The sequence below is a fragment of the Helicoverpa armigera genome, chromosome 20, assembly GCF_030705265.1.
Source record: "Helicoverpa armigera isolate CAAS_96S chromosome 20, ASM3070526v1, whole genome shotgun sequence".
Classification (NCBI taxonomy): Eukaryota; Metazoa; Arthropoda; class Insecta; order Lepidoptera; family Noctuidae; genus Helicoverpa; species Helicoverpa armigera.
In genome coordinates, this window is record NC_087139.1 from 99,853 (window position 1) to 244,031 (window position 144,179).

The window sequence follows — 144,179 nt, forward strand, 5'->3', positions numbered from 1 at the left end:
TTCGATAAAACCTTCGAAAACATTTTGATGCTCGCTCGAAGTTAAGTCGTTAGTCGACATTTTAATTGTCAATCGTAAAAGAAAGGTCGTAAACTTGTTTAGGCACTGAATGTCGCTGTCGCGCGGGCCGCTCTGGTCGTGCCGTCTGCGTGCGGTCTGCGAGCGTGCTGCGTGCGGGATGCGTGCTTGCTGCGTGCGGGCAGCGTGCGGGTTGCGGGCGGGCTGCGGGCTGGGTTGCGGGCGCTCGGGGAGCGCTATAATGAGCCATTGTGCGCTGAGCCGCCAGTGCCGCCGACGTTTTCGCACAAAAAACAAGCAATTTAGTTGGAGAACCGCGCGATACCCAATTGGGGTGCTCTTTTGTTCCCGTTTAGTGCTCGAGCACTTCGGGGAGCCATTAAAATTACGGCTTTTTTGTGCAGCGCCGGGGAAACATGAATACGAGATTGCTGCCGATTGTAAAGAGTTTTTCTAATAATACATATGACAATAATAAACGAATGTCGCGACTGTGCGATAGCGAGCACACATATGACACATATGATCATCTGAATATGAAGAAGCACGTGGTCGAAGGTGGAAGTGGGTCGCTCGATACAGCCACTGCAAACTTTATGAAGACGACGCTATAAACCGAATGGAAAAATAGACCATTCATACATTAGGTGCCTGGCATACTTGGCTTCATAAAAATACCATAAAATACAATAATGGCGCCTTATATCCCTCATAACGTAGTTTATTTCATAACATCCCACACGAGTAGGTACATACTTACTTAGTTACTTTATGCGTAGGTATTGCGTAACCGATATCGTTTCGTTGATGATTCCTACGAAATGTTGATATGGCCCGTTTACCTGATGGTATTACAGGCATTAGATCACTGGGGCCCGGGCGCCGGGTAGCCGGGCCCACCCTCACCCCGCGAGGGAGCGATCAGTGTGACCGCGGCCTTATATCGGTATCAACATTTCATCAGAATTTTATTTCACAAGCGGCCATTATTGTGTTTGTGACAATGGATGCCGAATCAACAAAACGCTTCACTGAGAATAACAACAGGGCCGATAAACTAAGTTTGCAGTGGGGATGTTATGATCGTCACCGAGTGTTTACCCGCGCGCGGCAAGAGGCGCCACGTCCACACACTGCCAGCCACCCGAACACTTCAATTTTAAAAACGTATGCTCATGAATGAAACATTACACGAACTTGGTCGTGATCAATCAAACGAAAACTTCATTTCAAGATAGCTCAGTGCGGGCAATAAATTGAAACAGACAGGCTTTTGAGCGGCGAGGCGAGTAGGCGAGGCAGGCGGGCAGGCTCGAGGCAGGCGAGCGAGGCATGAGGCGGCGCGTATGCTTGAAACTTGAGAGGTGACTCGCGACGTGACTCCGCCTCAGCAACGCAGCGCAGAAGGACCACTTGGCCTTGCTTCTGATGCTAGCTGATGGATTACCTTTGACCCTTACGAACTTAATTATAAACTACCAGTAGGAAGGCATATCGAATCGATGTTAATTAGGTTTAAAATATTTGTGATAGTGTAATGCCATCATCCTTGGTTTATCACAGATTTCAAATTCGATATCACTGATATTATAAAGAAATGAGTGGTTACATAATACACTATGTCGTAATTAAGTCTGTCAGAGAGATGTGTGAGTGTGTGGGTGGCTCGCCTTCTGGCTGACAGGCCCGGAGCGGGAACATGACGCCGCCATGTGTATCGATTGGCGGCGCACTGCTAGCGATGCAGCCCGCTGCTGCACGCCTCCACCCACTCATATTCCTTCAGCGGAAACGTTACATCAATGCTGAGGCTCGGGACCTACCTTTATAACTTCCTCACAGACGATTTCCTGCCATCTTCAAGTCAAGAGTGATAGTACTGGGCTGCGTCCACGAAGTCTCTTCCCCTGTACTTTACCGGTCACGATGAGCGTCTCAAGGCGGTCACCATCCTTTCTTGCAATGTGACCGAAGTATGTCAGAGATTCTAGGTTGAGTTCTCTCATTATGGAGACGAAGGTCCGAAATGCTGTTCAAGGGATACGAAGCATCTTTCCCCAGCAGCACACCTCAACGATCACCATTTACTTGATGTGGAGGACCTCGTTGGCGCAATGAATTCATAAAATTGATTGAAAACACGTTGTGCCATCACACAATTTAAAATAACAGGATATATTCGTATTGATTAAGCGCCCGATCATACTATCGGAATTCGGTAAGTATGGTTGTATTACATACCGAATTTCAATAGTTTCATCTAGAATCTGACAATTAAAAGTCTGTTTTAGCCTACTTATAATAGCCATATTTAAAAAAAAATAAGAAATAGCCATTAAAATACGGTGATTTGAAGAAAAGTTAATGAGTTGATCAGAGAAATAATGAGAGATATCAGTGAGTAATTCCCAAGGAAACGAGCGCGTCGCCTGAGGACAGTTGTTTTGAAAACAACAATTATCCGAACTCATTACCGAATCCGACACAATGAAGTGCTTCCAACAAACGAAACGGTGCTTTCCGGCGCGACCAGGCGACCGGGCGACATAGCGACCATGCGACATAGCGACCATGCGACCAGACACAGCGACATGCTGAGCGAGTGATAAGAGTACCATTGTGCCGGCCTGCCGCGGCAGTGCGCGACTGCTCGCCTCACTGCTCTTGGCTTCGTACTAAACAATTCATTGCTAAATATGCCTTTGTCAACGTTACGTTTCATATCTATTATTCTTAGAAGCTACTGTAATTTTCATTGTGTGTTTTCAGAGTAGCACTGTCACCCGACTCCGAGCTTTCAATGCGAGTGTTCCTTTAAATGGATGTATTGTGACCCGTATTAACATAGAGTTTTGAAACATTATTGGAGTAGCTGGTGAGCGCAACTGATGAATCTTATCTGAGATTAGAACGTCCTGCCTGGCAGCAACAGCCGTTGCCGGCTCCGGGCGCAGCTGGCGAGCGGCTCCGCGCCGGGAACTTGCTCATGAAAATGTACAACAATGCCGATGCTGATTGTCATGTTGCAGCGGTCGATAACCCGCCCCGGCTCTGGTCGATAACCCACCCGCACTGCTCGCTGGCACATGCACTGAAAAGCATCAGGTTCTCGTGATTCAATGTGAAAGTGAACTCTACATTGTATATTATTTATGTAATAAGAGAAGGGAGCTTGTCACCCTCCGCTCCAGAATCTTTGATATATTTCTGTGTGATATTATAATGAATGGTGAGTTTGACAGGGCGGCCATTATCCCGCCGATTTATAAATAACGAGTAACTTATAATAACAGGCCCCCAATGTTCCCATCAAAGCCGGTGCGACGTCAATCCCAGATGAAAGAAATTTTTTATTTACTTTTTGTGTAAGGCTTTGTGGACTTGGAATCGAGTCCTAGCCGATCACCCACCAAGGATACAACCGAGAATCGTTCTGAACAAACGCAACGATGTTCCTTGCGGGTTGTATCGGAAAACGTGCAGGTAACATTTAACGAGAGCAGCAATGGATGGTGATGTAAATAAATCGGATCGAGGTTCGCGAGCCCGTGGTCGACGAGGCAGCGGTGCGCATTGTCGAACCCTATTCGGTGTCAACATTTCGTGATAAATTAAAGTGGGATTGCGAAGCAGCTCCGACGTCTGTCACGGCGGCTATGGCAACCAGGCGACTTTCAATTAAACTATGTACATTGTGTCGACAAAGAATATCGTCACAGTTTAATCCTTAAGCGCTCGCAACAACAGCCGCTGGGACCCCTTTGTTACTGTACTCAAATATTGTATCAAGTGACGTACTTCGTGTTTCATACATCGTTAGATAGACAAACGCTGCTGGAACAATGTCATTAGGTTGTGTACACACTGCCACATTCTGTTCCTTAGAGTACGTCACTGTTAGCAGATGCTTAAATAACTTTACCTACTACTAAAATCACAACATTGTTGAAGAATCAGACAGCACGATTTATATTGAAAGAGAGTCATTTCATGTCATTATGTTACTTAAACATACATAGATTAAATGAATTTGAGCTGTTACTTTACAATATTTGCTTGACATTTTCACTCAAGGGAGTATCGACAGACAGTCTGAGTCCATCACTATAGGCGGTCGTGAATAACAAGAGTAGTTGCGACGAGACGGTGTGACGAGCAGCTCTCCGGCCAGCTGTGCGGCGCGCCGTGTCGGGTCACGGACCTCGCCCCAGCCTCCTCAACTGCCTGAGAACATCCTCTACACAGAGCGGCCCACATGGGCCCCACGGGCCCCGCGGGAACCAACAATGTACGAGTACATCAAAATTAACAGGAGATCATAATCGAACGTTTTCTACAGACAACGACTTCAAAAGGAGGATGTCGTTGATCACGTTACAAAATACTTCATCGGTTTCACATGAGACAATTCTATTCCCCCCAGATTGTCAGCACATGAGCACACGAAAGTACCCAGGAACTAGTAATATATACATGACATAGGTATGCTAGCGTCCTAACATAAATAATTTTATTACTAGCTACCTATACGTTTGTAATTACTTATAGTCTGTTATCACTTTAGGATAGTTAAGAGAAAACATAGTGTAGGCATTGAGTTGGTTAGCGTGTCGTGAGACGGTCTGTTGACTCGTCACAACTTTCCAAATTGCTTGTATTAGGTACAATTTCGTCGGTAAACTAGTTTGACTATGTACTGGTTAACAAAATACTGTAATTTAGTAGTCGTTCACTCGTTTACCCAGAAAAACAAATTACCGCGTTCAAAAGTTCCAAGTTGGTCGTTTGTAAATGGGAGGCAGGTAATTTGCAAGCGAGCGGCGAGTGCAGAGCAGCGTGCAGCGCGGCCAGTTCGCTCCCGGCGTCAGCTGCCGCTGACGGCGTCTAATACAAAAACTAAATGAATCGATACATAGAGTCGGTGCCATTAATGTTTGCGCTCGTCTGCCCCCTGACCCCGTACCGCACCGCCGTTCCGTTTCATTTCATAACGCTGCGCATCGTGATCGCTTTTGTTATTTTTCGTGGGGCATTTTCGATAATAGGCCATTCCACATGAAGCGTTCAGCGCTCAACAATGCCAGCAGTAATCTCGACGAGATTTTTAATTACATTCGATTTTACAGTGCGTCGGCTCTGCCGGGCGCGGTGCGAGGCGACGCGGCGCGGTGCGGTGCGGCGCGGTGCCGCGGCATGCGGCAGTGCGCCCCACGTGCACACACCACTTGATGTTATTATTGTGACGATAATTTCAGCCGTTCTCCCACAGTGCGGAATCCCCTTCGACACATAAAATTTAATATGATCGTCTGTTCAGCTTAATAATAAAAAAATAAGGGAAATCTGGTATTTTTTATATGTATTTTATGTCGTTGGCTTTGTCGTTCTTAATAAAAGGAATAGCCACGGAGAATGCTGTAAATAGTTTATTTTTTTATTGTTAATTTCATCCAAGTTCCGTGGGAAATACTTAATAACAGAGGATAAGCTTTCTAAAAATTAAGGCGTACGTCCTCAGTCCTAAGTGGACGTCCTGGATGCGAAGCGACTGCAATGCGTTGCTTATACTTACAAATATTTTTCAATTCGCTTCGCGTTCGCAGTACTTTGCGTACACAGGACGAACATGCAGCAGAAAGCAGATACAAGCTACTGCCACAAAAAAAAACTAAATGATGGGCGTAAAGTATTTCACAGTTAAACCAAATAACTTTGCTAAAAAATAACTTATGTAAGTGCACAAAGTGTCTTTATACACAAGTTGACACCTGCCCCAGTTAGCGGCGACATTCAATCCGCGAGGAGTTGACGTGCCCCGGCGCGACTGAGACGCCGAGAGGCGCTCCACTGCGCGCGGACACCGCAGGTAACTCCTCGCTCATGCACCCGCGGCATCATGTTACACTTCACTAATGTATCAGTTTCAGCCGCGACCCAGCCGACTCTACACCCGCCGGGTTCACTACAGGGCTCAGCCTGACCTATTTTCATATCTTTCCTAACTCCGTGATCAGTAAGCATTCCCAACTTTTCTAATGCTTGCCTACTATCATCTACATAAAAAATACTATTTCCACAATAAGTTAGTAAATGAAATTCCAAAATTACGAGTCGGACAATCTGTTAGCTGCACGGTGGATCTCCTGCTGTAATGCGGATGGTGTCCTCGGAGCCGCAACAAGTAACATTTGCGACGCCACATAACGTACACGTCACGATAAGTTTTCGCGCGGTGACGGCGCTCCTGCCTCTGAAACCGGATATTTCATAATTTAAAATAATGGTTCAGGGAGCGACGCCCCGCATGCCTCGCCCCGCAACACTTCAGTGGCGATTAATAAATCAATGGAATCGACAGGCTATCACGGTGAGTGAGTTCCCCTGCCGGCGACCAAGCGACCCGGCGACGAAGCGAACCGGCGACCAGGCGACCCGGCGACCAGGCGACCGGGTGACTGGGAGACGATTCACCCTGATGTCGCAGAGGGAACACGATGTGCCATACTTTCTTCATGAAAATGTAAAAAGGTAGTTAAATATTGCCGCAAAAAGCTTCAAGAATATAAAAATATGGGCGAAGACTACCTAGCTTACTGCTTACTCTCAATAATAACAGTTTCTGACTTCCTGAGCATGAATTACATACCTGTAACTGCAGTAGGATCTGATTCCTTGTTTGTGGAGTCCTGCAACACAGCTATGAGCATGAGTCATCGTCCGCGATGCTACGTCAATGTCATCAAATCCGATCTCAAATCAAACTATGTTAGCGGCAGCCTGCTGTGCAAGGCACTAAGCTAATAAATATACTTACTATAATTTTCCAATGAACTTTAAACTTATTCGTATTTCTTATATCCTTGAGCTGCCTCCGAGCTAGACTGCAGTTATTGTTTTACTTCTACGGATTTCATGTGACGCAGTCTCAATTTGATTAAAGCTTTATCGCAATGCATGACGTCATGATTTTTTCCTGAAATGAACTCGATGCTAGGAACTTTGTCGTGATAAATAGTAGTTTTCACCCGCGGACATGTCAAAATAGTTGTTATTTGTGTCGCGACACAAGTTCAGCGTGACACGTCAGCTATGATATGGCCATTAATGAGGAATGTCGCACAAGTAATTATCCATAAGGGAGTGTCCGAAGCCCTGTGCAGGCTTGGCACATGACAGTTGCGTTAATGTGGAACATTGAAGCACCGGGCAGAGGGGCAGAGTGCAGGTACGTGCAGCTACAGTAAACACTCACCAGGTATGTGGCAGCACGAGGACGGAGCCCTTGTGCGCATCTCTCGGGAGTTACCTGCGATAACCTATTCTCAGATTACATTTCATTTTTCGATCAGTATTAAAGATCATTGGAAGAACCAGTTCACTCTTTTTATGAGAACAGTGACCAAATCCCTTTCATATCGATTACATTTCGTGAGAACGTTATTTTTATGGATTTACACATTTTCGAGGGATTTAGCTAAGTCCTAAATGCCAGATTAGCATTAGAATTAGATTATTATCATATAAGAATGGACTTACGAAGTGGATGTTACGTGGAAAATAGCATTGTACGAGAGTAATATCACAGTATTAGCGTAGTGTACATTGTCATGCGCCCCGCGAGCCGCGGCTGCACCCCGCTTATGAGATTACTAGAGCTTCTTTCCCTGCAGACCGAGACACGCTATTTAATTATAAGTGATTATCTAGAGCAGAGCAGCCTTGCGCCGGATTATCAACGGGAATTATATGTAGGCAAGTAGAACACACAAAAGAGTATTACTGTCGTACTTACTTATATGAAAAAAAAAATTGGTTCTAGCAAGACTAAGTTAGATGGAGATAAATAGATTATCAGTGAGTAATCCAATAACGTCGGCCGCGGAGACAGCATTGAAAACGTTCCTCGAAACCAAACCAGTGCACTGTAAAGGACGGGTTCCTCGAAATGTAAGTAAAGCGTAGCAGGTTGAGTAGTGCGGGCACGCTATACCGACGTGCACTTTATCTCGCGGAGTGCAGTGCGTACAGGGGCGGTATTCACTTCGTGCCCAGTGCTCGGTGCCCGGCCAGGCACTGCAGCCTACAGTACACTGTATTTAAAATATCTCATTAGGATCGATCGCGCCGGAGCGCCGGGTGCGCCCACATTCACATTACTACAGAAGGTTAGATCCGCACGGCATTGTATCACGTAATAGAAGACAACGGAAAACAATTCAAAACCACTGTTCACATTCGGAGGAATAAATAGTTTCACATTTCGAATGGTACTGTTTTTTTTATTACCTGAGAAATAATAAAAATCAACAGTTTATAATTCTCTTTCTCTGAATTGTTTTTAATTGTTTGTTCACGAGCTATTGACGAAATACTATACTGGCGTATTCACTGACAGTGTATATGCGACGGAAGGCAAACAGCGCGATGTTACAATGTGCAACAATAGACCTTCTGCGCGGCTGTGTGGGTGACTGAGGTGCGGTAGCTACACCGGAGCGTTTATAACTTACATAAAACTTGCGCCGGATTTTTTAGAAGCCAGTAATTAAGAACAGAGAGATCAAAGCGGCGAAGGGCGGGCCGGGACGAGGCGCTGGGAGGCGGGGGACGCACAGGGGGAGCACGACTGAGCACTACCCTAACGAAATGTTTGTCTGTCAGTGTGTACCGCCCTTAGGCGAGAGATGTTATTGATAAATTGATAGTCTGTGCACGCAATAGCTCCGTACATAGAGCTGTATGTACACAACGACGTGTGTACAAGCCCCGCATGTTATGTTATGTTAGTCTAAAATAAATAGGCCCCGGGTGGCTCCAGCGACTCATTTTTAACTTTTTATACACGTGGGTCTAATCGTTTTTATAAAGAAATGCAACTGACAGTGTGATTTTGAATGCACCGTTGCCATTGTACAGTAAATCTTAGTGAATGTAATTGTTATTTGGTACCTATACACTTACAGCCTACACTTCTATAATGTAATATGTTCAGTAAAATGTTAGGTTATGATAGGATATCTCGTTGTCGTAATGAGAGATCAGTAGACGTACAGGGTGAAGGGGCCACAACAACGACGTCTCCGTAGATGAGCGGAGGCGTCGGCGGTGGCGTAGCTGCAGAGCCATCGATCTCGTGCAGTGTCAGCTCGAGACCTGCCATCGATAACGTCCTACTTCACTTGTATTTTGTTACCTCCCTGCAGTATACCTATGTTCAATGTGAGATAGAACATGACGATCTACCCGAGAATGCGCAATTTTACTCGCTTGTCGGTGTACTGCGTGTCATTGGTTTAGGTTTACCATTCGTCACACGCATCACAAACTATCATGTTTGTTATAGTCGTTGAATGTATTAAAACCATAATGTCCATTTGCGCAATATTTTAATTTTGAAGTGAGTGTAGAGAAACAAGCTGTTCGCCAGATGATGCAGTCCGGATGCAACCTCTGACAGTGGTACACGCTCCGCTAAACAAGCCGTGCGACATGTCGCGCTGTGCCCGACTGTAAGCCACGACCGCCTCGCTTCTAGTGCAGGCTGATGACTACTTACTATGTCGAGACGCCAACGTCTCATGCTAGCAACACAAATAGGAAATAGGCGTCATATTGCGAGGGGGACCTAAGCAGCGGTTGATTATAGATCGTTCGATTTTTCCATTAAAGCTAACAACAACCACATAACAAAAGAAGTCGGTTAGATATCAAAATAATCGATTTTCATCGGAAGCCCGTGAATAAAGCGACTAGACTCGGGCGGTGACTTGCACGGTACGTTTCGGTTAAAAAACCTTACATAATGAATGAACCGGCTCGGTGCTCAATGTGTAGAAAGACTATTTCCCTTTTTTTATCAAAAAAAAACTAGAGTAAAGTGTACCGTAGAGCTGCAGCTATGTCGTTTGAGTTCAGTACACTGAGTGAACTGTGTTAGTGAGCCCACTTCCAGCACGAGCGCAACATCTTCATCGTCACATTCAGCTGTCGCGGCTCGCGGCTGATTGCCTTTGCTACAAGTAAACTCAAATTGTTCGCGTAAATAGTCATGGTATTATTTGGGTTAATATAGAGGATACATTTTCTTACGAAGCATCTGACGCTTGGTGAAAAATATACATAAGGCACAATTTGAGGAATGTTTTGAAAGTACAGAAGGCATTAACGAGGGACGTCGTCACTAACAATGTGACCGGAGCGCTGGCAGCGCACACAAAGCGCAGTAAGGTGTGTACACACAGCTTGAACTGCCGCTTCCTGGAATATTGCAGACCGCGCCGCGCCGTGCCCACCGCCCGGCTCTGTCTCGCTTTATTACACGTCTTCACCGGGCTGCTATACAAAGCGGCTTAATGCATCTACTATCTTTACAATTTCAAACATGAAAATAAGCCTCTTCTATAATTACAGGGTTCCTCGGAATACAAGGTTGCACAAGAAAATGTGAATTATGCTTTGTTCTCAAGCACACTCAAGGTCCATTCTATCAGAATGTTTCCATGAATGGAACTATAAATACATTCACATAAACATCCCCAATACGTTGAATTCCTGACGCCACGTGTATGTAAGTACACAGCCAAGCAATGCGAGTGCTCAAACAAACAAAGGGAAACTAATCGAATGGAGTCAGTTTAATCAGACTACAAGTCCGTCACACAGAGGCTGCGCGCGGACGACGCTCAGCAAACACCAGCTCTCCCGAGGGTATCGCCGGCCGAGCGCGCCTTCCTATGTACCTTGGACAAGAAAGAATACTTAATGAAATGGCAGTCATCTATCACACACAGACAGATGATTTGATTATGGCCACATCCACACAGCACTGATTACCTGTCGGAACTTAATAGCAACCACGTCACTGCCTACACGGCATGATTCGTTCGATTCGCCTTACACAGGGCTTGTGGCGTTGGGGATCAAATCAGTGTCGTATGACGTAGCTATAACCATCAGTTTCTGTGAAGTAAGACAAGTGGATAGTTAGACGCGCACGTTTACTTTGACAGAGCGAGGGATGCCGTCCCCCCTGCCCCCGCCCCTGGCGTCCCACCTCGCAGCCCCTCTGCTCTCGCTTGAGCCGCGCCGGTAACGCGCCACGTGTTTTTCGCAAAAACTTTCGGCTCAGTAGGTGGTAAATCCTCTTTATTTTTTGGCAAGTTTCCCTCCAGTGTAAATGTTTTTGCTAACTTTACAAAACTAACTAAATAATATTCCTTATTTTCCTAGGAAGCGGTTAAAATAAATAGGTCCTTATTCTAGCTGATTCTGCGAGTAGTAAACTCATCATAACCTGCCTAGCCTTTTCCTTGTTGGGCTCGGCTTTCAGACTAACCAGGCGCAGTTGAGTACCTACCAATGGTTTACTAGAAGCGATTCGATTGTCTATCTGACAACCCAGTTACCTGAATAACCCGATTCCCTTGGTAAAGGTTATCAGATTTCTGATTTCTGACTGCCCATTACGACTGCCGAAGACGTTCAAATGACAGCAGGATCCACCGGTTTTTTGTGCCTTCCGAAACACGGAGGAACTCGTTATGGCAACATGGTCTCCCGTCCAATTTGCTCAACCGTACACAATATGTAGATACTAGTAGGTAATTTTATAGGCATGTATGTAATCAATGGATACTTATGCTATATTAATACGCGTCATAGGTACATAAGACGTAAAGTTCAATGTGTTTGTGGAGCATACCCGGGATGTAGTAGCCGGCACCGAGCACCGAGCGAGCCGCTCCGACTGCCAGACCGCGGCGGCGCGACCACTATACTCACTTGCCTTTACAAAATTATAATTAAGCATTACTTTCACATATCGGAGGAGACAAATACTTAACAATGCCTAGAGGTGAACAGCCTGGTACGATAAACTGGCTAGAAATAGCGTTACGCACCGAGTCAACAATTGTTGCCTGAAAAATTGCTAACATTTTTCCTAGCTGAAAGAAATATTCACTCATAAAGTAAGTGAAGCCAGTGACGAGTACGAGCCGGCGAGAAAACGTTTCGACTCAATCAATCAAGTATCACATCGATGTGTTGGCACCGTTTCATATCCCCTGCAGCGGGGCCATTTCCACTGCTCATGACGTCCGCACACATACATATAAATAAAAGCCTGCATTAAACGGGCATCCTCAAGCATGTACCTTGGGAAAGGGGAACCAATAAATGGCGTGGTCGGTTCATATACCCGTATATTACATCCGTCGCTCGCATGCAACGCTTTCAGTTTGTAGGGATTCTTTCTAGTGTAGGTTAGGTAGGTAGGGGCCGTGGCGAGTGCCTCGAGTCGCCGATACTTTTATCGACTTGCCAACTATTCTGCAAGGGCTTATTGCTTCCCTGACTACGGCGGCGGCTCTGCGCCTTTACAAAAGTTATTTCGTAACTACTTCTAATTGTATACGACTATTCACGTGAACTCTATTGTGAAAAACTAAAAATAAAAGGCGGTGTTGTTAAAGGACAATGCGCTGATATAGAGCACGTAACGGGGCCGCCAGCACCATGCCGCTGCCATTGTTCGGGTCCACCATTGTCGGAGCTCTCTGTGCGCGCTCTGCGGACTCGGGAGGTCCAAATTAAAGTAACGGCTCGCAATAAACTTATTTAACTTACCTTTTTATGGCGAGCGTTTTATATTTCGCACTTTATGGGCTTTCTCCTTTTATTATGATCGTTAAAAGCTATAGGATTGTTCGTCTGAGGCTCTAGTTACGGCTGAGCCGTTTTATATTGAGTCGTTAAGAGTCAATCGGTGCCGGGGCCCGAAGAGTCGGCATACCCTCTTATGCGGGAGCAACGTGCCCTGCGAGGGACTCCGTCAGACCCTCGACCCAGTTCCACAGCGGCTACAAGACATATTGTTACGTTCAACCCCTGCCAGCAGCAGACTATGTATACAATCCTCCTGGAAAGCAAACCTTACATGTGATCGTCGTAACTCAGTAACTCGTAAGGATGGAACGACTTTGTTTACAAATGGAAAGTAATTAAAATGGTCGCAACTGGTAACTGCAGTAATATTGTTTTATGTGCCGAACGCGAATGGCTGTACTCGTTAAACCTTGTGTTTGTGTTCCAAGTATTTTTCCTGCATAGGTTTGTGGAACCAAAAGCGATTCTTAGGAAAAAATGTGAAGGTATGCAAGTTGGCGACATGACGCCGACAGACGACGCACAAAGGTTGAATTAGAAGTCGTGATTAAAGTGGCAATAACGTTCCCGGCGCGGCTAGCTGCGGTATTATAAGATAATGCTCACAGACGGATGGCTCCGCCCAGGCCGACGCATCATTATACCGGAGATGATTAATTAAATATTTTAAACATTAGTTGTTGCACGTGTGATGTGCCGGCGCGAGGCTGCAGCTCCCCTCCTCTCCCCCCCGCCCGGCGTAGCGACGCTCCCCGGGCGCGGGTGGTGCTCGCGCGGCGGCTGGCGTGCGCAGCGAACTCTTGCTGAGTGAGCTCGTTTAAACTGGAAAGTCATAACGAGTAACAAATTATTTAAATTTCACTAATATCCTCGTTGTTAAGCGCGGATGACTGTTGTTATGTACATAGGTATTTTAGTCTTTATTGACTCGCATCCAGCTGCCTTTTTGAGGTACAGTGCACTGAACAAAGTAGGTGATTACCATTCCCGGCAGTCGGTAACAGTCATGCCACTGACTAGAGTTCTGAAACGAAATTGTAGTAATTTCGCTTAATATGTCACCTCTTGTACATGAGGATAGTAATTGCGGCCCCGGCTGGCATCGCACGAATGTGGCTAGTTTGCGAAGTGGCCGCAGCGCCGGTTATTGTGGCACAAGAGCCGGGGCCAATGAGAACTATCTCGGATCGTATCGCGTTTATGACTGGCTGTATTGCCCATAAAATAGCTGAAGGAATGTACTTTATTAGAGCTGCTCGTACGAGCGGCGTGCGGCGGCGTGCGGCGGCGTGCGGCGGCGTGCGGCGGTCTCGCATCTGCTGCGAGTACCCGCTGATGTAATCTCACTTCACTTGTAATGCGATAAGGTGCAGTAGAAACAACAAAACCATATAACACGTGTAAAACTTGACAGAACTCGAATAAAACGCTGGTCACTGTTGAGGATAGCATGTTGGTGGTATCGTCAAATGCTGAGATAAATGTTCATTGGCTTTTTGAAATGTACCTAGTTTGAAATAGTGAATCAACAAAAGTTTAATTTGCGTTGGAAATGGGAATAATGAATGTAGAATAAGTACCTAATTACTGCCATTACGAACCAGTTCAATCACAATCTTAATTATATTATATAACTTAGAAAAGTTGCATTGGTACTTGCCTGACCTGGGATCGAACCCGCGCGCGCCTCTCGAGGCGCCACTCGAGGTGTTGGTTCTTTGGGCCACCACGACTTACATAAGTGAGTAGGTAATAATAAACATAAGAGCTTATAAGGGAGTAAAGCTAGAGAATGTAAGGAAACAAAAAAGTAGATATGGGAATACATAAGAGAGTACATGAGGGCAGGCATAACGGAGTACATAACACTTGTTATACTCCCTATAACAAGCTTCCGTATCAGTGCTGTGGGCATGCCCACAGTGCCCACAAATGTAGTGTATGATATAATAAGAGCTGTCATTATGAAATGCTTAATGTTCAATAAAGTTATTTAAATATCTTTGTCAATTATTAATGTCACACTTAAAACAGTGACTCGACGATCGCTCGTAATGACTTAAATATTTTGTGAGTAACCAGGTCCATTGTTACCGAGTGTAGGTACATTGCGTTGCTAATGAAATTAAAACTGAATTGGGTTTACGTATTGTATGGTTTTGTGCTATAGGATGTAGAAGTGAGGCTCGCGGTGGAGTTGCGCGTCAGTGGAACGGTATCGGAATACTTGCGGCGAAGTGTACCGCGCGCATCCGCGTGTCGCGCCGGGCCGCGGCAACTTGTCCGCCGAGTATGTGCGGCGCGTGCAATCTGGCGCACATGCATCATGCGGCGCTGTCCTGTGCCGGGAAACATGTCAGCTTCCCGGACAAAGCCCTCCGTTATTTATGTGTTGTGGCTCCGCGCTATTGTGCACTATCGATTACGCTGACATCCTTCTTAGAACCAGACAGCTATCAAGTAAAGTTAGCGTTTGTGGAAACTAGAAAACTATTTGTGGAACATTTTTAGGTCAATCAATCAATTCGAGTTAGTGCACAGTTGAGCGGCGGCCGCAAGGGCGTGTCACATCTGATGCTGTACTTGTATGTAGGTACGTGCAACTGTAGCTCACTTACCAATCTGGAACAAAAACTGATAAATAAATAACTGGAACCCCTGCGCGTAATCGTAGCTGAAGCCCTAATCCTTGTATAGATTGATCAAGCTATGTATATATGTTGATGTAACAGTTAGCTAGGATGCGGTGTAAGCAGGTAGTGCAGCGCGTCACCGCAACACGTCTGCCGCTGACGGCGCGTGCTGCCGCGCGTCATGCGGCGACGCGACGCCGTGTTTGTTGTTGCGACGACACAATGCGCTGCACGTCGTCACTCACTGCACATCAAAACAAATATTACAAATAAGTATACCTATTTCATTATGCTTAGGTACTTCGAATATGTTTATTCGTAACTAGATACTACTAGGTAAACATTTAGCTTCAAATCATAAAATCAAACGATTCCGAGACATCGATAGTCTCGGAATTGTAGAAATCAGGTACATCGCTTTCAATAAGTAGGAACCAAACTCTTGAACATTCTGGGTAGGAACGGATGACAATAATAAGATAGATAAGTGTCATCTAAGTCTCGACACAAGTTCTCTCGTATCGTCCACGGAGCTATATAAAATGGAATTATGTATATAATAGGTAAAATGTATTAGGTAGATAGATACCTACGCGTGTGTACAATCATCAAGTGCAGATGGTTTACAGTACTTACATATTAATAACAACAGTCGTGCTTATTGTATTAATAGATATAAGAGGGACAAGAGAACGAGCCCCTGCGGTCCTCCTCGTGAAACGCACTTATCCTCACATGCAGAGGGCAATGGCCGACACTGATCCTCTATTTCATTGTTTTAAACATTACTTTAATAATTTTCAACTGCCTATATAGGTAGGTATGTAGGCATCATCTATTCAATACATTCAATAATCACATTTTTTTAGGGTTCGGTCCCAAAGGTTAAAACGGGACCCTATTGTTTTCGTCCTCTGTCCGTCCGTCCGTCCGTCTCATGAACCGTGATAGTTAGAGAGTTGAAATTTTCGCAGATGATGTATTTCTGTTGCCGCTATAATAACAAATACTGAAAACTAGAATAAAAACAACAAACGTGTTTTTTTTTTGCTGATTTTATAAATAATGGTACGGAACCCTTTGTGCGCGAGTCCGACTTGCACATGGCCGGTTTTTCAAAACTGAAATGCAGATAAGTAGTACGTAAATAGGTACGGAATGTTTTTCAAATCTAATAGGAACGAATTGTAATGCTGCTAGAGGCAACACTGTTTCAATAATGTGCCGATATGATAGTTATCCTTATTGTATTTTCCTGAGCCCACTATTTGTCACTGTAACAACAAAAAGAAATCGTCTACCTACCAATAAGTGTTTAAAATTCGTCGCGGTACCTGTGCCTGTGCACTCCTTTGTGAGAGCCTGAGAACTAAACGGACAGCGCCATCTGTCGCCGGTCGACGCAACCCATCATTACTTGTTACATCAACATGTCCATCAAAACGAGCACTTATTACTTCAATGTATCTATGAAAGCGGCCACTTATTAGTCCGGGGGCTAATGTGTATCATTCAGCAGAGTGCGATGGGGTTCCTGTAACGTAATGACGCGGTACAAAGTGAGGGCTGTCGTGATTTCATCATTCTGCAGGTACCGACGAGCCGTGCGGTAGTTTCACACCGCGTTATTTGTACAATTAGAACGGTGGCAGCTCAGGAACTCTATTTTTAGCAGTAGAAGGCTGCGGACTTGAGCACGACACTAATATGGAAACACGCGCGTTTCTTGCTCTCAAAATGTACCGGAACTTTATTTTATTTATTAAGGTTGCCATGTGAAACACAACCTTTATATGGTATCCGTCGTAAATTGCTTGAATATTTCACGTGAGCATGAAGACGTACGTTTGACAAACTAAGGTGACAATCATAGATCTTAGATGTAGTGCGCATAGGTACTTACGTGTGCACTTATTTCTGTGAGTAATGTAGGAAAGTCCCGCTGTACGACATCACAGGCGCTCCGTCATCGGAAGCGGTGCGAGTGAGTGCGATGCGGATTTGGTTCGCCCCTTTGAGAGTTACGCGCGTGTAATGCGTTATGCATAAAACTAGTTTGAAAGTTAAATATAATATCGGCATAAATATGAAACGTGCAGCATATCGCAGTGCCCCCGAGCCCCGAGGCCGCGTGCGCCCTGCTTCACTAATTAATTTATCGAGCAGCTCTTATATCTGCGTCTAATTGCATTAGCACTCTCGAAACATGTTCACGACCATCGTTAAACTGGATTGAAGCGTGAATTTTTATGTTTATAATGAAGAGCAGTCTGCTAACTTCACGTAATAAATTATTTATTAACGTTTCGGTTGAGTAGCGCGTCCGCGGCCACCCAGCCATGTAGCCACGTAGCCACGCAGCCACGCAGCCACATAGCCACATCCTGCGCGATGCCTCGCTGTACGGTGTACAGTTTCGTGATAACCCTGCGGTTGAGGGTATCGGTATCGGACACGACTGTGGTAATTACCAACCGGCGCGTGTTTAAAAATTACCGGATCCAGGGCACGAAATGCGTCCAATAAACCGACACGTTCATTATACAACCTTATTTGGAACTCCGCCCTGAGAACTGTAGCGGCCGGGCCATCTGCGACGTTAGGAGCGCAAGATTGAGGTATATAAATGACATGATGTTAATGCAATAATATTTCTTAAGCTGAGTCCCATTGTGGAGTCCCCCAGCGTGGTCGCCCTAGTGCACACGAGGGCGCGGGGCTGCTCACACGGAGTTCCCATTAGGCATACAGACGGAACACGGTCGGCAAACCAAAGACAAGTCTCGCTATTCTGAGAAACGAGCCATCGACACAACTCCATTGTGGGTCGCACTCCGCCCGCTTTTTAGGAAACGTGTGCTGAGGGCCCGCGCCGCTCTAACCGGACTGGCGGTGTGTCGCAGCGGGCTAACTCGTCGCATGCAAAACGGATATAAATCGCAACTCTAAATATAGCTCGACTGCTTTTCAACCAGTTAAGACAGACATAGACAGTTCATTTGCTAGTCCAAAAAAGTCGGTGCGACGCGAAAGGGAATAGTGAGTAACCAATCATTTTGGGCCAATTACGGGGGAACGCAAATGACAGGGCAGGACTAGTGACGTCCGGCGCACATGCGATGCTTCAGCCTAGGCAATTTATTAGCAATTTTGTTGCTACATACCTACCCACATGTGTGTTACGTTCCAGCGAATCAGTGTTCGTGTTGCCGTCCGGGCTGGCGCGATTGCATCAATACTGTGTCTGTGTCGCGTTTTATTGATTCTAATCGTATTGCGTAGAAGAAACAACTTAAATTAAAAACAAAATAAAAATATCGCATCGCAGATATCGTGCGATCGAGATGCCAAATAAGTAGCTGCATCCTGCTTACATAGGCAGGACATTGTGTGTGCTCAGCGCAGCGCACACATCGCTGTTACTGAGTCGCAGCGGAGGGTAACTAACAATTAAATCGCGCGCTTCCGCCGCGTAATGCGCACGTACGCGCGGGTAATGCCGGGGGCGCGACTATTGCAAGCGTCCTTATCTCACTAATTGCACACATGACACTTTTTACGTAATGATGGATAATGTAGTGCCAACTATATAACTAGCGCTCTGTGCACATCTCGTCTAATATACGACGGTTATCGGGTTTACTGATTATTTTTTACGATAACGAGACAGTCTTTAATGCGTTCGATTTTTTTGTCATCGGTGTTACGTTTCATGCGCAAAGCCGATGTTAAACCGAAATATGATGATCTAAAATAATCTTAGGAGCATTAGCGGCGGTATACTCGGCTTGGAACGATAATTTCCTAGTTGGGTGCGTCCATTTGAGTAGCGGCTAATGTGGGCCGCGTCCGGTGCAAGTGGGCTTGTATCAAAACTCCATTAGAGAACAATCGCACGATCCCGGCCGTACGTCGCACGAATGTCATTAGTTTCTCATATATCGATGTTACACAAAGTCGGGCTGCGAGAGGCGCGTCACTATGCGCGTCACGTCCGCACTAACAAGCTCAGCTATTAGAACCGTTGAGTTTCTTAAAGAGTTTTGTAAAGATACCTGTTAACGCAGGTACATTTGCTATTCACCCTCGGATGTTCCCGTGAACAAAGCTCCGGCGCTGAATGCATTCGGCGACACGTGTTGCAAGTCGCCGGCAGAGGGGAGAGCATGCTCCAGTAGTTCCCAGCAGTTCAGTGAGCACTGTGACGTACAGCGGTGACACGTTCACTCGCTCCTCACATGACGGCACGGAGGGTGACAGGCGGCTGACATACTAAGTTTTTGTTCGCAACCGCAAACAATTGAATTGATTGAAACGTTATCATTAGGCTGTAATGTATTGCTGAGTGTGCACGAATCTACGACACTGTTATGTAGCGGCTTTAACCTACTATTTGTTAGTCACTCATAGTTGTTATAACAGATATCGTGTCACGTCGTTGCGTAAACTGCATCTTGAGACGTAAATCACGGCGCATATCGTGCAAATGACGCGGACTGTAATGGCTGAACTAATTAAGAGTGTCCCGGTGTGGCGGGCGCGGCTGATTCACGCAGAGCGAGCCGCATTGTGCGTCACACCAATTCCCGGTTGATATAATTTGTTGATAGTGTGGTTGTCTCCGACTGCTGGTACTCGGCACTCGTGACTACACTCTCAATACTTTCTCTCGATCTGTCATGTTGATGTTCAGCTGCAGAAGGTTCTCATGAAGAAACCTGTCGTATTACAATATCGGCTCGTTGCTACAATGGTCCTGCGGCGACAATGGCGGCGCGGCGGAGCGTGACCGGCCATTTCGGGAAGTGCCCGCGGCTGCCACAATGTGCCACTAATAATAATTCCACACTATTGTTGTACTTCTGATACCCCAACACGATAATTTAATCCCAAGCGCTTTTTTCGAATGGAAAAAATCTTTTGTTCGACAAAAACTTTTATTTCCATAGACTCATCAGATGAAAGGCCTTCGTTCGCTTTTTTGCCGATTACTTATTTGCCAGCGATTACTTTTTATGTTTGATCTTTTATGCTTTTATTTAGCAGGAAGTAATTCTTACTTATTCTTATAGTTGCTAATGTCGTTTATATAAAATAAAATAAATTAATAATGTGCAGTGTTACTATCAGCTTAGCTGGGAAAGAAAATAAAGCCATTAAAATAATGCTTTGTAGTTTAGTGAATAGTAACAGTAAGAGTAAGTACTCAAGTACATATGTTTGTTTAACCGCAGCTAGCATGTGTGTCTACTGTCCGTACACTCAGTGTGCACCACAATATGTATAGCGCCAGCGCTAGTCGGACAAGATTCACTCCATTATACCTAGCAAGCAATAACATAGTCGCACGCGCACGCCGACCGCCTAAACACGCTCTTGGGAAGCGCTTCGTAACAAATGTCTGAAAACACCAAGCACTACATTTATAACTCACGTCATACATTACGCACGTTTACTTAAGAGGGCTATCACAAATTTTCGAGTTTTATACGAGTTTTGGTGCGTCATTATGCTTTGGATATAGTCACAAAAAAAAAACAAAAATAAGATTAAGAAAGTTTGATCATTTATCTTGGGGCTGTTTTCAATAAATATTTTAATTTGTCCACGTACATCAGTAAAATCTTTGTCTCTGCAAAGGATGTTTCATAAAATGTTGCTTTTGGGAATCTTTTGATGCTTCAGTACTACGAGGATATAGCAATTTAACCATTTATAAAAATGTTCAAGATACAACTATATCTTGTACTTGTGCTTGCTTACACCAATTTATTACAATTCATACAGTAATACACCAAAAATAATTCTATAAAACTGAGAGTTACTGACAATTTTCCGTACAAAACTATATTTTTTATCTATGAAAGTATAATCCAAATTCAAATAAAACATATTTAATAATTAAGGTGGTATTGTTATAAAGCTTGAAAAAAAAAATTGGTCTATTTAAAAGTAAAACAATATTTTAAAATAATTTTTGTTTGCAATGCAAAAATCAATATAAATCTTGTGACGCGCGGTGTTCAACTTTAGTCAGCGCCAAGCGCTTATCGAGGGAGGACGTATCGCTCGCTGTTGCGCTGCGCAAACTCGCCGGAGCTCGAAAAATATAGCGCAACCTGCGCAACGAACTCGTTTTGATACTAGTGAGTTTTTATTTTATTTATTAGTTATAATGATCTGATTGAAATGTAATATACACAAGTATTAACCCATGATATTCTAATGCGAAAATGTTATAGATTGGGTTCTCTTTCTTTGATGTTGGTTATATAGAAATATGTACGTAAATGTCATCGTCGTTAGTTTCGCTGTTGCATAATAATATTATTGGATATCTTTGATTCTTGCAGGATAATGAAAGCATATTTAATTCAGATTATCAGACTCAATCGGATACCAGTACAAATAATATGGTAAGTATTTTTTGTCACTCGCAACAGACATATTTGTTTTAATAAACTATTTACATTCCTAGTTTTCATTGTTGCAGGAAAATGAAGATACAATACATGGAAGACGAATTATAGATTTTAGTTTTTTTATAAATCAATTACTTATACCTAATTGATAAACGTGGTGAAAAGTTTGGTTGTCGATTAAATAATTTAAAAATTGTAAACGATTATTTGTTTATTGTAACTCGATTGAGTTAACCTAGAATAGCTCGATTGAGCTATTCTAGGTTATAAAATTCATCGGTACAAATAATATTTCATAAACTATAAAACCAATAAACTATTTCGAAAATAAAAGTGGCAAAGTCTCAAGTTTGTTTGTGCCGCGTGGCGGTCCGCAGGTGTGCGTTGCGTATTTCACTAGACGCACACGCGCGCAAGTGCTGCCGGCTATCGTCTAATTTACCTAAACCTGAGCGATTCGATTTTGTAATAGCGCTCTTAAACATTATTCAGTCACATCGCCGGGTGATTGATTTACCCATCCAGATACATACTCATTTCTCTAGCAGTGTGATACCTACCCACCTATGATATCAAATAAGAAGTATGCAAGTACCTATATTGCATTCATGAATGTAATACATAGTGAACATGTCGGCCACGATATTGTGTGCAGCGTAGTGAACGCGTGAGGGCAGAGGTCGGCGAGTGTCTGCGCCGGGAGGGAGCCGTGCCGAGGCTCCAGCGACGCGATCACTCAATAGCTAGCCATGCAGATGTAGACCATGTACGTGCGTGTGCCACCACCATCCTTAGTGTTCATTCATTTCAAACACGAGCAACGCCTTTCAAATCAGCAGTAAAGTATCTACATCTTAGCCAGTAGTTACCTACCCAGCAACTAACTATAAATTATAAAGTGTATTCAATAAGCTCGTAATTGAATGTGACTTGTTTATCTTTAGTAATGGCTTACAAAGAATGCTTGTTGTGAAATTCTAAAGATTTTTATTCATAAGAAGTACAATGGCGGGTGGTGAATGGGCGGGATGTCTAGCGCACTACTATGTCTGTGGAGATTGTCTATGCAGAATAGAATGGAGACAGCAGATAGCTCTGACCAGCTATACACAGCAGTCTATTGAACAAGGCTTACTTCTAGTTAATAGCTATTATACTAGGGAAATAGCTCTGGGTACATGTTTGCTGCAGTTGTAGATGAAGCTCGTGCTCCAGTTCCATAAAGTCAGACGCTCTTTCTGAGCGCCTGCTAATGATGTAAGTGTGCGTTCAGTCACAGGTTTTCCGTCGTGAACACTTACTGCCATCTTTTAGTTAACACAACAGAATACCCAGGAGGACATGTAGGTACTATGACTATTATCGACGACGATATTTCATAGATGATGTGCGATCATTATTTCAATTAGCTGTGAAGAATTGACGGCATTTCAATCATATAATGTGCTTGATCACTTGCTGCACTTGCAATTATACGTAAATTATTTTCACCGCATTTGAGCAGTGTTAGAATATGTTCAGAATGAACCTTCTACTAGTAGAACTCACTGGGTGTCAAAAATATAATATCTGAGGGCGTGGCTGGATGGCGCACGATGGATGGTGCGAGCGGCCGGGGCCAGGCCAGCCGGGCGCCCCCCAGCTACCTGGCCCGGCCCCAGGGCCAGCCCGTAATGGACCAAGTGCTGCCAGCAAGAGCCGGGATAATTAAAGTACTCTTGAGATAGTTGCGATTCCCGGTAGTCATTAGTTCGTGCTCGCAATCTTGTTACTGTGAGAATATAATTTTGCCTTGTTTTCTCTTTTGACTTATAATCATGTAAATGTCATGTCACTAGGCTGTTCATTGTATAATATCTAGGTATCACGCTACTTGTACCGTGTGCCCTACAACTGAGCTCTATTTAACAAGTCAATGGCAGCACCACTAACAGTTCGCATTTAACTACACTAATTCATATGAACGGGATTCATAACGAGGATTTGACATTCACATGTAAATCTAAAACTTTCCAATGAAGTGTTCACAGTGACTGATACTTACGTTACTACTAATGATTATTAAATATTTAAGTTCTTCTGTGGCTCTTACTCTTGTGCTAACTAACATTTTTTTAAATTGTTTTGGTAGGTCATAGTACCTTACATATAATTTTTATTATGAGTAAAACATTACTATCTTCAGATTATTGCCTCTAAGAGATTATTTTGTCTATTATGTTATTGTGGAGGATAGTCCAGTAGGAGTATCCCTTGATAAAAAAGAAATAGACTACCAGATGTCAACAGTGTGGTCAACAGTTCTTGTGTCTACAGTACTTATGTTAGTATTTAGAAAATGTTTATTGTACTTCATGATTAAGTATGTACTTTACTTACTCCTTACTTAATACATGTCTAACGAATAACTTAATGTTTATTTAACCAATTAAACCAAAAGAATGTACCTGTAAAGATAAGTACCTACTTGATTGCTGGTCTTTTGCGGAAAAACTACTAATTGGGTTTTGGCGAAACTTGGTGGTAATAAGAAGATAATTATGTACTTATAGCATACTCCTGGAATACATGCAAAAAACGTCAAAAACCTTCCTCTCTCCCACTTATTTGTTGTTTACGTAGCTATAAGAGTTCGGCATTACTTTGTTTGTATCCCTAGCGAGGAGGTGTGGAAGTGCCTTCTCAGCATCTCTGAGCAATGTAGTGCAGGCGAACCATTGAGCGTACATTCAACTGTCTCGGAATCTCAAACCAAATCAATAAAAAATAGATAGACCAAGTAGTTATTATACAATCTGGACTCGACGGCTGTAGTGCCAGGGAGCGGGGCGAGGCCGCCCCCCCTCCCCGCTCTCCCCCCCTCCCGGCACGCCCCCGCCGCTGAGTACCATTAATCAGCCGTCATGGACACGATGTGCTGCCCCCGGATATATTGATGAGCTCTGATGGAATATAAATGGCCTGAGAAACGTGATATTTTACCAAATTGCTGCTCCAACTAAAGCGAGGTTAATGAAATTTTACGCCCTCCCAAGGAAAGCTATCAATCTCATTTGAATAGTTTCGTCGGCCTGAGCACTCTCACATTGATTGACGTCACTATTTCATCTATGAAAGCAGAGACTTAAGCACAACTTCATTTTAACTCGTTTATTTTACACATGTCATTACTCCTTATCAAAATAAATTAACTCTATAAATGAACACATAGGCTAGTTCTTGTCCCGAAAATCGACATCGGAGCCGCGAGCGACCGTTAAATACCTGGGTATAATAAATATTTTACTTTGCACGCATCTCTGTTTCTGTCATTCTGTAAATGTTAATATTTTAGTCATTTGATAAGCGGAACGAGTTGTACGGTTTGAAAGATAAACACGCTCGGATTGACTGGGTAAAGCAAGCCGGAGCGACCCGGTGCACTGGTACCAGCTGTAGTGGTTTCTTGAAGCTAGTGACCGACAAATAGCCGCAATTTATGTGTCTGCTTAAATAAATAATGTAAATATCCGTCGCACAAATCTCTGTCCAACTTAATGGTTAGCAAACCCTGGCCATCAATCTTGGCTAAGTACGGTCGCTCGTAGCTCCACCAAGCGGATAGTTGTTGTAACGCTGCATAAAAATATAAAACTATCTATGTACGCATAGTCGCATACTACGCGGATTCTAGGAACTGATACGAGATGGCGCTATGGATGCATATAAAACACGTTTGAATTGTTTTTTTTTAATGTATTTATTTTTACTTTAAACTTAATTAATATCACAGTCACGCAATCACAATGATGTGTACTTTACTTACATACTTATGACAAGTCAGCCGCAGAAGTAGTCACTACACTTCCCAATGTTTCTGAAACTAATTGTCACAACTCACCGGCACAAAATGCATCATTATAGTTTCTCGTTATTATTACTTCGCCAAGTGTTGAACGGCCATCTCAGTATGTTAAAAGGGTTGAAGGCTTGCACTTCTCTTGGCTTGGCGTCGAGTGTATCCTTCGACTTGTAGAGGAACATGCCGTGCTGTGTGTCGCTGCACGAGTAGCCGAGCACGGCCTCCTCGCCGCTGCACCGGCCCTGCATCAGCTCGTCCCAAGAGGCGCAGCGGCGACCAGTCAGCGAGGCTTCGTCCGTCACCGACGCCGAGTACAGCTTCCAGGCCTGCGCGTGGTCGCACTCGAGGCTGATGCTGCGGTCGCGGCACTCGGGCTGCTTGCTGCTCACGCCGTTCACGTACACGTCGGCGTGCCCCACCGGCTCCTCGAGCCCGAGCACGCCGCTGCTGGAGTGCACCACCTGCACGAACTGCGCGTCGCGCTTGTCCAGTCGGAACTCCGTGCGCGCGAAGCACGGCCGCGCCGGGTCCAGCGCAGTGATACGCCCCAATGTGGCGTTCAGTTTCTTCCTCACCAGTTTTCCGGTAAGGCCGGCGACGTGTGCGCCCAAACTGAAGCCTATGATATGTATTGAGGACACGGGGTAGCCCGATTTGTGCAGGCCTTTGATGAAGCTGTATAGTAAGTGCGAGAGCGGCATAACGTTGGAGACGGAGGCGACGTAGCCGCGGCAGAAGGAGAGGCGCGTGTCGAGCATGTGCACGGCGGCGTGGCGCGTGAGCAGCGCCTCGAGGATGGCGCGCGAGGAGGGGTCGCTGGGCGTGTTCCACCAGCCCGGCACGTACAGCACGAGCGCGTCGCCGGCGCGGCGCGGCCGCAGCGCGCCCGCCACGGTCACGGCGCGCCGCCGCCCGCGCGAGTACTTCAGCAGCGGCGTCTGCGCCGCCTCCAGCGACGTGCGCGAGAACAGCAGCTGCTGCGGGAGCACCTCACCTGCAACATACATAACAGTTTGTTAACAGAGTCATACAAAATATCTCCCGGGGCTATGCTTAACAGTTGCCGCGGCCCTGGAACATAATGGGTTTTAGGTAGTAAGAGTCTGACAGTCCCTGACGTTTCCACAGCGAGAGGGGTCATTTGATCCCAGCGGGGCCCAGCAGGGCCAAGGTCTGCCGGGGCTGCGGGATTGTTCGAAAAAGATTTTTGACGTCGTAAAAAAAAGGGGTCATTTGATTGACATTGTTTAGTTATTTTTTATGTCTAGTGGCCATAGAAATCTAAGGCACATTAACGAACACGATACCTATGTGTATGACTAAGGAAATCAGTAGTTTATCACAGTTTTATGGTCGGTCCCCCATATCCGAGGATCGTGCTCATCACTTAGGGTTGCATCTGGAGCCGATGATTTGCCTCCACCGGTTTGTATCCATTGCGCCTCTTATAACCGTGTGAAGCTTTGAAGACGACGAATCTTTTACTTAATTGGCCTATCTCGTTGGAGAACTCCATTTTTCACAGTTATCGCCTCTTCGTCGCATCGACGACCGACATGTGGCGGGAATCGGGATGCGTTGTATATTGTGGCCAGGTGAGTTTTATTTTGGAGCTTGGATAGGATTCATATGTTGGTGCGTTTTGCAGTCCAAGGTATTATTAGCATCCGTCTCGAGTACAATATTTCAAATGCATTAATCCTGTGTCATGCTATTTAAGCGGGTCACATCATCTTTTGCCACCCCATCTATTCTCTCTCCATTGACCTCTGTCTGAGACGCATTTGCCGTCCTTGCACATTTGTGACCCCAGGTAAACGTAGCGGTCTACGATGTTAATGCCATGATTTAGGATTTAATGTTTCATATCGTAGTAGGTACTAAATAATTGTCATTTATCTAACCGGTTAAGTATGTAAGCAAAAAGGCCTAAAATTTAAGGCAGTTAAAACTGAGAAAATTCGTCCTCATGTATCACCTATATAAACTTGAGTTTGACGAGCTTGTCAAATGACGAATGTTGGCTTTTAACTAAAAATGCAAAACGAGTCAAGTAACATGATCGTAAGGTTTTTCTGATTATCATGTTTACTGAGTTTCAATATAATCCACGGTTATTGTTAATAAATCACGCATTTGTACATTGTTTGAGTGCGATTGTCCAGTGTAAGGTAGCCCTCGTGGACTTGTATCGGCAGTGGTCCAGTGTCTGCGGCTGTGCGTACGCGCGGCTCAGGCGAAGCTGGTCGCGCGCCCACGCCTCTGTCCTCTGCGGGAGTTTGTGTTATTCAACTTACTAACATTGACCTTTATCTTATACATTCGTTCACAACCTTTGTATCAAAAGATTCGAATCCATTAAGGTTCTTTGTGAATACATTAATTAATTTAATACCACGCAAAATGGTTCGTTAGGGTTTTTTGGGTGGAATTTAATATTTTATTTATAAACCATTGAGTACCCAATTGGTTCAAGTGTCGTCTTAGAACGTTGGAGTTTGATCGTCGTCTGGAGGTTTTCGGTAATAAGTGTTTAATTCTATTACGAGACCACTGTTTACTTTTAGTTAAGTAATCTCACAAATAAATACGTCAGATAGATACCCTACTGTATATCAATGCCTACACTACACAATCAGACTTAAAATCCGTCGCGATACCTAAATGAGTAGAGCTAGAGCTCGGCACAACAAGACAACGGGCACAGCTTATATCGACGATACAGTAAGGATTCAGTTAATGGAGATTGTCCTCAGCACCGCGGTGATGAATCCGATTACAGTACATCTTTCTGAAGGCAACGCCCGGTAAGCGGCTTACGGGACGTTAACTTGTGCACTGCGACTAACCAGCGCTTGCTTCACGGAGAGACAAGTGCTCGGGGACTCAGCGTTCCTGTCATGATCATTGTCAATACCGACGTGATTATTGTGTCGCCGTTTAGAGAAAGGACAGCTCCTCTGACGATAAGGAATGATCACCCCATGATCACTTTAGGTATTCAAGGTGAATCTTAATTTCACCGTTCTAATGTAAGTTACAGAGGGTGTAAAAAATATAGGTCCCCTTGTTTGATGTTTTGAGTGCAGTTTAGATACTTCCAACCAGCTTACATGCTGAGCATGTCCCATAAGTGTGAAATGAAGATAAATTAGAGTTACTGCTCGCTGCTCAAAGGTATTATAATGAAGCGTAACTGTACGAGCAGTGTGTCCAATTTTCTACCGAAGTCAACGTTACGTCCACGTTTGGTTTAGTTCAGGTAATAAACTTATATTTACTTGCATGACAAGTTTATACCAATTAACAATTAAACCAATAGAAATCAATCGGAGCAAGTATCTACATATTTTTGTAAGTTAAAAATTGAATGATTTGTTTTGGTACCTAGTAATAACTTATGAAAGTTTTATATAAAGCGGTTTTCTAAATAATCATGATGATGGATTATGTATGGATGACATATGCCTATACGCAAATAGCGTATCAAGTCAGTATTGCTGTACTCCATACTGGGGACACGATTTCCGAGAACGTCGAGTGACACGAGCACACAGCACCACTCACTACACTGGACCGCGAGAACAAGGGAGACACGTACAGGTGGCGGAGGCTGCCTTCACCAGCTCGTCGAAGCGCTGGCTGACGAAGGGCGGCAGGATGGCGCCCAGCACGGAGAGCGCGTCGGGCGCGGGGGTGCTGCCTGGCGCCGCAGCCGCTGCCACCAGCAGCGCGAGCGCCGCGAGACCTGCTGCCGAGTGCGCGCGTCGCATGCCCACCACTGCGCCCGCGCTGACGCAACTCTTAGTTATAAACTGCGAGCATCGGCCGCGGTGCCTTGATACTGAACCTCGGACCGACTGCGACACCCACTTTAGAAGATCCACTCCTAATACCGGCCGGACATGTGCTCGTGTGCGGAACTCACGCACACACGCGCACACATCTTCGCGACGATAGCACGACGGTGCATTGGAAAGAAAATGCATGAGACCAGCTGAGCACGTCGCTTGCAAGGCAAATAATAAAAATGTTCTTCCAATCAGATATAATATTTGATTAACTAACTATACCACTAATTTTGTTGAGCAATCATGAGCTAGGTTTGAATCCTGACACGAGTAAGATGTGGGTTTTCCTTGTTGAATTTCTTAAATAGATACTGAAGATACAGTCAGCAGAAAAGTGAGTTGCCTTGCAGCCCGGGGCCTGCGGCTGTAATTAAATGACTGCCCGTTAATTTCTCCTTCCACTGCGTGAACCTTCTGCGTTTGTGTTTAGTGCTAAAGTTATAAATTTCGCCAACATTTTATTATGTATTGTATTTATATAAATCATGTAGTTTTTGCGACCGTTTTTTGTTGCGCTATAAAAACTTAGGCATTAAGAATAATGATAGCTGTAAAAACACTGCTGAGATGTGATGTGTGTCCGACCGGTGTTCTGTATAATTAAACAGCTGGACTTTACCTTACTAAAATATATCTACTTGTAAACAGGTAAAGATATTAATTAAAAACATCATTTGATCATTTCTATATTTAGTCGATTGCCACCAAAATTTTCCTCTAAAAAATCAATAAATTAGCCACATTGTAACCTTTTGACCTCACAGCCCATGCGGTGGTTCAGTGAGAAGTAAACAGTAACACTGTAAACCTTAATCCGTTAGTTTTGATCTTTAGAAATGGAACTAAGTTAGGCGCCAAAAAATGCGAGGAAAACAGCCAAAATATCTCCGCCTGACACAAAAACGAGCCACGCCTTAATTTTCTAAAATACCTAAGTTTCGTTACACGACAGAATACCGCTAAATTGTTCCGTTTGAATGTTTATACATATGTACCTTGCCGTTAGATCTAATCCACCTTAAAATATGTTAATTATTATGACACTGATTTCCGGCAACAAGTCTCTCATATGAAAACTAGCATTTAGAGAGCTTAGCCTTCAGTACGAGCACAGATTACTATAATATGTAGTTACTTCGGTACTAGTCTGTATTTGGTTTTGGCAAATAAGGTTTTCCAAAGATGCTCGCGAAAATGCGTTGATTTCAGCAGAAAGAACTCCAGAATGATTAAGGTATATCAAGAGCTAACATGGATGTTACGAGGTGATCAACTTATAGGTATGTACACCTACGTAGAATCGGAACACGGAATCATTATGTAAATGAATGAAACAAGCTGGATTTTGAATAATTGTACTTATGAACATTTTGTAGTTTAATTTAGACCATATAAGATTAGAGCCCCGTCATCCTTTGGGACATTTAGTGGGTACTTGGAATCATAGTCAGCCACGTTTCCTCGTAAAACACACAAATGTGTTACTTGGTGATAGTTAGTAAGTCTGCCACTCACATCCACTGTGTAACGATACGGTTCCGCTATAAATTATACAATACAAACTGGAATCCTATCAAGTATTGAAACCTCGCCAAATCGAAATTGCGGTCGAGAGCCGATATATCAAAAATCGCGTCCGCTCGGTCCCGGCGGCCGCGGTCCCGCATACAAAGCGACGGGTTAAGCATATGTGGCCAGCATATGCCCGGCATGCATGCATATACCGCACGTTACCCCCGGCCGCGCTGACACCAATTAATTGGGCACTCCTCCAAAGCAATCTGGCCGGTTCAAGTAAATGATTCGGAAAGCGACTCTTTCAAATGTTTGCTCGTGATTGTTACTGCGAATGCTAGTCATTAAAGCCGTGGAATGGGGGTGGCTTCATTTATGTTTGTTCAAGTATAGGCAACGCTCCACCACCTGACAATATTTTAAGGCTAATGGTGAATATAAAATGCCAAATTCATTGCGTTTGTAAGACTTCTTTGATCTGCACTCCAATGATTTTCATGTAAATGTCTATAAAGACCCTGTGAGGGATTAATGTCCGTGAATTGTGAAGCGCGGCTATTACTGGCTATAAGCCTTGTGAATAACTCAGTGACAAACAAACTGCGCTAAGTAAGCTGACATGGCAGTTAATGAAATATTTGTCACATGTCAGTGTCAATGAGCACGCGTGTCGTCGGTTGCTTCAGCGCCAACACTAATAGTTGATGTCATGCACAGGGAGGTTACATCTGTTATCATGTTCGGAATATACTTAAATATGCAAACACCCCCTGACTGTGATTTAAAGTTGAACACCTTTGTTTCAAATTCGGGAATGTGTCAGAACTTCGTTCTCATAACGGTTTCTCTTGATGTCTAGGTAGGTAATGCAGACAGTGTCGTGGGCAAAAGTTAGTATTTCTATGTATGTATATTGGCAAGCACATGAGGCAGGTAGCGGGTGGGGAACACAAACTAACGACAAGTATATCGACTTGTAAGTAAACAGTTAAACAGGCTACGTGTGACGCTAGACAGCGAACGGGATCAGTAAACTCTCGCACTCGCAATTAATTAATAACATTGATTAAAAGGAGCGTCACGTTGTGTGGAACTGGCTCACCGGTAACATGGCGTATTTGGTTTAATTGCTCGATAAATATTTACTGCTTCAGCTTTCGCTGTTTATAAGGATCGACGCACGTTAACATTTTATGTTACGAATGATTTTGGTGCAATAGCGGTGTTACTAACTGTAGGTTGCTGATTATGAACCCGTATGGGCTCAATGGCATGGCCATAGTTATTTCGTCTCAGAATTATCATCCTACTATTGACTTATTTTCATAGTTAGTTTTATAGTACGATAAAGTCCGTAGAATATTTAACTATACAGTATGAACTACGGGTTTAATTAGCTCAGTACTGGCAGTTATCACAGGACACGGGCAGTAAACACGTGCGAACGTGCTCATTACGACCAGCAAGTCATCACATTACCCTCGCGGTGTGATGTAATTACCAGCAGGGATGGCTGCATGTGACGTGGGTGAGTACCGCGGTGCAGTTGCAAGGGGATGCATATTGCACTGGAAGGCGGCTACACACGGAATTCGGAAGCCATTTACACGAATCGCCTAGGAAGGATGAGAAGCTTTTAGAAAAGGTTTGTCCTTTTTTACGTCTTCTATTTTTTATAGATATGTAAGGTACCTCCAACCACAATGTATACAGCTGCAAAGATATGAGGTTCTGGAATTAAATTAAAAATACATATTTTATTACTATAGAAAGTAGAGCTGGATAGGTATCACTTTGAATGTGTGAACGTCTCGTCTTGTAGAAAAGTACCTAAGAAAACACTTTACGCGCCGTCGCTGACGGCCCCCGCGCTCAAAGCTGTCAGAGTGGTTAGGTGACATCCCCTCGCAGCCGCCTCACGTAAGTAACAGCCTCTTCATCTAACTTCCCTGAACACCATCATGAATCAACCAAACTCCAGCAGAGGTTGCAAACTTTTACATATGGAACATTTAAAAGCTCTCGATGACGAGGCCTCGCAGGAAAGCTCGTGCCTCGGTCGTTATTGTTAACTACGAGAAACAATGAACCTTACACGCATGTGAAGTCAATTCTGTTAAGAATGAGTTATTAAAAATACTGTTACTTTATCTACAATGTCTACGGGTGTAAGGTTCAGCCTCAATGTTGATAGTTTAGCGAGAGTATGTTCCAATAATACAATTTTCATGAAAATGCAAATTCTGCCGTCGCCGCTCGGTGCAGCAAAAAGTTTTAAATTTTTCAGTAAGGGCGGCATTTCATACATTTTATGAGTGCTTTTATGGACTAAGCATGAATTATTAGATGAAAAGTTACTGACCTATTAAAGATAAGGAGCTATAAAATAAACGCATTTATTAAACTAAACAGGAACTCAGTACCGGCGTCCGAAATTATAAGTCTGTACCACTTCCTCGTCTGGCCACATCATTTCCGCGTTTCAATAGCAAGGATTACAGGTAAGCAGCTCACTAAAGTTCACAACAAACTACTGCATCTAGCGCTCCAAAATAAATACACACAAAAATTAAAAGAATTCAAAGTTTTGTGTTTACAAGAACAATACTGTTGTACTGGTGTTCTGAAATTGTCCCTGAACACGAGGAGACAACTACTGCAGCATGTTTTTGTACGAAGCGTGGCAGTTACCGGTGCCGGCCGATAGCGAACATAATGGTCACCCGCGTGTCACCCGCCGACCGCGGGGGACGCGTCCCGGATCGATAATCTAGCTCATGTAGAAAAACATGCCCTGTACCTAGCCTAGTGGATACTCTTAACATAGGGGATAAGGCCATCAAAGGCTACCTGTGGTATGCAGAGGGGCTTGAATCCAGACGATGTTCAGATTGCAGTGCATTGTACTACCGGGAGTCGGAGCAATTGAACTTGTATTCTCTCTCGAACCTGATCCTACCTGCTGGAGGCTATGAAGATACTTAATATCTCGCGTCCGGGGCTCATTGCAATGTCATTAAATATTAAAAGCGATTGAGGTTGGACAGCGAATATTTGATATAACGAGATAATATCGTCGATATCATTGAGATTCGGCCTCCGCGTCCGAAGACCAGCCGGAACTAATTCATTGCATCTGTTCCTAGCAGATTAGTATTGTTGATATATGATTATTTTGAGGTGAACCTGTTCAGTGCCGCGCGCTGACACACATCCACTACCGCAGAAGGTCAATGACTCAACGTGTTATTTTTTCAATTCAATGATGCGATTTACGAATACGTAACCTTTACTCGATTTATTCAATGTTTAACACATACATAAATACATAAGTGTATGATTTAGTGATCACGTATGATCGAGTAGGAATCCGATATTACGAGTAGGGACGTGCGGAACTCCCTTCGCTTCGTGATATAATAAGAATTTCTCCGTATCGATATGAGATCGATTCGATACGGAGCCGTCGTTTATCACGTACGTGTCCTATGTCGAGATGTTAGATATAGTCGGGTCTAATATAGTGAAGCATGACAATAACGACATTCTACACTACACGATACTATTCACCATGTATTTCTTTTGTAGTTCTACGAGCGGTGCCTTGCTGCTCTGCAACTTTGTCTTGTACATACAATGGTAAAAGAACTCCAGTAGGTACACGAAAGAAATATGCACAGTGCACAGTGTGGCTATTTCCTGTCCCTTTGCAGCTGACGGCGAATATCGATAAACAAATGGTGCATGGTGAATGCGATTGTTATCGTGCATTCGATACAGCATTCCCGTGTCGTATCTGCAATTAATTAGTACTTTGGGTACAATCGTGTTTCGTGCGACTATTTGACCTTTCCCAAGCGCTAGTTAGCATTGCGGTCACCGGCGGAGGACAAAGGAGTATTATTGTAAGTCGGCGGCGCGGCGGCTGCGGTCGGCGTGACGCTCTCGGATGCTGCTGATAATCGGCACGCTGTGCTGGCACGCCCGGCACGCACCCCGCCTGCCCCCCCCACCCCCACCTCGCACCCCCGCACACGCCCCCGACAGACTCGCATTCCCGCCGGCTATGAGGCTGCACGGAACACCGGCTAAACATTTAAATTATGTTTCCTTTGTAATTTTAAACATCTTAAAAAGGAATTCTTATGTTGTCAGGTTGCGGCGCCGCCCCAACCCGGCTCAGCCCCGGCGACTCGAAGGAATTCGATGGAGTTGTCTCACCGCGGTGTTCCTAGATAAATAAATATTTAGGTAAGGATGCGGTAGCTAGCGGTCGATGTGTCGGTTCGTTTGAATGTTACTTATTGAATTTAGCTGAAAGCTGATAGCCATAGGGTAAGTAAATGGTTGGAACTTTTTTATTTCCGTGGATACAGTATAGGTACCTGCTCAGGTACGAAACATAAGCAGCAATTTTAAGTAGATTTTCTGATCTTCGATATGACAGGCTGTCAGGCGAGCAGGCGCGGTATAGGTATTATGGAGTGACTCTGACATATCATAATTCACTATCGCTTACTGTTCCCAGTTAATCAGTTATCGAAGGCTTCACGGATAGAATGTGTTAGTGAAGTGGCGAGCTCGCCGCGCGGGGACAGGGGGAGGATGGGGGAAGGGTTGCACACTCATAGATAACTTACCGTGACGCGATGTTATCGTAACAACTGATATACCGTGTTTGATATTATTGACAGCTACAGTAACAATACGCTATTGAACTTCGATTAAACTATCTCAGGAAACATAGGAAACTATCTCTCTAGATCAAAAAGCTAGACTTTAAATAATAAATGTAGGTCAAACCGACAATGCATAAAAGCCGATCAACGTGCTCAAAAACATAATATTATTTAAAAACACAATGTGTTCATTGTGTTCAATCACGGTTTTCAACAAAGCTATTTTGTTGACTAACGCACATTTATCAAATCAAGTAATTTTGAGAAGTGATAATTACTTGGAAGTGCCTAAACTGTGTACAGTCGTGACGAAAGTATTACCGCCAGTAATGCACCGTGCGTGCACGATCTAGTCAGCGGCGGAGTGGCGGTGACCGGCGAGTGCTGCCGAGGCTGGTCGGAGCACCGCTGTGCACGACTGTACCTCACTCGTACAACCCTAGTGCTGTTTACACAGATCCTAACAATGAGACCACCCAAGATCAATGCGTGCCCATCTAACAAAAACGAGCTATAACAGCTATTCCACGTTTCACCCTCTAAGTCAGCCGTTCCCAAATGGGGTTCCGCGGAACCCTAAGGTTCCGTGACAGGCCCTCAGGGGTTCCGTGGAAAATTCAAGATTTCCATTTGGTAAATCGTCTCACTTTAGACAATATTAAATTATTATTCACTTTTAATTAAATTGTTTTAAATATTGCATTCCAAAATTCCATTTAGGCACCACGTAGGTGGGTACCACTCTGTAAACAACTACAGTTTATTTAATTATACATATTCTGGAAAGTTTCTAGGTTGTTGCTCTGCTTTGTTCCTTAATATAAGAGACTGATGAACTCGAAATCAGGAAAAAGGTAGGTAGGACTAAGTCTCGTATTTTCGCGACAAGTGGCGGGGGAAGGCCACGGCAGCTGATAATTTAATTCCGTTTTTTACAAATTGTAGATTAACTTAATAGGTACCTCCAGATCTTCGGAAATCGGCAAAACTCGGTAGCGAGTCGGCTAAAAATCAGCGCATTTTTTGGGCTTATACGTTTTCATACATTTGACAGGACGTGAAATGACACGTCATACGTGTGACATTATTTACAATTTTTGCAACTCCGCGAATCGGAAAATTTCGCGCTCGCTTCGCTCGCGACTCCATGTTACGTGTAATGCTTTTAATCGCTCGTGTTCGTTTAATCGCTCAAGTATCCAACACACAGTTCAGGAAAAGCAATAGCGCTTTCTTCGCTAGCTGCGTATTCATTTGCATTTGCTTTTTTGTGTGGATATTGTACTTTTTGAGACTTATTAATTTACAGTGGTTCTGTTTATTTTGTGTAGGTAATTACAACTAAAAAAAATTCGCGCTCGCTTCGCTCGCGATTCCGGCTACCACTAAATGTCTTTCAATGCTAGCGGGTGCTCGGAACTTCTACTTTTAATTAAAAAATTCTCGCTCGCTCGCCTCGCACCTGTACAAACCCAATCTATTTCTTTTTGCGTTTACTTTGTCAGTCTTCAAACTGAAAACTCACATAATACATAAAGTCAAGGGCGGCTAAATTCTGGTCCGTGTGGCAGATAGCCATGCTACGCCTGAGTATACTGTATATGTTTCTAACCATATAATATAACCATTTGGTGCGCTTCCACGGGCCACGAGCCGTACCTAAGTGTATTTACGTCTTTAGTTTACTTCTTACTTAAGCTAAGGTTCCGCCGAAAAATGCTGAAACGAAAAGGGTTCCGAAGCCAAAAGAATTCGGGAACCGCTGCTCTAAGTAAACGCTGAATGACTTACCTACTTTTTAATAATTACGCCATTGGAAGGCCAAGAACAACCGCCTGTGTTAACATTTTAGCGTGGTCGAACTACACAGAGACTGAAAATATTTCCTAATTTGTTGGGTACTTTCTACGTACTTATGTCAAGATTTATTCGATGTGGAAAAAGTCGAAATACCACATAATTGTACCTACCTACCTTACCTAATTTTCTTTCATAAAAATAGTTTTTTTCTGTCTTGATGTTTTGAATAATAATTACATTGTATGCGCTACTCGTATTCAGAGGCAGTAGGAGTAGAAGCATGAAAATAAGGAATTTATTAAATCTGCTGATTGGGTGATCAAAAGATACAAATCGTGCAGTTTATAAATAGAAATAAAGACGAAGAATTGTATAACGGATAACTGCCATAAGTGGCCCCACAATACAATCAAATCAATATGATTGGCCAACAAATGACGTGAAATGAGGGAAACATCCAATTTGCCTCGTTTGCTGAACCATTGTGGCTGAAATTGGGCTATTAGTTGAAGAGTATAAGACACGCGTGGCTTAGAGACGGCACACGTGTCACCATGGTGTCTGCTGTGGCCGTGTGCTGCCTGCTCGCCGCGCTGGCGACGCGCGCTACCACCACTCCCGTGGTAAGCACGCGCTGCAACTACTCCAAACGATCAATATCAGATCGGATATTTTCAAAGGAGACTATAAACTGTCTGTGAAGAGGCCGGTGTGTCGTGATGAATGATCAATATTATGTTTGTCTAAAGTTTCGGATGCGTATTCGGTTTGGCCTACTTAATTGATTTCGGTGACTGTTAGTTCATTTGTTTTATCCCAACATAGGGATCCTGTGATTAATTTGAACACAAGATTGACCAGCACGACTTGACGTTTCGTCCGCAGCCCCTGCAGCCTCTACAAGCGGACTCGCACCCGCTGGGCCTGGTGTCGGAGCTGAGCTCGCGGCTGGGTGCTCACCCGGCGCGGCTGCAGGACGCTCGCCTGCCGCTGCCCTCGCCGCAGGACCTGGACGCCATCCGCAAGGTGGCGCAGATCCTCGTCATGCTTGGACAACAGGTACTCGGTTAGGGTACGTCCTGTCTTCTCACCATTATCCCACAGACGTACGTGACAACTAAGCAGATGGCACTGTTTTACTTTCCTTGTTGGCTTCAAATCTCAAGTTTGTGGATGTCTACCAGTCCTTCCAACATCAGGATAGTTGTTTGACTTTGTGTGACGTCTACATAATTTACAATAAGTGATTTCTGGTAATTTCGAAGAGAAAGGCGATGTGTATTGAAATGTTTCCAGATTTTGCCAATGACAATAACTCGTAAATAAATAATCTGACAGACGTGACAAATAAGGATTACAGGCGTGTCGGGTCACGGTTTAAATCCGTCCAGTGACAGACAGATGTGTATTGCAGGATTTGTACATTTCGCCAATAAATGCCAGGTATCGGGTTCCCAATGAAAGGGTTCGGCTCAAATTCAATCCTTTCGTTATTCATCGACAACAATGCCTAATTCCGTCTTAAAATTGTGTGTTGTTGTTACGTAGCTAAACCTATACTATACTTTGTACATTTCAGATTTCAAAAGATGTAAAACTCCGAAACTTTCATTTGCGATGTTGGATTTGATTGTACATGACTGATAAATATTTTTCAAAACGATGTAATGATTTCCGTTCTTCTGTGAATTATGCGAATTGTATTCTCTCCTAACAGTAGAATTTGCTTGACTAGGTGATACCGGCGATCATAGGCGAGCCCCCGCTCCCCCCCGCGCCGTGCGAGGCGGCGGGCGGCGGGGGGGAGGTGCCCAACGACCCCGTCAGCGTCAACGACAGGCAGGCTTAGGGGATCTACTCTACTACCTAGATCCTACGTGTCGTTTCCAACACTGTAGTGCAAATTCTAATTCATTCATAACATATTATTACTGTGTATAATCTCAAGAATCCATCGGCATCGTACATTTTTATGACGGCTATCTGCAATTCCATCATTATAGCAAGTAATTGTGACAGAAATAATCGCAGACATTATGCTTCAACAAGGTTCATTTCATTAATTATGAATTCCTAATCATAACGTGTTTCCATTTTAATTAAGAAGTGTTGTGTATAATCTCGGCAGATTAGTTTTATTTATATTTGTGTAATATTCGGGGTTTTGTATAACATTGTAAATAAGCTGCTTCCGTACGTGTATGATTTTAGTCAAGGTTAATAAATATTTGCAAAGCATTGGATTTATTGTAATGTATGCAAGTGCAGTAGGTACATACTGTCTGCACATGTGTATGTGAGAGCTGACACAGATGAGTGGTGTCGGTGTGGGGTGCAGTGTGCGCGGTATCTGCGTCATGTACGGCTCCGTCATCGATATCATGCAGACATATTGTTTTTACTTGTATACATATATTTAGTGCCCATATTAGATAGCTCCCGTCTTGTTAAGTACAACTTGTCAAACTCAGAAAAATCTCCACAAACAACTTAAAATTAAATCCTCTTATAAACATGTGATTTATAAGCAACTTAAAGTTTTGCTGACCTGCCCGGAGCATAGACCTTAGATATTGTTCACAATACGGCAGAGACATAGCTATCCGTACGATGATACTGTATCGTCTTATAAACCGTTCATACAGCAAGCTTTTCATGGTAGGATACTCGGTACTGGGATTAGTATTCGAAGCTGTTTTGCTCGTGAGCGTAAATAAATAGATTATGTCGGGCGCACACTGAGCGTCCGTACGGAACTCGGTCGTGCCCGGTAATGGCAGACACGGCAGACGTGGACCGGCGTAATTGAGTGTAAGGTCCAACGAGAGAGATTGCCGACACCCACATACACATACACTTCAAACTAACAGGCACGAATCAAAGCGATCCATCGAAGCCGATAAGTACGTAGGTAACTAAAGTATTTGTACGATATTGACATTCAGCACGACTTTCCAAGGCCAGCATTTCGTCGGCTCAGCATTTTATAGCCTTTATTATTAATGACAACTTTAAGCTACGTAATATTTTACGATAACATTTAGTAGTAATATAAAAGAGGCTTGGAATTTTACGACGTTGTTGTTTTCATTTTGATTAATTTGATTATATGGGAATCTTATTAAAACAGGTAATACAATACAAGTGAAAAGCCTTGGTTTTGGTTATAGCTTTGGTAATTTTTCTTACATACAATTTTACAAAAGCGTCTTCCCAATGTTTCTATGCATACTTTACTTTACATAGGTATTTCTGGGAAGGATGAGGAAGGTAGAATATACATATGTATTGGTAATGATGACTCTGTCAGACATCTTAATAATGTCCGGAGCGAACTTTGAGGGCGTCGAGACAAGTCGAACTAGTTAAATATGTGGTTGAAGGCATCGCAAACTTTTTGCCAGCTGGGGAGGATGTGTGCGCTGTAGATTAAAGACATGCAGTGAATATCTACAAACAATTTTAAGGTGTAGATAAATATTACAACACGAGCTAGTCAAATGCATAAGAAATAACCAAATATTGACAGCAGTTTTTGACAAATAATTATAAATTCATGTCAAACAATAACAATGTCAACGATGAGCCGCTGTCCAGCGCCGCCTGGTGCTCGCTCCTTGACACGGATCGCGCATGCTGACCCCCCCCCCCTCCCCTCACTCCTCCCCCCGCCTGGAGCCCGGCGCCAGGGGCGGGCGGAACCAGCTGATGTCTGTTGTTATATAACAGCTGGAGGTCGGCTCACTTCTCCCTCAAGGTTTTAATTAAGTAATATGTAAATGATTGTTGGTTTCCGAGTACATAATGCATCAAGTGGTTCACACTAACAAGAATTCTGAATAATGATTCTGCGACCTTATCGTCTAATCACTCGGGGAGATGCAATTACCAAATTGGTATATAAGCCACAAAGGCAGCATCAAAGTTCATTAATAGATTTTTTCAATCAATCACTATTTATGTGTGCATAATTAAATATTATGTAGTGCGTTCCAATATATTTCTAAGAATATAATCTGAACTATAGAATGAATCACGAAGGCCCAAAGATATCTATGTTTAGGCTATGAACATGTAATAAGTACATATGTGAATGGTAGGAAACACTATGTTGTAAGTACTGAGTACTCTACAAATGCCATACTAAGAACGTAAGTATATTTTTGCAGCCGTGAGTGTGACGTTGACTCATTATAATGATAAAATAGGCAAGACTCAGAACGCTCAATAAATAATCAGAGGCACTGAAACTATCCTCAGCTTTGATCGGTGCGCATCGAGTTACGAAGTTCACATTGAATGGAGGTGTAACTCAGTGCCAGGACATTGCCTGGTGTCGTGTGGGCTGCGGAGTACTCCACCAGTACAAGTGGCAAGTATTTACAGCGACGCAGCTATCGCGTGGCATCGCCCACGCCGCCACCTGATGTATGGACGCTGATACCAGTCACTGCTGCCGTGTCACATGCTACACACTACACTCACTCTAATTATTTCACGAACCCTGATGCAATAACTAGATAAAGCCCGTTTTTCAATCAGTCAATTTTTTTTTTATCCCGATTGCAAAGAAGGGTTGCGTTTTTCTTTCATCTATACTTTGAAAGCGAAAGCTCGCACCAGAGCGCAACCTCAACAATTTTAATTGATGACATAAAGCGTCATGATCGATGATGGCTGGATAAAGTGGCTCAACTTATATCCTGCATTTTGTGACAAGACTGTTCTGATTAACTGATGAATACTGGAACCGGAATAAAACAAAAGGATTAAAGTTCTAGGCAAACACTTATTCTCATTATAATTCACCTCTATTTCTGCCTCAAACAGATTGAAGCGCCATCTATTAAGCTTTTCTTTATTCGAATCTTTTTCATAGCTTAGCCTAAAAACTACATAGATGGCGCTGACTGCACTGGTGTAGTCTCACCGAGGTCTACCTAGATGACGCCAGTAGTCGCGCGTTGTTGGCGAGCCTGGTGCGGCGCTTGAAGTGGTGCACCCATCTGATGGTCAGGTGGAACAGCAGCTCGGAGTACGTGAGCAGCGACACGCCCGTCACCACCACCCACTGCGTACCTTGCTTCACTGCAATGTTACAAAGGAATCGTTAAATACAAGCCATCACATACTTTTCAAGATAATATCCACAGGATACTATGTCTTGCTACAACCATATACTTACCTTGAAATAAGTGATAGATGAGTAAGATTATAAAATACCTTTAATAGTTATATAAAAATATTTCATTGCACTAGGAGGCATAAATGCTAAGGTTCTTTCTGATATTTGTGTTGAAAGAATAATTTAATGTCATAGAGACATACACTCGTAATAACAAAACTGTGACGTACCGAAGAGTTCATACCAGCGCGCCTGGGGCTCCACCTTGTACCAGGGCTGGTGCACGACGCTGTAGAACAGACGGATCGTTGTCGAGTTCACCAGGGGCAGGTTCTCGCTGCGGTATACAACAACACGATCATTGAAGACGATGACTCCACGTATACTACAGTTGCTTATCAAGCCAATTGGAATAGTCTCACGTGAGGAAGTTGCGGAAGATGCGCTCTTTGGCGGTGTAGAAGGAGTAAGAGATGCTGGCGGAGTGCTGGTGGCGCGTGCACTGCACCCGGCAGTGCGAGCAGTCCATGGCGTCCTGCAGCTCCTGGCTCAGCTCCGGGCCCGCGTCCTCGCCCGGGAACAGGTACATGAACTTCTCTGAACACAATATATAATGTAACAAATCATGGGTACTCTTATCAGTGCCTCAAAATCAAATCAAAACAACATTATTTTCAGGTTACACTAACACATATTATATGTACTTACATATTGTTAGGTATATTATTAAATAGACATACATACCTTGTTTGTATATAAACTTAAATCTATATTAGTAGCAAGTAGTAGCTCCGGCGCATTGCTTAGATAAAATTTGAAGGAACCAGTTTGAGATGAATCTTTTGAAAACCCTTTCCGGAGAGGGGGCTTATCCCTTTGTATAAGTACGATTATTAAGGTAGCTTATACAATGAAACAGGTTTACCCTTATGTTTGTTTAGACAGTTGAGCTCGTTGACGGTGCAGGTGGGCGCGTCGTGGTGCTGCGCCTGCGGCTGCAGCGTGAAGGGCACGCAGCCGCACAGCGCCGCCGCCGTGTCGCGCCGGCACTGCGCCAGGCACCACGACATGCCGCCGCGCTCCAGGCGGCAGCCGCGCTACAACCACACACAACAGGCTTTACTACCTCCTGCTCGCTCTCATATTCTTCATAACTCATCAGATGTTTCACTAGTTACTCTTTCATCAGGAAAGTCCGCGATCTCCTCGGCGGGGAACTGCGAGAAGGTGCGGATGTTGAAGAAGAGCGACGCGTTGCGCGGCACGGGGAACATCCGCACGTCGCCGCTCTCCAGCAGCGGGAACTCGTCTCCCTGGAACAACAGCAACTGTACACGATACATCAGAAATTCAGAACCCATTTCACTACTCAGACGAATTAATTCATTAGTATTGGCAGTGAAACATATCCACCTCCATGCCGTAAGCGGGTCGGCGTACATAGGCGAAGTCGTCTCGTGTCTCCTTAACGACCACGCCCAGGCCGTAGTCCTGGCCTATCAGGTCTAACATAAAGGGTTCTCGGTGCTCGTCTATGGGTCTGGTAAACAGAGAAATATTTATTATCTATTTTTGTTCTTCTACTGTTCAACAGTGATCAATTGGGTTATCCCTTACTGGTATCTAGAGTTAAAGACGCAGCAGAATCCTAATGCGGTTAGCCTGGTCGCGAACAAACTGCCGCAGTCTGCCAACTTGCCTCGCCAACTGCAACGCTGCAGGATCTCCGAGCAGTTCCCAGACAACTGCACTTAAAGCATAGGAGTTTGGTAGCATTATTCAAAAACATGATAGTGAACATAGTGGCCTTGCATATTATTAGAGCTCCAGAAATAAATAGCGTACCCGCAGCATGATGTCGGTAACGTTGAGGTGGTGCTCGACGTCGGCGATGAATTTGTCGAAGTTGACGTCGAGCGGCGGCAGCACCAGCGTCTGCAGCGCGCCCCAGTCCAGCAGGTTGTGCTCGATCGCCCTCCGCCGGTAGCCGTACTGTTTGTTCTTAGGGTGGCTGCAACAGACACACACAGTGTAGGTAGCATGTAATGAATTTATCGAGGTGAACAATTTTATTCAGTGTAGTAGATATATTTAATAGGTATTCGTGAAAGAGAATCCTGTCTGGCATTAATGGAAAGAAAAGGTACGGCAAAAATCAGTTAGAAAATGTGTTGAACAGGCAACATGAGGTTTAAGTTTCCATCAGTAAAGCAGTTCATTTAGCTAGTCTCATACGTGTATAGGTAGGCGGAGTAGTTGCGCAGCGCGGCTTTGCTGATGATGCTGTTGCTGCAGAGCGCCACGGCGGGGAAGCTATGCGAGCCGACGGACATGTCGTCCGGCTGCCGGCTCACCGTCAGCGGCGGCCGGTCGATGTACGTCACGTGGTTGTCCGCCAACAGCGTCCAGCCCACCGCCATCGAGAACATCAGCAAGAATATGTACGGAATGCTTAAAAAATAAAGATGAAAAACATAGGTACATTTAAATATATTATATTTGTCTCCCTTTGCCTAATATATTTCTTAGTGTAAGTACTAACGTAGGTACTGAGAAGGCCTAGAAGAAACCACAACTGCCACAAGTCGCAATTTTAGCTCGTTTTATGTATTTCCTCTTTGTTTTTCATTCCCTATCTCATCCAACTAAACCTGTATAACTGCTACTTAGTCCTACTTTTTAAGGAATTGTTAGTTTAATGTAATTAGTTCCTCACTGCGGCCATGTCTGGTGTTTGTCGATGTTGTAATACTTGGCGGCGGCGAGGGAGCAGTTGGTCCAGAACTCGGTGACGGCATCCCGCAAGCTCTGGCGCAGACGAGCCTCGATGCCAACGTGAACGCGCTGCCCGAAGCGCGAGCGCCGCGCCTCCTGCATGCACGGCCTCTTCAGCGAGCGACACCACAGCTCCGGGTCCACTGTCCTCATCTCGGTAATGCTTGTTCTTACTTATTTCTTCCGTCCGTTCCTTCACTTTTACAACTGACTCAAGTTTTAAAATACTACCGCCATCGCTAGTCCGTGTGCAGTGCGCTCATGATGATGAACGTTTGCATGTCGAAGTTATTGACAACCGTGTGCGTAGCTCGCGTGACTACATGCTTGATAGTGCACACAATGTATTTAACTGATATGTTTAATTTACTTTAAATAGTAGGTCACTTGTTTAGTCGCAGATAAATTAATAGCGCGGCACTGCTAGTTAATGTTTTTTTAAAGAGTATCTGACTGTAATATAGTACATGATTTAGTTTTCTGAAAGAGCTAGATTAAAACAAAATCCTATTACTTAGACTGAAAAATAGGTTAAAATAAATATTTTGGGGGGCTTTCATAAAACAAATATGATTTTTTTGAAGATACGAAACCCTTCGCTTTTGGCCGGTTTTTGGTATTTAGCAGCATTAACCAGTGCCGCATTGGCACTGAAATATGTAGTTATTAGTTCAATAAAACAAGACTCCATTTTGGTAACTTTTATTTCACTCACATCGATAGACATTTCTATGAAGTGTCACTACGGATGAAACACCGAGGGGTACATAATGTGATGCTTACGATATAACGTTATGTTCACTACATACATACATAGACTACGCGGTAATGTAATGCATGGCTTTAGAATATGTTTGATGTGTCATGAGCTGAACACTTACTCACTAGTTACTATTATTTACATCTAGGTTTCTTTATGAGCTCTTTGGGTACGCCCGGCTTAGCTATGCTATGCTCTATTACTATATCTTTGAGATGTAGTAAGATGGTACTTTATCATTAAATATAAATACAGCTTATACTTACAGCGACCAAAATATATTCATTCATTCACAAGAAGATCTATAAAAATAAGTTTTAAACCTTTCACACTCCACAAGTGACAACGGTCAGTTGACCCCTGCCTCAGGTATCTTTCAGTTAACCCTCTCCTCACAAGACACAACACTACGTACACAAAACAAGAAAGTAAATAAATAAAACTCTAAAACAATGAACATTGACTTACAACTAGAGCCTTTGGCTGCAAACAATAACTTAAAGTTAGTAAGCTCTATTTATCGCGATTTTTCTTTTGTTATATGTACATACAATTGCTTATCCTTACTCGTTAATTTGGAATGCTCGTGATATTTTAACCGTTTTTGTCCTTTGAACTTACCCAGAATAATTTCGCTAAATATGTCAAATACCTGTGTGGTTTACAGGTTTATTATGTAAATCCAAGCTTCGTCAAACTGAAAACTGCATTTATACATGACAGATTTGTTTTGACTGCGTGTACACTAACCAAACTGTGTGTAGCTGTTTTACCTGTGTGTTTTTCTGGTGGTCTCTAGTGGTTACATCAATAGATGATGAGTTGAAACTTGGTGCCCACGTGTGCCGTCACAAGAAAATGGTTAAAATGTCACGTGTTCCACCGTATTATTTCCTAATTAACTTAATTAGACCTGCACTAGGTACAGCCTACACTATCGCGTGGTGTGTCCACGACTCCTATATGTACAATGTCGGCTTACAATAAATTACGATACAAGTTAATAAGCTTACCTCGGCAGCCATTGTATTGTCAAGTGTGAGTGGCGCAAAGTTTTTATATTGACGGTAAAGTCAGGATTTAATGTTTCCATACAATGCCTAAGAAAAATCGATATTGGTAGTTTATTTATGAACATTGCCTTGACAATACAATGATGCTTAGTACGCGTGTTGATGGTAACGCAGTATTTCGTAAATATTTTAATACTTTGTAGAAAGATTCATTGAATATATTATGGCTAGTGCGTTATGAGGCGACGCGACAGTAACTGTTGCCAAACTATTGACTTTCTGTCATATTGTGTTTGTATTGTATTTACATAATATCGTATTTTTGCTATTCTAATAGCTTATAGCCATTCTAACTACAAGTCTAGCTGAAAATATAAAAAATTGTTAGCTATTGAAACGATACGTTACTGAATCAAATACACTCAATTTTGCTGTAGATTATTAGTTTCCGGTTCATAAAACAAGGGTAGGTAACCTAGTTGTTATATTTTATCTAGTTGCCTATTGGGATTTAAAGTGAGATATATATGTAGGTTTTAAAACCATTGATCAAGAACATTTTAGACAAAACATTTGGTACTTAATCTATTATACATATTTCTCGAATATATACGCATCGTTCGCTCTACATGTATTTACAAAGATGCTTCATAAACTCGTCTATTTGGTACTTAGTTAGCAATATCTTATTATTTAACATCGACATGTACAAACTACAGATTCCCCGTTTATGTCTTGTATAATCTAAGATCTCATGATGATCTGTTTTTAACGCTACCTATCTAACTATTATATTATATCTTTACTTGCTATATTATTAACAGTTGGTCTGGTTTCCGAAATGAGATTTATCACTGCTTGATGTCACTGCTAGCTGTCAAAAACATGATTAATCTTTTTAACATTTTATATTATTCAATCTCTTCCACTGCGATAGACAAATCGAATGCCGATTAGGTATAGGTACCTATTCCTGATGGTTAGGTACACGAAATATTGTATGTTAGTGTTAAATCTCAGTTCCGAATCAAACCCAAAGCTTAGAGATTACAGAATAAGTTAGCTTTGCACTTAGTCAAAAAACAAACTGTTTTGATACAAGATTAAACACGCAACTGATGATAGGAAATGTGTTTTCGTCGATAGAGGAATTCATAGAAGTTAAACAGTACCGTTAAAAACCAAATAAATAAGGGTTTCAGATATGGGTAATTTGATACAGGAAATCATGTTTTTTGAGATTTTGAACTAGTACTTATCAAGCAAGTCCTTATTTATTTTAGCTATTTATGTGCTATGTTATTTATCAGTAAGTATTAGTTATTGCGTCGCGTGCGCAGTGCACTCTCTACGGTTCCTATCTGCAGGTAGCGGGTGTAGCTCAGTGTATCTTAAGCTACGTCTGATGAGATACAAACAAGGCTACGCACAGACAGACAGACAACTAACATCGACACTTATATTAATGCTTGTACTTGTGTGGATACATTCCGGTGCTTTTTTTCATGTTGCCTATGCTAAGTCAAATTAAAATTCATAAACGTCGATGCTTTTCTGCTGTACTTAGGTACTTACTACTAAAGGTTTATGCTGGTCATCGCCACTGAGAATGGATCTCTTCTCATATACTTACTTAATTCTTAGAACTATTTGCTACTCTATAAACTTTAGACGCTATTGCGTTAACTGATATTCACATTTAATTAATTAATTCTATTGAATCTATCTTTATCATTATAATATAGCTTTATGATTTTGGTTTAGTGAGTGTAATCAAACTAGTGAGGTGACATTTTCGATCCAACACCGAGTGTCGAGATACATATTTACGGTAAATCTGTGCGTTTACAAGTTTGACTATGTTCTACGACATCAAACGTAAGAAGCTATACTTAGGTACCAATCATTCATAATAAATACTTAGAAACACCTTAATGACGTCGACAAAAATAGAAATTTTTTTGAAGAAAGAGCTAGTCAGGCTCCTGCACGTAAATTTCTTTTTAATGGGTAAATACATGTGGAATCGGAACAGAGAGGTCCACAGGTTGACTGGTGGTTGAGGAGAGCAGCGCGTGCCTCAGACGAGCGCTGGGGGCGGCGCGGCGCGGGGCAGCTGCCGTCACAGGTACGCCACGAACAGCAGCATGGACAGCAGCAGCAGCGACACGCCGCTCACGCCCACGCGCGTCGACTTCGACAGGATGCCCTTCCCTGGAAACAGACACGTTAAAATGTTTTAACTTTCCATAGGTGTACGTTTTTCTGAGCCTGACTGATTTGTCAATTTTGTTATTTATTCTAGAACTTGTGTGGCCTAGTGGGTAAAGCACAAACCTCTCATGTATGTGTGTGGATTCCATTCCAGGTCAGACAAGTACCAGGGCAACTTTTCTACGTTTGTGTGTACCTACTTTCTAAGTACGTAGTATATCTTAGACACCAATGGCTGGTAAAAAAGGTGAAGGAAAACATCTTGAGGAAACCTGGACTATAAAGTCTGAAATCACCAACCCGCATTGAGCAAGCGTGGTGCTTAATGCTCAACCCTTCTCCGTGTGAGAGGAGGCCTGTGCCCAGCAGTGGGACTATAAAAGGCCTGCTATGTAACCTATAGAACTTGGAATCTTAAGAAAGTATAGTTACATCGTTCAGCAAGCTTCCTGTAGCAGCAGCAGTCGCGCAGACGGGCGTACTGCGCGCAGTCGTGCGCCAGCGGGCGGCAGCGGCGCGCGCCCACGTAGCAGGAGTGCGGCAGCCAGGGGAAGGGCTCGCGCACGAAGCGCCGCTCGCAGCAGCAGTGGTCGGCCAGCACGCGCGTCTCGCAGTACTCCAGCTCGCGCTGGCTGCACGCGCCGCACCCCGGCCGCGTCGCCGGCACTGCACACACAGACGCAACGCAATGAGTCATGCTATCGCTGCTACATCATGTACAGGTCCGAACCATTGCCAGGGCTCATGAGCTTTGGATACTACAGATATTGTGAAGCCTTGATGTCAAAAGGTTCGACATTTGAGGTCAAGGTTTCTGGATAATCCGTCGTAGAACCAAAATGGTGACCAATTCTTTTCTTGTTTAAGTTAAAGAAAAATGGAGAAGCCTTTACTCGAATAACCGAGCAGATAATAAAGATGAACATAGCTGATTAGATGTGATTAAATCTTAAAAGTTCCCATTGTAAGTGATTGCAGTTATCCCCATAAGATAGGGTATACTTAGTCAAATCGTTCAAAAAAAAGACAATTCGAATAGTGAATACAAAGCTAGTTACTATTCACACGATGAATGCAACGTTACGTCACAGGCGGACAATAGCGGCTAGAATAGGGTTGTGACACATTAACGGCGGAACCTATTGTTGTACGATATGTATTCAGTACCTACTTGTCACAAAACTAAAGCAAATTGCAACAGCAGATCCTAATGAACACGCATGTAGGTAACACAATCAAACGTAAAAACTTGAGTTACATTAACAATAGTTTCTTTTTAGCCATTGCAAAACGCAATATGAGCGATTGTAGAGAAATATAGTATAACGTACGGAACGTACCCAACGTAGAGATATTTCAACGTCTGTTTATTTGAAGTCAGTAATCTGAAGCTTTATGCTGCAGTTCTGTTGGCAAGTATTGATGCTTTAATCGGCGAACCTCAATAACTGCAAAGTCAACAAGTAGACAACACAGCGACTTGAGCAGACTGTTCAAGACACATCGACGTACGACGAGTTCTCAAAAATAACCTTAATTATTTTGTGCTCTAGTCATGCAATTTACTGGGAGTATGTATGTAATAGTGTAGGATAACACAGTAGGATATCATAAAGACTTCTATTGCTATACTTAGTTAAAAAATATGAGAGACGCAAAAATGACGACGCAAGCGATCGGTCAAAATACACGCAAAAAACTTTACGTTGAAAACTATTGATCTAGATCTCGCTGTTCATCAATCTGAATATTAAATTAGCAACAAGTAAGATTAAGTAGAATTAGTATTGCCCTTGAAGGGTGATAAAATATGGTAATAAATTACCTGCGTGCAGCTCGCCGGGCGCGGTGCAGCGGCCGAGTGCGGCGGCACCGGCGACGCATGTGCAGTGGCCGGCGCGTATTGATTCATTGCCACGCAGGTCTAGACGCCCTGACACCTGCACCCCACGGCCTGCACCCCCGGCCGGCAAGAGCCCCCAACGCAACACGGTAGGGAACCACAGTTATGACGCAATTGATCTCAGCAGCAATTGATTCAGGCGACCTAATTCACTTGACGAATAGTTTGTGATGTACCTAACTGTTTTATTTTTACGGGTACTGGTGCTTAGCATACTTTAATACTATCAGGACTCTTTTTCATTTCAAGTAAAATGACGTGTAGACTAATTGAAAAACCGCTAGGTGACATAAACAAATCCGAATGTTACTTTGTGGCTTCAGGCATAGTATTCATAGCTAATAGCTACTTCCTAAAATGTTTCAAGCTTATTGAAATACCACAAAAAGAAACCGTTCTTACCGTGGAGTCTGAATAATTGAGGCGTAAAGGTCAAGCCGTGACGGCTAATCGAAGGTCCCTCACTAATTCATCGACACAAGTCCAATAGCCTGTGACCATAGTGTTTACATAGCTCTACAACATAGGCAGTAATGTCGACCACGCCTTTGTCAATATTCATTCGGATTAATAACATAATTTGTATGTACGCCGTATTGTTATACCTGCGCTGCAGATCGTTGGGGCGGTGCTTTAAGATACGTAAGGAAGATTGGAAGCGTAATAAAAGGTAGAAACCTTCAGATGAACGACTGCTGATTACTTTCCTTGTATAAGAAGTTATTGTTTCTGATGATATGAAACAAGAGTAGTACTTAGCAAATTTTAGGCTACAACTGTGCTTATAAGATACGATGCGAACAGAAAATAGAAACCCTTATTCATTTGTGACGTGTTACACCATCGATATATAAAAGTGCACATGATGTAAACAGGTACATGTGCGCACTGCACCATGCGTAGTGTAACATTGACACAGGGCGACACAATGGCGTGGACAATGCGGTGACAGATGGGCCTCCACCCCCGGACCTTGCGGGCTCCGTCATTACCCGCCCGCCGGCCTTCAGCACCAACTTAATTCATATCATGGTGTGCAAGTGCATGAAATACACCGTTGTTAACCGGAGGAAAACTCACTAATTACGTGTTCAGTTCTCGTGAAAACCTTGGAGAGGACGTAATTATACTGTGAGAGGAAACAAACGACCAATCAAATTCTACAAAAGACAACCATTTTAACCGTTTTAAAGAATTCTTTCATCCAGACCAAGATAAGTTTACGATAGAAAATAAATCATCAAAGAGCTGTCAGTCTAGGTTTCTAGATTCGTGAAGGACGACAGATGGTCTGGTTCGGCAGAAATGTTAAGAGTTGGTAATTTTTCTTATGAAAACTCAAGAACATCAAAGCAAAGATAAAACATGGCCTATGTCATAAGAAGTACTAACTGTTTTGCATGAAAAAATATAGCAAAGCATGTTGTTCAGTTTTTGTTGATGATCTTATTGCATTTTATTTTCCGGGATTTTCTTTCCGAAAACGTGTAATATACTTTTTCTATTTCAGACTGGTGTAACTTGAGCTCCAAACCTAAAGAAATAAGTCACACGCATACATAAGAATTGCACTTTACACCTAATTCCCCAACGTTGGCTTGACGATAACATCTCATCCAAGTGGATCGCACTAAACTAATCGCCGCCCACTAATTAGTCGCCAGCGTGACAATCACTCAAATACCACTGACTCATTCATTGTAAATTGTTATGATGGCTCTTATCCGCAGAGAGTGGGATCACTTGCAAAATGCAACAGATTGCGATCTCTTTACCGCGTTATATAAGCAGTGGTGGCGGTTTGACTTGCACCCGGAAACCTAGCTATCTATGTCCATTTCCATGTTGTATTGTACTCGAAGTCATCAGATCTGGTTCATGTAATTATTGTAAGGAAATCGATAGGGACAGAATGCATAGATTGTAGCAATATCTCAGTCATGTGCTCTATGCAAAAAGAGGTGGTAGCTGTTTTATAGCAAATGGAGGACTCGCTACTGTGCAGTATCCCACCGCTACTTGTGATTCGTTCCTGAGTAGTTGCAATAAAGAATTGCATTAAACACAGTGACCGCGGCAGGCAACAGCAGCGTGTGGACGTGCGTCCTCGCGTATCAGATGACGTTAATGACGGATCATCTTCAGGTAATCGCTACACCGCACGTCGCGTATTATGGCGCATTGTTGGCGCCACTATGGGAGTTCTGTCTTCGAGATAATTTTCTTCTTATCTCATGTGTGTTGTGTGGCGACTATACGAACAATACCACCGGATAATGTTGATTAAAATGAAATATGATAGATGCATCGTGTGCAAATTACCAGCCAGTCATTAATGGCTGTCTTCCAAATTTTAAGATCCAGTTAGATCGACTGTGGGAATCTGTCAGATAGAGTACAAGATAACAATAGCGATGCAATAAACATCAATTGAATTGAACACACTCCATTGATCAGTCAGTTTACCATCAATTAAATATTGGAGCATTTCAGAGGATCAATTAATGGAAGTCATGCCTATAAATAGACCTGTTCCTACAATATACTGCTGGTTAGAAGCTTACTCATTCAGTAGTCTATCTACTGGATAATGAAACGCCTACGTTCGTCTGAAGTCTAGATCGGATCAGATATCAACTTGAGAGATGCCCAGATAGCTTTGATTGGGAGATTAACTTCACTGCAGTGAATTTAACTAGATAAATGAGAAATATTTTCCAATTAAACATTTGAAGAAATCTCTCTCGATTAGTTATCTTTTGACACCAAACTGACGCAAATATTCACATATCATCCTTCATCACATTAATTAAACAGTGTAACATTGTGACTCACGTTTACTTGTTGTATCAATACAAACCAATTTCCTAAGTTCCTGCCAGTCTTCATTAAAAGTTTCGTCTAAGTGAAACTTCGCTCAACACCTACGTCATTAGGCAAGCAATTAGTGAAACCTCTGAAAGCTTTTAATGAAGTCGTATATCGTACTGCACAGTACACTATGTGGTAACAATCCTGCGGTGAGTAGTCGCGCTTGTCCCCGCATGCGGGAGTGGGTCCGATTCTCATGTGTTTAATTGGAGCAACTCAAGCAATTGCCGTTGCGTCACTTACTTCGCTCACTTTATGGCGGAATGGCTGGCTCATCGAGTTACTAGTACTTTGGAGACTGCCATGTACTGGATTATTCGTGTAATCATGTTGGTTGTTGTTGGTTAGTCGATTTAGTTATCCGTGGAGTGTAGTAGTTCTATAGAGTTGCGGAAATGTTCTGATCTCAAAGCTTATCTGTATGAAGCATACCTTTGGGTTTCGTCCAGAATGATGTTTAGGTACATACCGTCATCAAGGTTGAGAGTGTTGGCGGCCCGGCGCGCGTCCGCGGTGGAGACGTCGTGCTCCACGAAGTACTCCTCGTAGCGCACCTCGAGCAGCGCGTCGCTGGCGCCGGCGCCCCAGGGCTCCGACTCGTTGGCGCGGGAGGCGTTGGCGCGCCCCGTGCCCACCGGCCGCGACGCCGCCGCGTGACGCACCTGCAGCCGGGGTACATATAGGTTAGTGTTCCGCTAAAACACATCAACACCTCAAGCATATGCTGTGTTTCTTGGGAAAAAATAATTCTTCGCTATGACTTTTCTACGAGCTGTTACGTCGTGTATACGTCGACATGCGTCTCCAGGGTTCCATCAATTCCTTCTGCAGTATCGCATCGGTTCCACCGTTTTAGTGAGAAACCGTAAGTTACAAAAGAAACTCACATTTGCATTTATGAGTGGAAAAAGAGTACATTCAAAGTTTTATAAGGTGGTAACGAGAATCCCATCAGGCAGGTAGTAATAAAGCATGGTTCACCAGTACTTCAGGTACTCGGAAGACGACGTCGGCGGCCAGCAGCGGCAGCAGCGCTAGCGCGGCGCCGGCGCACAGGCGCGCGCGCACCCCCGCCCGCCAGGACACCATACCATCGCTCGCGGCGCCCAAGCACCACACGCTGACACAAACAAAACGTATTATTTTACCAACCATTACTAAGCATCATAAAACGAACAGTAATTTTTAGACCAACTCATATTGCATTTCAAGTCATCGCAAGTATTTAATTTATGTATTGACTTTCATTTATCAGAGAGGCGCTTGCAGAAGAACATCAAAAGTACTTTTCCAGAATACACTAATTTGCTAGTAGTAGGTAATAATGACTTATAGAATGAAAGCGACGAAGACATACAAAGTGAAACTCATCACTCTCACTCTAGTGATGTGTTAAACGTTGGAACTGATTATTAGATTTACTTAGAATTAGATTGATTGCTGCGGGCCACAGTGAGTTTACTTCAAAATGATCTCAGAGCTAAATTATATGCATTGTCATAAATCAAACCGATTACATATACAAGAATTAGTTTCACAATGTGGGTCCTGGCTTTGCTTACGACATAACAGTAAAATTGAAATGGGATCATAATATAATCGTTAGTGCAAACTTCGTCGCAGTGCCGACTTGCAATAACTATTAAACCTAATATTTAGCACTCGAGCGAAGCCAACAAGCCTGCCGGTCGTACAAATGGCTGTATTACTCGGGTACACCGTATTCTGCGTCACGACAAACAGTTTTAGAAAAGAAGAACCATGGCCACACACATGCTAGACATATACGTTATGAACTTTATGGTTAGAATTTTCTCTTTGCTCAAACTTCTCAAGGCAAAGCTTGAGTTTCTATACAAAGCTATCCAGCTAGTAGGATATTGTCGATAAGGGTATTTAGCGAGATATAATTTTGTCTTATTTCCGTAGTAGCACTTCTGTTGCACATGGTGTCGATGCACGGTGCACAATATGCATGGGAGTTGTTTAGGCATGCGCGGCGCGTGCGACTCGCCGACCACTTGGAAACGTTACGCGATTAGTACGCCGTCAGGCAGCAGCCATGGGAGAGTTCGCTTGATACTATGAGGTACTGAGCTACATGACAATTCCTACTTCAATTTCTACTATTTTTCCGTGACAATTTTTTTGTAAAGTTTTGGAATTTCTCTTAACACAGGTCATGGATTTCATAGTTATGCTAACAAACACACAAGTAATAGCGCTCAAGATAGCACTCTAAATAATAGTTCTAAGCTTGAAGACTTAGTCGATTTTCTTTTACATAAATGTTTTCACTTTCTGAGTCACCGCCTTCGCGTGAGAGGTCTTTCATATCCTCCTTCAATCAATCACCTATCGAAATAATTTTCTTTGAATTTCTATTATGAACTAAATAAGGGCCATGAACTACGAGTGTCCATTGTGTCCGTTATTGGGTCAGTGGTGTAGGGCCCGACGTGTCCGCTCGCACGTACCCACGGATTACTGTTCCCGACAGTTTGACACCGCGCCGTTACTCCGTAAAGGAGTCTCACTATATCAAACACTTGCATGCAGTATAGATGCACATACGATATTTTAAATTCAAACACATAAATGATAGTAGGTATACCTAATGAAGTAATTAATGTGTAATGGCATGATTGAGCCTCTATTGTACAACAATGCAACATTATATTTTATACTGGTTCAATCTAGAATTATCTTAGCTAGGTTAATACGTCTACCATTCACGGTCAAACAATAAAAACTGCAGTAGGTAAAAAAACAACGTGACAGGAGACAGGAATAATAAAGTATCAGTAGGTCCTCGTTGTGGGAATCCATCCGAGACAAATTGTTGGCTGTTGACCAATCGACGGCAAAAACTCGGCCTTCGATCGACTTCCCGCAGAAATGTTAACCGATCACGTAAAACTATTGAGAAAAACTCTCCAGTAATGATGTCAGTTATTCTACAATTGTATTCCAGCACAAATTGGTTTGTCCGAGTTGTGTGTTTACGTTCACAAAGATCTTTGTGAAATCGTTGTAAATATTAGCCAAATGTTTGCAACGTTATAGTAAACAAACGGCTTCTAACGATCCTGTAAACACGATGAAAGATATGCTTCAATAAATCATATGTATTGTGAACGATGATGTTGCTATTTAGGCTGAAAAGCAAAACGTTTACTATTATTTCAGTTGGTCAGCACAGTTGAAAATATTGCCTGAATATTGCGTAAGTTAGAATATTTAGGACAAATGAATCATTATAAATTGTCTTGGGATCCTAATAATTCTATTTGAAAATGTTCTGGTTTAGGCGAAATAGTCGAACGTGTTGAATAGATAAAGCCGTACTCATCACAAGTGAGCAGAGCTTGGTAACAGCTCCGGCTGAACTTTTTATGTGAATGCGATTTACGACAATGTTAAGTGGCTAGACGAAGTGATGCGATGATTTCAGATAATGCAGCTTCAAGGACCGGCTGTAAACCACAACATCCACTCACAAACCTATAAAAACATCAATAAAGTACTGCCGATAGATGTCGTAAACTAAAAATATTGTTCACCTTGAAATTTATTAGAAAACGATTCGAAAAGTTTACAAAATTATGATGCTGCTGATAGTTATATCGAAGTTTTATTTCACCAGATAAAATATTGTAAAGTTACGACCCCGTCATCCCATGATGAAGTGCCTCTATTTCAGGCTATTTTTTGTGAAACTACCGGTCCTCCATCTGAGTATTATCAAGACAAAAAGAAACTCGGCTAATTTAAATCAGATTGTGGAAAATGATTGCGTACAATTTAACAGCTGCAACATAGAGGGATCACGACGCCCGCCGCATGAAACCGATCACACAGTTTGTTGTTAGTTACGTAAAGACTATGACTTATGGATGCTCTGAATATGTTGAATCATGACACAGTTACTCGTTCAGTTTGCAGTCAAAGTCAGCTAAACAAGTGGAGATGGCCCACATTCCCGACGTAGCTGCAGCGTAACTATAACTATCTGGAGATGTATGTAAGTGTGTCAGTTTGTACGTGGATGTCCGCGACGTTTGTAAAGTGACACCCGCGTGACTCTTCCGCTGCCATGTACACCGCCACTGGATGCCACTTAGCGGTGCATCTTTAATTACGAAGCGCTTTGATGCACCACGCTTGGATACTGTAATAAAACCGCGGTTTTCTTCCTTGATGTTATGTTAGGACGTAAAAGGGAACTTTGGTAAGAAATAACTTTGATTTATTTATCAAGATTCAGAGTTGAGACACGTTAGATCACTTTCCAGTTATAAAAACTTTTCTAAAAATGCAAGTAACTTCAACTCTTTTGCAGTATGAAAAGGAAGCCACACCTCTCCTACAAAGATAAGGGGAAATGTTCTGCACGTAAACTGTACCGTACTGTAAGTTAGTGACACTATCTTATCTGCACCAGCTCATGCGCCGGTCGGTGTGACAGCGTGCCAGCGCGACGGTGTGACAGTGTGACGGCGCTTTCGTGCGAGAGCATCAAGTTCAACGACACCCAAGTACTTTGACTGTGATAAGCTCAGGATTTGTAGACACTGATAAGCTCGCGAATAACCAACACTCGACAACTATGGATAATTCATATTTCTGGCTAAATGTTGTAGTAGCCAGTCTCATTCACTTTCAATACAATTTATACTTAGTTACGATAAGGCAGAATATTATGTAGGTATGCCTCTGACTGCACTTTGAGCAGCTGAGATGATATTTTTTCAACATTAGTTACTTAGGTACTCTACACTATAATTTAAGAAAATAAACCAGGAATATTTCCGGTCTAAATCGATAAACAATTCACGCTGAAAATTAACTAACGGTAGATTTGAGTAATTTCAACAAAACAACATCGAATAGCAATACTGGACGGTGCGGGCTGCGGTCTAATTTTTTGCAATAAGTAGTTAACGGTAAGGAGGAACGCGTAAGTAGTTAGCTGTGAATTTATCTTAGTTTTTGCCCTTATTGTGTGATGGTATTCTGTGAATATTTTATCGATGAAGCTGAGCTTTTGTTCTCATTGTATCTGGCGCTTAGAATAAAAGTGTCTACGGATTGATAAAACTTTACTTAACAAAGAGTTTACTTGCAATATGCTTTAGTTTTTGTATGAATGCGTAATGAACGAGTTGTTTAATATGCATTACATGTGGCCGAAAACGACAAACAAACAATTTGGGTCGCGATCCTCCACCTAAAGGGGACTGCATTAGAACAGAGGTGTGTAACGTGTGTCAACACTACTGACACTATATGAGCACTTAACTATCAATAAATTACTCCGACTTACTCGAGTAGGTACCATTCATTTAACCAGCTAACCATCGTAGCAAGAGTAATCGTCGTAAAGATAAATTATTCGACTAATTAAAATCCATCTTAATAAATCGTTTCTTTGAAAGATTTATTAAAATTAGAATGACGTCCCAATACTGGCAATCAGTTCTTCAAATACCTACTTGGGATAAAGAAGAATTTTCGAAAGAATATCATTTGAAGAACTATGCTGGTCAACTGAAGACATATAGGTTTGCAAGTGATGTTCTAACCAATAGGTAAGAAAGATTCAGAACCAAATCTATAGAAGTGACGTTTGGCTATGAATCAGCGAGTCCTGCGCCCACGCAGCGCGTCACGCGTATCAATCAGCTGGAACGCGAGTGGCAGTCATTTGCACCTGGCCCGGTGGCCCATTCGGCAGTAATGTATGGCCCATTATGCATGACCCATATTAATCACTACCATTTGTAAGAACGATGGGTACCATTTGCTAGATATATCAGGTTTACATATTTTATTGCCTTCAACATCAATGGCGATAGAGTTACATACTTCGAATTTTATTGCTTCATTGGTTTAGTTTTCGCAGGAGTGATTACTAACCAAGAGGTTCTGGGTCCGTTTAAGGAGTAGCGACTTACTGTAAATATTATGTTGAATCTAGTTTGCAACCCTCTGCTTTTTATCCACAAATGTTTATCAAAACTGCTACTGGTAGCTTTTCCTGATATTCCACTGGAAAGCCTATGGATATTGATGGCAAGAGACGCTATGTATCGGTAAATGAACAAGTGGAGACTACATTGCGCCTGAGTGGGCACGTAGGCGCGCCGCCGCCGGCACTCCGCACTCAGCACCGTTCCGCGGCACCCATGGACCGTGACCACGTCAGATACTGCAGGGAGCATGACACTAGCGGACAACCAATCAATATACATGTAAAATAAATGGAAAGAGCATCGGAAATATACCTACTGCAATATTGTCAGGTTAAACTCTTTCTGAGAAGTTAATTAAAAATAATTTTACGTATGCGAGCTTTCTGATAGGAGGGTATTGCTACTGCTGAACGATGAAAGGAATAAAGTTTTACAGAACTACTCGGTTCTTCTCGCTATTACTTAAAAGTTGAAAGCTGTATCCCTTTATAACACCCTGGAGGCTATCACAATCACTCGCATTTAATTAGCTTACCACCTCCGTATCTTACAATACATAACAATAATTATATTATTAACAATATTGATTCGCGATCCCGCTGTCTGACTGATCGGAGAGGTGTACCAGTGAGTCATGCAGTCTCCCGACCGTGACAGACTCCACTCGATATGATTGTGTCATTATAGCACGCAATAAATAATGCCACGGTTGAAGTCATGTGCCTTATTGGAGATCGATAGGGGTAAGTGAACCGTGACAATAGTTCTGCAAACCTACTTGTGTTCCTTCCAGCCGCAAGTAGTAGAAAATTCAATAAAACGTTATATGAGTCCTGTTTGAGTTTATTATCGCAAACGTTTGTTGAGTGTATCGCCACAATTTAACGCGTTGAGCTGAAAATTATCTTCGTTAGATACAGATATCCTCAGTGCAGATTAACTGGGATGTTTACCTGCCTGACCTCTTTCGGAACTAAATATTCATTATTTACCTACGACATTATTTACCTTATGGCCAGCAAAGGTAGGTATAGCAATTTGTGCCTCACTTCAAGAAATCTCAATTTTAGAGCACCGGTCATTAGGTATTAATATGTTCGCTAGAATTAAGAATAAGGAGTAAACCAAGATTTCGGGTACGTTGACCTTCAGACTCAATGTCATTGACCCCAGCCACCCCTCGCGCAGGGTGCAGAGGTGGGACCCCAAGTTATGCGAAAGTAGGTCACCGGGGTGTCTGGCCGAAACTGCCAAACGGTCTTGTAAGTATTACTTTATTTGGAATACGAAGTTCTTAACACTTCCAACGGCTCAAAAGATCGGTTTGCCGGATATTAGGTCCAGTAACTTTTACATTAATTTTCTTTCTGAATGCATTTTCGTTTACGTTAGTAAAGTAAGCTCTACTTTGATTTAATTTCCAAACATCCGCATATCGTTAAAAAATCTCATTCATGTATAACAATAATTCATTTAGATTCACACACATGCGTCTTACTCATTGAATAAAAATGTGCATACCGGTTACGTGAGCGACAGGTGCAGATTTCAAGCTATTGTAGTGATGTCCGTCAGTACAGACAGACACGTTTTATACACGTAGCACCCCCTTTAGCATTGGCGTAGCTTCTGTGTTGAATAGCGCGTCCGGTCAGCTCGCAGCTGCCTCGACACATAATGCCTCATTCAGCGCCATTACATCAGCACACAATACTGCCTATGGCGCACATAAGTAGCTGCTCTATAGACCAACTCGTGGAAGCGGATAGGTGTGGGCTTGCTGAACTTTATTTACTTTGCGATATGGTGGCCTGTTTGCTAAGTTTCCGCAGAAATGTCTATAAGATACGTGCGTGTGTTGCAGTATGAAGTCTTGAACACATAACATCTAGAAGAATAAATGTTTTGAAAAACTTGGGACATTGGAGACGCTTCTTTTCAGCTTGTTTGCCATATTTCAAACAAGGTGACAAGGTCATAAGCTGCACGACTATTTACTGAAAAAGACTGGTTATTGGTGAAATACATAGTAATAGAGGAAATTACGACATCTTCGTGTACATAAAACGGGTTCAATTAACATGTACATTTCATTGAAGAATACGAATAAGTATTAACATTTTAACTTGTATGCTCACAGAGGGGTTTTGACAATATGTTGCTGATTGATGAAACACGATCTCACACTACTGAATTACATATTCAAATTGTGTATCTTTGTCCTTCATGTTTACGATGTCAATATATCAGAGCTAGACGATTATAAATATTTTTTTATTTTGTGATCCTCTAATAACCGGTTTTTTATTATAATTTAGACTGAATAAAAAAGCAACAGTTATGAGCTGTAATCGATATGAATGAGCTATAAATCGTGGTGAATGCAAGCGGATCGCGCACGCGGAACCGGGCGCGGCTTCAAACAAAGCCAATGAATTATGCAGTAGGATGCGCTCGCGCACCGCGCGCCGATCCTCCGCGATAGTCGAGTCAACCGTATTGGATTTCAGGGAAGAGATGCATCACGCAGGGATGGCTCGTGAATTGGTAGAAAGACCAGGTTTTAAACTATCAATAGGTAAGCTGCCGCGCGCGGTCTAGTAATTACAGAAAACGTAGACATCTATAGTTTCTATAGCTTAGCACTGAGCTTAGTAAAACCCAAATGTAATTTCTTTCAGCGTTTCCTACAACATAAACTATTCAGATATACTTAGCGTCCATTACGACACTAAGTATTGAACTAGTTAGCCTAAGTAATTGGATTAGGTGAGGCGCTACTGGGCGTCGGGCCTATGTGTTACATAATCTGTGAACACTTACATAATATAGACGAAGTCGGCAGGTCTAGTTGTAGCCGGGGAGACGCTGGGCGCCGCCGCTCAGTGGGTGGATGATGCTGCAGGAATGACCGCGAGATTGCTTAAGTATCGGGCGCGGAGGTCACAGCTATCAGCGATGTTGGCGACAGATCATTGCATTAGCTGATGATTTCGAACAATGAAGGAAATCCTCTTTACTGGAATGAGCCGCATTATCTAAAGTGGTAGATAATGTGTTTTCGTGTTGGAACTTGGAATTTTTACGCCAGAACTTCCATGTTCCTTGCTGTTTCCTCAATCTATTATGTTATGTTGAAGGCCGATTGTAAGGACTGAACGTATTCCCTTTGATCGAAAAAATATGAGGAAACTTTTGATATCGATACGAAATATTATGTTGATTTCGCAGACGCAGTAGCCTGCATTCAAAGGCTCAAAAATTACGAAACACCCAAAACAACATGTGCAGTAATCTACAGACAAAATAAAGGAGTATGATCACGTATCTATTCGTCATGCGTTCTTTAATAATAGGTTTCAAGAATAACTTTAGCCTTCCAGACTTCCAGTAGGTGTCATTTAGGAAACACATTGTTGTAATGACGTGGACTGAATTCAATATTATTCTGCTCGTGTGACATTGCAGGAACACCCAAAAAATATTTCCTTTCATTCAAAGTCAATAGCTTCTATAATCTACACTACAGAATTATTTATGTGAGCGGTATGAAGGGTTCCTAAGCACTGAATTTTTGTTCTCCAACATACATACATCCCTTGAAGACGTTAAAATAATAGTGCAACAAACAGAAGTTACCTATACTTATAAATTCTCACTTAGTACTTTACATAGCCCAGATCAAACATGGAAAATATCTAATACGGAGGGGAGGGCAACACTTGCCCTTTAAAAGGCCAATGTAAAGTAAACAAATCAAGTACAACTGTTTGAAACCGATATCAGTTAATATCAAGAATTCTATTGATAGCAGTATGACGAGACCCCTAATTAGCACACAATAGGTGAAGAAAAACTAACGTTTGGTCTGCGAGGCGGCAACGTTACCTAGCGCTGGCTACTGAGCGACTAGTGGACGACTTTCTCACGACACGCTGACGAACACAGCATTGTTATTACTTAATTGTTGATTGGCTCTTAAGTTACGACCCTGCTCAAGATATCGCGGCTCACAGATAATTGCTTTTTATATCAATTGTTTCTGAATAACAAACAGTTCTTGGTTATTTCTTACAACATCAGAATGCTGCAGTTTTACAAATGTCTCATAAACATCAGAATTGCCAGTACGATAGATGATAAGTAACGCTTTCACCTAATTGCGCTAAACTGTGGTTAATTCTTTAGTAAAAGTCTGATAAACGTTAATTAATTAGTATTTTGTGAAACTACTTACCTAATTCTTACACAAACAAACTTTATCTATTTGTAGTGAGAGCTGCTCGAGAGCTGTTAGCAAATCTCTGTTCCTATAGGTAATAGGTTGTTTGAGGTCATGAAATCTAGGTACTTGAAGGCTGTGAATATTCTCGGATCGGCATTCGATACGCATCCCCTCGCGTTATGACGTGGCCAGTGTGTCAGTGACGTCATTTGCAATAAAACGGCGCCCTCAGTCTGTCTGTACCTATACCTAGCTACTTTCAACAACGGTGAACAAATGTAGACATGGTAATGAAAATTCGCAGTTCCCGATAAGAGCACCTACCTACTGGCGCAATTTATTTGTGCGGTTGTTAATTAAAGTAAAAGATATGCAAATGAGTTCGTTATTTTTACACAGCTGTTGCTGACGAACGTTGACAAGTTACCCCTGCAGGATGTAAGTAATAAGAATAAAAATTACTGCTTAAAGAATGCACTCCGTTAGTTCATGACCACTTTCCCTACCAAATTGTCTCGTGTTGGTAGGCCCAACATTTTCACCCAGGTTAGTAGGAACGTCACATTAGTCAGCAAAAGTATCCTAGCTTTACTTATGAAAAACCGAGAGCTTTCAACAAAGTTTTCTTATTGCAGATTCGGGAATAATTTCTAAATTCATCAATTGGGCTATTCGCTTGTTATTGTTATATTGCTCCATGGACGACCTTGTCGAGCCCATCAACATCCGAATCTTTAATCCGGGAGGTTAATTGGTTAATTACTTGAAGTGCCTTTGTCAATAACCATTTGCGTATTACGTTGTGGCCCCAAATAATTTCGCTGAAATTCGTCTGGTAGGTTTCGTGTTAGGTATCAGATATGAAGTGGTGAGGTCGTTTCAAGGCAGCCGTAGCAATGGCTATGAGCTGGTGTAGCGTGTCGGTAATCTCAGCGGCCATCGGAGACCCGACCGCGAGACTCCATCAAATTGATGATTAAGGAGTTAATAGAAAGAAACTCCTTCAAAGAATTATAATATCGCTACAGTGCTTCCAGCGCTTCCGGCCTTTCTATGTGTTGATTATCAAGTTTTATTATTTCCATATTGCAAAGTTTGGAGCCGCGAGTTTTATGAGAAGATCACTCTGCTCTTTTCAGAAAGAACCTCTATCCCCTTGTGAGTGTTTGGTTTTGCCAAATGGACATAATATTAGCCGTTGCTAAGCGTGTGGGGAATTGCCCCAATTACAGCTGGTGAGCGCAGAATTAACGGCGACACGCGACTTACTGCGTTAATCACCCCTTTACATGTAGGAAACACTTACGTTTTTAAAGAAAATGTTCTCTAGTGTATCTTGGAAGAGGCAAAAAAGCATTTGCACAAGATAAGCATAATTTGATTCACCATACCGTACTATTTATTGAATACATAGGTAAGTGTATAACGATAAGCCGCTTCACTTTATCTGCACCGTGCTTATAGGTAGGTACATATGTACTGACTTTTCGTAAGCTCGCATTATGTTATGGACCTACCTACCAAAATACAGAAAGCTTGAAGTTCAGCTGGTTCTATTTATTGTTACCAGCGACTTGTTGCAGTCATAAATATTTCTAATATGAATCTTATCGGGAATATGTTTTAAAATCTTAGTCTAAGTATCGTAGGACTGGAAGCTAAAACTGGGAGATCTTGTGATTTTTAAAAGTAAAATCGATGTCCGTAATCCTTTTATTTAGGCAGAAGCATTGATAGTAAATATTACTATAGGTAGTTTCGCAAGACTGTCACTTAGATTCATCTCTGATTGAACAGGAGCTTTAAAAATATTTTGAGAAAATAATTCCAATAATTGCATATTTTATGTGTAAATGAATAGTAAATTAACAATAAATATTTTAAACTGTATTTCTAATAAATACTCACGCCGCACAGCCGGCAACGCAGAATTGGAGTCAAATCCCTTATATTTTCCTTACAGCAAGGAAAATGTATTGATTTTCAGCACACACTAATTATCTCACTTTTCAATATATTCCAGTGATTTTAATCAAAAACCATGTTAATTGTTATTCACGTATCCCGAGACGCGACTCCGAGCACTGTCGTGTGGAAATAAGGTAAACAAAAGTGCGTGTCGCGCGCATGCGCCGCGGCTGGCGGCTGGCGGCACTGTGCCGGCCGCCGCGACACGCCGCGCTGTGGCGGGAAACCGGGGAAATTATACCATACAGTTTTCTTTCAACGAAATTTTAATCAGATCAACAAAAACCATTATTTTAAAACAGACAGTTGTTCATAAAATTAACATCGATACTTAAACATAAACTCACTTCTAGCATGTTAATGAAATACAACTACATAGTTTAGCTTAGAAATAATTAAGCATTAAATTAGATAGATATTAGTAGATAGAATTCTAATTTATTCACGGAAAAAACTCGAAGTCGATAGATACTCGTAGTTCTATTTAGTTTTGTACATTCAAAAAGTTTAAATCTTCATACTACTAGAATAAAATTTTTATATATTTTAATTTGATCATTCAATAGACATTCAGACTTTAAATATGATTTTCAATAAAAAAATATCTTATCCTATTGCGGAAAATTTAATAAATGTAAAATGAACAGTCTTTCAAATGTTATTGCTCTCTATTTTATACATTACCAGTTCGTGAACATTAGGTACATGATTTCCATCAGTTTTACTTGTTTCCTAACTTCGAATAATAAGTGAATAGTAAGCTATTTGTACTAATAACTATATTTTTACGTCCACTAGGATCAGTCTACTTTAGATCCGTCTTTTTAATTTCAATTATATGTAATGATACAACGTCTGTTTTTACCAGCGGGCCTAGCATGACCGCCATAGAAACAGCTTTTGTCTACCGAAGAATCGACAAAATGACAGATTGAAGAAAGATTTCTATCGATCCGAGCATGGCGATGTTTGACATCGAGAAAAGAAATGTTTCTTTTCTTCGTCGACATGTGTCTATCGCGTCGAGCATGACGACTATATTTTCTCTACTTTTGACATTTGGGAGTAGATATAACTTTCTATATGAAATGTCAAATACTCTACATCTCATCGGACCTAGACAAGAGTAGACAAGAATATTATTATAATTTTAAGATCTCAAAAAGCATTTACAAAGTATGTCGGGGTCCTACCGTCGTCATGTGGTCAGTTTTTATGCTGAGAAGAATCAGTGTAAAGCTCAAAGAACGAGCTATACGAGTGTTAAGCCTCTCGACATTGAAAACGTAAATGTGCAGAGATGGTGCAGTATTTGTGCGGAATCTGTCTCCTAGGATATCTTAGGGTCTGCCTGTTCATATCAATGTAAGTACCTACAGTCTATTTTATTTCGTTGTGCTTTCCAACCAAAAATATGACAAAGTTTTCGTCCTTATAGATAAGTTAAATATAGAAAGATCTATTCATTTATTATTGTTTCTAAGATTATTTTGTCGATTATGTAGGTATTGCCCTTCATTGCAAGAAAATAATTAAACAGAAGAAAAATTAACAAAGCTTAATTGTTGCAGGTTCTTTGTTCGGGTCCTGCTTAGGTCATTAACAACATTACTAACCACTGTTAGCAAATTTTTTAAGCAATTTGTTTTTGCAGTGAATACAAGGTTAGTATACCTAATATATTCCAACAGGTATCTGTGGAGATCAAAGGGGGAGGCCTATGTTCAGCAGTGGACGTCCTATGGCTGAGATGATGATGATGATACCTAATATTAGGTATAACCTCTATTTCAGATTGTAGATACTGAGTGCAAAATACTGAACATAAATGCCAATTATCCTGACAGAGTTCATAAACAATCAATTTTCAATAGTTCTCTCATTAAGAACAAACTGCGCAGGCTATATGACTCTAGAATTGGACAGTTTTATCTGCTAAGAAAAAAATGACATTTTAAATAAACAACCATTATGATTTTAACATTCACATTCTTTATTAAATGATATCATTTCAATAATTTATAATTTGTAAACTGACGACCCAGTTGTCATTTAGCATCCTTTTTTTGTAATCTGAAACAAGAACACAAAATTAAATTAACATTCATTTTCAGGGGATTCTAGTCATGCATTAGGGTCTTGACTCATGACATCAATAAGAATGCTGATAATGTGTCACTATCAGTATGTTATTCTTTTATTATACTGTAAAATAATTCTTGTAAAAACTCTTTACCAAACAGTTATTTCTTTTTGCAGGGTGCCTATGCTACAACTCTTCCCGAAGAAAGGCAGAGAGAGAGACACTAATGACCTTAGCGGTAGCTTACTACAAGCTGCAACTCACAGAAGAGCAACTATTATGAATATCTTTGTATATCAACAGTTCTTGAAACCATACAGACAGAATTGAGTTGCTGGGGAGTTTGTTCCACCGCTTCTGCTGCTGATTTTCAGCCTATTTTGAATAAATGACTTTATCTGTAGCCTTAATTTTATGTAAATAAACCTTTACCTCTGTGTAAATGATTGTCTCATTTTATTTTTTATCTTAAGAGTTGTTGCTTATATCACACAAGCAACAAATAGGTACTATAATTATTATTGCCATAATTATACTTTAAAAACAAAGCATGAGAGTTTTGCTAGAATGAAACCAACAAGTCTGGAGAACTATTACTAGTAAATGAATATTATTTAAAGACACTTACTAATAGAATGTTTCTCGTGTCAGCATTGTAAGCCAAGAACTCGTTCTTTTCCATATTTTTTCAGCAGCTTTTGAATACGGACCTATTCTTCTTTATCGTGGCCTTCTTTTCCCAATGGATCGGGATACTATCTTCTCTGTTTATTGGATGGGACTTCGTACGCTGTAAATAAACAGGTTTTGTAACGACGAAAGTAAAAACACTTCAATATAGGACAATAATATAGGGAAGCAAGATAACAGTGAGGAACGCATTGAACTGTGCATGGCAAAGTTTTCATCAGACAATGCCACCAATCACCATTTATTGAGATTATTATTTTATTTTCCTTTGTTCTTTTCATCGTATGTACCTATGGATAATTATTATGTTCGTTTGGATTAATTACACACAACTATTGGAATAATCAGTACTTTATTTATTTAATCACAAAATCTACTTACTTTTTCCTTGCCGCATGCAGTAATAATCACCAATATTTATATACGTAAAATCAACAACAATAATCGTTTTTTGTAAACAAACAAACATGAACCATTTTAGTTCCACAGATAAAAAATAAGTTCGATGAATACGTTTTGTTGTTACTTTGAGTTACGTGAGTTTATGTATAGGTTCATGCGTGAAAAATAGTGCATTGACACATTTTTTTTGGCTAACTAAACGTAAATTCATCGCAGAACGACCCATCACTAGCTACTTATCCGTTGCTATGGAAAGTCTTTCTCTTGATAGAAACGCGAGTCTACAGCTCGCGCCATGCTCGGGTAGAAGACATGTCGAGTGGGAAAGAAAGAGCTTTGTCGTTTCTTGGTAGAATAGAGATAGAATCGCCATGCTAGGCCCGCAGGTTCACACTAAGTTCTCACAGCAAAATGGAAATGGTCCTTGTAAAATTAGACGTCGTTAGTTACAAGGAGCTAAAGCACTTACTTGTTATGAATATTTTTTTATTATAATGTAAGCTGTATATATTAATTTTGATAATACTTGAGGCCTTTTGTAAGCGTATTTTATTAAAATTGTAAGTGGAGGAGCAATTTACTGAACACATCATTATTAGCAACTATAAGATAAATGTATATTTCTCGTATGTGGTCTTGGCTCTAAGCAGCTACTACACTTAAATTATATTCGGACCGATTCTACATGTGACGATAATATGCAAGATGGAGTGTTTGATGTCGTGATTTTTCTTCTATGTACTTCTCTCAGAATATACTGGAGGAGTTTGGTGTTGTTGCATTGTTTAAATATTAATTCTCCTTTACCATTTTTCCCCCTATTTTTATTTATTTTATATGTTTTATACTTCTCAGTAGAGATACTAATCACAGAGCCTGAAAAATTATGTCTCCAGTCATAGACTGAAATTTCACACATAAAAAAGGGCATGAGCCTAACTATTAGAACTGACCAAGAGGAATAGTAGAAACATTTTCTGTCAATTCAATACTGTCGTCACAAGTAAACACGTTCCGAGTAACCTATTCTACTTACATCTAAATCAGTCTGACTGCACATCATCGAATGGTGAGTTATTATATTTGCTATTCCACTGACGCTCTCGTCTCGCCTGTTGTATATAACTTAGCAGTCTTTTCAAGTGCAAACTTTTCAAATATAACTTTGGTTCGTATTTTATAGTACTACATATACATGCTCGTATTTGTAGCAAACACACACAAACTTGTATAAATATAATCTGCATTTAATATAACCTCTGGTGTATTAATATCGTGCTCGAATTGAACATCAGTCTTAACTATCAGACTTTTAGTGAAGCTGCTGTGCAGGCGTATAACTTCTGGCACACGTAGCATGACCGTTAAACATACAACTTTTGTCGGTAGAACAATAGAAACAAACGATTTTCAGCATGTAATTTTATGTATTTTTGACATGACTTCGCACGATCATTTTCGAGTAGGGTACCATAAACTCCACAAGTTTGTCTTGCAGAGCAAGTTACTGGTGGATGATCTTGGGCACTTGGTTACATGCAAGTATTCACCACTTACCGCAATCTGAAGAGACGGTTATTTGTTGGCAATAACCGTAGGAACAGTCATGCTACGCGGTGGGCGCGACAAGAGTGTCGGTGGAAGAGGTATCGGTAACTCAGCCGCAGCGGAATTATCTCGCTAGGTACTGCCCACTGCCTGACGCTGGTATCGCGACCATTATAACAGGCACTCACTCGCTAGGAAAGTGTCATACGTGACCAGGAGCTTGATTATGCTAACTTAAAAATCTGACAATTGAATCTCTTCTGCTACTAATATAAGATCCATCGTATTCTAATGACATTTCATTGGTTTGCCATTGTTCTGCCATTTGGTATATAGGGTAGTCTGCTTCAATCATATTACAATATAATTCATTATTGAATCACAGAAAAGGATAAAAACGTTTATTTAAAAAGAAAAAATGGCGGAATGCCACATACCCTTCAAATGTAATTGAGTCGTGATTGAATTTTAGTTAGAATATCAAATGTCGCTTAAATAAAATTAGCAGGATCGAGCCCCTGGTATCATTACCACCGACAAGCAGTTGGCAGTACTAAAACTTAACAACTAACTTAATGACTAATATTATATTACTCTCATCTCCTACTATTTGCGGTTCTCACTATATTTGAATGCTTCGAGTAAGTCTAAACGGTTGGCATTAAGGCAATGAATTAAGGTGATAAGTTTACTAAATTGTCACATAAAACATCTTTATACTGGAATAAAATCTATATTTGTATTGTGAACACCTTTGCTTGAGTCAGGTTCATATCAAGTAAATAACCTGCCCACTCTAACAGTAACGCTATTTAGAATAATATCTTGAAGTTAATCACGGAATAGCGAAAGATGACACTACTTATATTAAAGTTATCTAAAAGCTACAAACTCGTATATTTGGCTCTGAACAACAAACAAGCCTTGCTACATCATTGTTACGAGATAAAGGATCGATGCTAAGTCTATCACTGCCACTAAGCGACGCTACAAGTTACTAGTTTTACGTGAGTTACGGTACAAGCTCAAGCTAAGGTATTTCTAAGATAAATGTTAAATGTTTGCAAGTAAAAACTACAAAGTCTTCTTTACTCGTAAATGTACTTATTTAAATGTATACCGGATGCCGATTTAACCACAAAAAAAGGAATTGTAATCGACTTTTTAGCGCACTGTAGCGAATTTCGCCACTTTTATTACGGGTCGGGAGAGGGCGCTAGTAAATTCGACCGAAAATAAATAATTTAACACAGTACATAACAGTTCATAACAATTAATAATAATTTGATGTCATAACTTTAAGGTAGTTTATATTAATTTTGTAAAGATTAAACCAGCATCCCATGTAACCTTAATATTAAAATTCTCACTTTTAACACCCATTGAGAGTGATACACCGTATGTATGGTGTTTACTCGTCTGCCATGTCGTGGTTCCTGGTGGTGTCGACGCACTCGTAGCCGTACTTGATGATGAAGTGGAACCGAGGGTCGGACACCAGCTCTGCTAGCTCCGGCGCCGTCAGGATGTCCTCCACCGGCGGCAGGAGGAGCTCCAGGTCCCCACCTGGGGTACAATCATAATTTTTAATGTCAAAGAATTTTCTGTACGAAAGTTATAACTCGCTACGGAAATGTGGTAACACAAATGTTATTTTTTTTGTAAAAAAAAATAATTTCATCGTACATTAAACTTTATGGCTGCTGGGAACATTACAGTACAACTGCATAAGTAACTGTGCTGTTGAGTTTAGTAAGAGCTCGAGGATCGATGCAGTACTCACCCATGACGTGCACGAGGTCGATGAGGCGGAAGAACATCTTGGTGTGCAGCTCATCAGCCGGCGAGTCCACGCGGCACGACGACCAGTCGTCGCGGCGGATGCACGCGCACCACACCTGACACAGGGAGGATAAACATCTTAGCAAGTACAAGCAGTTTGCATGCCTAATACCCACGCAGTAAGGAAAGATGAGCGGAGATGCCATAATGCAGGTAAGTCAGGCGTCTTCTAGCTCAAATACGTTTCGTGGCTTGACCAAAACGATTAGTTACGAGTCAACTACCGAGGCTTTTAGGATCTTTGGGACATCTGTTGACGAGTTTTGGTATTACAAGAATTTTCGAAGAATTCCTATAAGGGCGGATACAATAACTTTACTTGTTTCCCCACTCCATGTTTTAGAGCACTACATACCCGGAGTCGCAGGTCGTCGCGTCGCTCCATGTCGTGCACGTAGTCCGTGAGGTCCAGCGCCTTCTTGTAGTCGTACTCCGTCAGACCAGAGCTCTCCGATTCTATGTACATCTGCGGGCAATATACAGTGTTATATGATAGGCAAGTAAAAAAAGTAAAATATAATACAATAGTTGTGCAATATTTTGAGAGTAACAAAAAATTAAAAAATAAAATTAGTGTATTGTAATGTATGTAGGTATATGTTTCATACTATTATTCTGATTTGTTTGCACTTGCCAACGTTTTCTCTCCGCCACTCAAAGGTAGACTGGTAGAAACATTTAAGACGTTATGTTCGCATTGTATTGTATGTGCAAGAAGTATTTAAATAAATAAATAAAAAAGGTACTAACTACATACTTAATTTTTTATATACCTTATCAATAAGATTCAATCTGCCATACTCACTTTGTTATGGCAGTGATATGTCACAGTGGTTGTGAGCGATATCTAGCATTTGTGTGATCACGTTCTGTTTGACTTTCTCCCACAGCCCTCTAGTATACAATGTAACAAATGTGCACAATGTGTGTGCAGTATGTACCTGCACGAGTTGCTCGGGCGGCAGCACGGGCGTGTCGTCACCGTCGAGCCCGTGGTGCAGGCGCAGCGGTCTGGGCAGCGCGCGGTGCTGCGCGGCCAGCGCCAGGCGCGACTCCAGGCGCCGCCACGCGCCGCACTCCGCGCCGCCGCCCACCGAGTCCGCGTGCAGGCACAGCTTCGCTAGCGACGCCGTCGTCTGACAACACAAATTATGTATGTAAATAATGTAGTTCCTGTGCAGATTTTAATTAGTCACATATCATAAATTACGTGACTCGCCACGGCTTCGCACAGGATAACAATATCTCTCTACTATTGAATAGATATTATTATATACATAAATATTCTTCTTAAAAAAAACAACAAAAATAATTTAATTTACATTTGACTGCATGAATGTATTCTGTTTAGAATAAATAAATAATTGTGGGTAGTTTTTTATGCTACATTATGTAATGTATAAAACTCGAAGTCTCGAATCTATTCATTTCTTATGTAATATTTTTGTATGTGAATGTCTGTTTCTTAAATAAATAAAAAAATATACGCTCAATGTAATTTAAAAACCGCACGAAAATCGGTTACGTAGTTTAGAAAATCAATGCATACAAAGAGGCATAGAATAGCGACTTTGCTTAATACTATATGTAGTGACGAATATTCCTCACGGTGAGTCTGTTGACGCTGTCGACTTCCTCATTGGCGAGCACGAGCAGCGCGTCGGCCGCCCGCGCGAGGTGCTGCGTGCTGAGCAGATGCAGCGCCAGCAGCGCCGTGCGTGCCGGAGCCGCCTGCAGCCACGCGCGCAGCGGCGCCGCCAGACGAGCCCCCACGCGCCGCAGCAGCAGCGCGCTGCGGGGGCCGCCGCCCTCCGCTAGCCGGGCGAATGTTATCTCTGCTATGCCCTGTAACCATTACAAGACATACTCATGAATTTTTGTCTCTAGATTGAACGTTAATCAAATAAATACAATGCAAAAATCCAAAACTTTTGGCCCCATCAAAGGTTTGTTGCCAAACTACACTAACAGCGATGTGAAAATTAATAACTCAAACTAACCAGAACTTCTTTTACATAAACCTCTAATCATAAAGGACAATCTCACCTCATTAGAATATTTATCGATGTATGCGAACAGTTTGTCGATGTCGTCGCTGTCGACGCACATCTCGATGAGCAGCTCGAAGTCCTTGAACTTCTCCGCCAGCGCCGCCGCGCGCTCGCGCTGACCCTCTTCCACTGGGAACAAACATTACACATGTAGCATTGATACAAACAAAAATAACTGATATCCAATACATGTTCGAAAACTCTTAACTTAAAAGCAAACAAAGATAGCACAGCCAGGCTCAAAAGTGGTTTATAACTTATTTTGTATTTCGTATTTTGATAGCAATAATCGATTTCTTATGTTCTTTATTTAAATTAGTTATAGCTGTAGTCTACAATGGAATGTACATAATAATATATTGATTATAGTAATAGTAGCGCTAGTTACCGTAAGGCTGTATGGTGTCCCTGCGGATGCGCTCATACAGATGCTGCGTGTGCGAGGACGAGTTGAGCAGCTCGGCGTCCGCGAGGATGAGGTCCGCCAGGTCCGCTGCCGTCTCGTACACCTGCGCGCGCAGCGCCGGCTCTGGGCAATCGTGCGCCGCCTGACATTATACGCTTTATTACTTCTAAAATATTATATCATCACAATTTTGTCTTTATAGTTTAAGGACTGATGATAATTGAAAAAAATAATTATAAATTGTAAATTGAAAAGTGTCAATAGCCGCGTTCTGATTGAGCGAGCAGTTTCACGAGGCAACTCCTCGGTTGGTCAAGACGTGCCGCGGCCCGAGGCGAGCGTTGTCGGTGTTTGTCGATACTCAAAGGCGCTTCAGCCGCGTTGGCCGCGCTCACTCAATACGGTACTGCTTTGCCTCAGGTTAAACTCAGCGTCGATGCTCACTGTGGCTCGGACTTGCTGCGCCAGGCAGTGGCCTATTGCTGTGCGGGGTGGGGTGGAGGAAGTGTACCTGTGTGACGGCGCGCGTGTGGAAGTCGGAGAGACAGGAGAGCAGCGTGCGTGAGCCCAGTGCGGGCGGCGCGGGCGGCCAGTGCGCGCGTGCCGCGTGCCGCGCGCGCAGCAGCGCCGCCAGCACGCGCGCCGTGGCGGCGGCGTGCGCGGCGGCGGCGCGGGCGGCGGGCGGCGCCGGCGCGGCACACAGCGCGCGCAGCACGCGGCACACGCGCGACACGCGGCGGTAGCACACGTCGGCCGGCGCCAGCGCGCCCGACGCCAGCGCCTCCTCCACCTCCGGCTCCTCCTCCAGCTCCGCGCGGCTGCCGCACACCACCTGCACGCAAGTCAATACCAATCATTCAATTGCTCTACATATCGAACATTGGATCGCGCGGCGGTTTTCGGTGACGCGGCAAAGAAGCGTCAGTGTGTTGTGCCTGCGCATTGGGACGGACCTTTTACTTGGAGACGCGCAGCAAGACGGATAACGAGGAAGTGTCGGCATTTCATTACATTATATGACTTTAAACCTTACTAGTGGAATAGTAAAGTGAATACACTGAATATATAATAAGAGCCTTTTTACTGTTTCGGGTAACTATAGTAACTATGTAGGTCGCGCAGTTCATACGCGGCTTTAAAGCAATGATTTGAAACCTTCCGCGTACACCATGATGAACATTTTTAGATCACACATAGTGAACTTTAGAACAACAGTAGTGTGAAGTGAATAGGTTACCTGATATATGGCAGCGTCGATGATCTGCGCATCGGGCCCCTGCTGCAGCTTGCGCAGTGTGATGGCGGTGGCCAGCTGCTCCGCCAGCCCGCCCAGCGCGCTCTCCGTGCTCACCACGCCGCCGCCAGACTCTGTACATACATGCCACCACATTATACCACACGATCCAAGCTTCGCTGCAAATATATTAGTATTACTCAATAGTGTTATGTACCGTTAGTGACGAGTCCGAGGCGCTGCCAAAGCCCGACGGCGCGCAGGAAGTCGCAGAAAAGCGAGAAGGCGCGCTGCTTGTCGCGCAGCTGGCGGTCCAGCTGCAGCGCCGCCGAGCTGCCGAGGCAGATGTCGGTGGCGGGCCCGCGGCGCCGCCAGCGCGGGTCGCCGGCCGGCGCGTCGTCCAGCAGCGCGGCGGCGATGCGGCGCGCCGCGCGGTCCAGCGGAGCGTCCACGTCGCGCTCGTCGCCCGCGGGGAACAGCTCCGCCAGCGCGGCGCGGCACGCGGCCGTCTCGCGCCGCACGTGGAACAGGAACGCCGTCTTCAGCTTGCCGCACGCGTCCTGCGTCACCAGGCTCACCTGCAACACACATATTAGTTACTGCCCCCGTCTTGCGCGAGAAGTAATCCCTCCTATAGCAGTAACACTCACCTCGTGCGGATCTATCTCGTAAAGCGACAAGTTGCCGTCGTACATGTCAGACGGACAAGGCGAGCCCAGCGGACTCTCGCACATCGACCTATAATACACCAAACATCATTTTTGAATTGAAGAAAGGTTTCTTGTGTAAATTTCTTTACCTGAAGAATATGTGAGGAATAAGTTAATTTTACGGGAGACAATTAGCTATAGTTAGTAATATGTTCTAAGCATGTTACTGACGGCGTGGGCTGTGCTTGGGGCGGCTGCGCCAGCGCCAGCACGCCGTGCTTGCGGCTGAAGAGCAGCGGCGTGGGCCCGCACAGCGCCGCGCCCAGCACCGCGTCGCCCTCGCCCGACACGTCGATGTACTCCACCTTGTCGTTCGACACCGTCGCTGCACAGGATGACAACATTAGTTTAATCTAATTAGTTGTGACATCACACTTCTTCCTTCTTTTTGTTTTTATGTACTCCCTAAGTACTCATATACTCTCTTATGTATCTCTACTAATATGACCACTGAACTGATTTTAATAAAGAGATAGAGTTGACCTTGAGAAAAAACATAGATTTTATTCCGGACTTTTAAAGAGATTCTCTTAGAGACTTCTCTTGGAAGCACGATATAATCGAAGCCGTGGACGTCAGCTAGTTAGCTCTATAAAAATACATTTAATTATAAAGGAAATGTTTAGGTGTACTGACTGGAGAGTATGGCGATGTAGTTCCTGGTGTAGAGCAGCGCGTGTCTCGGCAGCGGCAGGAAGCGCGGCGGCTCGTCCGCGTCGCCCGCCCAGCCCCGCGCCTGCACCAGCCACGACACGCGCGGAGCGGACACGTCCTCCACGCTCACGTGCGCTGCAGGACACAGGGACCTCGTACATACTTACGACTCAACACAAACACGCGCATTACACACTTTATCCCACAAAAGTTACCAGTTTTTTAAATTTGACTGTCCAGACTCTTAAGTTCCGAGCATAAATCCGTGAGTCTTCCATACCGTCCTTGAGGACGGGGTTGACTCCATCAGCCACTGATTGATTTTTATCCAGGGACACTCGTAATAATCAGTGACAAAAAAATTGCAGACTATGTTAGGGCTGCGCAAAAGTCTCAACTAACTTGCGCAAATGTTGACGCCGACTTCAATGGGATTAAATATGCCTAACTCGTGCTATATGTATAGGTACATACTACATACCGATAGCATATCGCATCTCGGGCGAGCGCGCGACGTTGACGGTGGCGATGAGCAGCAGCAGCCCGTTGTTGCCGCTCGGCTGCACGTCTAGCGCCATGATCTCCAAGCTGTTCAGGTCCCCTGGGAAAATAACTACATTAATTTTCTATCCCACAACTATGAAGTGACATCCCTATTAGTTCCTACTGATATTAGAGGTATAAACGGGATAGTAACTCTGTCTGTCTGTCCGTTACGCTTTCACGTCTAAACCACTGAACTAATTTTAGTAAAATTTGGTACAGAGATAGGGACCTTGAGAGAAAATAGGATAGTTTTTATCTCTGACTTTTGAAAAGTTCTCTTGGAAACGCGATACAACCGAACTCGTCGCGGGCGAAGCTGGTTGAAAAATAGATTTTATTTGAAATTTAGCATTTATAAGGGGTAGCAGGTGGTTACCGTGCGAGGCGAGATGCGTCCTGGCGACGGCGTCGGTGAGCGGGCGGCGCAGCGCGTGCTCGTGCAGCTCGGCGCCGCGCCACAGCTGCAGGGCCGGCCCGCCCGACACCAGCGCGATCGTGCTCTCCGCCTCGCCGCCGCCCGGCAGCACCACCACGCCCACTAGTTTCTACAAATAATACCTCACTTTAACCGCAGTCCAAGCAAGAAACACAGACAAAAAATCTATATCTAAAAGAAAGTCATGTTAGTTACACATTTTATAACTCAAGAATAGATGAACAACTGACAGTTAGCTTAGACTCGGAAGAAGGACATAGGATAGTTTTTGTCAACATCGGGACAAAAAGGGTAGAAGTTGGTCCTTTATAAATGTAATTCTGCAAACTCGGCATAGTAGTAGTTCCAAGCGACAATGTAATCGATCCGATCCAACTCATTGCGTGCGTGCGACGAGCCTATTAAACAGTGGGAAAATTATCACGCATTCGCAATAACTCGGTAAGTAGGTCACTAAGGGTAACTTCGACTGCGCGTTATGCTGACTACCATAATATAATGACTTGGACAGTGTTGGTGGGTGAATGAAGCATGTACTATGAAATACTGACAGCCTTACTACAAAAACTTTTAAACATCTGTTGAACACTTGTCTAAAAAAATGTTACTGCAAAACGGCCCTTCAACGTCATAATTTGTCATTTTGTTATTCAAGTGTTCAACATATGTTTAAAAGTTTTTGTGGTATGACGGTTAATATCTAGCTAAGACATGTATCTCACCGTGTCAGCGTGTGCAGGCATGGAGCCGAAGAACAGCAGCGAGACGCGGCGGCCGATGCCGCCGAGCCAGCCGCTGGGCGGCCGCAGCGTGCGACACGTCACCGTCGCGCGACCCTCTGACACATAATGTACATGTTGTAGGTTCTTTACACCTTTTGATGTTGATCAGTTGATTTATACCAAAGAGGTAACGCAATTTCATTGAATGATAAATTAGTAAAATGTGTACTAACTAAAGTAGCAATGCTGCATGTAGCAAGTAAGTAATGTTATTAAGTACCTTCTATATAAATTACTACAAAACCACATCAAAAGCCTACAAACAATTTTGCTAAACTTAAAGTCATGAATCAAAAAATTTAAACCTAGGACAGCATTTAATCCTTTCATACCTACTTAGTTCGATAAATAAAGATTTTGAATTTGAATTAATATTATAAAAAAGTCAAAGTTTGTGAGTTCGGATGTTTGTTCCCCCATCACACTTTAAGTGGTATTCAACTCTGAATGCCTATTTGATAATTGTTAAGGACAATAATCTGCTAATTGCAAAATGTATGGATGGAACAACAGTAATGTAAAAATAAAGAGACTCACCAACAACAGTAGGGTTGAGCAGTACAACGGTGCATGTAGTGGTGGCCAGCACCAGGCCCTCAGGGGTGTAGTCTCCCAGCTTCTCACACTCCTGGCCGGCCAGCTCACATGACACATCTGTGTACACTCCCTCCTGGCCCACCGACGGCCAGTAGCGGACTGTACCCTCGGGGGACACTCCAATACAAGATGGCATCTGTTACATATAGTATTTCACTATTGATATGTACTCTGTTTTAGTTTATAATTAAACAGCATTTGAGTGGGCACTTATCTAAAGATAAATTATCTTGATATTTAGATATGCTTTAAACTTTAAAGTGACTTCCTACCTGTGCACCTTCCATATAAAACAGCACGACTAGATCGGCCTTGTGTGCTAGATCTGTCTGAGGCAGTGACAGTTCCCTGGCGATGGTGCTGGCCGGTGCTAGGGATGTGTTGCTGGACGTGGTGGAGGTGCGCGGCCACGAGATGATGCGCCGCCCCGACACTATCCAGCACCAGCCGCATGCTGACAGCCGCACGCTCACCTCACCACTCGCTGCAATAACACTTTGTTCATTATTTTATCACAATTTTGATATAAATCAAATGACAGATATTGTGACGTACTTTAGGATAGTTATAAATGGTTGATAAATTGTATAACGACAGGTAGTGCTTACCAAATGTTAGGGCTTCAGTAACCATCACAGGGAGGGGCATCCCATAAGTCTCTATTGTAGTTAATGGAGTTTTGTACACAACATCTCCAGCTGGTTCACCCGTAGGCTGCATAAATTTACTGAAAAAATACATCATATTAACATTTGTTTGCACATTTTTAAATTCAAATTGAGTGGAATAGGTTATAAATACCTTTGGTTCTTTTTAGCTGACGAAAGCCCAATGGGCCTTCGCCCTGTAACAGACTGCCTCACTCGAGGCGAGAACGGACTTCTCATCGCACCCGTGCTGCTGTAATCCATTTCGAATAATACTATTATGATTTATACGCAAACTAACCGAAACAGCACAAAATTACTAATTCAAAACGTCAAACAAAAAGATCAATATGCTGCGTTCCGCTTGACGATAACTTCACGAATTCTATTTCTTCAAAAACAATATACAATGAGTATTTCAAAAGTTTTGGTATTTGAAAATGTTACTGTTTTTAATTTTTATGCATTAGTAACAATTTGCTGACATAAATAATAAATGATTTATGCAAAATCAAGTTTATACCAAATCCAAACCTAGTCTAACCCCTTGAAAAGGAACGGAGGGTTCAAAGAAGTACCGCGAAGCCATTTTGACAGTTGATAATAATGTCAAAAAATTGTATTTTCCAACGGCTCCCGCTAAACGGATTTACATTCAATAGTTTTAGTTATTCATAGTTCAAACCAATGAAAAAGTGTGTGTTATCATAATATCCTCGATGAGTTGGTGTACGTCAAGATGTACATCAAGTCTATAGTGTTGGACGGTTTCAAGTCATATGGGAATCGTGTGGAGATCACCGGTTTCGACCCGGAATTCAACGCTATCACTGGACTGAACGGCACAGGGAAGTCGAACATCTTAGATTCGATATGTTTTGTGTTAGGAATCACTAATTTATCAAACGTAAGTAGTCGTTGTATATATTTGTTTGTAAACATTGCATTGGTTAAGATTTTTCCCGCCAACACGTTTCTTTGTTCCATAAAGATTGCATTTTCACAATTTTGATTTTATCTATCACAGTACCACCTAGACCAAATTAGATTTTGAGTTTCATTACTTAAGATAATTGTTGAAAAATACTTAACAGTTATGTGAAGCATTGATGGACATGGCTCTGTCTACAAATGCATATGATAGTCTTGTTTAAAACAAGGCTATGCTGCTTGGTCTTTCAAGCTGAGAATCCTAAAGGTCTGTGTATATTATTATCATGGTTATGACTATTGCAGGTGCGTGCGGGCAGCCTGCAGGAACTGATCTACAAACATGGGCAGGCGGGTATCACCAAGGCCACCGTGAGCATAACCTTTGACAACCGAGACCGGAGACAATGCCCCATTGGATATGAAAATCAAAATGAAATTACTGTTACAAGACAAGTAATTATTTAGACTATAATTACCTCATAATTGCTGGTGTATGCGGCGCTGACTTTTGACCTATGTTACGAGGAAATAACATACCTTGTTGGATACACATATGTACAGTGGAAACATGCTTGTATTCATTCTATTTTGTCTTTGTATAACTATGCTGTTTTTTTTTGCATTTAGATGTAAGTGCAAAAAGTGTTTTCCTGATGTCAACCATGATAATTGAATCTATTGTTATGCTAATTGTCTAAAAGCAAAAACAGGAATACACAATAACATTGTGTTTTTATTATAAAAGTATTGACTATAGACAATATTTGTAAAGACTTAAAACAATGTAATATTTCAGGTGGTGATGGGAGGTAAGAACAAGTACATGATCAACGGCATCAATGTTCAGAACAAGCGCGTGGCAGACTTGTTCTGCTCGGTGCAGCTGAACGTGAACAACCCTCACTTCCTCATCATGCAGGGTCGCATCACTAAGGTGCTCAACATGAAGCCACCTGAGGTCAGTCAAGCTGCAAATTTTTTGTTCAAGAATTTTAGTTAAGGAGAAACATAAGAATACTCCTTCATAGGTGTCACTGAACTTCATGAACTAATCTAATCTGTTATACTTTTTATCTCAAAACACATAATTTGCAAAAGTAAATATTTATTTAATTTGCTTGTGGAGGCACTAGACTATCTTAACAATACAATTTAAAATGGAAACGACTCAGTAGCTGCATATCTAGAAGAACTCCACTTAATACTGTTTGAATGCTTAATCTGATAACATTTCTATGCATTGAATATGCATTAAATTTTATCAAGATAATAATTTGATAGTTATAATAACAAAATAGGTAATATTGAAAATGTACATGTATATTGAGTTTGATACTACCAACATTTGATATAATCGCAGATCCTGTCTATGGTGGAGGAGGCAGCTGGGACCAGAATGTATGAGGCTAAGAAACAAGCTGCACAGAAGACTATAGAGAAAAAAGACGCTAAACTTAGAGAACTTAATGATGTATGTATTGTGTTACATCATATTTTGAACTACATACTGAATTCTCCAATAGTTTTGCAGTCTTTCTGGAGCATAATTTTAGTGACTGTAAAGTGAATGAATGTTTGTTTTCAGATAATAAGAGAGGACATAGCACCAAAACTACAAAAGCTACAAGATGAAAGATCTCAGTTTCAAGAATATCAGAAAGTTGTGAGAGAGTTGGAGAATCTCAATAGATTGTACATAGCATATAAGTAAGTCACACATACCAACAGTTTTCTTCAAATCACTATTGGCACATGAGTAGTAGTATTGTTTTCTTATATTTTGACTATCATGAAGGCTTTAGTATCTAACTTTGGAGCTACAAAGCAATTTGACGAAAATATAATAATGAAATAATTTTCAGGTTCGTAACAGCAGAGGAGCGCGCGAAGGAAGCGGAAGCCAAAGTGACAGAAGTACAAGAAGACATACAGAGACAGAAGGATCAGATCAAGAACAACCAGAAGGAGGCCAAAGAGTTCGACAAACAGGTTGCTGAGCTCAACAAGAAGCTGGATGAGGTACAACTGTTTAAAATACACTAAAATATCTATGCTTATGAAGAAGTGTTGAAATTTGTAAATATGTATGGGAAACCTTTGAAATTATTGTCCCTTGATCATATTGTTTCAGTTTAATGAGAGCAGATTTTTCAATTATCAAATATCATGTATAGAGTAGGTGAACCTAGGAACTTAGGCTTAGGTGTTCATGTATTGAAAATTCGATCCTAAGTTTTGTGAGAGTGGTACCACGCCGTTGAAAACCATGTTTATTGAATAATATAGGTTTGTTATTAACACTCAACTAATCTTTCCAGGAAAGTGGCAACGTCCTCAAAGAGTTGGAGAAGGAGCTGCAGTCGCTAGAGAAGACTGAGGCATCAGCGTCGTCCGCACACCGCGCGGGGCGCGAGGCGGTGACGTCACACGACAAGCGCGCCACCCTGCTGCAGCGAGCGCTGGCTGACGACCAGGCCGCGCTGGCTGCCAAGAAAACTGCCTTGGACAAGGTAACTCATACATTTGATAAGCAACGAGACAGCCCACTGACTGTCTCACTGACTGTTGAGAAAAAATGTAGGTACTGTCAAAAAAGGAAAACCAGGAGTACAATGAACTTGGTCGTGGGTTTTCATAGTTAATTTTCTTCACCTGAAATAGTCTCCAAAATACACAAAAAGTACGATTCGGTGACCGAAACTTTTTCTATATGAACTAAAGTATTCAAGAGGAAACTGCCTTTAGAACATCTTGACGAATTCTGAATGTTGTGCTTTTGTTTGTCAGGTGGAGTCAACATTCGAGAATCTTCGTACGGCGAGTGAAGCCAGTAACGCGGCACTAGCTGAAGCGCAGCAGAAGTTCCTCGCAGTCAGTACTGGTTTAGAGGGAGCTTCAGAGTCACTGCAAGATCAACTCATGGGTACATTCTATATTGCTTTTTCATAACTAGGTTTATATGTTGAACTACCCTTAAGCCTCTTACTTGGTTCACCGCTTCTTTCAGCCATAACACTAGAAAGTGGTGGAAGGGTATTAGGGGTGCTGTCCTTTTGTAAATTTGACGTGAAAAAGTGGTAAAAACTAGCCTAGTTTCAATAAACTTTATGACTTTGACTTTGGCCTGATGGTTTTTTTCTTAAAGTTGATCTCAAACACAGTTAGAATGTTTCATGGCATTTGAGGATATTGTTTTCTCTAGCGGCAAAGCAAGAGGCGTCCGAAGCAGCGACGCGCATCTCGCAGAGCACGATGGAGAAGGCGCACGCGGAGAAGCGGCTCAAGGCGCTGGAGCGGGAGTTCCACAGCAGCAGCGCCCAGTACCAGCGAGACCAGCAGCATATAGCCAAGCAGCAGGCGCAGCTCGATGCGCTGCAGGTATTAAATAATGAATTTTATGGTATAAAATTGATTCAGGTGTGCTTATACCTAATTTGAATTCAACACTTCTAAATGAAATTGTATAAAAACTCATATTAATTGATTTCGAGAACGACATCTATCGCCATCGTATATGACAGGTTTTTCTGCTCGTTCGGCTTGGATAAGGGTGCTAGGTTTTTCTAGAATTCGATCCTTTTGTCGGGGTCTGTTCTGACGGCACATAAGTAAAGCTCATTCCTATCACAGTCGGAGCTGTCGGGCATGAGCTTCAGCGCGGAGCAGCAGACAGCACTGCGCGAGCGAGTGCGGACGCTGCACGGCGCGGTGCGGCAGCAGCGCGACGCGGCGGACGCGCTGGCGGCGCGGCTGTCGCGCTGCAACTTCCGCTACTCACCGCCTACACCAGACTTTGACGCCCGCCGGGTCTCCGGTATGTACACCACACACTACTGATACATACACAGCGCGACGCGAATTGTAATTAAAACCTAATAATTTCAATTCTAACATTGCAACTTCTCAACAAACCGAAGTTAAATATATACTAATTCAATCAACGATTTATTAGAATCTTATTAATAAACATTGTCATTTCAGGTACAATCTGTAGACTGATCGATGTCTGCGACCCCATATACTGCACAGCATTGGAAACTGCAGCGGGAGGTCGAGTAAGTAACTAACAACAGAGCTTATATTCCTTAAAAGTAGTGGTTCTTGTCCCAATGTTTACTTACGATAACTTCAAAATTATCCCGAATTGTAAATGTACTAGTGGTCCACCCTCACTTCGCTTTGGTTACCTCTCTAAAAAACCGCAAGAATATCGGTTACATAGTTTTGAAAATTTTAGCGTATGTAATATGTCCTTTTGACATGGGGGTAGGCATAGGGACAGAAAAAGTGACTTTGTTTTAAGCCATATAGTGAGTAATAACGTTGTTATTGTAGTTATACAACGTGGTGGTGGACACGGAGGTGACGAGCAAGCTGCTGCTGCAGCGCGGCCAGCTCACGTCGCGCACCACCATCGTGCCGCTCAACAAGATCAGCTCGCACGTCATCGACCGCAATACTGTCCGCAAGGCGCAGGAGATCGTATGTTATACATTATATCAGTGGTTCCCAAACTTATTTTGTCTAATGCCCACTTTGAGAATAAATATTTTTTTAGCGCCCCCATATTTTAGGGTTCCGTACCCAAAGGGTAAAACGGGACCCTATTGTTCTCGCTCCTCTGTCCATCCGTCTGTCACCAGGCTGTATCTCATGAACCGTGATAGTTAGAGAGTGAAATTTTCACAGATGATGTATTCAGTGCCGGTTTTAACTCTACCAGCGCCCTGGGCGAGATTTCTATGGCGCCCTCCAACTGCAATTCAAACCCATACGAAAAACAGAGAGTGGTTACGAGATTGCGCGAGCGAAGCGAGCGCGAATTTTTTTTTATAGTTAACAAGTCAAAGCAAAAATTACGTAAACTGTAGCACAATCGTACATAATTTATTGCTGGTTGGTGAATGCAAAAACACGGGAACATAGCTATGATTGCGCGAGCGAAGCGAGCGTGAAAATTTTTGTTACATTTTGAACTCAAAGCAAAAAATAATTAAAATGTAGTCCAAACTTACATAACTCTTTGTTGGTGTTGGCGCCTATGTATTACAATTTTGGGACTTAAAATAGTACCGTAAATAAGAAAGTTCATATGGAAACTAGAAGTTACTTTCTCATTAATAGAAGGACTTAACAACGACGCTACCTTTTTGCTGGGGTAGACTTAAAATTTTTTTAGATAAAATCAACTGTAATGTGAAGCAAACCCGAAAATTTTTGAGTTTTCGATCACTAAAAGTCCTAAAAATATATAATAAAAGGCAACTGTGAAGTGAAGAAGCCGCGAGCAAATGGAGCGTGAATTCTTTTGAGTAATGGGACATTAAAAGTAGGTAAATGTAAAAAAAAAACCGGCCAAGTGCGAGTCGGACTCGTGCACGAAGGGTTCCGTAAATTACAGTTAAATCAACCTATCTCAAAAACTATAAGAGATACTTTGATCAAACCAAAAATCGTTGAAAGAGTTAATTAGCATGCATCACCTCTATTTTTTTTAGAATTTTATACCCCGTAGTTATAAAAATAGAGGGGGGGGGACATACTTTTTACGACTTTGAGAGCTGATATCTCAAAAACCGTTCACTTTAAGAAAAATGTTTTTTAGAAAACTTTATATCATTTTAAAAGACCTTTCCATTGATACCCCACACGGGTATGTACATCGAAAAAAAAAATTTCATCCCTCAGTTACATGTATGGGGGGCCCCACCCCCAATTCTTTTTTTTACTATTTAGTGTCATATTTTTGTAGCGGTTCATACAACACATATTCCCATCAAATTTCATCACTGTAGTACTTATAGTTTCCGAGTAAATCGGCTGTGACAGACGGACAGACGGACAGACGGACAGACGGACATGACGAAACTATAAGGGTTCCGTTTTTGCCATTTTGGCTACGGAACCCTAAAAATGAATAGTATAGTAAAGAAATCGCGAGCGAAGCGAGCGCGAAAATTTTTGAGTTTTCAGACATAAAAGTAGTGTTTGTTCGAGAATTTCTCAAATTTAACGCGGAATTAAACACCATTACAAATGACCCCCCAGGCCTCTACGCAACGCCCCCATTTTCTTTCTGGGTCTCTTACCGCCCCCCTTGAGACCTGCAGCGCCCACAAGGGGGCGTTATCGCCCACTTTGGGAAAGACTGCATTATATTATTTCAAAACTTAACTTCTTTAACTTAAATTTGTAATTATCCAGATAAATAGGGTGTTGACGTGTTTTTTAAATACGCCTATGTTTGGCTTTTAAGAGCTGGCAAAAGCGAACCAATACAATATGATTAATTAAATATAATCTGTCAATTAGTTGAATTGTTAATGATTCGTTTGTAACTGGATATGTTTAAACCAATCTGTCCCGACATTCTCAATTCTCAATTCTTTATTGCATACCATAATGTATTACAGGTTGTTGGTAGGTTATAGGTTATTCCTGAAATTAATGCCCATTTTCACTAACAAACACCTAAATTTAGGGATCCTCCACTAAGATCATTTATTGAATACCTAATACGAATTTCGTTTTCACCAAAGTTTAAGTGTTACTTATAACCTTTATTATTGGGGGAGCCCTTATTCTAAGTTTCACTTAGTGAGGGAAACGTTAAGAGATTGTTGGTGAAAACGGGCATAACTGATTAGAAGACCACTTAATTTGATCTAAAAGTTAACTTTAGTGTTTCTTTAAGGTTTTTTCTACCTTACTATTGAGTTGGTTATTAACCATGGTGTTTGTAATCAGGGCGGCGGTCCCGAGAACGTGCAACTGGCTCTAGACCTGATCTCTTACGAGAGCCATCTAAAGCCCGCGATGTCGTGGGTGTTCGGCGGCACGTTAGTGTGCCGAGACTTGGAGACGGCGCGGCGCGTGACGTTCCACCCGGCGGTGCGGCGGCGCTGCGTCACGCTGGACGGCGACGTGTTCGACCCCGCCGGCACGCTCTCCGGCGGCGCCAAGCAAAAGGTAACCAACTTAACGTTACCACTAAACTATTGAGGAAAACATGTTATTAAACATTAAAAAATCAACGCTTTTCATCATTCAAATCACTCACACTATCTCTGAATGCTTCTAAACTTTCATCTTGAGAAAGTTGTGTCAAGCATGTCAAAATTTAAGTCGTTAATAACGTTCACTGGTTATCTTGACATGATGGATGTCCTCCTGGCCGATTATCGGCTACGGCGGCTGTTGAGATAATCCAACTGCGCAGGACATATTATAGTGCACAAGCATTTGCGGGCACGGGTGAATCAATCACCAATTTCCATGCTTCGGGCTGCTTTGTGTAAGCTTCGAAAACCCACAAAGCGATTTTTTGCCGCGCTTGCGACAGCTAGACGAATGAGACATCTTGACATAGTACAACTGAGTGGTCAGAATAAAAAAAACTTATTTCCATAATTCATGTTATGTTAATCTTCACTATGATTGTTAGGGAGGCTCATTGCTAGTCCAGCTACAACAGCTGAAGCAGCTAGAACAAGAGCTGAAGACGTCGCAGGCGCAACTGTCGCAGTGCACCAACGAGCTGCAAGCCATGCAACACGTCGGCGAGAAGTACACCGCCTTGCAACAAAAGTAAGCCATTTCTAACTGAAAAAGTACTTATTACAATTTATCAAAGAACTGTTAAAGATGAAATATGGATTGAAATTCATAAATAAATTACAGCCTCCACAACATTTTGTTAAATCAAAAAATGTGTTCACAAGATTATTCTTGGTTTTATCTCAAGCATTTGACTAGCTTAACACATGTTTATTCTTCATAAACGATACAGTTAGTCATCTAAAGATATCAAGCCTCTGAGACACATTCATGCAAAATAAATTAGGAGTATTTATTCACAAAAATAATATCATTCTGTGGCATTACTCGTGTAAATATAGGTAGAACAGCTTGGGTGTTTCACAAGACATGATGTTGGGCCCCCCGCTGGTATTGACATAGTAACGTTCCGCAGAGTGGAGATGATGTCGTACGAGCTGAACGTGGTGAAGGCGCGGCTGGCCACCACCTCACACGCGCAGACACACAACGAGATAGAGAGCTTGCGGGCACAGGTATGTACATACTACATCAGTATTTATTCACCATAGAAATTGCAAGTTTGTTCAAAGAGATTCGTTAGACAGAAGTTGGCTACTAGTGATTAAAGCTAGTCCTTATGTACATAATTGCGAACGAGAGTACTAATGAAACAGTGATAACGTGTATTCATGCTAATATTGATTTACCACAGGTAGCAGAGCTGACGGCGGCAGTGACACGTGATCGAGAGACGCAGAAGGAGACAGCCGCGCGGGCTGCACAGCTGGAGGAGAAAGTTCGCGACATCAAGGGGCACAGAGAGAGGTCAGTTACGCACTCGTTATGACGGCATACACTTCTGCACTTGTAGAAGTTAAGAATCAACTACTACTCGAATGAGAAACGTGTTGTTCGTCGTTAGTCTTGAGGCATCTCACATATAAGTTAATTGTACAGAGAGTTCAAAAAAGCAGAAGAAGCATTAAAGAAAGCGAAAAAGGACGCGGAGCTTCATGGCAGCTCATGGAAGCAGCGCGAACAGGAGCTGGAGACGTTGAAGCTAGAAGTGTCGGAGTTGCAGCAAGCTGTCGCCACGAGTACGCAACAACTTGCTGAGACTAAAGCGGCTGCGGAAGCCTTGCATGAGAGCTTGGAGAAGGCTAAAGAGGAACACAGTACTGCTAGCGTGAGTATACGAATATTGATTGATTTTGTTTTGAATAGGGTGGCAAGATCATATATTTCATACAGCGTTTTATATTCTATCCCGCCAAATGTTATTAACCATCCTCCGAGCCTTTTTCCCAAACTATGTTGGGGTCGGCTTCCAGTCTAACCGGATGTAGCTGAGTACCAGTGCTTTACAAGGAGCGACTGCCCTATCTGACCCCCTCAACCCAGTTACCCGGGCAACCCAATACCCCTTGGTTAGACTGGTGTCAGACTTACTGGCTTCTGACTACCCGTAACGACTGCCAAGGATGTTCAATGACAGCCGGGACCTACAGTTTAACGTGCCATCCGAAACACAGTCATTGGTGTCTAAGATATACTTAGAAAGTACATACAAACTTAGAAAAGTTGCATTGGTACTTGCCTGACCTGGAATCGAACCCGCGCCCTCATACTCGAGAGGTTGGTTCTTTGCCCACTAGGCCACCACGACTTTTCCAAATGTTATTAACATTGAATCATATTATTATGTTGATTAAATGGACGCGTAACCAACTTGCATATCCACTTCCAATATAAGAACACATTCTCTTTCCTTACAACGTAGTCCTTACTCATTTTGTAAAATTCGTTTCTTTGTTTGTGACTCTTTAACCTACTTACCAAAATAGTCATATGTTACCAGGAAGCAGTAAAAGAGATGCAGGGTCGCATCAAGCGCCAGAAGGCGGAGATCGCGGGCCGCAACACGGAGATCTCGCGCATCCTGCACAAGAAGGAGCAGCTCGCCAAGCTCAGCGCCGACCTCGAGCTCAAGATCAAAGAGCTCGAGTATACTAGCAAGGAGCTGCAGGCTGAGGCCACTGATCTGCAAGCCAAGGTAATAATATCACTCACGGTTATCGTCAGCCTTTGTCATGGATAACTAAAATTATAATAACGCAATTTTTTTTTTAAATGTTTTAGAAGATTTTTGAAACTCAGTGATGTAACTGCTACCAGAATGATTCATTTTCACTTTGACCAGATTAAAGAAGTCACTAAGGATATAGAATCGAACGTTGTGACACTCCCGTTGATATAGCAAATTGTAAACGTGTTTTTGCAGTAAAGCCTGTCCTCTGATCCTTTTTTTGGTATTATGAAGATAAAAATCTTAGGGGCATTTTGTTTCTCTTATGAAGTCCCCTAAGTACTCCCGTGTGTACTCCCTTTTGTTCTACTTTTATGCATTCCCATGTACGTAATATATGAACATGTCCCCTATCTACTCCCTTGTTTTACGCTTATGTACTCCCATGTATTATGATCATGTACTTGACACACTATGTACTTAGAGTCTTACATGAGGTGGATGCGTGCCTTTTATGTTTATATAGCCTTCGTTTCTTTGCTACGATGATGCCTCTACGGCGTAGCAATGCTACGACGCTACAAGCTAAGTAAACATGTTACGCCGAAGCTTTGATGCGTTTTTCACTGTGTTGCGTTTTGTTTAGTATTTGATTGGTCATGATTCTGTATTTGTGTTGTCAGATAATATCGCTGGAGGACGAGAACCCGTGGATCAGCTCGGAGAAGTCGTACTTCGGTGCGCCGGGCGGCATGTTCGACTTCGAGGCGCGACAGGCGAGCGTCGCCGGCGCCCGCCTGCAGCAGCTGCGCGAGCGCCGTGACCGCCTCGCGCGCGGACTCAATGCTCGTGCCCATACGCTGCTCAGCAAGGAGGAGGAACAGGTACGCGCTGCTCCGACACCTGTGTGTGTAGTGGATGGACAAAATGAATAGCAGAGGTGCCATAACGGAAAATCTCCTAAGAAAGTAGCGCGTCAAAATGCGGGTTTGTGGGGGTCGGGGAACGTTACTGTCTTCGTCATTATACGCTTTCTTTGGACCCTACCATTTTTTGTATTAAAAAAATATTGACAGATGTCCCAAAGAACTCAAACAAATAACTGATCGTTTTAGTCATACCTACCATACGTATTTGACCTAAAAGAAGGCGCCTGACCTACCTGCATTATTTCATCTCCGTTCATCTTTCCTTACTCCGTAGTGTAGTATGAGGCAATAGTACAGTGTGTGGTGTTGTGTGACAGTACCAGGACGTGCTGCGCAAGAAGCAGATCGTGGAGGCGGACCGCGCCAAGCTGGTGCAGGTGATGGCGGAGCTGGACGAGAAGAAGCGCCGCACGCTGGTGGCGGCCTGCACGCAGGTCAACCGCGACTTCGGCTCCATCTTCAGCACGCTGCTGCCCGGCGCCCAGGCCAAGCTCACGCCGCCCGATGGACTTACTGTGCTCGACGGGCTAGAGGTCAGTATAGAACAACCACATCCAATGTCACCCCTTATTGCAAGAATTTTAAGTACCTACAAATTAAAATTATCTTCAGTAATACCTAGATAAACAAGTATTTCATAGAACACTCCCCCAATATGATTGTTCAACTTATTCCACAACTGTTTTTTCAGATGTTAAGTTATCATTTTTCATGTAGTAGATGGGATCTTTGCTTTTTTAAAGGAATTAATATTTTATTTCGGTACATACCTGTGCAAATACCATAATCACTAACATTGAACCTCTGGTCCGTACACTCTTACAGGTGAAAGTGGGCTTCAACATGACATGGAAGGAGTCCCTGGGCGAGCTGTCTGGCGGGCAGCGGTCGCTGGTGGCGCTGTCGCTGGTGCTGGCCATGCTGCTGTTCAAGCCGGCGCCGCTCTACATCCTCGACGAGGTGGACGCCGCGCTCGACCTCTCGCACACGCAGAACATCGGACAGATGCTTAAAGAACACTTTAAGCATTCACAGGTGAGTTAAAATTGACAGTGATACTCTACAAATGATCTTCATACCTTTTTAGGGTTGTAAAATAAACTAAAATTTCAAGATTCAATAAAAATAGCGACTATGTAATCTTTCAGCCTTCTCAAAAGTTTGCTACCCTACGTACGTTATTCAGTACCACAGAAATGTCAAGATCTTGTTGCTTCTATGAATGTAAAGTTATTTGGAATGAAAGTCTCTAATTACACACCTGACACTTCAAATTCAACTTTTTACTTTGACCTTTTTCATCCTATCTAGAAGATTATATTATGTTGTCCCTTTTTTCTTTCAGTTCATAATAGTATCTCTAAAAGACGGTATGTTCAACAACGCAAACGTACTCTTCCGGACGCGGTTCGTGGACGGCATGTCTTCAGTACAGCGGACAGTCAACTCGCGCCGGTGAACCAACCGGCCTTCACTAGCCTGTGGATACTGAACCAAACGAGCTTTGTACATACTAATTATACGTAGATCGTAATACAATGCCTAAACAAGGATTGAACAGTGCTCTTATAATTGGTGGCTAATAGCACCCCTCTTTCTGTCGGGGGTTAAAACGGTGCGATGTGTACATAGAACCTTAATCTTATATGACGAAACACGGCGGTATAACAGCAGTCATAATTCGAATAGTTATTAAGATGTATAACCTGGATCAAGACTTCAAACGTAAGTATAGAGGAGGTAATTTTTTGTTTTGTTATACGAATTTATAGGTTCTGTGTATACTAGTATAGGACATGATAAAATATGTGATCTAGTTTTGTCTAAAGTAATGAAACTGAGTGACTGCCGACGGCTGGCATCGTGATGTAAAGCTTAGCGTTATTAGCAATAAGTATTGTATTGTCTTTAATAAACAACATCCCTCTTATTATAAAAACTGCCGCAAGTAGTGGTTTAAACCCGACTGAAGACGTCTTGGTTTGTTACGGTACTTACGATAGTCTTTACATCCTTATTACAAAACGTAGACTAAGAGAAGACTGTTTAGTACTTCGATTTGTCTGTGTGTGTGTGTGTGGTTCAAATAATATCCACAGATTATAAGCAACAAATATTTAAATCATTCGCTCAATCGTTCCGAATTCTATGCGCCGTTCCTTTTTACATTATTTTGTTAAGTCTATTTTGATGAAAAATAAATAACTATGATAATAAAAAAAATATCTCTGCAGTTGAAAATATTACTTTTTATTATTTAAAGGTAATTTTATATTTCTAGTATTTTTTAACGATATACATGATCCAATTATTCTCTTTTAAACAACTATCGTAGTTTTAAACAGTTTGCGCGTATAACGGAACGTCAGCGCGCGTATCCGAGTTGTTTTGTTTTTAGGTTAGAAATAATTTGGATTATTTTCATCCCGATTTAAATGATTAAATAAGACATTGTGCATCTAATTAGAACCTCTTCAAAATTAAGTGCACAATAACTTACCTACACACAGAATATCGTGTGCATTAAATTACCAAAAGAAAATGAAACATTTGAAACAACATAAAAGTAGAAAATTATATTTTATTCCGATGTCTATTTATGCACTGATACATGTTGGACACTGTTCTTCATCACACAATCTTGTTCCCTTTCTCATCTAGGCATTTTTGTACATTTTAGCAAGCTTCCAGTCTTTTACAAACATTGCATATTACTGGCAGAGATACGGCGTGCAAAACGCCAAAATAGTCTTGAATCTGTAAATAAACAATAGACTGTATGATAATCTGATATATTTTCGGAGTTTCATCAAAATCTATGTGGTAGTTTATGTGTGGAACATAAACAAACATCCATAATAAAAACTTTGACTCGTATACAATTAATTAGGATGTTTTGGCAAACTACTTGCACTGTAAAGGCTACTTACTGTATGGCGAGCCCAGTTGAGCATCATAGGATCATCCTGGATTATCATCATGCATTCAATTGACTATTATTTCGAAAAACGTAAATCGATATTTATATCGAAAATTGTCGTCAGGTAATTTGAAGAGATTTTGTCGATGACGCATTCTGTTGGGTCCCCGGACACTCTCAATAGTATTCTAACACATCCAAGTATTCCAAATCACACATATTTATATCCACTTTCGTTTTTTTCATCACAAAACAAATAACCTCAAAAGTAAATAATGTCGGAATTTGACGTTTGTCGACTAAGTACTGCAGTTAAACTAGGGGGCTCGATGGTTTATCTTTTGTACTACAGATAGTAATAGGACTTGCGATAAACTGCGTTTTGTAATAACGTTTTTTCAAGGTCGTACTTAAAGGTGGATTAAAGGTAGTACAAAAGCCGATACTTATTTGATACCGCGTTTTATAATAAGAGGGCAAGTGTTCAGTTGTATGTGATGACGAAACATCGACCATTATAACGCGACGTCAATTTATGTTATAATATTTTGAAAGTATTTGTTAATTTCCAAGTCTCAATTTATTATTGTTCATAATTTTATAAGGGTAAATAAGGGTGCATTCACCCAGACAGCAGTCCGTTTTATTCGGCGATGGCGTAGCCTATGTACGTACAATTTCACACTCAGCTCACAGTATTCCAAATCCAGTTAAAAATGCCATATTCTCCAGTGTCATTTTCTTCTTTCATCGATTTCTTCCGCAATGTAAATAGCTTGTATCTATTTTGTTGGCTTTTGTGATTCGCCAAATTCAAAATTCTAACGATTCATTTAGTTAATGTTTTTGAAAAGGTTTCATTTGTACTACACGTTTGTTTGACATGTCATTGTTTAGAACTAATGAATTACAAGATGTCAGCCAAGACTGATAGTCGTTGTGCTGTAAAGTTAATTAGTTGTATGTGTATAGTTTAGAATAAAGCTCTTAATTTTCCTCGGCGTATTTATTTAAAATCCTACCCTTTCTCGTTATTTATGGTAGTGAAAGTCTTTAAATTGCAGTCAGTGAGTGTGACAACAAAGTATGTTTACCATATGAAATGAAAATGATGATACTTGCTTAGCAGGGTGTTATTTAGTGCGTCCTAATGCTCAGTTGATAGTGACCGCGAGCGGCGCCATCTGCCGCGCGGGTTGCGAGTCGCCGCAGTTAGATAAGGCTACTTTATTGGCGCTGCTTGTGTGTGCGACATTTAATTGAGGAGGTAAGTGTTATGTGCCGTTGTTAAATATTATCTTAATGAAACAGTCAAGAGCAAGATATAACCTGGAATGTGGTAGCGTCCCTAACAATTAAGTTAAACATTTTTTTAAGATCATTTTAGTAGTTTCGAACCCTTCAGGGTACAAACAAACAAAACATGTTACCTCTTTATTACATTGGTATAGATTAGACGTGTTACTATCAGTAGCGGCGTAAGCGTCCGCCCAGGGTGCCACATCTCGGTCGGCACATATCTGCATGACCAGGATGGTGCGGGCAGAAGGGACAAGTCACTAAGGGTGCCATTCTAATCTGCGAAGCCTAGGTTCACTACCATTTACTGCGCGATATTCAAATTTATAAACAAAACTATAACAGTACTGACAGGGGTGACACCCCTCTCAGTCCGACTGTCACCCCTCTCTTGTATTTTTGCTTTTACCTGATTACTTAAATTAATTTCTCAAAGGTAGAAAAAAAGCCGCTCGCTTCGCTCGCGGTTTTTTATTAATTTCTGATTTCTGCTGCGCTTCCTTTTTGGGTCCTCAATCTAACAAAAAAGTTAAAATACCTGAACAGGCTTTGGGATACTTCCTTTCCCATCCTTTTCCCTCCCTATTCTACATAATCATAAAGCACCGAACGCAACCATAACTGCGCAACGAACGCCATCTATTGAACTCATAGACAAAAGAATTCCAGTTTCAAACTCGGCAATGGCCGGCCGGCATCGATAACTGCGCGCGCGGTGTAAAAAAATCAAGTTAAACCTGTGAATACGACTAAAAGTGCTCTGGTGTTGTGATCCCTGTGTTCCTGGCATCCTGTAAGTACTTGATCTTTCATTCATTTAATCTCACAGCCTGTTTCTAGCAAAATACCTAAATCAAGGCGTCCCCGGCTGGACGCCAAACTCAATCATATTTGTTGTCCATTTCGAGCGCGAATACCTGTAGATTACAGTTTATTCAAGCATTCTCAGGTTCAATTTCTATCCAAAACTCTGAGATTATCTAGATTTTTCAATTTTAAAAGTATTATCCTACTAAATATTGAGTCATACTCGTCGTGAGTAACCTATGCGGATTCACAGGTCATCTTCATTTAGTCGGGTTATATTACAATAATTACAAACTATTTACATTTCGTAACTATTTACAAAGTAAATTGTTTACTATCTTATTATATGAATATAACTATTCACAATTAAAACTATTCCACCTAAACGTATTGATTTACACCTAATACAATCTCAACTTAGGTTTGCATTTCATACGTGATTTCTTAATACCTAGATAGGTACATACTTTACGAAACAAAAACAAAATGGAGGAAGGCAAACTAAAACTTCTTCAATCTCAACGCGAATATGTCTATCGTGATATTCAAATCCTTTATGACTTATCAATAGCTATGTTTCAAGATCATTCAAAGGTATCGTCGTTCAAGGCGAGATATTCTCGGATACATTCAATTCGCGAAGAATTTGTTTCGTTATGTAGTAAAATACAAGCATTGGAGTTAGCTATAAAACCTGATGCGCAAGTGTCCCAAAAATCTTTGAGTTCGTTTGATGATTTGTACTATGCCGTAATCAGTGCAGCGGCTAACTTGCCTACCACCGAGAAGAGCGGCAACGTCGACGGAACGTCCTCGCATAGGTACGTCATCGGTTCTAGAGCGAGCGGAAGTAAAATCTATCTCGGGACGTAACGCGCGGCTACCTAAACTTGAGTTGCCTAAATTCGATAGCAAAATAGAAAACTGGCAAACATTTTATGATATTTACAAAAGTTTAATTCACGATAATAAGTCGATTTCGGAAATAGAAAAATTTCATTATTTAGCGTCTTGTTTACAAGGCCCCGCTTTGTCTATTGTCAAAGGAGTTCCGATGACCGCCGATAATTACGAAGTCGTTTTTAATAGTTTAATCGAGCGTTATCAAAACAAGCGTCTTATAGCTTTATCATATCTTGATAAATTCTTCAACTTGCCAGCTGTAAAATCAGGCAACTTCCAAGATCTGCAAAAGTTAACAGGTGAGGCTTATGAGGCTTACCATGCTCTCCAATCAATGAAAATCGAAAACTTAGGTGATTTTGTTTTGTTTTATTTAACATCGCGTTCGCTCGATCCGGACACGCGCATTCGATTCGAAACTCAAACAAACTATAGCGCAGATAGGGTTAGATAAGTCAAACTCCACAGTCGAGGTAAGAATGAATATATTTTACTTTTTTTTTTTTTTGGTATGGCATCTCGCAGTTCAGCCTAGGAGGCCGTGTACTGCTTAACCGGACTTTTCCCTGTGGATGCCTAGAATTTAAGGCCTCCAGCCAGGGGCGTAAAACAACTTATAAACTAAGCGACTGCGCTAAGGGTACCCCCTGTGGGGTCGGACCTCGGCTTAGGGCGTCGCTGGGGAGGCAGCAAAGGGACAGGCTGGATCATATGATCATTATTATTAAATGGGGAATTTAAAGCTACTGGCTCAGCTCGCGGGCTGGCTCGATGAGCAAGGGTCGGGAGGACAGAGAACGGGTCATCGCGGCGGACCTCGGCGGCGAGGTTTGTACGAACGCGGTTTGTGTTTGTATAGGGTGCTAGTGAGTTTACTACTCTCTTGGAGGACAGTTATCTCATCGTCAGGTTCTAGAAGGGCATGCCTAGGGCGGCGAATCCTACTGATGCGGGAGGGTGTAATTACTGGCTGACACGATAAGTGAGTTATCGTGTTTCTCAGCGCGTTCGAAGTACCGTATGGCGGCACGCTTCATATACTGGCGGATGGTAGGGATTTTAAGTCGACATGAAGAATCTCATTTCGAACATAATAGGGAGCTCCTGTGATTTTCCGTAAGGCACGGTTTTGAAGGGCTTGCATTCTGTGAAGGAGGCGATGGCTTGCCTGTGCGAACACAGGGCAAGCATACATCATGACGGGGCGTATGCACGATCCGTAGAGGCGTAACTTGGATTTAAGAGATAATTTGCTCTTTGAATTGAGCAAGAAGTGCAATCTGCCGTACACAAAGGCTGCTCTAGAGCGCACCTTACGTATGTGCTCGGCGAATGAGAGGCGCTGGTCTAAGATTACACCTAGATATTTGGCATGCTCCTTCCAAGGAATCGGCCTACCAAACATGGTGACTGACGGGGCGCGGGAGGAAGCCTACGGCGGGGCTCGAAAAGTATGGCCTGGCTTTGTCGGGGTGGAGTTCGATTCTCCATAGCCTAGTCCAGACACCTAGGGTGTTGCAATAGGCTTGGAGATGTCTCACTATGGCGGCTGGGCTGCGGCCTGAGCAGTAGATTGCCGTGTCGTCGGCGAATAGGGCTAATTGAACATGCTTGTTCTTAGGAATATCGCTAGTGTATAGCGTGAAGAGGATGGGGGAGAGTACCGAGCCTTGTGGGACGCCAGCTTTTATAGGGTGGGCCGAAGAAAGAGTGCCGTCTATGCGATAGCGAAAGGTGCGATTCGACAAAAAGTCTCGTAAGATGACGACGAGACGGTCTGGGACACCGAGTTGGTAAAGCTTGTAAATCAAGCCTTTGTGCCAGACTTTGTCGAATGCCTTTGCTATGTCGAAGAGAATCGTGCCGGTGAGTAGGCCACGTTGGAATCCGTGGCTCACACCTTCCACGATGCGGTGGACTTGTTGGACACAAGAGTGATGGGTTCGAAAACCAAACTGTTCTAATGGAATAAGACTCTTTGCTTCGACATAATCTTTGAGACGCTTATAGATAATTATCTCGTAGATCTTGCCGAACACATTGAGTAAACTGATAGGGCGATAGCTGGACGGGTCTGATTTTGGTTTACCGGGTTTGGGAATACCGATTACGGTTGCCTCTTTCCATGCCTGTGGGAACAGGTTATGGGTCATGGCGCAATTGAAGATCGCGGTCATGAGTATTACGAGGGAAGCGGGTAGGATTTTGAAAACTTTATTGGTTATTCTATCTGGGCCCGGAGCTTTACGGGGTTTGAGACGTTTGATGATCTCTGCCACTTCGTCTGGAGTGACGGGAGGCAAGGGATCGTCGGGGTCTTCTTGCGGTGGTAGGGAGGATCTGCGCTCGACCTCGGCTTCGACCTTTAGTAGGTGAGCCGGGTCGACCGGTTGGGTACTAGGCGAGCATTGAGCCTCGAGGCTGTCGGCCAGACATTCCGCTTTTTCATCGTCCTCGAAGGCGATGGAATTGTCGGGGCGTTTGATCGGCGGGGTGGAAGCTACTTCATCGGATTTGAGTTTCCTTTGAAGCTGCCAGAAGGCTTGATGAGTCGGCTCGAGTTCGCTCAGCGTCTTGTCCCAGCGCGTTTGACGCATCTCAGCAAGGCGTTCCTTTACAGCACGCTGTAAGTTACGCATGTGAGACTTGTTAGCGTCGCAGGGAAAAGTACTGTAGGCACGGACAGCCGCGTTCTTCTCGGTCACCAGAGCACGCACGTCATCCGGGAGCTTGAAGCGATGAAAGCTCGTCGCTTCAACTCTACGTGAACACTTGTCCACGGTGGATTGTACGTGCTCGGTGAACGAGCCGATCGCGCCCGTCATGTCAGCGACTGAGTTGATTTCATCGGGAATTGATTCTAACTGGGCGGAGGAGGATTTCAAGCTTTCGCTTAGCATTCTCCAGTCCGTGACAATCTGGGTGGGAGGAGGGCGATCCGGGTCGAGTGGGCCTGAGCGCGAGGCTAGTTCCACAAGAACCGGTCTGTGGTCGGAGGTGAGCTCGTGTAGTACCTCGATCGAATGTAAACGTAAGTTTACGTTCTTGAGGAGCGCTACATCGAGAACGTCGGGAAGGTGGTCGACTATATTAGGAAAGTGAGTGGGATGCATCGGAGCGATGACATCGAAGTTGAGGGATTCACACTGATTGAATAGCAACCTGCCTCTTGGAGTAGTGTTGCTATTCCAGGCGGGATGTTTGGCGTTTAGATCGCCTGCTATTATTACAGAGTCGCTCAGGCCTAGTAAGGCTCTGAGATCGTTCGTGAAAAGGATCGGGTCGTAGGACTGAAAGGATGAGGACGTGGGAGGGCAGTAGGCCGATACGAGAGTGATCGACTGGTGCTGGGACATGGCTAGTCGACAGATCGAGGCTTCAATGCAGCTTAAGTCGGGGAGTGATCTCTACACAATGTAGCGATCTTTTAATAGATAAGCGTGCCGCCTTTGTGGCGTGTGATCCTGTCATTTCTAATTAACTTATAGTTAGCTATATTAGGGCCGCGTACACGCGGCTTTAGGAAGGTCTCTTGTACGAGAAGAATGTCTATCTTATGGGATTGTAGGAAGGCGGAAATCTCGTCGCGTTGGCCGAGAATACCGTTGGCATTATAATAGCCAAGCCTAAGGGAATGGGGTTTAATTTTGGATGTATTATCCATTTCTATTTCCTAAAGTGAGGCAGGTTTTGAACTGCCTGGGCGACGTCTGAATACTCCTGCATAACGGAGTAGAGTTTGATAAGGTCGCCATTGCTGGCGACTATCTCCCTCGAAAGTTGTTGAGCTCTGTCGCTCGTGAATACACTGAACGTGCTCAGTATAACGTTCATAGAACTGAGCGCTGATACTGGGCTAGAAGAGGGCGCGACGGATTTGGATGGCGCTTGCGCTTGCGCGGGCTTGGCGGCTATAGGAGCCGCGGAGGGCGCGGAGGGCGCGGAGGGAAGGACGGGAGGGACGCGAGGTAAGCTCGCGGGCGCCGCGGTGGAATTATTCACCGGGGCGGGAGTTGGCTGGGGCTGAGTTGGCCTCGGGGTTGGAAAGGCTCTCTGATGGTTGAGAGGGTTCCATGGGAGGGCCGTTGTGGGCTGAGACGCTCGGGAAGTTGAGCGGTAGGTAGCCTCGCTGATGGGCTTTCCCTTAGCTGGCGGGCGTTTGCACGCTTGGCCAGCTTGGGAGACGTTTTGGGCCTTTGGGCAGCCGCGGTAGTTGGCGGGATGGCCTGAGGCGCCGCAGAGTACACAGCTCGGAGGCTCGGTGCACAGAGTGCGGTCCTTGGGTCGCGGGCAGTCGGAGGTGCCGTGTTGGCCTAGGCATTTCACGCACCTAGGCTGGGCGAAACAGTTGCGCTGTGAGTGACCCCACAGTTGGCAACGGTGGCATTGGGATACAATGCCAGATCTATTTGGCTTCTCGATTGAGATGCCGGTTAAATTACACACCGATTTGATGTTAAAAATCGGGTGGATTTTGAAGGACACGGCTCGCATACTACGAGCACCATGTCGAAGGCGTGGCCGCTGCGGGCGCGGTGCATCCTATGGACTTGCGTCGCAGGGATGTTTTGTGACTCAAGGTCACTTAAAATGTCATCCGAAGGGATTTCCTTCGGAATACGGGTAATGACGACCCGGAGAGGTTTTTCCTCAGGGAGGTACGTATGGAACGAAATGTTCCTCGCTCTTAGCGCTTTAGTTATTCCCTATAGTCGTCTGACGTAGGAGGACGATTTTGATACCGTTGCCGGTATTGGAGGCCGATCTGTAGTTGATCTTACGATCAACACACAGCTTGACACTTCGGTCCATTTCGCCTTGTCCTGTAAGTATACAGGCGGCGGAGGTTTGCTTTTAGGTGCGCTTTTGGGCTTAGCGGCACCTTGGGAGGAAGCGACCTGCGAGGTCGAGGGTGACGGGGCGGGGGATGCTGTAGACACAGCGGGCGGGCTAGGGAGAGGAGATGCGGCAAGGGCGATGGTCTTGCGCGCCTTGTCGTTGTTTTGTTCTTTTTCCTCTTACCTCCCAGTACGACGGTGAAGTCTTCGTCGGAGGAAGAGGAGTCAGAGGGCTCGGAGGGTTGAGCATCCTCAGGGACGGGTGAGGCAGAGCGGGAGGACGAGATGTCCATGCATTCGGCGTCGACGTTTGACGCAGGTGCACTCGCCTGAGTAATTTCCATTGTCTGTGAGACAATGGGATTAGAAACAATGGTCGAGTGCAGCTGGGCATCGACCATTGTATTGGGGATTACCGTTTCCGCTAATGCGGCGGTTTTCCCCGAAGAGACAATTATAGGCTCGACAATGGGGCGCGGCACAGCTGCGCCGGCCTCCTGTTGAGCCGTTATCTATAACACAATAGCGCTAGGCGCGGGTCCTTGATATCAAGGTTACTAATAATGTCGCCATATTTGGCGACGATGTCTTGGTCCTTGAGGAGGACCTCAAAGAAGAACTTAATTACTTCGGTAGTCATTTTCCCGTGAGGGAAGAGGGCTACCGAGCTAAAAGAGGTGGGGGCCTAATTATAAAAACCTAACAACCTATCTCCTATCTCCCCGGGTGGATGGGCCCGGGGATGTGTAACCCTCCCTGCCGGGTATAGGCAGGGAGGTGAGTACCTATTGGTGAGCCCTAAGCTTGTAAACCGTTCGCCAGTCTTATTGTGCGAACGGGCCCTAGCCAGTCTAGTGCGAAGGGTATAGAGATACCCAACCGACACCAGGTGTGTAGCTGTGAAAGCAAACCAGATGCAAGGCACGACTAGGAGATCCCCCAAGGCCGAAATCCGAGCTCCCGTCCAATTGACTGCCTTGCCCTGAAGGGGTTCGGCGGGTGTGATTGGGTCAACACCCTCTCGGCTTCGTTGTCACCGTATGGTTTCAACCGAGAACCACGAAACTGTGGCTTTTACCCAGAAGGGGTCAAGTGAATTTACTTGACACAAACGTTTTAGAAACAGGATAATCGTCCGCCGCTTTGAAAAAAGCAGCTTTAGATTGTTATATTTGTAGTCGGCAGAGCGACTACGGTGAGCGTTACGTCGGGCGTAACAAAGACAAAAGTCGTAAACGGGCGAGCGCAGAGCGACACGTCCGTACACGACGAGAGTCAGAAGTGGAATCTCATATATTTTACTAAAATGCCTGCCTATTTAAATGCTATTACAATGATTTCGTAGTATAGGGCGCGAATCTATCGCGATCCGCGCTGGCCAATGAGAGCGCTCGAACGAAACGTTATAAATATGGGTAGCTTGGCGCGCGAGACTTCAGTGGGGCGCCCGCTGTTGCGGCGCGCGCATGTATGTATTGCAGCTACAGTACTCCCCCCCTAGCGAAGCGTACCGGCAACTTCACGGCTCGGCCCGATCTCGTGCGACGTGTAGCAGTGGCGTCGTTGCTCGTAGAAGGACTCGGAGATCGGCTGGTGGCGACGTCTGATGCCGGTGGAGCTGGAGCGGGTGCAGGCGGGTTATCTTCATCGATGTTGAGCGTGTACGCCGGTTTTAGCCGGTCGATCGAGATGGTGCTGGATCTTCCCGGTAGCTGGACGGTGAAGTACTTCTCATTGCGATCAATGACCTTGTACGGGCCCTTGTACGGCTGCTGGAGCGGTTTGCGGACGGCGTCGTCGCGTAGCAGCACGTGACTACATGTTGTCAAGTCATTGTGCACGAACATGCCACGATTGCTTGAATGTGGCCTAAATGTAGGCGTTAACCTCGTGATCACGTCATGAAGGTGATCGACGAAGCTATAATCCATTGCCTTCGCTGCCGGTGATGGTGATATGAAATCGCCGGGTAAGCGCAATGCTTGGCCGAAAGTGAGCTGCGCGGCGCTGGTGCCGGTATCAGTGCGCACGGCGGCTCGTAGACCCATTAGCACAGTAGGTAGCTCGGCAATCCAGTTGTTAGCACTTTCTAAGCGAGCCATAAGTGCAGTCTTCAGGGTTCGGTGCCAGCGTTCGACGATGCCGTTACTTTGCGGGTGGTAGGCAGTGGTACGGGTACGTTCGGCGCCCAAGAGATGTGCGAGGTCACGGAACAGCTGACTTTCAAACTGTCGTCCTTGGTCAGTCGTTATTCTAGCTGGGCACCCGTAGCGTGTTATCCACGTCGAATACAGCTTGTTGGCGATGACGTCAGCGGTGATTTCACGCAATGGTACTGCTTCGGGCCATCGCGTGCAGCGATCGATCATCGTCAGTAGGTAGCGATGTCCAGCCGATGAAGTAGGTAGCGGACCAACGATGTCGATGTGTACGTGTTGAAAACGTTCGCTTGGCGGGAACGCTGCGAGTTCGGCTCGGCTGTGACGTAGTACTTTCGAGCGTTGACACGATGTACACGTTTTCGCCCACTCGCCGATGTCGGTATTCATTGCGGGCCAGAAGAAGCGTTGCTGCATGAGTTTACGTGTAGCTCGTACCCCGGGATGACTTGTATTGTGCACGGCGTTGAATGCGATGCGACGAAAGTCGGTTGGTAGGTACGGTCGAACGTGTGACGTAGATGTTTCGCAGAATATTGGCTTGTTGGTACCGGGCATGACGATTTTCTTGAGTTGAATATTTGTTTGCTTCAATAAATCGGGTATATCGCTGTCTCTTTCTTGCGCTTGAGATAAGTCGTCGTAGTTGATTGGCGATGGTAGGTCGACGGTTTCGATGCGTGAAAGTGCGTCGGCGACAACATTGTTTACTCCGCTCACATGTCGAATGTCCGTCGTGAACTCGCTGATGAATAACAGCTGACGCGTGCGTCGCTGCGTATCATTGTCGGACGGTGGCTTGCGAATGGCGTAGGTGAGCGGTTTATGGTCCGTGTAAACAACCAGTTCTCTTCCTTCGAACATTTTTCTGAAGTGTTTTATAGACATGTAGATGGATAGCAATTCTCGGTCGAATGTGCTATATCTCTGTTGCGTATCTGTGAATTTCTTCGAGAAATAGCCGAGAGGTATCCACTTGTTGTTTACACGTTGTTGTAGCACGGCGCCGGCACAGGTGTTCGATGCGTCGCACATGAGAGAGATAGCGTCGGTGGGAGAAGGAGACGGATGCGCGAGTAAAGCTGCGTTTTGTATACTGGCTTTACATAACTCGAACGCTTGTAATGCTTCATTATTCCAGTCGATTTTCGTCTTATCGCGTTTCTTGGAATTTCGTAGGTACGCGTTGAGTGGTGCTTGTATGCGGGCAGCGTTAGGTATGCTGTCCCGATAGAAGTTCACCATGCCGATAAATCGACGTAAGTCGTGCACTGTCTCGGGTCGGGGGTAAGCAGTGATGGCGTTGACCTTGTCTAACGGTGGCTTGATCCCTTCGCTTGTCACTTCGTACCCGAGGAACTTGACGCTTTCTTGACCGAAGACACATTTAGACGGGTTGATGGTGATACCGTACTCGTTCAGTCTGTGTAGAACTTCCTGTAGATCTTGCATGTGGCGAGCTTCGTTCTCGGAGCCTATGATGACGTCATCAATAAATGGGAACGCGAAGTCTAATCCGTTGAGTACTTGGTGTATGAACCGTTGGAATGTCTGTCCGGCGTTTTTTAAACCGGGACACATTCTCGGGAACTCGAACAGGCCGTATGGTGTAGTGATGGCTGTTTTCTCGATGTCGGGTTCATAGACTGGTAATTGTTGATAAGCACGATTTAGGTCTAACGTGCTGAAGATCTTCTTGCCGTGCAGTAGGTATGTGAAGTCTTTGAGTCGTGGCACGGGGTAGCGGTCTGGTTTCGTGACGTCATTCAGCCTTCTGTAGTCGCCACACACGCGGATATCGCCGTTCTTTTTAGGTACGACGTGCAGTGGACTGGACCATGGACTTTTACTTGGACGGCAAATTCCTTGCTGCATCATCGTCTCAAATTCCTTCTTCACGGCGAGGTATCGATGTGGAGGTAATGGCCTGGTCTTGCTGTGAATGGGCGGACCAGTAGTCTCGATGTGATGTTCTACACGATGTTTTGGTATTTCCTTCATGCACGATGGTCGGAGTATGTCAGGAAACTTGCTGAGTAACTGGTGATATGGTTGGTCAACGTCGATACTTCTCACGGTCGGCTCAGATGTGTATGAGATTGGCGCTTTCACGGTGAGTTTCGTTACTTTGTCGACTAGACATTGTCCGGCTATGTCGACAAGCAACTGGTGATGCTTCAGGAAATCTGCACCGATGATGGGTTTGCTGACTTCTGCGATGATAAACTTCCAGCTGTACGGTCTTCGTAGGTTGAAGTCGAGTTGCAGCGTTTTTTCACCGTAGGTAGAGATGAGTGTGTTGTTCGCTGCATACAAACAGAAGTCGCTCGGTTTTTGTTTGCCGCCTTTTTTTCGTGGAATCACGGAGACATTTGCGCCAGTATCAATGAGAAATGACAGACGTGAGTTTCTGTCTGTTATAAATAGGCGGTACGAAGTATTTCTTGCGCCGGTTCCCGCCTCGTCCAACGCACGGGTTAGTTTCCCGCCATCGAAGTAGGTTTGACGCCGTTTTCAAACTCGCAGGGACGCGTGCAGCGCTGCGCGTCTGCGCCGAAGCGACGATGGTAGTAACAGACGTTTGCTTGTCCTTGAAGTCGGCGCGGAGTGTTGCTACGCATGCGCGGCGCGCGCTTGTGGCGCGAGCGGCTAGGCGAGCGTGACCTTGATTGATACTTGTCGAACGATCTGCGATCGCGGCGACTCGATCGCGATGCTTTGAGTTCGGCGATTTCTTCGATGAGCATCTCGATCTTGGCTTCAATGGATGATGACGTTGATGTGGACGCGCGGGGAGGTGGTGGGGCCGAAATTGCGGCAACTGCTCCAGGTGGTTGAGTTTGTTCCAGGATTTTATCCGCCATCACCGCGAGCTCGTGGAGGTCAGAGTGCTTCGCGATATTGTCACTGACGGCGAGGACTGCGCGTATGGACTGTGGCAGGTGGTTCGTCCACATAACACGCAGCGTGGAGTCGGAGATGTTGTCGGCGGCGAGATTTTTCATGCGACGTAGTAACTGTGATGGCTTCAGGTCGCCGAGCTCCATTTCAGACAGAAGCCGCTGAACTTGCCTCTGCTCGGACTCATCATATACCTGCAGCAGCCGGCTCTTCAGCGTTTCGTACCGGTTCTTCTCGGGTGGACGCAGGATGATGTCGCTGATCTCGTCAAGGTCTTGTCTCTCGAGTTGCCCGACGAGGACCTCGTACATGCCTTGGTCGCCTTTCTTCTGTGGCGACATGATGGCTTCGAACTGAGCGAACCACAGACGGATCCGATCGCGCCAAATAAGTGGAATGCGCTGAGCCGTTGATAGCCCGGAGACTGTGGCCGGAGCTTGAGCTTGGTCACCGCTGTTCGCCATGCTGAAGGGTGTCTTCTTCGTTATGGGGTAGTCAGACAACACTGGTTAGGCAGGTGGAATCACGTCGGGGTCACCACTATAGCGCAGATAGGGTTAGATAAGTCAAACTCCACAGTCGAGGTAAGAATGAATATATTTTACTAAAATGCCTGCCTATTTAAATGCTATTACAATGATTTCGTAGTATAGGGCGCGAATCTATCGCGATCCGCGCTGGCCAATGAGAGCGCTCGAACGAAACGTTATAAATATGGGTAGCTTGGCGCGCGAGACTTCAGTGGGGCGCCCGCTGTTGCGGCGCGCGCATGTATGTATTGCAGCTACAAAACATTTCGCAAATACCTACCTTTTGTTTTGTGAATTGTTAAAGTTTCTTCAAGATTATGTTAAAATCTTAGAAACTAATCAGGGCCCCGATTATCCTAAGTTAATAATGTCAAAATCGAATAGAAATCGAATCGCAATATGATCGTAATAGCAGTTTTAACCATATCGGGCATTCTGCTACTAATAAAAGACCAATCGTATTCGATTGACATTTGATTGGTGTGCGATTGGTCTGCTATTTTGATGATTTTGGTATATACGGTAGTTTGCTGTACAATCATTTTGCAATTGTAAATCATTTGCAGACAAAATGAATCATTATTGAATGACAGAAAAGGATAAAAACGTTTATTTCAAAGAAAAAATAGCGGAATGCCACATACGCTTCAATAGTAATCGAGTCGGGATTGGGTCTCAGTCGAATCGAGTCGAACGTCAATCGAAGGTCGCTTAAGTAAAATTAGGAGAATCGGGCCCCTGCTATCTTCCAAATCTACAAATAATAATAATTCTAGTACCCCGCGTAAACTCGCGTATACAAATTTTCCGATCGGACCCGCACCGCGCGGGCAAAATAGCAGCGGACAAAAACGCTCATCTTATCTCGTTAAATCTAACTCACTTGCAAATGTGGCTTGTGCTCATTACAATAATGCGCACTGAATTGATAAATTGAGTACACTGATAAGTGCCCTACCTTTCAATCTTTAGACTCTCGTGCTAGACTCGCATTAATAAAAACTAAAAATAATATGTGTACAAACTGTTTACGTACAAATCACGTCATAGAAAAATGCTTATCAAAAATGACGTGTACAGTTTGTGGTTTACGTCATCATGCCCTGCTGCATATAGATCCAGCGCCATCCACCAGCACTGAAGCGAACGTTACAGCTCATTCTCACGCTGCAGTTCCCAATCGCGCACCGTGCGCGCGCTCAACACCGCCGCCGGCACGCAATGTACCGTGCGCGCACTCGTTGACAGTGGGGCGCAGGATTGTTTTATTACTTCTGCATGCGCAAAAACACTTGGGTTGAAACTCCGCCGGTGCAATCTTACCATAGCCGGACTAGGACAAAACTCAGTTACACACGTAAAGGGGGTGACAGACTGCACTATACTACCTGTACATGGTAATGCTCCGCACTTTAATATCAAAACAGTCGTATTAGATAACATCACAGCTCTAATACCTAGCGTTAAAGTACCATCAGTCGTTCGAGAACGCTGCAACCATCTCGTGTTAGCTGATCGCGACTATGATGTTCCCGCCATAATTGATTTATTAATAGGGGCGGAGCTATTCCACGATATTTATGACGGTCAACGTATCAATCTGGGGCCCGGTTTACCTACTGCTCTGCATAGCGTTTTCGGTTGGATTTTAACAGGGGCAGTCAATTCTAATTCTGTACCCTTGAACACAGCGTGCTCTTTAGTGGCCACCACATTTAAATTAGAGGAACAAATTCAAAAATTTTGGGAAATGTAGGAACCACCACGCGCATCACCATATTATCACCGTACCCGAGAATGATACTTGCGAACGTATGTACACAGATCTAACCTATCGCGAACCTAACGGCCGATATGTCGTACCTATCCTCTTAAAGGAAGGCGATCGGTCATTGGGTGAATCTTACAATAATACACTCTCGCGTTTTACTAATCTTGAAAAGAAACTTAATCGTCAGACTGAACTTAAATCCGATTTTGTAAACTTTATGCGCGAGTACGAGAATTTAAATCATATGTATCCTGCACCTAACCCTGCAGTACCTACTCTCAATCGTTATCTCATCCCTCACAGTTGCGTCGTTCGCCCAGAGAGCACGACCACTAAATTGAGAGTAGTATTCGATGCTAGCTCTAAAACTACTAACGGTCTTTCTTTAAATGACTTTGTTTATACTGGCCCAAAGCTTCAAGTAGATATTGTAGACATCATAACTGGCTTCAGATTACACACAGTAGTTTTAACGTGTGACATATCCAAAATGTATAGAGGGATCTTAATAAGACCGGAGGATCGGAATTATCAACACATACTATGGCGAGAATCTCCCAGTGATCCAGTAAAAGAGTACGAACTCGCGACTGTCACCTACGGAGTTAGTAGTTCACCTTATCTGGCCATCCGCACTCTCCACCAATTAGCTATCGATCATGGCGCCGCGTATCCACGCGCAGCTGAAGCTCTTCTTCATGAGACATATGTATGTCGACGATATAACCAGTGGCGCGCCCTCTGTACGTGAAGCTATAGAACTAAAAAATCAACTTAACGCTTTGCTAGGTTGTGCTCAACTTGAGCTCCGAAAATGGAGTAGTAATTCACAATCTGTTCTTAATACTTTGCCAGTAGATCATTGTCAAAAACCTAAACTTTTTTCTGATGAAAGCGATAAATCAACTTTAAAAATCTTAGGAGTCCAATATGACCCTGTGAGTCTGTGAGTGACAACTTCAGTTATTCACACTCCCCTATCGAGGACGGTGAATGTACCAAGCGTTCAATCTTATCTAGCATCACGCGTATTTTCGATCCTCTAGGGTGGCTTACACCTTGTATCCTGAAAGCCAAATTGCTCCTTTAAGATTTGTGGCGTCTTAATCTTTCATGGGACGAACCTGTGCCCAGAAATGTAGCTGTAGAATGGCAAACCTTTATAGCTGACCTCCATAACTTAAATCTAATACAAATCCCTCGTAGGATTATACCTTCTGAATCTAAAACATTTCAACTCATCGGATTTTGTTATGGATCCACGAAAGCATATGGCTGTTGTGTTTATCTTCGTGTCGTCACCTCTCACGGTGTTCAAGTTTATGTTTTAATTGCTAAGTCTAAGGTTGCACCTCCGAAAGTGTTGACTGTTAACCGTTTAGAGTTGTGCAGTGCTGTATTGCTGGTCAAAGTAATAAATCGCATTCACTCCTTGCTTAGTTCTAAAATCATCTTAAACAAATCTAGTTTACAGACAGCTCGACTGTATTGTCGTGGTTGAATACTGAGCCACACAAACTTAAGACCTTCGTCGCTCACAGAGTGGTCCTTATTAACGACAGTCCTGTGCCAACTGAGTGGCGACATGTGTCCACCCATGACAACCCAGCCGACGTCTGTAGTCGTGGCTTATCATGCCTATCTCTATCTTCAGCTCAAATTTGGTGGTCTGGTCCTCAGTGGTTGCAGCACGAACCCTTTAACTGGCCTGTATCAGCAGTTGAAGTGTCAGATAACGTGCCAGAACTTAAGCCCTCATCACGCGCGTGTCACACAACTGTGACGCGTGAAGCTGACCTACTGGATTCCATCATGGAACGCCACTCCTCTCTTTCCCACGTGGAAAGAGTGGTTGCATGGATCTACCCTTTCATCAAAAACGCGAAAGCAAAACGTTCTGACCGTAACTTACTACCTTACCTCACAGCCGCTGAACTAAGTCAGTCTCTGGACCATCTAACAAAATATGATCAACATCAAAGTTTTAATGATGTCATATCTTTGATTGCATCAAATAAACCTTTACCAAAACATTTATCTAAACTCTCTCCTTTTGTGGACACTCGCGGAATCTTGCGAGTGGGGGTTTTCGCGTCAAACATCCATATCTGTTACCTAAAACTTCCCGACTGAGTACTCTTCTTATCGACCACTTTCATACAACTTACCTTCATTGTGGGCCTCGTCTACTCCAATCTTTAATTATGCGTCGATATTGGATACTCGGCGTCAGGAATCTCATCAGATCGCGTTTATCAAAATGCGTGATTTGTTTTAAAATCAAACCGATTCCACTTCAACCTTTTCAAGGTGATCTTCCACCTTCCCGACTACAACCGGGTCATTGTTTTCAAACAATCGGCATCGACTTCGGAGGTCCGTTTATCATAAAAGAAAGTAGACGCCGTAACGCTAAAACTTACAAAGCGTATCTTTGCCTCATAGTATGCCACGCTACCAAGGCAGTTCATCTCGAGCTCGTCCCCGAGCTCACATCTGAAGCGTTTATAGCGGCCTTGGATCGTTTTGTATCACGCAGAGGACTTTGTCACTCTATAGTCACAGATGGTGGTACTAACTTCGTGGGTGCCAGACGTTATTTATCGGAAGTCAGCGAAATGCTCAACCGCGATAGCAACAGTATTTCCAATCAGCTCGCTTCTCGAGGAATTACGTGGAAGCTCAATCCTCCTTGGGGCCCTCACTTCGGAGGCATATTCGAGAGCGGTATAAAATCTACCACATACCATCTCAAACGTATAATCGGATCGCACCTTTGAAGAATTTTATACGATCTTAACGAAAGTAGAAGCCATGTTAAACTCTAGACCTTTAGTGGAATTATCTTCCGATCCCGACGAGGTTGACGCTCTTACAGCTGGTCACTTCCTCATTGGTCGACCTTTTATATCTCTGCCTGAACCGGTACATTCTGAAAACGTAAATTTACGTACTCGTTGGCAGCTCTTACAGCGCCTATCTCAGAGTTTTTGACGCACTTGGCAAAGGGACTATTTACATACCTTACAACAGCGACTAAAATGGTTTAAACATGGCAACCATCAGCCAAAGTTGAATGATCTTGTAACCATTTACGAACCAAACTTACCTGCTAACGAATGGAGGTTGGGTCGTGTTGTACAGCTCCATCCGGGTAAAGATAACATTACTCGCGTGGTAACAGTCAAAACATCAAAAGGCTTACTTACAAGACCTGCTGTCAAAATTTGTCCTTTTCTAATTGAACAAAACAATTAATTTATCTACACACATTTTATTATTACATTATCTTAATATATTACTCACTTATCTTAAAACTTACACATATCTATTATCTTATCATTAATATATTAACCAAAAATGTTATAATGATGACATATGAATCTGCATAGGCCCTCGATTATAAATCTTAAATTATCAAACCGTATCTTATGAAATCCCTGGGTGATTTCAAGTGGGGGGATATGAACAGGCTTTGGGATACTTCCTTTCCCATCCTTTTCCCTCCCTATTCTACATAATCATAAAGCACCGAATGCAACCATAACTGCGCAACGAACGCCATCTATTGAACTCATAGACAAAACTCCAGTTTCAAACTCAGCAATGGCCGGCCGGCATCGATAACTGCGCGCGCGGTGTAAAAAATCAAGTTAAACCTGTGAATACGACTAAAAGTGCTCTGGTGTTGTGATCCCTGTGTTCCTGGCATCCTGTAAGTACTTGATCTTTCATTCATTTAATCTTACAGCCTGTTTCTAGCAAAATACCTAAATCAAGGCGTCCCCGGCTGGACGCCAAACTCAATCAATACCGAAGTAGCAAAAACAACTGACGCGGTCACGGTTTCTTTTTATATGTGCTTAATTCTGAGAGTCCTCAAACCAACAATTGGAAAATTCACTTTACGGTGGATATTTCTAAGCTGTTTAGGCGCTATTTGTAAGCGGTGGAGGTCTTTTGTGACCTAAAACTCAAAAATTTTCGTGCTCGCGCCTTTCATTCTACTGTGGTTTTCTCCCCTTTTTTTTAGGTATCTTTACGTCCCAAAAATCAAAAATTTCGCGCTCGCTACGCTCGCGGTTGGCTCGCGGCTTCTAGACTTTGCAGTGCTTTTTTTATTTTCAAACATGTTTGGGTACTGTTATGGTCAAAAACTCAAAAATTTCGCGCTCGCTGCTCTCGCGCCTTTCACTTAACACTGTTTTTTTCTTATTTATTAGGTGTCTTTGCAACCCAAAAATATAAAATTTCGAGCTCGCTGCGCTCGCGGCTTCTTCACTTTAGATAGAGTGCTTGTTTTTTTTCAAACTTGTTTGAGTACTTAAGTGTTCCAAAACTCAAAAATTTTAGCGCTTTATAAGTGATCTGTCTACGGTTTCTTAATGTAAAACATAGCGAAAAGCACCATGAATGATTCCTACACGATTCTTTTTTACTACGTGATTATATTTTGTCGTTTTTTTTTTTGGGGGGTGCTCAATAGGTAGTCCGTCCCGGGTGCCACCCGATGCTACGCCGCCACTGGTTACTATTTCTTTTTGTTCTCAGATAACCCAATTAATCCTAGAGATAGTAACTGAACATTTGTGAACTTTCAAAAAGTTCTATATACCACCTGTAAGGATTGTAGCAGATTAGCACGCAAACTGACAATGGTAAGCCTAACTGACCTCAGGTGAAGGATGAACATCCAGCTAGAATGTTTATTTGTTTTTATAAAATGACCTAATTTCAAAAATAAATGGTTTGCGGTCATAACTAAAATAAAAAACATTGAGATGTAACAGAGTACTTATACGGTTCAATAATGCAGCTGCAAGTAAAGTGAGCTGCACGGTGCAGGTGCTGAATACGAATCTTGAATATGAAAGTAATGCGCTTATCTTATTTGGTTGATGCGAGCGACGCCGTCGACGTAAATACTATCATATCACGTTAAACATCGCCCACGTACCTACTTACTGCACAGTGAGAGCAACTCCGCCCAACTAACATTCATCGTTGGGTAAAAATTCTATTACGTGCGCACTATAAACATGCCTCACAGGTCGGCTCCCACCTCGCGAGAAATAAAACTTTTACTATTCGAAGCGGCTTTAATATCTGGAATTGATCGTGTGCCGCGGACGCGACGCTGCGATATTATATGCTATTTTATATTTTATTGGTAGTGCAATAAAACTGCTTCGCTGAACATTAGCGTTGTAAGAATTCATAGCGGCGGAGAGCGCGGCTCCCTCTAGCGGAATAACAGCTCCAATCTCCAAGTTAAACGTTTATTCAAGAGATACTTTTATGTCCCGTGGGTTGTGCGCTCAACTCCGCAGATGAATACTTATTAAGGTTGTCGCAGCACTGTCTGCGGCCCCGAGCGCGCGTCTCGCGGAGGAGCTCGCGCTGAATATCAAAAACTTCTGATTAGTGTTGTAAACAAAGTACATCTCCAGTTCACAATTTACTGTTACCGATGAGATTAAATTAATTCGGGACGGATATTGTTTGCAATATACCGCTCCCGCTATAGCATTACGTACCGCACTCATTTCTGTTGGAAAGGTTACGGCTCCCAGCGAAAGGTACAAGCTACAACTTTGGGTTTAATTAGCCGTTGGATCTCGGCGGAGTTCCAACACGACTGCAGTGCTATTATGGAATCGGTCCGCATCGATTTATATCCTCTCATACCTCCATAGAACTGCCTTCACATTTCAGATAGCTATGTGGAATGACTTTAGTGCTCCGCGGAAAATACGGACCAAGTTGCTGGGCTGGAATAAAAACAGACTCTCGATGCATTTACCATGTGTGTGCAATGTTATAAACATTATTGAATCGAATCGTTAGGAAGTTCGATTGATTTGAATTATAAAACCTCAGATCAAAGATAAAACAATTTGCTACACCTGTCCATAAAAGCAAAAAATTGCTGGGTAATATTTAGCATTTCATTGATAATAATTATCTTCATAACCACACAGATACAAGCTGAAAACCTTAGTTCTAACTTTTAAGCAAGGCAGCGAATAAACGAAACTGTAAGCATTTAACCCAAAATCAGCAATTTTGTAAGATGTTCGACTCGAAGGGTACAGACGTGTTGCTGCGTGTTCGCGACATGCCCGGAATATCTCGCGGCGATCAACTGATCAACAGTGAGGAGGATACAGTGCCGACCTGGCGGCCTGTCAGACCTTCCAACACTTTTGACTTCATGTTTCACAGTACGATATTTTTTAGCTGCCGTCGCCTATAATTCAGCAGTAACCCTGAGAGAACAAAGTGATTTTTTTTTCTCAACAATCCAAAGCTCGTAATAAATCGCAATGTCGAAAGTACATAGTTGTCCTCAAAAATCGTGGGCTCAGTATCAGCCGTCGCGTCCCCCGACACTAAGTTTGATTGATGCGGACTTGTCCTCCACTATCTACGCCTGATGACCGCTCCACACATTTTTTATGATTTAGGTACCTACGTTAGAATAATTTCGGCGGAGTATTATAGGACGTGATTTATTGGATAGCCCGAGGCGGTGCGCTGACAATTGAATAAGTAGGTGATCATAACTGCTTATTTACGAGTTCAGCTCGTTTTCATTCATAGACTATTGGCGGCGATGTTTTATTTTTAGATTTATTTCTTTTAGTACCTATACAGTGGGATTTGTTGGGAGTTCAGTCTGTTTAGGCTAATGTCTTAATCTTAGCTCGAAATATGGCTTGTCTGAATTTAGTTGGGTAGCCTGTTGAAAAAGTCGTGGTGGCCTAGTGGGTGAAGAACCAACCTCTCGAGTATTCCCGGGTTCGATTCCAGGTCAGGCAAGTACCAATGCAACTTTTCTAAGTTTGTATGTACTTTCTAAGTAATCTTAGACACCAATGGCTGATAAAAAAGTTGAAGGAAAACATCTTGAGGAAACCTGGACTATGGTGATTAATGCTCAATCTTTCTCCGTGTGAGAGGAGGCCTGTGCTCAGCAGTGGGACGATAAAAAGGCTGTAACTAGTAACTAGTAGCCTGTTGATAAATTGAGTCTTGATGCTGTAAGTAGGTGCTATAAGTAGGTGTTAAGAAGGTTTTACAGTTACTACAACAGGTTAAAAATACCTGAAACAGAAAATAAACGCCAAAGATAAATAATACTGAAGAATTTCATGAAGTTGAAGTAACTTAGTTCTGTGAAGAATACTTGAAGCTTTAAAAAGTTGCGACACAACAATAAGTATTTGCATAAGTAGATGTTGCTTCTTTCTTACAACAAAAAAACCGAGTGGTGTTATGAAATAGCACAATAGCAAGCATTTGGGTGTTGTCATGGTGTGTGACGTCACTTGCCATGTTGCCGGCTTGAGCTGCATAATGTAGCATGCGATCAAAGCACTGCTTTTAAAGTTTTCGACGTTCCGTCTTATGACGAGGAATGTTCTCGACCGTGTCGTGTCGTGGCTTTATTGAGTGTGCATGTTGTTGTTTGTGCAGTTTATCACCCTTTACATTCAAATGTTATGTTTGCAAGTTGAGTGCTTCGTACTGTCCGTGTCCTGCCAGGGATTTGTTTGTTCTTTATCGCTCGATTTGTTTACGAGTGCGGGGAAAAGAACATTACAAATATCTAAGTTCGATGTTGCCAAGTTTTGTCAAGTATCAAGAATTGCTGTTGTAAATCGTAAGTAAATAGGTACCTACTTTAAAATCAGAGGTCCAATTTTCACGAAAAACAAAGATTTAAGCACCAAATAGAAAGTTCACAGAGCTGTTATTTTTAAGAAAAAGAAACATTCAGTGATCGTTAATGGACATACCGTGTTTGTCCAGTTTTTGTCCCCGCTTATTCCCTATTCTCCGCTGCGAGGAAATTAGCGACCCACTTGAAACTGCTCTGAATTCAATGCAAGAGCTTCGAGTAAATAAAATAATAATTAATCGTGTCACATGTTCTGCTGCTTACTGTATACCTAATGTTTAATTTATTAGGTGTTTAAAAACGTGCTTAAAGTCAAGCTTTTAAGTTTTTATTTCTATTTCTGGTAGAAACGATCCCAGTCGTAAGTTATATACAGGAGTAACAAAACAACATTTTTATTTACCACAAAATCTGTGATCTTTACAGGTAAGTAATTTCTTAAATGTGGTCTTCAATCATCTATCTTTCTGCTTGTTTGTTTCGGCTAATCTTTGAAATGGCTGGCCGATTTTGATGGGACTTTTACGGGGTACTTTTTATCCTGTTGCGGAAAGTAGTTCCTTTCAGACACGGCTGAGGCCGCGGGGAAGATGGTAAATAATATAATTGTAAAATGTAGGGAGCACGATGTTAATGGTGACATGATGCTTATAAATCGGTTGTTGTAAAGTTGTGATTAATTCGTGTAAAATGAAGACGGCCTCCTGTGAGGATGTGGTACACGCCACATGACTAATGATGGACTCCGCTCGTTACGACGCGATCAACTCTAGCAAAAGAGGCTGTGTTCTAATTAGGAGTCATGTTGCACATTTTATGCTGCCCAGTGTCTTAATTATTCTTTTTATACTTATTTGTGAATGTGAGACAACGAGTCACACCGTTTTCACGCTTTTCCGGTGAATTTTCCTAGCTTATTGCGCGTATCAGCAAACAATTGACAAGTACAAGTTCAAACGATAAAACGTTTGTAAAGTGAAAAATCTAACAACACGTTTTCTGTTGGTAACGTAGAGGATCCGCTGGTGTCAAAACGCTGAGAGGCCAAAGAAATACCTATTAAAGCAAAGCCTTGGCTCAAAATTACCTAGCTAAAAAACCTGCAGGAACTTATTAACAAAGTGTTGACAAAACAGAATGATATATTTAGACAAACTCGCGCTTTATGTGTCACTGAGTCAATAAAGATAATTTGTGTGAATAAATCTAGGTAGGCAGGTATATAAGTGAATGCAATTTGTCATGTGTGAACACAGCGCGGGGTGAATTTGAAAAGGCAAGGGAAAAATTATTCGCGCGCGGAATCTCGACGATATATCACACGGAACGGGACACGTGCAGACGAATTACAAGCCAGCGACTTTGTTAAGAATTATGATATGAGTTCTGTGACTAATGTTCATCTTTGTCGCGTTCATTTAATGACCGGCCGTACGAGCGCCCTAGAGTCGTACGCGCGGCCTGACGTCGCTCGCGAGGCTTGACGTCGTCACCTGCAACCTGACGCGATGTGACGACGTGTTAGCACTTCGCTGGCGCCATGTCAATGGCTGTGGCATTATATTAGATGTACATTATTAAGTTGTTACTTTTTAACATTTTTGTAGGCTTTAGGGCCAGCTTTGACAGATTAACGTAGATTAATATTAGCAGCCTAATTAGTCACTACTAAGTTTACAGGACGTATTTTCTTAGTGGGTAACGAATCCTTACAAAAACAAAAATTGTATCTGTTAACGTCTAGTGGTAAAAAGTAAACTTCTACTGAGTAGATAAACATAAAGGAAAACTGTTTTACGAATGAAAATAATAATGATCCAAATGAACACGCGCTTACAAAAAATATTCGTCTCTTAAATCGCAGTCACGCCTGAATGTAAGTAAAATATTCCGCTAGTTACTGTTCCGGTACGTAAGGACTTGAGATGAGCTTGTTTGTGAATCAGCATCTCACACAAACACATAGTAATACTCTGTTTAACTGCAGAGTAAAGAAATCACGGCGAGCACACACACAGGCTCGATATTGATACAAATTAAACAAAAGATAAATGTTCCGGAGTGGCGCAAACAACAGGCGCAGGGCGGCGCGCGACGCAAACACTACGATATTGCTTTCTTATACCGGTGCCTGTTGACGCGAGCGTACCTTCCTCTCATACACATTTATATATAGCTCTGTAATACCTACTTATTGTAATGCCAGCATTTCATATCGAACTGCTATAAACCCTCGCGATATTGGCGCAGCTCAACTCCCGCCCGGAGCGAGCGCGGCGGGCGGCGGGCGGCGGGCGAGCGCGTGCAAGCGCAAAAACAACATTCGTCTGAGTAGGTGTCAGCACTCGTCTACTACAAATAAACTCTTTTGCAAAAAAAACGGGCACCTATGTGAAATCTTGGTTTTAAGGACTTCACGTGTATTTCAAAGGGTTTTGATGACTGGAGTATGTTACTAGCATCAAAAGGGTTAGCCAATCATGCATGAGAGTGTATTCTAAATTTGAATTTTGTAGATTTGCTAAGAAACTGGTGAAACCTTGTTCTGGACCAATTCCTGGTAGAAAGTTCGAAGGCGTTTTGAAAAGTTATTGACGTGATTTTCAGAAAACTGATAATGCAGTTTCAATTAATGATTAATGTACCTATCCGTCAAATCAAAACATTTTTGAAAATCTATCCGTATTTGATAAAATTTTCACCTGCTCTAAATGGTCTATGCTGATGATTGATGGCAATGTTAAGAGTTTTGGTATTTTTGTGTGAAGCGTTCTATTGTTTAGATATTGTACCCACGCGATTTAAAATATCCCTTTCTCATAAATAAACACAATTTAGAGGAGTATTAGTGCCTTGGGCTGCGTCAAAATAAATTTAAAGTTAGCTGTGCTGTTCGCAAGTCGGCTCCAATCAGACTTTGACATTTTGAAAAATCTTGAAATTCTACAAAATACCGAAAATAACACATAGACTGTGAGCACGACGTCTTAAGGTCTCGTAATCACTGATTTTTAAATAACCTCGCCTCTTGGGAAACCCCGTAGACCTCTAAAGATCTATGAGTCTGAGCGTACAAATAGCGGGTTTTCATCACACGGACATTTTATTAAATAAACCTTTTCACTCCAAGGTTTTCTGGTATCCACAGCACTTTCCTGCTTAAATCATAACAAGTATTGGCTAACTGATCATTTTTTAAAAAACGGTACGTTTGGCCAATAATTTTAAAGTCATGACTCTCTTTCAGCTAAATCATCGTTTAGTAACCCGACACCTATGGAGTTATCGAGAGCTCCAACGCGGCAATAATTTGACTTTTTGGATAGTTTTAACCCTTCATATTATTTTTCATATGGTTATTTTGGCATTTATCACCAAATTTGGTATTTTTTTAATGTCAAAGTGTGATAGGAGACGAGTTGTGATCTGTCTCTGCTAACTTTAAATTTGTTTTGTCGCAGCCCAAGGCACTAATACCCCTCTAAATTGTGTTTATTTATGAGAAAGGGATATTTTAAACCGCGTGGGTACAATATCTAAACAATAGAACGCTTTACGCAAAAATACCAAAACTCTTAACATTGCCATCAATCATCAGCATAGACCATTTAGAATAGGTGAAAATTTTATCAAATACGCATAGTTTTTCAAAAATGTTTTGATTGAACAGAAAGGTACATTTGTCATCAATTAAAACTGCATTATCAGTTTTCTGAAAATCACGTGAAAAACTTAAAAAAAAAGCCCACGAACTTTCTACCACGAATTGGTCCACAACAAGGTTTCACCAGTTTCTTAGCAAATCTACAAAATTCAAATTTAGAATACACTCTCAGGCATGCTTCGCTGACCCTTTTGATGCTAGTAACATACTACAGTCATTAAAACCCCTTGAAATACACGTGAAGGCCTTAAAACCAAGATTTCGCATAGGTGCCCGTTTTTTTTGCAAAAGAGTGTATTTGCTCGCAAAACATTTGAGTTCAATGCGAGGGGCGCCGGCATACTATCACTTAATATTCATTCCGCTAACGATATGCAAAGTTTCCGATGTAATAATTTCCAATTAATTATTTATAATGAAGACATTACACGGCAAAATATATTTACATAAGGTTCGGAGGGTCTTAAGCAAATAGGCCTGTTTCTGAAGCAAATAATTATTCCGTGACGTGCGGGCTCCGGGCGTTCTTACGCAAATCAAATACTTATGTGATGCTTATGTGCTTACATAGTTAAGTATTTACCGGTACCAACTAAGCCCGGCTCTCGACTAAGCTCAAGAAAATTTACAATCGCCTCGGAATATAACTCATCGTGCACAATTGAAATAAATAATTTGTTGTGGCGCCGCGAGCGTTGCTTGCAAATTGGTTTTAAATAGAAACCTTATTGTTAACTGCCTTTGAAGTACACGTTAATGAATAAAAACACGCTTGTAATAGACTATCTATTCGTTACCTATTATATTATTAAGTTTGTTCTTTGTTTATTTACCTTTGTTGCTACTTTATCTGAAACATTTTGTTAAATAGGTAGGTACAAACCTACACCCATATTCATTTCAAAAATCTTCGAAAAAAGTGTGTACTCTATTCAGCAAAAGAGATCTGTGTAAGTTTCATTAACATCAAAACTTCTCCTAAACCACAAAAAAAATATGATCAAATATGCAGTCTCTTTTATAAACTCCTTAATTTATTAAACCTATGTAGTACACTTTTATGTATTCACCCTACATATTACCTCATGTACTCCCCATATAAACTCCATAATGTGCTTCCTGTATAGGCCCCCATGTACTCCCTTATGTAAGTACATAATGCGTTCTCTCCTCGCGAACTTCCCTTTGTATGAATGTGAATATGTCCTGAAAATTCAGTCAGCTATATCTGGACAACCTGTTTTGATTGCTGTGTCCGCCTCTGATAATGTAAGAAACTTTGCCCAGCAGTCCTGATGAAGCAATCAACTAAAGAACAGCCGCGTGGTTCCTGGCGACACTTTCTCCAGTCGATCGAGTCACCTGTTGCCAGCACAATACTTTCTTATTCAGCGCTCTCGCGTCACTCCTGAATTTATGTAATTGAATTATACGTAGCGCTCTGGGAATTCCACTTCTTTTCAAACATTTCGTTGCCTTTCTCTAAAAACAAAAGAATTTCGTTTATAATTTATTCAGTGTGAAAGTTACGTATTAGCTGACGAGGTGATTGCAAATTCAGTGTTTGCTAAGATTTCAGTTCATACGTACATCGTCGTTCTAGGTTGACTGGTGATAATTTCCAACAATTTAGACTATTTTTTTATATCAAACTCTTGCTTGCCTACTTACAACGGTTGTCATTTCTTTTGTTAATTCATAGCTTTAAGATCTCATTTTTATCAAAAGGATACTAATTGTTGCAGTTTTTATAAGAATTTATTTGCATTTAGGACTGAATTGTGTACCTTTTTATATTTAATTTAATTGACATTTAGGTACTATAATCGGACATGTTGCTGAGTTTAAAATAATCTTCCTTAAAGATGAATTAGTAAACGAGGTAATTTTGGTCTTGTTTTCAGGTTTTCAATGAATTTAAACCGAAATATTGTTGTAATTTTAATTTAGAATATTTTGTGCGTAGTGGCTTCTCATTGTACAACGGGCCCTTAAAGTAATGAACACGTTACTTGACGCCTGTAGGGTAGGGTGAGATCAGGAAGGGTCAGGCCGGTGACGAATATTAATGGTGTCCCCGCAGAAGCCACCTTGCCCCGGGTGAGTTATTGCGCAGGTTGGCGCGGCGCGGGGCGGCGTGAGCGCAACCGCATGGCGTACTATATCACGTGCGATGTGTACCTCCGATAATACATGGCTTGTCCAGCTTAATGGCTGCGCTGCTACACCTCGATTGGGGTCTAGATTTGAACAGTATAGTAGTCTAGAAAGCAACCCTCTTATCCTGTCCTTAGTACTTATGTATGCAGAAACCTACTTAGGTATGTAGGTCTTACAAGCAAGGAGTCCAGTATTATGATACGACAAGTGTCCACAGTTTAAAAACACAAAATAATGTGTTTCAGATTTAATAATTAGGTATTAAGAAGCGAAAATATTTAAATCTACGCTTGACTTCTTGAATGAAGGTATGACAAATAAGAAGTATTTATTCTAAACACTTTGATGAATAGCTTCGGTAAGGGAAACATTATTTTTTCCTTGTCTGCCGACGAAATAGTTGTCGAGGGTTTTCTTATAAACGTGGAGTAATCGTCGGTCATACATTAGGGCTTTATCTGCGGGGTCCGGCCGTGTGATCGAGAGCCTTGGGCCCCGGGTCCCGGCTGGGCCCCACGCAATTCTTTTTCCGATACCCGACTGTGCTTTTGTTAAGAGGACACGCTTTCATACTTACATACTTACATATTTTTTTAGATAAAATCCTAACGTTAGAAACATGTTGTCATTTTACGTAACTTTCGGTCTTTCTAATATTTATAAGAACAGGATATAATATATTTTTACTTAAATTAGTTACTATTTATTTAATAAGCGATAACGAATAACGAAGTGATACATTCAAGATTTTTTAACGTAAAATTAAAAGAGTAGAACGTGTTCTGACAGCATAAGCAAGCTAGGAACGTATGCAAGCTAGCGCGTAACGTATTCAGCATGCGAGCGAGCGGCGGTGAGGGATGCGCGCGATCGCTCACGGCTTAGCGTCCACTTAACGCGGCCATTGTTCAGCGCCCAATGACAGACATGAGCGTTTCATCACGTCTATAATGCTCATTAGCCGCGATGAACAAAAACAAGGAGCTACCAGCCGCCGCCCATAGAATACTGATTACGCGCACCGCCTCCTGCGGCTTTTTGCGAAACACTCCACATTAGGCGGCCTTCAGTCACGTCGCGCTGGTGAGGATAAGAATGCGTAACTAACGGATTCTGATTGTACTGCTCGCATCCTGTCAGAATATTTTGTGCTCATTTCGGCGTGTTCCAGATATATTGTTCGGCTGTCGACTTCCCTCGGGAGCGAGTGTTTCGCTAAGTGTTTGTGTGCCTAGCCTGCGCTCAACAAATGGAGGGTAGCGCTCGTGTTACACGAATAACTTAGCGTGAAATCGAACTCAATAGCCGGACGAAATCAAGATCAATGAGCCTGAAAAGCTGGCTTCATTCCACGCCTGCAGGAAATCCAATCAAAGCTAAACAAAAATTCAACAGTTTTGTTTATTGTATGTATTGCAGAAACAGTCGTTAGGTAATGCAGTTTTTGTTGTGTTCCCTCGTTTCTTGGCAAGCCGGGAACCGCTGCGTGGCTAATAAACTCTATCAAATTATTGCTTTTGTATAACTGTACTGCGAGGTTTTTTAGCATGTTATCTGCTCACTGTGGTCTTTTAAATATTCTTTGGTACGTTTGTTCATTACGCTGCGGCACAAAACAAAGGAATGTTTGTTAACTAAATTCAAACGTTTATTTCTGTTATTTATTTCCACTTAAACGTAGCTGAAGACTAGAAACATATTTGTTCTGACGTATATTTACCTATGTAGAGGCTGAAAAATATTTAAACTTATTATACAGGTGAAGAAGCTTATCTTTTGTCGGTTCGTGTTTTATTTAAGCATATCGTTTTATTTTATTGTACGTTTAGGACATCAGCAGTTTCAAATCTCTTGGATATGCTGGCATCTCTGTTGACGTTGACGCCCCTGAGCAGCCAGCCCTGGCCGGGTCGGAGCGGCTGCGGGCCGAGGGGCTCGTCGTCGGCGCTGGCGGCTTGCAGCAGCAGCATGCGACGCGGCCGGGTGGAGGTGTTGGGGGGGCTGCCGTGCACCAGCAGGTACGAGAACACCACCACGTCGCCGCGGTCCGCGATCACTGGCGTCGCTTTCTCCAGCGGGAACTTACTCTGTAATGCGACGAAGGATTGTACATCATGGAATTAAGTATCTTCCATGGAAGACTTAGAAGATGAGTTAAGACACAAGACATCAATATTTTCAGAATACTAGGTAAGTGCATATCTTAGGTACAATTCCTAGGAACGCGCAGGAGAAAGACGTCTCTATTCGTCGTTGTCGATTCTGAAGTATGCATGGAGTGGGTAGATGCTTTTTAGATAAAAAAGCGATGATGTATTGTTTGAAATTGTCAGTTCTAACTAAAACATAACATACCTGGTCTACATAATGGAAATTGCTCTCCTGAGCTCCGACATCCTCCTGGGGCCCCAGCTTGTGGGATCCAGGGTACACGAACAGGCCCCCGTTTTCAGGTCCCGCTGCGTCCAGGTGCAGGAAGGCAGCTATCATGGAGTCATTCTTGTATGGGAAGTAGTGGTAGTCCTGGGTACAGATAAAATGTTAAATGGAAATAACAAAATAATCACCGATTGTTGTGGGTCTTCAGAATTACTATGGATTTTGGAACATTCTACGGATGCCGGGAATAAGGGGCTGCAATTTTAATTTATTGTTTCAGTAGCAAGCTCCTTCAATTAAATATGAAAGTGGAAGAGCGTCTTGATAGTTTATGAAAATTATAAGTATCTAATTGATGCATGTTCCGAGGAATTCCTGCATGTTGAAGCTGTCTTAAAAATGGTAAGAATTAACGACATAGCTTATTTTATTGGACTGTGAAACTGAAAGGTGTTACAAGTCAAAAATATTTTCGTAATTCGTTATGCACCTACTCTACAAAGACTAAAATACTTTGCCACAAGATTCTATTAGACGAATGGTTTCTTCATAAAACAATAACATAGGCTTACCTACATTAAACTAATTATATTTATCTAAGAAAAGTGAACATTTTGACTTATTGGTAAGCTTGCCATCTACAATCTAGTGGCAACTAAACATGCAGTGCGGGCAGTGCTCACCTGATGCATAGGATAGGCAGCGCCCTTCTCCGGCGGCTTGAAGTGCGCCTTCGTGTGATGCAGCACGATGTTGGGAGTCTCCATCACGTCCTCCAGCGCGTCCAGCAGTCGCTGGCTGAACAGGAACGAGTTGAACACCGCGTGGTGGTACTGCAGGTTGTGGATGCCTTTCACCTGCACACAGTTCGTAAAGAATATAGTGTTCCACTATATTGATTTTCTATAAGTGAAACTTCAATAATAATTATCGTTTCCATCATCCGATATTTTATCAAACAGCGGCAAATTGCCAATTTCATCAAGTTAGCAATTGGCTTAGTCACGTACCGTTTGCGCCGAGTTGTTCTTCCTGTCATCAGCATCGCTGCCCACCCACGAGCTCTCCATCTTGTCCTGGTTCTTCCTCGCGAACAACTTGTCATACTCCTCGATGATGGCGTTCATTTCTTCATCAGAAAGCACCTTCTTCAGCACAATGTAGCCATTGTCTTTGTAGAATTGCTTCTCAGCTGTAGTTAGTCGACCCATGATTGTATCAAACTGATGTGAATATGTTACGACTAGAACAATTTGTTCATAAATATTTATTTTATGATAAGCCCCAAAATATATATATTGGTGGTCGTTATCATGAATGTTACGCAATGCGAGTAAATATTTGACCTCTTGTTAAAAGCGGAGATATTTGGCGAATCATTGGATTGAATGATAAGATACAATAACTACTATTTTCAAGGTTTCAAAATAAACAAATCAACTTTTGTCATATTGAAATCTTAAGCAGCTTTAGTAACAAGACATAATAATACTTCTAAACATAAAAACAATAGAGAGAGAGAGAGCTGGAATATCTATGAAAAATTCCATTAAATACAAAATAACATAGCTAAGTAGGTCAAACAGAGTTAAAGCGTACCTAACCATTAATTTTGACACTGGTAATATGACAGAGCTACGTCAGGATGCAATCTGAACTGCAAGCCGCGTGGCGAGCAGTGAGCCGCGCCGACACCTAAGGTGCAGTCTCCGTAACGTACACACAACAGGGAACTGCAAATAGAATTATATTACACAGATGAGAGGGGTGCGGACGAGGGTCCATCCGGTACGTTAAAATTTGAGGCAGAAGGTTCATTCATTTTAGTCTCTTTACATAGTCTAATCATAATAATCTTAAGTACAACAAGTGCTGAGTATTTTCCTTGCTAACCTTTAGTGCAATTGCTAGCGTAAATGTTTTGTGGCAGAGGTAGTAGTAGGCAGTTGTTTTTAGGGTTCCGTACCTCAAAAGGAAAAAACGGAACCCTTATAGGATCACTTTGTTGTCCGTCTGTCTGTCTGTCTGTCTGTCTGTCTGTCTGTCTGTCTGTCTGTCTGTCTGTCAAGACCCTTTATCTCAAGAACGCGTGGACGTATCAAGCTGAAATTCACATGAAGTACTCAGGTCTATTGTCCCTTTAAGCTGTGAAAATATCAAACTTCTAAGCCAAGCCAATCAAAAGATACAGCCGATTATGTCGATATTTTCAACAAATTTTCGACACTCGCAAAGGAATCAAAACCTACAGGATACTTCCCGTAAACTCAGAGTCTTGAAATTTGGCATGAAGCATTGTCATATGATGCAAATATAGGAAAAATTACGAAAATCTCATTTTTTTGTTATATAATGTAAAAAAAAATATTTTAATAAAATGAAACTTACTACCTTATTTCTCACGAACGAATAAAGGTATCAAATTGAAATTTATACCAAATACCTAGGTCTATTGTCCGTTTAGGCAGTGAAAAAATCAAACTTCTAAGTTAACGCGATCAAAAGATACAGCAGTTATACCGACACCTTAGACGAATTTCCGTCACACGCTAGGGAATCAAAACCTACAAGGTACTTCCCGTGAACTCAGAATCTTGAAATTCGGCAAGAAGCAACGTTATATAGTACAGATAAAGGAAAAATTGCGAAAATGATAAATTTGAAGTTACATAAAATATTAAAATATTATCAAATCAAATCAAATATTTTCCTCATTTCAATGGGGAATTTAAACGACCAAGTTTGACGGATTTGAGAAATCATTTCTTTGTAGTAAAAGAGTATACTCGTCGTTTATTTCCATTGTCATCAGGTCAGGATCTGATGATGGAAATCCTGAGAAATCGAGGGCAACTATCAGAAATTGTAGGCATGCATAGGATTAAAACTTGATTCTCAGATGTATGTCTGGTGATACTATCAAACAGTGAAGGTTTAGAGCTTTCTTGATGATGGAGACGTGAGAAAGTCGAGAGAACTCCTCAACGGTATGATTTAGTAACGTCGTGTTTGGGCTTATATTATTCGTATTGACGAGAACTTTTCACAAAAGTTAAAAATAAAAACTTTTTACAAAAAAAAAACAACTTCTAAAAACAACAAGAAAACTGTTTATATGCATTGGTCTAGATCTCGGTGGTTAAATAAATATAGATGCATCCTCTAGACACCGACTTCTAGACCGATGCACCTAACATCTTTTTAATTTCTTTCTTGCTTTTGTTTTCTTGTTGCTTTTTTATATGTTTGAAGTTGGATTTGTTTGTAAAATGCTACAAAATAAAATAAAGCCGACTTTATAAAACAAAGAAAGGGACAGAATTACACTTTTGTCAAGGCTCTAGAAACATAAAGCCAGCAGCCCCGAATCCTCCTCTCTAGCAGTCGTTGTTACAATTCGACAGTTACAAGTCGTCCGACAGTTTCGAAAAAAACCTGAAACTGGGGCTCGTTGGGTGATTAATCCCTCAAAAATAAAAGATCCCATTAGTCATTCTCATCACCTAAAATAAAATAAGCTCCAACACAAGGTTACGTTATAAATTGTAAAGGAGTTCCCATAACTATATCTGATCTTTGCTATCGATCCCACAATGGCAGTCAAAACCTATCTATGTGGAAAGTTGCGGTTGGCGTGAGACTCACTTTTTATCTATACAGGATTTGTACGGAACCCTCGGTGCGCGAGTCCGACTCGCACTTGGCCGGTTTATTTATCATTGGACAGACTATAATCATATTTTTCCTTACGAATTCATTATTATTATTTGTTGTTATACATTTTTGTATCTCGGCAGTTATCTACCGGGTGTTGTAGGTTAGCACGGGCCGAAGCCAAGTGCTAGCCTATGTTTGTTGATTGTGGGATGGATGTATGTTTAATGTGGTATGGTTGTGTGTGTTTTGTCTGTGCGATTGTATGTGTGCTGGGTGTGATGCTGCTATTCGTGTATCGCTTGTTTCATTCTGTAGGAATTTCCTGACAATTCTGCAAGTGTTCAAGATGGCAGCTTTCTGTAGGGTTTGATAGGTATTCGGTGGTAAATCTAAGGTTTTTAGAGACTGATGTAATTGTTTCGGTATGACGCCTGTTGTTGACAGTACTACAGGTATAACGGTAACATTGCCTAATCTCCACATTCGACTTATTTCGATTTTGAGGTCTGTATACTTTGAAAGTTTTTCTGCTATAGTGTTTTGTAAATTGTGTGTGTTTGGGACTGCAATGTCTATAATTTGTGCTGTTTTTTTAATTTTATCTATTAAAGTAATATCTGGCCTATTGTAATGAACTGTTTTGTCGGTGAGGATGGCGCGATCAAAGTAAAGCTTATGTGTGGTATTTTCAAGAACTGTTTCGGGGTTATATTTATAGTAAGGTACAAGTGGTGAAATAATTAATTTATACTTAATGGCAAGTTTTTGGTGGATTACATTAGCTATCTGGTCATGTCTATACTTGTAGTCTGTCTGAACTATGGCTTTGCATGCACCTGTAATGTGCTGGATGGTTTCAGATGCACTGCTACACCTTCTGCAAACATCCGTCGGAATGGGGGCTCTCATGATGTGCTTTTGATAATTGCGGGTTTCTATCACCTGATCCTGGATTGCCAACATGAACCCTTCGGTCTCAGGGAATAGATCGCCTAGCCTTAGCCAGTCGTTCGACGCTAATTTGTCGACGTTCTCTTGGTCTAGGTCTAGACGATGTCTTCCATGAAGTGACTTCCGAGTCCATTCTATCATCTTAGTCTGCCTATCTGTTTGCCTTTCGTTGTTTTGTGGTGTTTGGTCGTGCATATTTAAAGGGGTAAGTTTGTGGTCATTGAAAACTATAGCTTTATGTAGAGTAGAGTGTGTAGTTTTTGTGTTAAAATATGTTCTTAGTGTAGTTATTTGTTTGTTGTGTAGATTCATAATATCTATTATTCCTCGTCCTCCGTCTTTTCTTGGCAACGTTAGTCTCTGAATGCAGGAGCGAGGATGGTGTTTTCTGTGTCTGGTTAGTGTTGTGTTAATGATGCGCTGTAAATTTTTAAGTTCGGTCTTGGTCCAACTAATAATGCCGAATGAGTAGGTCAGAACGGGGATAGCGTAGGTGTTGATTGCTTTAATAGTATTTCTGGCATGTAGTTGAGTATTTAGTACTGATTTAAGTCTGTGTTTAAATTGTTGTGTTAGTTTATTTTTTACTTCTTTGTGTTTTATTTGTGTAGCCTGAATGTATCCTAAATATTTGTAAGTTTCGTGCTCATTTAAGCAATCTATTGTCTCGCCTGTTTGAGTTGTGTAGGTGTGTTCATAAGTTTTGCCTCCCATGACAGAGTTGATTTTACACTTGTCGATCCCGAATTCCATTTTAATATCTTGTGAAAAATTGTCTGTGATATCGGCTAGTGTGTGTAAGTCCTCCTGTGAGGAAGCGTATAGTTTAATGTCATCCATGTATAGCAGATGATTTATTTTGTGTGTGTCACGAGTATCATCGCCTAGAATCAGTTCAAATCCTGGTGCACTTGTATTTAATGTTTTTGATAGCGGGTTTAACGCTAAGCAGAACCATAAGGGGCTGAATGCGTCTCCCTGAAATATGCCTCGCTGTATCCTAATGGGTTCAGTTTCAGTGCTACCGGCGGGTGTTGTTATATGTAAACGTGTTGTCCATTGAGTTATGATGCTGCTCAAAAATGATACTATTTGTGGGTTTATTTTGTATATTTCTAGGACTTCGAGTAACCACGTATGTGGCACCGAGTCGTATGCTTTTTTGTAATCGATATACATCGTAAACAGATCTTTTTTCTGGCGATTTACATGTTGGAGTATGACCGAGTCTATTGTCAGCTGCTCCTTGCAACCTTGGCTAAGCTTTCGGCACCCTTTCTGCTCTTCTGATAATATTGAATTTGTTTCAAGGTGTTTATAAACTATATGGGTAATACAAGAGGTAATAATTTTGTATATAGTCTGGAGGCAAGTGATAGGTCTGTATTTGGCTGGATTACTGCTGTCATTGGTGTCTTTCGGTATCATATATGTCAGTCCTTCTGCTATGTAGGTAGGTATTGTGTGAGGGTTTTTAATAAAGCTGTTTATGTAGTTGTAGAGATACGGGTGAATGTGTGTAAATTTCTTGTACCAGAAATTGTGTATATAGTCTGAACCTGGTGCTTTCCAATTATGTAATTTGCTAAGGACGTCGTGAAAAGTATCTATTGCAATATGTTCGAACGACATTTCTTCAATGTCTTTATGACTTTCTCTTTCTGATTTAATCCACTCGGCTTGACTGTTATGGCTTATAGGCCTCTCCCATATCCCTGCCCAGAATTGATGAAATTCATCCATCCCAGGCAAAGAGATGTTTGTGTTATTTTCATTGCTCGCTTGATTTGTGGTTGATTGTTTTAATGATCTGTAAAACTGCTTCTCGTTATTTCTGAACTTATTATTTTGACTTTTGCGCAATGTGCATTTAATATACCTATTTAATCTACTAGTTATAAGTGTAAGCTTCTGTTTGAGTGTATCTAGGAAGTGTACAAGTTCTGTGTTTGGTTCTTCATGGATCGAATGTATTTTATAGTTTTCTAGTATATGATTCACTTTTTCATTAAGTTTCCTACTCCTATGACCCTGCATATATGCTGTTAGCCTACCAATTTTAGCCCTTAGGTCTGTAGCTCTGGTTTCTAATCTCCTTTGCCACTTAGGTTTGCGGATTTTGTGTCGTGAGGTACTTGTATCACCAGAAGCGTTTAATGAAAGTCTACTGCCATTAGTTTTTGCAGCTGTCCAAGCTGCACTGTAAATGATAGTCTGTAGTTGGTCAAACTCTGTGTCTTTGCTTGTATGTTTAGGTAAAATGTGTTCGTTGATATGATTAACTATTTGGACTAACTTTCTTGATGATTTTTGTTTGGGTATGTAATCTCTTTTTGTCGGATGAATATTTGTGTAGTGTTGTAGTGCTAAATTAAAGGTTTCTTCTATTTCCCTAATTGCTTCTGTGTCCGTTTCATTGTGTGGAATGTTTTGTATGTTTACTGGGATATGTGTTAGTGCATCTGAGTCGATACTATTTAAGAAATTGTTGTCTGTTCCTACTTCTGTGTCTTGTGTCCGTGGGTTTTGTTCAAATGCATTTGTTGATAGTCTAGGCGTATTTTCAATAACTGTTTCTATAGGAAGATTTTGCGGTTCTCTTTAAGCATCTAATTGGTGAAGGGCATGATTTTTAATTTCTAAAAGGCGTGATTCTTTGATCATTTTATTATTAATTATTACCCTTTTTTGATCTGATATCCGTTGCTCAGATAAGTGTGACAATTCTGGGTACCTTTCTATAAACATATCTCTGAGCTTTTTCCGCCACATGGTCATGTCTGTTTCCATATTTGTGGTAATATAATAACATGTTATTAGAGTCTCATTGAGCTCATTTGACCATTTCATTCTGCTCTTGGGAAGTGTTTGTGAAGTTGAGTTAATTTGTGTTATATTTGGTTGAACTGCTGTCTGATTTTGTGTGTAACTAGTGTTTGTCTGTAAATCTTTGCTTACTTTGGATCTAATAGTATTAAGTGTTGTGGGCGATAGCAACTTTTTGTTAACTATTGCTCTGCGTTGGTCTCCAATTCTTTGTTTGGAGACATCCATGTGTGGGAATTTGTCAATAAACTGTTGATGTAATTGTGTGAGGTATGAATTTGTGTCGGTTTCTAGTTTTGTGATGGTGAGGTATGTACGCCAAATGAAAGTATTCATTTCTTCACTCCATTTTTTGCGCGTACTGGTTAGGACAGCAGTGGGTGAAGGATTTTCGGCCAATGTGGCCTCCGTCACAACATCTACTGACATTAATGAGGATGTTGGTGATGAACGTAGTAAATATGAAGGTGGTGATGATGGTAATGAAGGGAATAATGATGTTGATGAAGTTGATGACGTGTCATCATCATGTTGAGCTGCAACAATCTGTGACTGGGCAGCTCGCTGCGATACGTTGCCCCCCCCAGAATACGAAGGGCAGCCCAGGCTGGAAGCCGTGGGGCGGGATTCTCCGTCGCGATTAGCTTCGGTACCCGCCTGGGGTATTATTACTCTGTTTCGTAGTCGCATTTAATTATATTAGGAACAATACTTTAAAACTTAAGAAAAAGCAAAGTTAAGAGGTAAAAGAGAAGGTGACTGCAGAGTGCATATTTTAAAGTAAGTAAGAAGGTATATTTTATCAGACATTGAAGAGAGGGTAAAAGGAATGGGAAGGTTAGTTTGGAAGTTGGGAGGTTGGGACCGTTAGTTGGGAAGGGTTAGCCGAGGTGTTATGACTATATTTTCTGATGGTACCTCCTGTTTACCAATTGGCACAGGGTCGTCTAGTTCTTAATGACTTTTTTAAGCGTTCATGCCTTCCCTAAGCCCCCCCACCACGTCAAGGTGGCCCCATGGGGGGGCTTATTATTATTATTATTACTAGCCTATAATGTCCCACTGCTGGGCAAAGGCCTCCCCATCCCGCTTCCACACTTCTCGATCCTTCGATCGAGTCCACCAGTCTCGACAGTAGGCGTCCAGTTCGTCACGCCATCTCTTCCGGGGTCTACCCCGCCTGCGGTGTCCATCCTGGGGTGTCCACTGGGTGACAATAGTGGCCCATCTTACCGGATGCATACGGCTGACGTGTCCGGCCCAGTTCCATTTCAGTGTTGCCGCCTTTCGGCCCACATCAGCGACTCCTGTTCTGGAACGTATAACGGTATTCCGGATGCGATCCGTCCGTTTAATGCCTAAAAGGCATTCATGCGGTTTGAAAATCTATCTTGTAGAAGCTTGATCTGGTCAAGCTTCCTACAAATTGTCAAATCATAAATTTATAACTATGTGTAATGTTCACGTAAAACAGTAGACCTTCTGTCCTGCATACGTCATGCTCGGTGGATGCGCTTTGTGCGGCAAGCGGATGCATTTCACGGAGGACGCGTCCCCCCCCCCCAGGCTCTGCGCGATTGATGTGTGCCGCGCTCACAGGCGGCGCGCTTGACATTGAACCTCGTCTGCTGCGTCGGTTTACACTGCCGTATTACTCCGTGTCGCGGTTAACTTAGCTCTATTCGGTGTTAAAGTGTTATAATGTAAGATTGCTTATTTAGTAAGCATTTTTGTTTAGCACTTGTAATTATAAGTATAGAAAATTGCTTCCTAGAAACACCGACTGCTTGGTGCTAGACATCGTTAAGTTGGTCCGATTGTTCTTTATAACTTAGTACTGCATAGTCAAAATGCTCAAATTCTCAAATGCGTCAAGTTTCTGTGGCCTGCATATAATGTCACGTCCGGGGTCAAAAACCCATTGCGAACAATGGAATGAATGAATGAATGGAAGACCTCTGAAGTTCAGCTGCGACGTAAAGATATTATTATGAGATGAAGAGGAATGTAGGAGTAAATACTCCTCTTCCCATACTCTCATCTTAATAGAAAATTATAGTGGAAATATGGGATCTTCATAAAATACACTTTGAAATTCACAGGTCACTGCCAAAATTATTTCTGTTTTAGGACAAATAAGTCATTACAAATCCAATCTATCGGCCGATAATTATCGTGCTAATGTAGAAATCCATAGTTTAGTGCAGCTTTATCGCAGTTTGCACGAGCGCGGAAACTCTACTGAATTCTACATCGAGTCTAGCTGATAATTTTGGCACGCATTATAATTGCTGTAGCGTGTAGTTTGGTAGCAACCTCGTAATCATCAACTTGTTTAATAAGCATCCTCAACTGGACATAGGCATTCCCTGATGCGTACCTTATATGTATAGTCTTCAATATTTTAACAAATTGTACATCGTACTTATTAAGGGTCTAAAAGTTTGCAAGTAGTTTAATGTAGCCGATCACTGGACCGAACTTTGGCATTAAATGAATAGCATACTGTAGTAATTGCTACACCGTTTTAGCCATTGACGCTTAGAAAAACGAGCAGACACGTTCTACTAAGAACCGCCTTTCAGGGTTTCTTGCAAGTCAGTTGGAAACTTCTATGAAGCTCGTCATTTTGAAGGAAGATGAATAATGGCTAGGATTTGAAAATATGTGGTGTAAGGCTGGATATCTTTTGAGTGAAACGTGAAGAAAGTTTATGGGAAAATGAAAAGTTGCGCTTCAAATTGGTAGGTCCATATTTAAACATGTGACTCGTTGTAATTCGGATTGAAGATGTAACAGAAAATATTGTTCTATGACCGGTACTAGTAACAATTGCGAAGACTCTGTGTCCCTACTTTTTATTTTAGTTGCAACTTTATTCCCTCAGTTCACGAATGAAGCCAGATAAAACTTAGTAGGTAGTATATTTAGATTGTCAACATCGTGTAGTTAGAGTTTGTTGATGACTGGTGCCTTAGTTGATAGCTATTACGTTACCGAGTGTTCGTGTGTTACACAATGTTCAACATGTTATGCCGTTATAATTGGACGCCCGAGTTTCAGCTGAATACTTGCTCAACAAGTTTAATTAGAAATTGTCTTGTGATACTCCGCTGTTTTCTTTAGACACTGTGTGAACTGATATTGGAGACGGGGTCTTCGGTAATTTAGTTTTTTGTTGCTGTTATGAAACATCCTAATATTTGCCACATTATTGGCTGTAACGAAGAACTTTTTTAATGGAAATAAAAATTTCAAGATTCGGAAAATCAGTTAACTTCATCAAGGGTATATCATTGTAAATGTTGTCAACATACAAAGTACATACTTACAAGATACATTTTTATACCTACTCCCAGTAACGAGGTGCAATATAACAAGTGTATAGATGCCCTCATAATACATTGAGTGTCTGCACTTCCTGCAAGAATGGCTTGCTAACCATATGACTAAATCTTTTCCTTACTCACTTTATATGAACGTCCTTGGTCATCCGCACTGCGTTTGGCACAAAACAATCATTATAACTCGAGAACTGCCGAACTGTACCCAAAAATATGAGTTCTGTTCTTAAGAAATATAGAAGAGTTTGTTTCCAAGTAAGCTCAATGTGTGTGCATTCAGATATTGAAGTAAGAACTTGTTATGTAAAGTCAATCGTCAAATATGTTACGTGTGCAGTTTTATCTTATATTACGCAAGACGGAAGGGAACGACTAGTTCAGAAGTATTTGATATGCATTGAGGCAAAAGTTATTTGAAGATTTTCAAAATGTTTTTGCAAAACCGACGATGATAAAAAAATTGCTAAAAGGTCAGGTCTATAAATATATTTTCGATAGTTTTTATAGGTCAAATAGAACCATGAAAGCAGTATCGTTTAAAACTACTTTCATATAGCCTTTATGCTCGCAATATTCCTCTTGCTAGTTCACAAGGTTCCAATCTAATAGAAACTATGTCTCATGCATGAAAGATGCAACTTGAAAGAACTTAGCGAATACCTCTATACACGTCAAGTGAAGCAAATAAAATATATGTTCTTTCATGTTGGATAGCGTTTCAGGTGAGGTTATTTATGGTCGTTATTCATGGCAACTGGTGCACTACTTAATGTCCCGCGAGCGGACACACAGCGATACAAACAAAAAGCCAGCAGTGAAGTGCTGCCAACATGGCGACCTACTTGCTGCCAATACCACTGTTTAGCTATTTATTTCTATTCGTATCGGTGGTCAAAAAGTAAACATTGAACAACATTTCAGATTTTAACTTCTAGGATGCTGAGATCTGTTTTCAGCACAATGTAAAAGTTACTATGTTATTTTATTATCCACACATTTCAAAAGCAAAACTGATTTAGGTAGTGTTTTTCGTAGGAAACTATCAGATATTTCTACAGTTATCATCATTATATCATCCATAGTAAAAATGAGATCTGCTTGTTAATAAACACAATCCAGGCTCCAACAAAACTTGTAACTCTGCCACCCTTAGATAGACGACATAATCTAAATCACTAACCTTACCTTCGTTAATTACTCGACGATCCCTGGCGACCATCAGAGTGTCCTGCAAGATCACTCGTTACTGCTAACAGTCGATGCTCCCTAATACGCAATTTCCGCCCGGGTCTGCCTCGCCGCGTCGTGAACACGTTGCAGTGCTTATGGCTCAGCCTGCCCGGTAATTTAGGAGTATTTGGGGATATCCCGGTGTTGGTGTCGGTTATGAGTAGTTATAGGTGCGTAGTCTGGCTTAAAACTATATTAAGAGGTTACGGTATAAGTACAAAATGAGGCGATTAAACTGATAGTAAATAATGATAGTGCGGTGTTATGATGTTTGCATACTCTTAAAAAATCTAAGGTTCAGCATTGAATTTTCGGCAGGTCCATGAATGTACCGGAGGCGATCCTTTGATAAAAGCGAAAGTCCCGGTGAACAATGCAAACGCTCGAAGCCTGGTCAGTTTTCCAAACTGCGGTTTTGTAGCGATCCTACCTTAAAACCGACAGCCAGTAACGCTGCGTAAAGCCTGCCCGTCGATCAAAGGCTTATGTGCACGGACCAGCAGATGACATAAGACATTCTTCCACTGAGCCAGCGACACGCGTCCCACAGCGGTGGATCTCATTATTTCACAAATCTCAGTGTCTATATAATCCGGGATTAACGTCCTTCCTAAATTAGGCGCCTGTTGAAAATGATTCGCGTTTTTCTGCTCTTTATTTTCAATTTACACAGACTTTTGGTCTTGTTTATTCGATATTTTGGCTAGGCATTCCTATGGCTAGTTAGGCATCAGTCAATAATGTTGAAAACTGTTCAAATAAAAGCCTATATCAATGTCAAATTGGCAAAAATAATGATTTGGTTTATTACACGACTGCACAATTTTACAAATTTAAACAGGCGATATTTTTCAGGCCTGTTGATACAGATTGCAAATATAAGAGCATATTTTTGAACATTCCTTTCATCTGCGTAATTCAATTTACATGATTCACGGTGATTATTTCCCCCAAACAGAAGCGTAAAGACATAATCACATCAAAAAACAATTTCGCGAACTTCAAACGTGTTTACCGAAATATGGAGATTTATATTATCATACAGAACGTATTAAGGGCCAATAATTGGCGGTATCTGTACCAGCAAAAGGATCACACAGTCTTAGAGCAGTCGTAGATCATATTTATCGAGGAGTCGGCATTCTGCGCGAGATGTATGCACGCGCCGATATACGGCCGCTCGGAACCATGAATATCGCTTCCACCGCATTATCCATTGACAAATGTCTTACCATAACTGAAATTTATGCAAAGAACCCGTCGATGGCTAGGAAAATATTTATTTGCAACGCTTTTATCAAACACTCGGACGTAACAAATAGCTTTCTCATGTATGGCCTTTGTGTTTGTGTGTTTACAGGATCTGTCTTTAAAAGTGTTATGTTTTGACGACGTACCTAATAGACGTACGCCTGATATATTGTTAAGAAAGTGTTTCCCCCTTATTTATGTTGAGTTTCCTTGTTTTTCTTAGTGAAAGCTGCGGGGGAATTTATAACGTGGTATTTTTTATTTAATATTTTTGTTAGCTAAGGAAAGTGAAATATATTTGGCTTTACGAGCTAGTGCGTCTTGTGTTACTCTATATTTACGAATTGAATTTATTTTGATTCCTGAAAATAGAATGGCAACCGATTCTTGTACAACCAAGCCTAAATTACAAGAATAGAACAGATTATTCAATTTCCGACCGAAATATAATTAGTGAGCAACATAATTAGGCACTGCGATGTCAACTGGCGGCAAACAGGACAACTTGTGCTAGACTATAGGTAGGCAACTGTTCGGTCGGAGATCCACTGTTCCTGCACCTGGGTAATTAAGTATCGATCTGACGGGAAATATTGAGAATCATGGAGGGAATTTGTTGAATATTCAATAGCTTGGTGTTTTCAGTTTTGATTTGGACTTGACGGTTTCAACAAGTGTGCGTACTTCATTTAATATTTTTTCTTTCAGTTACATTGCTCCCGTGAGAAAACAAAGATTGATGTACTCTGAACATACTATTCTGACTTCTAAGAATATTTTGTGATATTGAATTCATATGCAGATTTAAGCGGCTCATTAATTAATCCTCTGAACACAGATGCATTGCCCTCTACTTATCCATCCATCAGTGTTACAAATTCACTTTCTTCTCTAATTACACTAGCCACCACAAAAAGAGACAATCCTGCCTCAGGTACCTACAGGCGGTTGTACCTACATATCTAGCTAGTGCCAATAGTGGGTGCGGTTGGTAATTAGGTGCGCGTCTCATTTGTCAGGCGACACGTCTCAATGAGCTCCTTCAAGCTCACACCGACGTGTAACGTGCCAAGTAATGAATGACTCGTGATAGAACATTCTGGAATATTGCTAGCTAACCATGTTATTGGTTGGGTTTTCATAAGTGCAACTATTGTGTCAGATTTTACAGTTGCTGTACGGTGTGCGTAATAAGCTCCGTTTTCTATGTAGCTTTAATAAAATTGTGATATAGAAGGTGTTCTATCTTATTGAAACTTGTATGTTTGTTCAAAAGAGTCTAGTTTCTTGTCTACGGCTTCATATGATATTATTGGTGACCATAATATTATTTGTAGCCATATACATGTACCATGGGATTTAACGACCTCTTACGTCAATACATATTATGATTATGTTCATAAAGGCTTAAGTTCGGTGTAGAGGCGGCTGATATAATTGTGTTAAGGTAGATAATTGTCGGCTTGATTTAAAGGCAGGCGGATGTTATGTTAGTGGATATTCAGCCGCATTCCCGGCACTAATGGACATTTGGCAGGCCGTGTTGATTAGGCACATAAACACGATACATGCAACTGCATCACAATTGTTAGTACGTCGTTGCGTTTTACCGACTGCATCCAAGTTATATGCATGACGCGAGAGTTGTGCCACTGCTGGGCTATCAGTATAACTAATCGTTAATGTTTTACATGTAAAGTTAACTCTGTTCGTCTATGAATGGATAGAAGAAATTCATGTTGTATGTTGGTTCGTACAAACATATCACTTAAGAGTCAGATCTTAGAATGAACATCATATTCATAGGATAAGATTTATGCCCGGTGAAGAAAAAGTGTTTATACACACTTTTATGTTGTGTTACCGTCTGACGCAGTTAAAACCACAAAAGAAATTATTCGATTGACCCTTGACTTTTTGAATTTCACACACACAGGAAGGTACAATTTACACCCACTCAAAAGTGGGTGTAAATTATTGCTGAAACTCAGATCATGCGTGATTTTATTAACATTTATCTACCCTTTCCGACTTTCTGAATAATTTCCGCGAAAAAGAATTTCAACAAAATCTTTTCTAAACCAACTTTGTATCTGAAAGTTAAATTTTAAATAACAAGGTCAGGATAATTTCCATTGGTCCGATGTAACAGAAGTCGGTTACAAATTCGTTAAGGATAAATTCTTGTTGATTCAAACTGGCACAAAGTGGAGCCTGCATTTTAAACAGCTGCGGTCGGTCGCCACTGAGCAAATGTTGCGGGAATTAAGATTCTCTCTCAGTAAATATTTGACGGCCATTGAGTTTAGTAACTGATCGGGATATTCGAGTTTTCTAGAAATCTTTTAACCGTTGCCAATTGGACAAAGAGCATGCAAATTAAACAGGATTGTATCCGTTGGATTGTGTTCGTTATATTCGAATCTGTGGTGGAGATCCATATTTTTCAGGCAATAGTCAAACCTGGCTCACACCCGATCGTATGTAGCAAACCGCTGATACATGCAAAGCTGAATATGTAGATGTAGGGTTACCTGAAGGTCAAAAATAGCACGTTTGAAATTCTAAATAAAATATTTCAGTCAATTTAGAATTTTACTTTGGCCCTTGATTAAATTTGCAACCGCAGCGCGTAAAGCATTTGCGTAGTACGATAGACAAGGGCTCGTTTGAATCGGCCCACGCGTTTCATACGCGTGGCGTGGGCGCGAGGGTAAAAAGGCTATCTGTAATAATCGTTAAAATTCATCAAATTACCGACTTTATTGTCTTTAAATGTCTTGTAAATGTCTAAAGGCCATTACAGGCTAATTACTTCATTCATGTGTTTCGGTGACGACCTGCGTGGTATGTCAGTGTTGACCTTTGTCTTGCTTTGCTTATAGATTCTAGTTTGTTGTCTTAGTAAAACAAACAGGACATTGATCGAAACATAGATTATGTCTGTCATTGTGTTTAATAATGTAAAAAATAAATGGACTAAGTTTTTGGTGATATTTCGAGAAATAATGGTTTTTAAAATAGGTTCTAAATTATAAGGCATTATTTTGACAGCTAATTAAGTCATTTTACAACAGCTGGTACTCGGTAACTAGTTCGATAATTTATACGTTGTAGAATTTGTAGAATTTCAGGTATTCAAATTCTATTTATAGTGTTCAAAATTATAGTGTTGTTGAAGGTCGCTAGTTTGTCGGACGGTTTTCAGGTATTAGTTTAATTTTCAGGTTGCGTCCCTCTCTGAGGTCAGATAGGAACAATAGATTATCTGTGATATTTTAAGATATGAAGGTTACGTAAAATCTGAGTATTGACCAGTTTACATGTCCAGATCCCTTATGAGTATTGAAATCTTTTCCCATAGATCTTCGTCACGATGTTCGTACAATAGGAACAGTGAGAGCATCCACGATGCATCATTATCCATCAATGTCATGTTATGGTGACGCTAGCGCAGTGGCTGAGCTGGATACTGCGGAGACCAGGGTTTGATTGCCAGATGGGGTAATGATTGAACATATGGCTGATTTGTGATTGCAACAGGATAGGCTAGTTTCCTAAAAAATAATAATTAGTCCGTCTTGTAGATTGTCCAAAATTAAGCGATACGTATTTTTTCTTTTTTAAATTGGATCAGAACTTGTTAAGATATAGCGTGTTAAAGTTGAGTGTGACGTCACAAGTTGCTACAATTTTCAGGACATTGTGACGTAAAAGGCCCCCACTCCTAATTTTTGAAGTGTATTTATCTTTGTCATTTTATGTTTAATTAAAAAAAGAAAAAATACGTATCCAATATTTTTTGATTATCTAAAAAGCGGACTAAATATTATTTCATTATTTCGACCCTGGACACTACCCTATTGAGAACTGGAACAGTGTCAGTTTTCACTCTTGTGACCTGCAGCGATACGCCTAGAGGCTATAGGGGTCTAATTGAGAGGGTCCATAGAGGTCTCTGGAGGTGGATCTATCTTAACTTAACCCTTTCGCATTGCAGTCATGTTATATTGTTTTCGTGGGTTAAAAACCCAATAAATAAATACTCAGGTGAGATAAGTTATTCATAGCAGGGCAGCAACGATGATAGTAAGCTGAACAGTTATCGATGTATTCTCGTCCCAGGTGTCTGTACTGATCGATTGCGATTCTAATATTGCCCATTGAAATATCCACCATGCTTACGAGATATTTACACGCTGTAGTATTTTATGGCGTCCTCGTACTTAAATCTTACTTTGTTTGAGGATTCCACACATGATCGGCTCATATCTTTACTTAGTGGCTAGACAAAGATATTGAATGTATTTTAGTTGGTGAGGTTTTTCTACAAACATAGATTGCAACGTATTGAAAAAGACGCTGTAAATCCCAGATTAAGTAATTAATATACTTGGACTAATACGTATGAATTTCTATTCTATTTAGAAAAGACTATTACCTACTTACGAGATAATTACAAGTTTACTAGTCAAATAATCACGTACACACACTAAAATTTTTGTCTGACTTTATTTTCAGATGTCATTAACCTCAGTGATAAAACAAAAACATCAAGTAAACCTTCTAATAAACTGCGAGTATACTAAATTGCAA

General features: G+C 42.2%; 7 protein-coding genes and 2 long non-coding RNA genes across 12 annotated transcripts; 4 read left to right on the forward strand and 5 right to left on the reverse strand.

The window, feature by feature from the left end:
* The first annotated feature begins 21,387 nt into the window (after positions 1-21,387).
* On the forward strand, positions 21,388-21,941 carry LOC135118262 (uncharacterized). Its single transcript, XR_010277451.1, has 3 exons — positions 21,388-21,463; positions 21,671-21,733; positions 21,811-21,941. It is a non-coding gene; the product is annotated as an uncharacterized LOC135118262 (long non-coding RNA).
* Positions 21,942-25,462: 3,521 nt separating this feature from the next.
* Positions 25,463-29,584, reverse strand: LOC110372524 (phospholipase A1). The gene is made up of 2 exons (XM_021329287.3): positions 29,182-29,584; positions 25,463-26,574 (listed from the first exon to the last, which is right to left on the reverse strand). Exons 1-2 carry the CDS (start codon positions 29,567-29,569, stop codon positions 25,637-25,639), a joined length of 1,326 nt encoding a protein of 441 aa, XP_021184962.3. The 5' UTR covers positions 29,570-29,584; the 3' UTR covers positions 25,463-25,636.
* An 8,339-nt stretch (positions 29,585-37,923) lies between these two features.
* LOC110372501 (uncharacterized) lies at positions 37,924-39,663 on the forward strand. The gene is made up of 3 exons (XM_021329261.3): positions 37,924-38,048; positions 38,311-38,484; positions 39,161-39,663. Exons 1-3 carry the CDS (start codon positions 37,980-37,982, stop codon positions 39,272-39,274), a joined length of 357 nt encoding a protein of 118 aa, XP_021184936.3. The 5' UTR covers positions 37,924-37,979; the 3' UTR covers positions 39,275-39,663.
* A 2,397-nt stretch (positions 39,664-42,060) lies between these two features.
* Positions 42,061-45,871, reverse strand: LOC110372511 (sodium channel protein Nach). The gene is made up of 10 exons (XM_021329272.3): positions 45,267-45,871; positions 44,786-45,001; positions 44,396-44,561; positions 44,168-44,295; positions 43,964-44,090; positions 43,729-43,878; positions 43,476-43,647; positions 42,973-43,147; positions 42,781-42,887; positions 42,061-42,513 (listed from the first exon to the last, which is right to left on the reverse strand). The coding sequence occupies exons 1-10, from the start codon at positions 45,476-45,478 to the stop codon at positions 42,362-42,364; spliced, it is 1,605 nt and encodes a 534-aa protein (XP_021184947.3). The 5' UTR covers positions 45,479-45,871; the 3' UTR covers positions 42,061-42,361.
* Positions 45,872-46,011: 140 nt separating this feature from the next.
* On the reverse strand, positions 46,012-66,453 carry LOC110372515 (uncharacterized). 3 transcript variants are annotated; one of them, XM_049848782.2, is made up of 5 exons: positions 66,195-66,453; positions 55,074-55,206; positions 54,556-54,748; positions 49,745-49,978; positions 46,012-49,312 (listed from the first exon to the last, which is right to left on the reverse strand). In XM_049848782.2, the coding sequence occupies exons 2-5, from the start codon at positions 55,173-55,175 to the stop codon at positions 49,221-49,223; spliced, it is 621 nt and encodes a 206-aa protein (XP_049704739.1). In that variant the 5' UTR covers positions 55,176-55,206; positions 66,195-66,453; the 3' UTR covers positions 46,012-49,220. The 3 variants fall into 3 exon arrangements, with proteins under 3 accessions (XP_049704739.1, XP_049704738.1, XP_021184952.2); XM_049848781.2 differs by having other exon boundaries at positions 55,068-55,206; positions 66,195-66,452; XM_021329277.3 differs by lacking the exon at positions 66,195-66,453 and adding an exon at positions 61,583-61,713 and having other exon boundaries at positions 55,068-55,206.
* Positions 66,454-66,908: 455 nt separating this feature from the next.
* Positions 66,909-68,910, forward strand: LOC135118268 (uncharacterized). Its single transcript, XR_010277459.1, has 3 exons — positions 66,909-67,619; positions 67,826-67,918; positions 68,514-68,910. It is a non-coding gene; the product is annotated as an uncharacterized LOC135118268 (long non-coding RNA).
* LOC110372519 (nuclear pore complex protein Nup133) lies at positions 68,224-81,246 on the reverse strand. Of its 2 annotated transcripts, none has more exons than XM_064039632.1 (22): positions 81,037-81,246; positions 80,844-80,962; positions 80,508-80,719; positions 80,176-80,371; positions 79,579-79,694; positions 78,797-78,965; positions 78,356-78,475; positions 77,857-78,009; positions 77,392-77,545; positions 77,161-77,248; positions 76,728-77,088; positions 76,514-76,644; positions 75,788-76,108; positions 75,259-75,418; positions 74,866-74,999; positions 74,428-74,664; positions 73,761-73,955; positions 73,175-73,285; positions 72,761-72,875; positions 69,409-72,543; positions 69,048-69,127; positions 68,224-68,327 (listed from the first exon to the last, which is right to left on the reverse strand). In XM_064039632.1, the coding sequence occupies exons 1-20, from the start codon at positions 81,144-81,146 to the stop codon at positions 72,389-72,391; spliced, it is 3,357 nt and encodes a 1,118-aa protein (XP_063895702.1). In that variant the 5' UTR covers positions 81,147-81,246; the 3' UTR covers positions 68,224-68,327; positions 69,048-69,127; positions 69,409-72,388. The 2 variants fall into 2 exon arrangements, with proteins under 2 accessions (XP_063895702.1, XP_063895701.1); XM_064039631.1 differs by having other exon boundaries at positions 68,966-69,127.
* A 222-nt stretch (positions 81,247-81,468) lies between these two features.
* On the forward strand, positions 81,469-96,225 carry LOC110372495 (structural maintenance of chromosomes protein 2). Its single transcript, XM_064039736.1, has 22 exons — positions 81,469-81,789; positions 82,119-82,268; positions 82,612-82,773; positions 83,176-83,286; positions 83,401-83,522; positions 83,678-83,834; positions 84,134-84,325; positions 84,603-84,738; positions 85,018-85,193; positions 85,446-85,629; positions 85,797-85,870; positions 86,151-86,297; positions 88,563-88,784; positions 89,260-89,402; positions 89,788-89,887; positions 90,067-90,179; positions 90,312-90,540; positions 91,213-91,407; positions 92,064-92,264; positions 92,627-92,842; positions 93,135-93,344; positions 93,655-96,225. The coding sequence occupies exons 1-22, from the start codon at positions 81,622-81,624 to the stop codon at positions 93,766-93,768; spliced, it is 3,522 nt and encodes a 1,173-aa protein (XP_063895806.1). The 5' UTR covers positions 81,469-81,621; the 3' UTR covers positions 93,769-96,225.
* Positions 96,226-125,714: 29,489 nt separating this feature from the next.
* Positions 125,715-127,591, reverse strand: LOC110372496 (probable alpha-ketoglutarate-dependent hypophosphite dioxygenase). Its single transcript, XM_021329251.3, has 4 exons — positions 127,335-127,591; positions 127,008-127,181; positions 126,301-126,468; positions 125,715-126,032 (listed from the first exon to the last, which is right to left on the reverse strand). The coding sequence occupies exons 1-4, from the start codon at positions 127,533-127,535 to the stop codon at positions 125,760-125,762; spliced, it is 816 nt and encodes a 271-aa protein (XP_021184926.3). The 5' UTR covers positions 127,536-127,591; the 3' UTR covers positions 125,715-125,759.
* Positions 127,592-144,179: the final 16,588 nt, after the last annotated feature.

Bases quoted from the DNA above. Each gene is read 5' to 3' on its own strand.
- LOC110372524 (XM_021329287.3), bottom strand. From the start codon at position 29,569: ATGCATTTTCTTTCCAATGCACCGTCGTGCTATCGTCGCGAAGATGTG. The intron at 26,575-29,181 runs GTACGTGTCTCC...TGTATGTTGCAG, and splicing joins GAAGGCAGCCTCCGCCACCT to GTGAGGTGCTCCCGCAGCAG.
- LOC110372501 (XM_021329261.3), top strand. From the start codon at position 37,980: ATGGTGTCTGCTGTGGCCGTGTGCTGCCTGCTCGCCGCGCTGGCGACG. The intron at 38,049-38,310 runs GTAAGCACGCGC...TTTCGTCCGCAG, and splicing joins GCGCTACCACCACTCCCGTG to CCCCTGCAGCCTCTACAAGC. The intron at 38,485-39,160 runs GTACTCGGTTAG...TTGCTTGACTAG, and splicing joins TCGTCATGCTTGGACAACAG to GTGATACCGGCGATCATAGG.
- LOC110372511 (XM_021329272.3), bottom strand. From the start codon at position 45,478: ATGAGGACAGTGGACCCGGAGCTGTGGTGTCGCTCGCTGAAGAGGCCG. The intron at 43,879-43,963 runs GTGGATATGTTT...TATCGTGTACAG, and splicing joins GACCCGCTTACGGCATGGAG to TTGCTGTTGTTCCAGGGAGA. The intron at 42,514-42,780 runs GTACGTCACAGT...GTAACATTGCAG, and splicing joins GCGCTGGTATGAACTCTTCG to TGAAGCAAGGTACGCAGTGG.
- LOC110372515 (XM_049848781.2), bottom strand. From the start codon at position 55,175: ATGGTGTCCTGGCGGGCGGGGGTGCGCGCGCGCCTGTGCGCCGGCGCC. The intron at 54,749-55,067 runs GTGAACCATGCT...CCCCGGCTGCAG, and splicing joins TCCGAGTACCTGAAGTACTG to GTGCGTCACGCGGCGGCGTC. The intron at 49,979-54,555 runs GTATGTACCTAA...CTGTGTGTGCAG, and splicing joins CACTCTCAACCTTGATGACG to TGCCGGCGACGCGGCCGGGG.
- LOC110372519 (XM_064039632.1), bottom strand. From the start codon at position 81,146: ATGGATTACAGCAGCACGGGTGCGATGAGAAGTCCGTTCTCGCCTCGA. The intron at 77,089-77,160 runs GTGAGTGTTACT...TGTGTGTTGCAG, and splicing joins ACGAGATAGATCCGCACGAG to GTGAGCCTGGTGACGCAGGA. The intron at 75,000-75,258 runs GTAACTAGCGCT...GTTTGTTCCCAG, and splicing joins GGACACCATACAGCCTTACG to TGGAAGAGGGTCAGCGCGAG.
- LOC110372495 (XM_064039736.1), top strand. From the start codon at position 81,622: ATGTACATCAAGTCTATAGTGTTGGACGGTTTCAAGTCATATGGGAAT. The intron at 83,287-83,400 runs GTATGTATTGTG...GTTTGTTTTCAG, and splicing joins AACTTAGAGAACTTAATGAT to ATAATAAGAGAGGACATAGC. The intron at 88,785-89,259 runs GTAACCAACTTA...TATGATTGTTAG, and splicing joins CCGGCGGCGCCAAGCAAAAG to GGAGGCTCATTGCTAGTCCA.
- LOC110372496 (XM_021329251.3), bottom strand. From the start codon at position 127,535: ATGGGTCGACTAACTACAGCTGAGAAGCAATTCTACAAAGACAATGGC. The intron at 127,182-127,334 runs GTACGTGACTAA...AACTGTGTGCAG, and splicing joins AGAACAACTCGGCGCAAACG to GTGAAAGGCATCCACAACCT. The intron at 126,469-127,007 runs GTGAGCACTGCC...ATCTGTACCCAG, and splicing joins CTGCCTATCCTATGCATCAG to GACTACCACTACTTCCCATA.